We start from the raw sequence: 144179 nt of genomic DNA, 5'->3' as shown, positions 1-144179 counted from the left end.
GTCCAATTTTGATTGTATTTGTAGATGCCGTGTGACTTTTTATTAATGAATTGATTTCTTTTTATCAAAAAAAAGTTTAAGCTCATCTTTACCTTCTCAACAACAGCTCATGTCGGATAAATTAAATATGAATTTTCTTCTATTCTTATTTGCGATAAGATAATTCTTTTCATTTACCACGGTTTTTTCATATATGTTTTTTTTTGTCAGGTTTGTTTATAAATGTTTAACAGTATCTTAACATAAATTTGAACCTCCAAAATTAATTCTATTTTAACTTAATTTTCATTTATCCAACACAAAAAATATTTTAAAATTATCAAGATATATATATATATATATGATTATTCAAGGGTTAAACTTTAGATCATGGCCAGCTTTAGCGTTTCCATCTGGTCTTCATCTTTAATTACTCTGCACAAAGTTGCATACATTGACTTACAACAAAGTGATTTTCAACACCCACTTTATTTAAAATTTTAAATTACATGAATAATCTCAGAAGCACAATTGACAAATATATATTCAATCTCGAATCTCGATATATTTTACCGTAGATATAATTTAATCCTTATAAATTAATAAACAAAATCATCGAAGTCTCTGCAAATATATACACACACCTCTACATACACACACCTATCTATCTTCTTCTCTAGCAACAGGATATTCTTCTTCTCTATCCTCTTCTCCGATCAAATTTCTCACTGGCGACGAGACACGATGGTACGGTACCTCACCGGAGCGGTGGTGCTCCTGGTCGTAGTTTCAATCTCCGCGAAGAAACGATGTAATTTAGATCTGGCAGCAGTGAAGAAATTATATGAACATGTGAGGGAGCAAGCAGGAGAGCGAGAGAGAAGGAGAGAGAGAGAGAGATGTATGTATATATGTTGTATTGCACAGAGAAATCATCGCTAGGAAATGATGTTAGGGACAGTGAGAAGTTAGGGGAATAAAAGGCTGGGATTAAAAGGATGAATATAAAATTAAGGGATTGGATTGGATCTTAGTTCTCATTTTAAAATGGGTTCTCATTTGAGCACATGCCTATATATATATATATATATATATATATATAATTTCAAAGTTTACTGAAAATGCAATATCATTGATATTTTTTATTTTAGACTCGGGTCTTCTCAGCAGTTCACCACTCACCAACCAGGAGTTACGCGATACTATTTGCTAAATTGTCTCAGCCGCCTGCAAGCAATTATTATTCTAGTGTTCCTTCGACACAGACAAATTTGAATTTGTTTTCCGGATTTCGGTTTTAGTATTTAGCATCTTTTGTATGCGGTGTATGCGTTGTAGATTTTATTTACAGTAGTTATTTTCCCCGACATGCTGATAAATTCTCATTTTCCTTCGTTGCAACAGATTCTACAATTAACAAGAGTAACAATTAAGGAAATATAGAGCATGTTGGTCTGTTAGTGTAATAAATAAATGAAAAGTCGGCCTAAAGGCAAAAATAAACAAGAAATGGATTTAGGTACTGTTTGGGGTTGCTGTTGCAGACAGCAAAAACAACTTTTCTAAACAGCAACTTGAGGTACTATTTTAAGTAAATTTTATAACAAAAAAAAATTGATAAAAATTACTCCTATGTCATAAGATACTCATAAATCACTTTTATATTTATTATATTATTATTAATAATTCATACATCATTGATAAGACAAAATTATCTAGACAAACGTTTTAAAAGCCAAGTCAGGTTAAGTTAAATAAGTTAAGCTCAACCAAATGCATCATGGTCTAGGACAAAGTATAGACTATAAAGATTCCACATAAATGGGCCTCATTCTTGCCTCACTTGAACTCACCCATGCCTAACTTTTTGTTAATTACCGTAGTCTTCCTTCAACACTGGCTAGCTAGCTAACTGGTCAAGTAAATGAAAATCTGTGGCGTTGGAGTTAGTTTAGTCAGTTATTTTCCTTTTTGTGTGAAATTTGATAATAATATGTATTTCTTCGAGAAACTTATTTAGGTACGAGTTTGTAAGAGCATCTCCAATAACGTTAACTATAATTGTTGTCTAAATTGGATCTGTAAGACATTATGTAAAATTTGTTGAACCTGTAAGACATTATGCTTCAATCATATTTTTAAATTATAATTTAAAAATAATATATTATTAATATTTAGATTGTTACATAAATAGAATATATCAGTTTAATATGATAATAAATAATATGTAATCAGCGGGAAAGAGGAAAATAAATTGCAGGAGATGACGTGGAAATCATTACACATGTGTAGTGATTCGACAAATATAGTCCTTCATTGGAGGATGGCTACAATTATAGATAAAGGTTTGCTATGTTGTGGGTTTTTGCTATAATTACCGCCATGGCTCCTCTCTTCTCGAGAATCCATGCATCCCTTATCAGTACTACCTATCATTTCTTGAATATACAAGTACTACCTAGGAAAGCTCTAGAAACTCCCAAGCTTCTTGAAGGTTCCGGAAGACTCCACCAAGCTCCACAAGGTTCCGCCATCTTCTAGACTCTTCTTAGACTCCGGGCGTCTTCTAGAGAATTCCTCCAAGTTCTTCACCATTCTAGATTATTCCGGACCCTTCCGGCCTTCTCTAGAATGTTCCGCACTCGTAGAGGTTGAATTTTGTCGGGGTGTGACACTCTCCCCCACCGAATCTATCGACGTCCTCGTCGACGTCGTCGCCTCCCAATAGCGTTCCAACGCCTCATGGTGGTGGTCCAAGCTTGACTCTAACTCCCACGTAACCTTGCTTGGTGCCGCACCTCTCCATCGTACCAAGTATTGTCTACTTGGCTCCAAACCTTTTAATTTCACGAGCCGCTCTTCAAGTATCTCCTTCACCTCCTTGTGCCGACCCTCGGCCTTGCTTGGTGATACTCGAGGTGACTCCCGCTTTGCAACGCCCCCACGTTGCTCACTTTTACTTGGCGACACACGCCCCTTGTCCTTAGCTCCGTTTCCCCTGGGAGATCTAGGACTTCCCTTAGGTGCACCGCCCTTCGCTTCATGCTTGGCCTCCTTGGCCTTCCTTGGTTCCTCCACATGGTCCTCCTCGACCATCCTCAAACTCCCAAGGTAGGTGATTCTAGGTTCTTCCGTTAACTCAAAAAAAAAAAAAAGAAGAGTAAACGACAAAATGATAGAAATCCAGCAACATTTTGTGAAATTTGAAAAACTACTGCCACCATCACTTTGTCATTTTTTTTTTATTTTTGGAGTTAACGGGGGCAAAATTAACGGAGGTTCACGGCCGTCACTTTATTAAAAGACGGAAGTTATAAATTTCGGCTACCATTATGTAGTTTTTAAAATCCAGCCACCATCTTGTAAAATTTGGAAAACAACCGCCACGACTTTATCATTTACTCTTAAAATTATAAGTTGAACTTAATTACTTATATTAGATCTTACACCTAAAGTATCAAAAAAACAGAAAATTTCAATATTTTCTATCAACTTTTGATTAATTTTAATCCTGCTCACATATAAAAGATATTGGTTGATATATCATGGTCAGTCTATTTGAGTATGATAACTCTGGTTAATGTTTTCTATAAATTTTAGGAAAGTTTGTTGAAATTGTTTGAGTAAAAAGGAATTAATAATTTTTCGACAAATAAATCATGACATGTTGGCTGGGTTTTTTAATAAATAGCTCTTGATATAACTACTCGTAGTACTGTTGAACCATTTCCGACGTAGATTTTGGTACAGCCTGTAGATAGATTCCATTTTATTTTACTATTATTCAGAAAAGAGTATATTATATATATAACTATTATTCAAAAAAGTATATTATATATATATATATATGAGTTTAAAATTAGCGATGTAGTGATTCACAAGTATAAAAATTATTGTCAAGATATTATTTTAATTTTGAAATATTCCGAAACGAAATACTATCATCTCTTAGAGTATCTCCAACTGCGTTAGCTAAAATTGTTGGCTAAATGGGTGTAAAATTTGCTGAACCTGTAAGACATTTTGCTTCAATAGTATTGGCTATATTGGTTGACTATAATTTAAAAATAGTATGTTATTAATATTTTAGATCGTTAAAATAGAATATATCAGTTCAGTGCGGTAATAAATGATGTGCAATCTTCCTACGGATTTCTTACAGAACTGTAGAGATTCGACAAATTTAGCTATCCATAGGAGGTTGGCTAAATTTATAGACAACAGCTGGATATGGTTGGGGTTGAATTTTTCGAGTTGTTGACTAAAATATTTTATTTTTAGTAATCCAACTCACCTTTTAGCTAAAGATTTTCGATGATTGGAGATGCCTTATAAAATAGCTAGACTCCTATCGGCTCAGCAAGTCACCACCACTCACCACCAGCGGTTAGGCGATATTTTGCTGAATTATCTCGGCCGCCAGCTGCAAGCAATTACCGTACTTACTTAGGGACTGTTCGGCTGAGCTTAAAATAAGTGCTTTTTATTTAAAATAAATAAGTGAAATAGAAGTTAGAACCAAGTTGAGACTTATAAGTGATTAAAGTGTTTGGGAAATAAGCAGAAGTCATGAAACAAAAACTATCATTCTCAGCTTTTTATAAATGCTTCTTCACTTATTACACAAACGATACGAAATAAATGTTTCTAACTTATAAGTCCAGAAGTCGGCTTAAAAGCGGTGACCAAACACCACCTTGATCTTCCTTCGACACTGGCCAGTGGAGTATCTGACTACTTAGTCTTCCTTGGACACTGGCCAGTGGAATATCTGACTACCACCAAGACAATTTGGATTTTGTTTTCTGAATTTCTGTTTTAGGAGTTAGCATCTCCTATGTCCGGTGTATGCGCGGGCCAGCGAAACTGAACTGGAATTAAAAACGGTGTGCGAAATTTTGTTCGGTTCTAACTCTTAAAATTTGGTCTACTTGATTTGGATTGAATTAATCAATGGAAAATTCAGTTCGATCTGATTAATAAAAAAAATATTTCGTCAAGAATAAATAAATAGAATAACCGAAATAATATAAAATATAGTTTTATATTTATATCATAAATATCTTATATGCTATATTTATAATATTTAATTTATAAATTTAATTAGTTGAAGTGGTTTTGATTAATTTATATAATTTTTAGAAGATTTATGAACTTTAGCTTTATTTATAAAATAATTTTGCATTTTTTTCTGTTTATTTTGAAATGAATCGAACCGAAATATTTCAGTTAAAGTCTGATTTGACCTATAATAAACTTTCGGTCCAAAAAAAAATAAAATTTTGATATTCGATCTATTCGGTTCGATTTAATCCGGTTTTGAACTCAGCCGAGCTGATGCTCATATATACATGGTCGGGTGGTCACTGATAAATCATATTTTACCCGGCTTTGGGATAAATATGAGGGAGATAATTCAAAATAGAATTTGTTGCATACATGAAACAGACAGGTGCAATCAACTCAGCAGTTCACCATCACTCACTATTCACCAACCACCAGCTAGGCGATATTTTGCTGAATTCTCTGGGCCGCCTGCAAGCAAGTCTTACTTCAGTCTTCCTTCAACACTGGCTAGCTGATAAGACGCAAACCTACGAGGGATTAAGACGCGAACCTGCGAACACTGGCTAGCTGATTAAGACGCAAACCTGCGATAAGACGCGAACCCGCCAGGTTCGGTTTTCTTCTCCATTTGTCAAATGACTTTTTATGCTGAGACAAAGGAAATATGAAATATTGAGGACTGTTCCAGTTCTTAATACTAATATTAAATATAAGTTTATAAGTTATTATGAAAAATTTAAAATAAATATTTGGTACTTATATTTTCTTATGAAAAAAATTAAAAATAAATTATGAAATTATATTCTATATATAGCATAAAATGCGTGTCAAACTGTAACAAAACTCAAAAAATAAGAGAAACGGGAGAATATATCTTTAAATACGTGTTAAATAGTGAATAAAAATTATAAAAAAAAGACCCTTTATTGATATTCATAATATCCAAAGTGTTCAAATTTCATGACCAATAATAATATGAATGCGTAATATTATATGATAAATATATTTTATTAAAATCATCAATTAATATAAACAATCTATAAAATAATATAACAAAACACATGAATTTTAGTTAAAGTTCTTGAATGATATTTTTGAATTAAATAGTATTTATTCTTTTGTTTTCTTCTAATTAAGTAAATAATACTCCTCGGTCTTCTTTATATATGTCTCAAAAAATTAGGTATCTTAGAAAAACCAGTTGAGTATTTGGTTTTCTTATCTACTCCTGATTGATAAATGTATGTGTGGTAGTTAAACATAAAGATATTTTTTGAGAAAGCATTCAAAAAATTGTTTTAAAAAGAGAAATGAAACAAATGAAAATTTGTACATAATGATTATTGATGTACTGAGTTTTAACCGGGGTTGTATGAGTCGGGATCCTGTATCCCGTCTCTCTATGTGTTCCCTCTTTTTTATTGGTTAATTTTTTTATTTCTCACGTGATCTCTCTCTTGTTATTGCAGAATACAAATAAATTACAAGTATTCAACTGAGTTACTTTCTGTGAACTCTGAGATAAAATCTTTTTTAACTGCAGGCATAATTTTTTTTTTCTCAATGCAGACTTCAATTTTATAAATTCTCAATCATCTTTTTTTGTTGCATTAAATATTAACTCCATGATATATAGTTTGGTTTATCAAAAAAAAATGTACCAGTGAATTTCCTTCATATACCAATTTAATTTTATCAGATTAAATATTATATAAATAACATCTCAATTTTTTAATATAATTTAAGTCATAAAAAAGTTTTTTTTTTTGCTTTCAAATTTAATAATATTAAAGTTTACAAAATTTTAATTAATTATTTAATATAGAAAAACATAAAAACAAAATTACTGCATAGTATTATATTTATATCATATAAAAAATATTTTTAGTTGATTATGTACTATATGGAAAAGATAATGTAAATAAAGTATATTTTCTCTTTTAAATTTAATAATATTGAAATTTTCAAAATATTAATTAATTATTTCATGTGATAAACATAAAAATAAAATTACTATATAATATTATATTTATATCATGTAAAAAATATTTTTAGTTGATTATGTACAATATGAAAAAGATATTTAAATAATATAGATATATTTCTATAGATTTGAAAAAGTTTATATAATAAGCTCCGTGAGAAAATAAATAAGAATTATAGAATTATAGATCACGTGATAAGTAAAAGAACTGACCAATAGGAGACACGTAGGGAGACACAAAGAGGGACAGAGGATCCGGACTCGTAAATAAGAGACTATTCCAACACAATTATGTTACACCAAACATTTTTATTAAGTGAGCACGATCGGATAGCCCTGGTTAAGGGTTTATCCTCTGTCGTCCCATCACTTTGTAAAGCTATAAGCTATATCAGTAAAAAAAACATTTTTCTTAAGTAGACGGAAATAATTAATTATTTTTCTATATTTTTGAACCGATATCATCCGGCTAAATTTAAGTGTCGTCACTACAAGAACTCCAGCTGATTTCTAAATTACCAAATAATCTGAACTCGTGGCTCGTTTTCCATTGAGCTTTTGCAGTTCGTTCCGGATAAACAAATGATCCTGAGAATGGAATATTGAAATAGGGGAAGAATAGATTCATTCCCGGATAAATAAATGATTTTTAAAATAGAACGTGAGGAAAATGTAATTAAACATATGCTTTATTTAGAGTTGATTAAAGAAAATGTCTATAATTTATACTTTTCATGTTTGTGCAAAAAATTTATAAAAATTTAATGTCCATGTTCTGAAACGAAGTTCATTCCACTTCTTTTTATCAAATTTCGCCGCAAAATTTATTATTGAAAAATTTTGACTAACTCATATTTAGTCACTATTTTCTCGTACCTTATTTTTTCTAACATAAAACTTGTTCATAATTTTTATTCCATTCTCATCACATTTTATATAGGAATAAATATTTAAATATGTTGTTTAATAAAAATTAAAAATTATTTTTAGGAAATAGATAATTTTTTTATTTTGATACATATATCCTTCTTTTTGGAAAATAAAATAAGTGTTTTTGGAAAATAAAATAAGTCTTTTTGAAAAATAAAATAAGCCAAATACCCTATTTGATATTCTATGTTTAAGTAATTTAATTAATCGGGGAACTAAAATTTTTGTTATCATGAATAATATAGGATTTTTCCATAAATACCCAAGTCCAAAATCTATTTTTAGCAAAAATACTGAGCACATCTTTTTCACAATTTCGCAAAATTATTAAATTTTCGAAAATATTTAAAAAATACTATATGCAACCATATGCATCTAGTTGCAACCGTATATTTACAAATATTTCTAAGAATTTTAAATATTTTTAAATGAAAGTAAAATGGACAAAAAAACTTATAAAAACTAGTATTTTTGATAAATTCCTCGAAATTATAATCTTTTGGTAATGATATTAATGATCGAGTTGAGTTACCTAAAAATTGCGGAAGAAAAACAAGCCAGAGAGGCAAAGTGGCCAAGAATGTACAAGCCGCACATGCATGTTTTAAAATTCAACATTCTTCTATAAATAGAAGGAGCTAGAAGAGATTATTATCCCTACATCTGGTCGAATAGAGGGAATGGCTACTCCTTTATACTCATTGATAGACTCAAAAATCGACCCTTGCCAGAGGACCTTAGGGTCTGAGACTATCTCCCCTTGAAACCCAGCCTACCCTGCGATCCCTACCATGCCTGCTTAGCCCCCGACGAAGACACATGTCTTCCATCCGTAGAAACACCTGTCAACGCACCTCTTAAGACTACATTCCTGCAAGGACCAGAAGCAATGCAAGGACCGTAGGCTATCCCTACAACCCTTAAGCTAATCCCACCTTGCCCCCGCTGGGTCCCACACAAAAACACTGTAGCGTAGCAAGACGACACGTGTCATCCTCCCAAAATAACACCCATCCTTCCCTTCCAGCTCACCTATCTGCCTGTTGTAATTATCTATATTAATCACCTACTCTAGTAATAGAATAGCCAAGGTGTCTCAAAGAGAGGGAAAGAGGAAAAGATGACTCAGGAGGAGAGGGAGTATAAAAGGGAAAGAAAGAAGAGAGAGAAAGGAGGAGAAGAATGAAACTCCATACACACATATACATAAACACAGGAACGGCTCTCCCATTCTGGAGAGAGAGAGAAAGGGACAGAAACCAAGTCCATCACTCATCATCACTGTCAGTAGATGAAATGATGAAAAATCAGAGAGCGAAAGGTCCAGCTACAATCCTTGCCATTGGAACTGCTGCTCCTCCCAATTGCTACTCCCAGGCTGAGTATCCGGACTTCTACTTTCGTGTCACAAAGAGCGACCACAAGACTGAGCTCAAAGAAAAGTTTAAGCGAATTTGTATGCATTTAGTTTAATTTCATGCAATTTATATAAACTTCTAAACAAGTGTAGTATATATTAATCATGTCATATTGATATGTGTATGTGCGTGTCTGCAGGTAGTAAAACCATGATAAAAACACGTTATCTGCATATCACAGAGAAAACCCTGGAAGAAAACCCTAGCATGTGCGACTATTCAGCCCCGTCGTTCGATGCTCGCCAAGAAATTCTGAGGATGGAGGTTCCGAAACTCGGAAAAGAAGCCGCTGAGAAAGCCATCAAAGAATGGGGACACTCCAAATCAGAGATCACCCACCTCATTTTTTGCACCACTTCGGGCTACGACATGCCCAGTGCTGACTACCAGCTTACTAAGCTTCTAGGCCTCAATCATTCTGTCAAGCGCCACATGATCTACTTACAGGGTTGTTTTGCAGGTGGTACTGTCCTTCGTCTGGCAAAAGATCTTGCGGAGAACAACAAGGGTGCTCGTGTTCTCGTCGTTTGTGCTGAGATCACAACCATAACATTCCGAGGGCCTCATCTGGAGTCCTTGCTCCCTCAAGCACTGTTTGGTGATGGGGCCTCCTCGGTGATTGTTGGGTCTGATCCGGATCCTCTCACCGAACGTCCACTCTTCCAGATCGTGTCCTCGGCCCAACACATATTGCCTGATTCAGAAGACACAATCCGCGGAAAACTGGGGGAGTCAGGCCTCATGTTTTTTCTGAAAAAGAACATAACTACATTGATTGCCAGTGACATAGAGAAGCTACTAAAAGAAGCTTTTGAACCCATTGGAATATCCGATTGGAATTCGCTCTTCTGGATAACCCACCCTGGTGGCCCGGCTATCTTAAACCAGATTGAACTTGTGTTAGGCCTAAAAGAAGAGAAAATGTGGGCGTCTCGGAAGGTGTTGAGTCAGTATGGTAATATGGCAAGTGCATGTGTTTTGTTTGTTTTAGATGAAATGAGGAAGAAATCAATGAAAGATGGCATGGCAACGACTGGTGATGGCTTGGACTGGGGTGTGGCTTTCGGATTCGGGCCAGGTCTCACCGTCGAAACAGTTGTGCTGCGTAGTATCCCTGTTACTAGTTTCACTTAATGCACGCATGAGTGAATCAGACATTTCGAGTTGGGTTTAATATCAGTTGATTCCGTTTCTTTTGTATTCAGCATGCATGATCTGGTTGTAATACTTTTATGAGTGATTTCATATGTTATCATAATATGATAGGGGTGGAGTAAATTTAGGAGTTTGACAGGATCCATAATCCTGATCTTTAGCAACTCCGTTGTATCCATTCTACTATTTAAGCCCCACTAGTGATTGAATAAAAACCAAGGTCTTTTGACAGCAAATCTGCAGTCTATGTTTTTACCAGTTTTATACATACTACATGCACCACGACAACAAACAGGTTCATCTACGACGAATAGCTTGATCTTTGATGGAAATTAGGATTCCGTCGTACATTTTTACGACAAAAAAGAAATCCATCAAATGTACGATAAAAAAGAAATCCATCATTAATTCACTTGTTTAAATATTTTTACGTGGTTAAAAATTAATCAAAATGTTCGAGTCTTTTTTTTAATTCGAACTTACGATGATTATAATATTTCATCATAAGTTCGCTTATTTAAATGTTTTTCCTTATTTAAAAAGTAAATAAGAAGTTTTAGTGTTGGAACTTACGACACCTATAATATTCTGTCGTAAATTCACTTAATTAACTATTTTTTTTTCTTAATAAAAGAATAATCAAAAAAAGTTTGGGTCACGAAAACGACCCCGTTTTTTATTGGATCTTATGATAGTCCCATACTTTTATAATATAAGCTCAATAAAATGTTAGAATTTTATTTAATTTAAGTCAAAGCTATTATTTTTTTGAAAATAATTTTGAACGATTCAACTGTACGAATCTTATTGTAATATGCTAATATTGATTTTTTTTAAAAATCCTTTTATTTAGTGTGGGTTTCGTAGTCAAAAACGGTCAAATTAATTAGTAAGCAACCATCTTCTTATAACTTGCCTGACGTGGGGTCGTTTGAGTGAGTTTAAATTAAATGATTTTTGTTTTATATACTCTATGGGATTCAAATTTAAGCCGGTGAATATTGCAGCGCTAAATTTTTTTAAGAATAAAATGTTAACATTTTTTCTTTTATATATTTAATTAATTAATTGATTATATGTTAAGATAGCTATTAAATAGTAGTTATAAATTATATTTATTATTTTTCACTTACTTATATAGTTATATATGTGTATATATTAATTGTGAAATATAATAAAATTAAACCCTCTAATTTATTAAATTTAATACATTAAACATAAAATAAAGATTACTCGATAAAAGTTAATTGCAATGCAGCTTACACGAAAATATAATATAAACTAAAATTTCGAAAACATTATATAAAATTATAAATTAAAAATTCGATCTAATCAAATAGATTAATTCTTGATCCTCTGAAAATCACAATATAAATTTAATATTAATATGAAATCATATATTATTGTTAAGAGAATAAAATAATAATATGAAGATGGTCAGAAAAATAAAATATTAGTACATGAATTTGAACTAAAATTTACGTAAAAACGGTTCCAAACTCCACCACTATTGGACATGGTCTTACTAGCTACCTACCTAGGTCCTCCCATGCAAACCCTATGCATAAAACAGAACTCACAGGCCAAAATAGAATAATGCCAAAAAATTGTGACAAACCTCTGCACTGAAAAAGACAACAACCTTAAGTAATGGGACCCAATCAAAGCATCACTTGTACGACCTACATGGACGGCTGCAAGAAAAAATAGTACAGTACATGCCTACATGGAAATGTGTTAGTACTCCTAGTTAAACCTCTGCCCTAAAAAAGACAAGAAACTTAAGACATGTGTTACTGTAGTACTTGCTGTCTTTCTGACAATGGAGGGGAATGGGATGGTCATGCAGCCCTGTGATTCTTCCTGAAGCGTGAACCACATGAAAGCTAGCGGTACTCCATTGCTGGACCACAAGAAAGCTGCTTGAATATTATTCCCTCCGCGGCCTGAAGCGTGAACCACATGAAAGCTAGCGGTACTCCATTGCTGGACCACATGAAAGCTGCTTGAATATTATTCCCTCCGCGGCCTCCAATTCTTATCATTTAGAACGTAGTGCTCGGCCCGTATTAGAGAGGTATGTGGATGATGAAGATGGGTGATAACTTTATGTGTGTATGTATATGTCGGATGTATATTAGAGAGAGAAAGGGGGAAGCTGAGCCGACGGCGGCGGTGGAGGTGTTGGGGTAGCAACGGTTGGGATAGGTGGAGAGATCAAAGGCAGTCGGGTGAGAGAAATGGGGGATTAAAATAAACTATATTGTAAATTGTGTGATTATGATTGAATTTAGATATAAAAAATGAGTGGCTGTGATTGGTTCTCAGTTCTCACAATAAGGTGGGTTTTCATTTGAGCACTTGCCTATATATATATATATATATATAAGAATAATAATATTTTTATCGTATTTAATGATTGAATTATTTACAGAGTCATGATTAGTCAATTACGGCTTACAATTTTAGACCCCCAATTTTGAATATTAAGTCTAGGAGCTCCTGTTGCAACCTGGTTTGTAAGGAAGGTAACTAAATGTCTTGTCTAGCGGTAGGAGTTGGACTTGTGGGCTGCATGGAATTCCAAGGTATTTAGCTTCTTTCGCTACTTTTATATGGCTTTCTAAGTAGATTCAATTTATGTGATTCTTTTCTGACAACGTTTTTGGAACATTTTTATTATTTGATTTTAAAATCGAAGCCTCGCCATTTCAAACTGAAATCGTATTAAAAATATCAAACCGCACCAATATTATTTGATTTGGTTTTGATTTGTGAATTTAGAAACCGAATTAATATGATTACGGTACGATTTTTGGTTCAAACCGCACCAAACCGAATCACGAACTCAGAAGGATGGGACACAGGGGCAGCTTCGTCCGTGCGGCTTTGCTCCTCCTCGGCGTCCTCGCGATGAAAATGTCATTGATTACACTAAAAAAAAAAAAGAAGATAAAACGGATTATATAAAATCGACTGCCAGCATAAAAGTGTCAGGAATAAATTGACGAAACATAATATTTTTCCTCTTTAAAATTCATGCTTATAATTAATATTTATTTTATAAAATTTAAGTGTTATAAATTGATTGTAAGTTTGGCTATATATATGTTTCTTATTAATTTTATAAAGATGACAAATATTTGAATATTGATTTGTGCAATTTTTTGACGAAATTTTTTTATGTCTTGTGTTATCATTTTTGTTACCTCTATTTATGTTAGTTTTTATTCATTTTCTGATATCTTTTTATGTTATAGTTTTAGACGTATACGATTTAAATATACTATTTCGAGTAAGTCATGACATCATCTATAACTTATTAACTTGGACCTCCCTGGAGCAAGGAGTTCTGCATTTCATCATGGTAGCTAAGTGTATACGTGCATGAGATCCTTTGGCCTTCGTTATTGACTGATTGCTTTAGCCCCCTGCAAGCCTGACATGAGTTAGTTCAAGGCAATAATTATTTCAGGAGATTAGGTTTGGGATGTGAACATAATTTTTTCTTTTAAATACATACTTCGAATAATTATTGCACAAGGTAATTTTCATTAAAACCTTGCCGACCAAGCAGTAGAGCACAGTAGCAGCAGCAATGCCTTCAATATAATAGGCCCTGTATTTTCTATCTTGTCCACGTGAGGATCTGCGGAAGGTTTGGACATTTGTAACAGGCCAAAGTTAAGCTGCAAAGCTTGCTGCAGCGTGGGATACTGGGTCTTCTAGCAGAGTAGATGGGTTTTCTAGCAAAGCTTACTCGTTGTGTATATTTTAAGGCTTAAAAGGAACATCAAACTTACTCTTAACATGAATTGTCAAGTTTATCCATCATTCTATACCATTTTTTATATTCATTCTCGTATGAGGGTCAAAAGGAATATATTTGATACATGAAGGGTTGAATATATATACCGAGTTAAAATATAAGACCGCATCTACACAACACAAACATCAACAATTAAAAGGGCATAAGCCATAACAATATATATCACGTAGGGTGCATTAATACATATATTTTGACTAGACTTTGAAATAAGTTTATTTCACACAACAGAAGTAAATTTTTGGGCAATATATATCACGTAGGGTGCATTAATACAGACATGGGATTGCCGCCCTTATTGTACATGTCTAACTGCAACTTCAAAACAGAAGCTACATACATATATAGAACACTTGGAAACACAGTGCTAGCTGTAGCTCTACTTGGTAAGTTCCATAATCCAAGTATTGAAAGCACAGCACACCATGCTAAAACTTTTAAATCCCGCTTGAGTAGCCAAGGCCTCAAACTCTTTCTCCGACCTCTCTTTTCCACCCGGAATATGTGCCATCATTATAGCATCCATATGAACCACACCCTTGGTTGCATCGTCGCTTCCCCCGGGCACCTCAGGAAGAATGAATTCTGCTATGATCAGCTTCTTATTTTCTGCCAGAGCTTGGTGGCAGTTTTTCAAGATCCTCAGGCAATCTTCATCATTCCAATTATGACATACCCACTACAAATTTTAAAAAAGTCAATGAGGTAATGTAACTACCAGAATAGTACTAAACAAATGGATGACCTACTGCTACGTACATCTGTACTTGTAGATGGAGTGATATTTAGTCAACTCATCCACTGTGGAATAAATAGATAGACCAACTTTCAAAGTATTTAGATGGGTCGACTCAAAATCACTTCGGCCATATAAAATACTCTAAACAATTAATAAATTTACAACCTTCAAGAATATGGCATCTCCTTTCGGCACGCTTGTAAACATGTCTCCTCCCACATGTTCCACGCCTGTCAAGAAAATGAAATATTTGAAACATACCAAAAAGAAAATCAGAAGCAAATCTAGTTTCCTCAAGTTACAATTTCATACCAGGAATAGAGGGTGAGTCTCGGACAACGTGAGGTAGGTCGAAGTTAATTCCTTTGATAGCAGGGTACTTGGAAACGATCATATTAAGGGTAGCACCAGAGCCACCGCCGACATCAACTATGGATGAAAGACCTTGGAAACCATTGTAAGTCTCGAGTATCTTCTTCAAGGTTATATTAGAATGACCAGTCATGCACTGGTTAAAGACTTTGCTGAATCGAGGCTCTCGGCTGTTATAATCAAATATACTCATCCCATAGGCTTTGTTGAATGCAATTCCACCATCAAGAACTGCGTCTGTTACATGGTACCTGCGCATGCACGGACCATTATCAGAAATATTAAAATTTATGTAATTAACATGTTTATCAGAATTATATATATAGACACACACACACATATACATATGCTACCGATGGAGTAAATTAAAATCTATGTTACCAGCTGTCGATCACCACTTTGTCGGTGTTGACAAGCAAAAGAGGTGCCATAGAACCACCGTCTTCATTATTGGACAGGAACTTGCACACGGGTGTCCAGCAATAGAGCCACTCAGCTTCACCATTGGAACGATCATTAGGCTTACAACCAAGAACCTTGTAGGTAGCCAGGACTTGGAGGATGCGTTGAACCATAGCTGGGGCATCAGGGTTGGACCTGGGGAGCTTAGAGGCTAGCTCAGAAGGAGTTAAATAGTTTCCAGGGCCAGCTTTGGCTATGGTGTTTAATATGTCAAGCTTAATTGCTGATTTCAGAATCATGGGCAGTACTGTGGCAGTTGCTAATTGCATGGCTAGCAAGCAAGCTTCTTCATCTTCTGATCGACCAGTACTGATCCCACCCATTGAATTTGCTTTGTGTTTAAGTTTTTTTTTTCTTTGGAAGAGAGGTGCACGGGAGCTTTGTAAAAGGTGGAGCTGGCTAGTGTGGTGTGGTAGAGTCTTAGAAATCTTTCAACATATAAATAGAGTACGTAAAATTAATATTAATCATTCATATTGTTCTCACTTCTCTTGCTATACATTTTATTATTATTTTCCATTCAAATAAATTATTTTAATAATTATAAGTTTAACCTTCTCAGTACTCTCAATAACTCTCTCAGCACCCTAACCTCCATTAAAGATTTTTGAGGGGGCTTTCATCGGTTCTCATATGTGAAAAACCCTATTCCTTTTTTCTATTTTCTTGTTTTGAAATCTTATTTCTAATTGGATTTAGGTTTTGTTAGCCACTTCTTGTGAGAGTTGGTTTGTTTTATTTTGGTGTGTTTTGATGTTCTTCACGACCGAGGTTATCCATCGGCATGATTTTCATGGGTTTAGATTTGAAGGTTATTATGTGATCGCATCTATGATCGATTGTTCATAACAGTCAGATGAAAACCAATTATATAGAAACAAGTGTGTATATTCAAATCATCTTCGAATCGCTTAGTTGCATCTCCAAGAAGCTCGTAAGGATTCAACCGCGATATTCTTTCGCGTCCGTCCAATTTTGATTGTATTTGTAGATGCCGTATGACTTTTTATTAATGAATTGATTTCTTTTTATCAAATAAAAGTTTAACCTCATCTTTACCTTCTCAACAACAGCTCATGTCGGATAAATTAAATATGAATTTTCTTCTATTCTTATTTGCGATAAGATAATTCTTTTCATTTACCACGGTTTTTTCATATATGTTTTTTTTTGTCAGGAATGTTTATAAATGTTTAACAGTATCTTAACATAAATTTGAACCTCCAAAATTAATTCTATTTTAACTTAATTTTCATTTATCCAACACAAAAAATATTTTAAAATTATCAAGATATATATATATATATATATATATATAGAGAGAGAGAGAGAGAGAGAGAGGGCTACTCCAATGAGAACTTCTTAAAATGAGAACCGTGAGAACTTTCTTAATTTCTCATATTTTGGCTAATCTAAAGATCAAACTAGGGGGAACCCAATATAAAAAATGTATATAAAACTAGTCTCTACCTAGCTAGCCAAAAAAAATTAAAAAAAAAGTCCACTGCCACGCCATCAGTGATTTTTTTTATTTTTTTTATTTTTTTTTTGCTAGCTAGGTGGAGACCTTATTGATGAACATTTTTTGTGAAGGTTTACAAAGCACTAATTTAAAAACACATACAGAATAGTAATTTAAAAATATACACGAAGCATAAAATAATACCCGCAGAGCACCAAAAAAATACACAAAGCACCAAAAAAATATAAAGCACCAAGCACCAAATATTTCACACAAAGCACCAAATGTCCGTGAACAAAGCATCAAAAAATTTAACACAAAGCACTAAGTCATATTTGACACAAAGCACCCAAAATATAAACAAAGCACTAAATCGTAAATCTTACAACTAGCCATTAAATATCTTTACTACTAGCCATTGTCGAGTTGGAAGCGTCTTCACCGGGGCTGCACAGCTGCACTACCTAACATATATATATATATATGATTATTCAAGGGTTAAACTTTAGATCATGGCCAGCTTTAGCGTTTCCATCTGGTCTTCATCTTTAATTACTCTGCACAAAGTTGCATACATTGACTTACAACAAAGTGATTTTCAACACCCACTTTATTTAAAATTTTAAGTTACATGAATAATCTCAGAAGCATAATTGACAAATATATATTCAATCTCGAATCTCGATATATTTTACCGTAGATATAATTTAATCCTTATAAATTAATAAACAAAATCATCGAAGTCTCTGCAAATATATACACACACCTCTACATACACACACCTCTACATACACACACCTATCTATCTTCTTCTCTAGCAACAGGATATTCTTCTTCTCTATCCTCTTCTCCGATCAAATTTCTCACTGGCGACGAGACACGATGGTACGGTACCTCACCGGAGCGGTGGTGCTCCTGGTCGTAGTTTCAATCTCCGCGAAGAAACGATGTAATTTAGATCTGGCAGCAGTGAAGAAATTATATGAACATGTGAGGGAGCAAGCAGTAGAGCGAGGGAGAAGGAGAGAGAGAGAGAGAGAGAGAGAGAGATGTATGTATATATGTTGTATTGCACAGAGAAATCATCGCTAGGAAATGATGTTAGGGACAGTGAGAAGTTAGGGGAATAAAAGGCTGGGATTAAAAGGATGAATATAAAATTAAGGGATTGGATTGGATCTTAGTTCTCATTTTAAAATGGGTTCTCATTTGAGCACATGCATATATATATATATATATAGGCCAACATTCCAAGGAGGGACTCCTTACGTGGAGTTACATAGTGCGCCACTCTAAATCATCAATTTTATTATAAATTCTGTTATAGAATACATATAAACGTGATTTCAATATAGAATACTATAAAATAAATCAATTTTAAGTAATTTAACACTTAAATTTGATTAAAAAAAAGTATATTTTCGAAACTGATTCCACAACAGAATAATTCTGGATGATTATTATTCTGTTATAGAATCATGTTTAGATATTGCATAATTTTAGATGATCTTTGGAATAAAAAAATTGTATAACTTCGTTTTCGATTTAATAATCCAAATATGCAATTATATTTCAGAAAAAATATAATAAAATATATATTATGTATATATTTATAGTGGTGTGCTACGTAACTCCAAATAAGAGGGTATGCTATGGAGTGCTACCATATATATATATATATATATATATATATATATATATATATATATATATATATATATATATATAATTTCAAAGTTTACTGAAAATGCAATATCATTGATATTTTTTATTTTAGACTCGGGTCTTCTCAGCAGTTCACCACTCACCAACCAGGACTTACGCGATACTATTTGCTAAATTGTCTCAGCCGCCTGCAAGCAATTATTATTCTAGTGTTCCTTCGACACAGACAAATTTGAATTTGTTTTCCGGATTTCGGTTTTAGTATTTAGCATCTTTTGTATGCGGTGTATGCGTTGTAGATTTTATTTACAGTAGTTATTTTCCCCGACATGCTGATAAATTCTCCTTTTCCTTCGTTGCAACAGATTCTACAATTAACAAGAGTAACAATTAAAGAAATATAGAGCATGTTGGTCTGTTAGTGTAATAAATAAACGAATTTTTTATGGTGTGCCCAAGGGCACACAATAGTCACGAACTCCCATGAGAATTTCAGCTTTTGATTGGTGGATGGATAATAAATGTAAATGGCCCCCCCTGCATTCACATCAATTCCACCAATCAAAACAAGCCATTTTCATGAAAGTTGGTGCTTATTGTGTGCCCTTGGGCACACATTAGAAAGACCGATAAATGAAAAGTCGGCCTAAAGGCAAAAATAAACAAGAAATGGATTTAGGTACTGTTTGGGGTTGCTGTTGCAGACAACAAAAACAGCTTTTCTAAACAGCAACTTGAGGTACTATTTTAAGTAAATTTTATAACAAAAAAAAATTGATAAAAATTACTCCTATGTCATAAGATACTCATAAATCACTTTTATATTTATTATATTATTATTAATAATTCATACATCATTGATAAGACAAAATTATCTAGACAAACGTTTTAAAAGCCAAGTCAGGTTAAGTTAAATAAGTTAAGCTCAACCAAATGCATCATGGTCTAGGACAAAGTATAGACTATAAAGATTCCACATAAATGGGCCTCATTCTTGCCTCACTTGAACTCACCCATGCCTAACTTTTTGTTAATTACCGTAGTCTTCCTTCAGCACCGGCTAGCTAGCTAACTGGTCAAGTAAATGAAAATCTGTGGCGTTGGAGTTAGTTTAGTCAGTTATTTTCCTTTTTGTGTGAAATTTGATAATAATATGTATTTCTTCGAGAAACTTATTTAGGTACGAGTTTGTAAGAGCATCTCCAATAACGTTAACTATAATTGTTGTCTAAATTGGATCTGTAAGACATTATGTAAAATTTGTTGAACCTGTAAGACATTGTGCTTCAATCATATTTTTAAATTATAATTTAAAAATAATATATTATTAATATTTAGATTGTTACATAAATAGAATATATCAGTTTAATATGATAATAAATAATATGTAATCAGCGGGAAAGAGGAAAATAAATTGCAGGAGATGACGTGGAAATCATTACACATGTGTAGTGATTCGACAAATATAGTCATTCATTGGAGGATGGCTACAATTATAGATAAAGGTTTGCTATGTTGTGGGTTTTTGCTATAATTACCGCCATGGCTCCTCTCTTCTCGAGAATCCATACATCCCTTATCAGTACTACCTATCATTTCTTGAATATACAAGTACTACCTAGGAAAGCTCTAGAAACTCCCAAGCTTCTTGAAGGTTCCGGAAGACTCCACCAAGCTCCACAAGGTTCCGCCATCTTCTAGACTCTTCTTAGACTCCGGGCGTCTTCTAGAGAATTCCTCCAAGTTCTTCACCATTCTAGATTATTCCGGACCCTTCCGGCCTTCTCTAGAATGTTCCGCACTCGTAGAGTTGAATTTTGTCGGGGTGTGACACTCTCCCCCACCGAATCTGTCGACGTCCTCGTCGACGTCGTCGCCTCCCAATAGCGTTCCAACGCCTCATGGTGGTGGTCCAAGCTTGACTCTAACTCCCACGTAACCTTGCTTGGTGCCGCACCTCTCCATCGTACCAAGTATTGTCTACTTGGCTCCAAACCTTTTAATTTCACGAGCCGCTCTTCAAGTATCTCCTTCACCTCCTTGTGCCGACCCTCGGCCTTGCTTGGTGATACTCGAGGTGACTCCCGCTTTGCAACGCCCCCATATTGCTCACTTTTACTTGGCGACACACGCCCCTTGTCCTTAGCTCCGTTTCCCCTGGGAGATCTAGGACTTCCCTTAGGTGCGCCGCCCTTCGCTTCATGCTTGGCCTCCTTGGCCTTCCTTGGTTCCTCCACATGGTCCTCCTCGACCATCCTCAAACTCACAAGGTAGGTGATTCTAGGTTCTTCCGTTAACTCCAAAAAAAAAAAAAAGAAGAGTAAACGACAAAATGATAGAAATCCAGCAACATTTTGTGAAATTTGAAAAAAAACCGCCACCATCACTTTGTCATTTATTTTTTTTATTTTTGGAGTTAACGGGGCAAAATTAACGGAGGTTCACGGCCGTCACTTTATTAAAAGACGGAAGTTATAAATTTCGGCTACCATTATGTAGTTTTTAAAATCCAGCCACCATCTTGTAAAATTTGGAAAACAACCGCCACGACTTTATCATTTACTCTTAAAATTATAAGTTGAACTTAATTACTTATATTAGATCTTACACCTAAAGTATCAAAAAAACAGAAAATTTCAATATTTTCTATCAACTTTTGATTAATTTTAATCCTGCTCACATATAAAAGATATTGGTTGATATATCATGGTCAGTCTATTTGAGTATGATAACTCTGGTTAATGTTCTATAAATTTTAGGAAAGTTTGTTGAAATTGTTTGAGTAAAAAGGAATTAATAATTTTTCGACAAATAAATCATGACATGTTGGCTGGGTTTTTTAATAAATAGCTCTTGATATAACTACTCGTAGTACTGTTGAACCATTTCCGACGTAGATTTTGGTACAGCCTGTAGATAGATTCCATTTTATTTTACTATTATTCAGAAAAGAGTATATTATATATATAACTATTATTCAAAAAAGTATATTATATATATATATATATATATGAGTTTAAAATTAGCGATGTAGTGATTCACAAGTATAAAAATTATTGTCAAGATATTATTTTAATTTTGAAATATTCCGAAACGAAATACTATCATCTCTTAGAGTATCTCCAACTGCGTTAGCTAAAATTGTTGGCTAAATGGGTGTAAAATTTGCTGAACCTGTAAGACATTTTGCTTCAATAGTATTGGCTATATTGGTTGACTATAATTTAAAAATAGTATGTTATTAATATTTTAGATCGTTAAAATAGAATATATCAGTTCAGTGCGGTAATAAATGATGTGCAATCTTCCTACGGATTTCTTACAGAACTGTAGAGATTCGACAAATTTAGCTATCCATAGGAGGTTGGCTAAATTTATAGACAACAGCTGGATATGGTTGGGGTTGAATTTTTCGAGTTGTTGACTAAAATATTTTATTTTTAGTAATCCAACTCACCTTTTAGCTAAAGATTTTCGATGATTGGAGATGCCTTATAAAATAGCTAGACTCCTATCGGCTCAGCAAGTCACCACCACTCACCACCAGCGGTTAGGCGATATTTTGCTGAATTATCTCGGCCGCCAGCTGCAAGCAATTACCGTACTTACTTAGGGACTGTTCGGCTGAGCTTAAAATAAGTGCTTTTTATTTAAAATAAATAAGTGAAATAGAAGTTAGAACCAAGTTGAGACTTATAAGTGATTAAAGTGTTTGGGAAATAAGCAGAAGTCATGAAACAAAAACTATCATTCTCAGCTTTTTATAAATGCTTCTTCACTTATTACACAAACGATACGAAATAAATGTTTCTAACTTATAAGTCCAGAAGTCGGCTTAAAAGCGGTGACCAAACACCACCTTGATCTTCCTTCGACACTGGCCAGTGGAGTATCTGACTACTTAGTCTTCCTTGGACACTGGCCAGTGGAATATCTGACTACCACCAAGACAATTTGGATTTTGTTTTCTGAATTTCTGTTTTAGGAGTTAGCATCTCCTATGTCCGGTGTATGCGCGGGCCAGCGAAACTGAACTGGAATTAAAAACGGTGTGCGAAATTTTGTTCGGTTCTAACTCTTAAAATTTGGTCTACTTGATTTGGATTGAATTAATCAATGGAAAATTCAGTTCGATCTGATTAATAAAAAAAATATTTCGTCAAGAATAAATAAATAGAATAACCGAAATAATATAAAATATAGTTTTATATTTATATCATAAATATCTTATATGCTATATTTATAATATTTAATTTATAAATTTAATTAGTTGAAGTGGTTTTGATTAATTTATATAATTTTTAGAAGATTTATGAACTTTAGCTTTATTTATAAAATAATTTTGCATTTTTTTCTGTTTATTTTGAAATGAATCGAACCGAAATATTTCAGTTAAAGTCTGATTTGACCTATAATAAACTTTCGGTCCAAAAAAAAATAAAATTTTGATATTCGATCTATTCGGTTCGATTTAATCCGGTTTTGAACTCAGCCGAGCTGATGCTCATATATACATGGTCGGGTGGTCACTGATAAATCATATTTTACCCGGCTTTGGGATAAATATGAGGGAGATAATTCAAAATAGAATTTGTTGCATACATGAAACAGACAGGTGCAATCAACTCAGCAGTTCACCATCACTCACTATTCACCAACCACCAGCTAGGCGATATTTTGCTGAATTCTCTGGGCCGCCTGTAAGCAAGTCTTACTTCAGTCTTCCTTCAACACTGGCTAGCTGATAAGACGCAAACCTACGAGGGATTAAGACGCGAACCTGCGAACACTGGCTAGCTGATTAAGACGCAAACCTGCGATAAGACGCGAACCCGCCAGGTTCGGTTTTCTTCTCCATTTGTCAAATGACTTTTTATGCTGAGACAAAGGAAATATGAAATATTGAGGACTGTTCCAGTTCTTAATACTAATATTAAATATAAGTTTATAAGTTATTATGAAAAATTTAAAATAAATATTTGGTACTTATATTTTCTTATGAAAAAAATTAAAAATAAATTATGAAATTATATTCTATATATAGCATAAAATGCGTGTCAAACTGTAACAAAACTCAAAAAATAAGAGAAACGGGAGAATATATCTTTAAATACGTGTTAAATAGTGAATAAAAATTATAAAAAAAAGACCCTTTATTGATATTCATAATATCCAAAGTGTTCAAATTTCATGACCAATAATAATATGAATGCGTAATATTATATGATAAATATATTTTATTAAAATCATCAATTAATATAAACAATCTATAAAATAATATAACAAAACACATGAATTTTAGTTAAAGTTCTTGAATGATATTTTTGAATTAAATAGTATTTATTCTTTTGTTTTCTTCTAATTAAGTAAATAATACTCCTCGGTCTTCTTTATATATGTCTCAAAAAATTAGGTATCTTAGAAAAACCAGTTGAGTATTTGGTTTTCTTATCTACTCCTGATTGATAAATGTATGTGTGGTAGTTAAACATAAAGATATTTTTTGAGAAAGCATTCAAAAAATTGTTTTAAAAAGAGAAATGAAACAAATGAAAATTTGTACATGATTATTGATGTGATGAGTTTTAACCGGGGTTGTATGAGTCGGGATCCTGTATCCCCTGTTTGTGTCTCTCTATGTGTTCCCTCTTTTTTATTGGTTAATTTTTTTATTTCTCACGTGATCTCTCTCTTGTTATTGCAGAATACAAATAAATTACAAGTATTCAACTGAGTTACTTTCTGTGAACTCTGAGATAAAATCTTTTTTAACTGCAGGCATAATTTTTTTTTTCTCAATGCAGACTTCAATTTTATAAATTCTCAATCATCTTTTTTTGTTGCATTAAATATTAACTCCATGATATATAGTTTGGTTTATCAAAAAAAAATGTACCAGTGAATTTCCTTCATATACCAATTTAATTTTATCAGATTAAATATTATATAAATAACATCTCAATTTTTTAATATAATTTAAGTCATAAAAAAGTTTTTTTTTTGCTTTCAAATTTAATAATATTAAAGTTTACAAAATTTTAATTAATTATTTAATATAGAAAAACATAAAAACAAAATTACTGCATAGTATTATATTTATATCATATAATAAATATTTTTAGTTGATTATGTACTATATGGAAAAGATAATGTAAATAAAGTATATTTTTGCTTTTAAATTTAATAATATTGAAATTTTCAAAATATTAATTAATTATTTCATGTAGAAAACATAAAAATAAAATTACTATATAATATTATATTTATATCATGTAAAAAATATTTTTAGTTGATTATGTACAATATGAAAAAGATATTTAAATAATATAGATATATTTCTATAGATTTGAAAAAGTTTATATAATAAGCTCCGTGAGAAAATAAATAAGAATTATAGAATTATAGATCACGTGATAAGTAAAAGAACTGACCAATAGGAGACACGTAGGAAGACACAAAGAGGGACAGAGGATCCGGACTCGTAAATAAGAGACTATTCCAACACAATTATGTTACACCAAACATTTTTATTAAGTGAGCACGATCGGATAGCCCTGGTTAAGGGTTTATCCTCTGTCGTCCCATCACTTTGTAAAGCTATAAGCTATATCAGTAAAAAAAACATTTTTCTTAAGTAGACGGAAATAATTAATTATTTTTCTATATTTTTGAACCGATATCATCCGGCTAAATTTAAGTGTCGTCACTACAAGAACTCCAGCTGATTTCTAAATTACCAAATAATCTGAACTCGTGGCTCGTTTTCCATTGAGCTTTTGCAGTTCGTTCCGGATAAACAAATGATCCTAAGAATGGAATATTGAAATAGGGGAAGAATAGATTCATTCCCGGATAAATAAATGATTTTTAAAATAGAACGCGAGGAAAATGTAATTAAACATATGCTTTATTTAGAGTTGATTAAAGAAAATGTCTATAATTTATACTTTTCATGTTTGTGCAAAAAATTTATAAAAATTTAATGTCCATGTTCTGAAACGAAGTTCATTCCACTTCTTTTATCAAATTTCGCCGCAAAATTTATTATTGAAAAATTTTGACTAACTCATATTTAGTCACTATTTTCTCGTACCTTATTTTTTCTAACATAAAACTTGTTCATAATTTTTATTCCATTCTCATCACATTTTATATAGGAATAAATATTTAAATATGTTGTTTAATAAAAATTAAAAATTATTTTTAGGAAATAGATAATTTTTTTATTTGATACATATATCCTTCTTTTTGGAAAATAAAATAAGTGTTTTTGGAAAATAAAATAAGTCTTTTTGAAAAATAAAATAAGCCAAATACCCTATTTGATATTCTATGTTTAAGTAATTTAATTAATCGGGGAACTAAAATTTTTGTTATCATGAATAATATAGGATTTTTCCATAAATACCCAAGTCCAAAATCTATTTTTAGCAAAAATACTGACCACATCTTTTTCACAATTTCGCAAAATTATTAAATTTTCGAAAATATTTAAAAAATACTATATGCAACCATATGCATCTAGTTGCAACCGTATATTTACAAATATTTCTAAGAATTTTAAATATTTTTAAATGAAAGTAAAATGGACAAAAAAACTTATAAAAACTAGTATTTTTGATAAATTCCTCGAAATTATAATCTTTTGGTAATGATATTAATGATCGAGTTGAGTTACCTAAAAATTGCGGAAGAAAAACAAGCCAGAGAGGCAAAGTGGCCAAGAATGTACAAGCCGCACATGCATGTTTTAAAATTCAACATTCTTCTATAAATAGAAGGAGCTAGAAGAGATTATTATCCCTACATCTGGTCGAATAGAGGGAATGGCTACTCCTTTATACTCATCATCACTGTCAGTAGATGAAATGATGAAAAATCAGAGAGCGAAAGGTCCAGCTACAATCCTTGCCATTGGAACTGCTGCTCCTCCCAATTGCTACTCCCAGGCTGAGTATCCGGACTTCTACTTTCGTGTCACAAAGAGCGACCACAAGACTGAGCTCAAAGAAAAGTTTAAGCGAATTTGTATGCATTTAGTTTAATTTCATGCAATTTATATAAACTTCTAAACAAGTGTAGTATATATTAATCATGTCATATTGATATGTGTATGTGCGTGTCTGCAGGTAGTAAAACCATGATAAAAACACGTTATCTGCATATCACAGAGAAAACCCTGGAAGAAAACCCTAGCATGTGCGACTATTCAGCCCCGTCGTTCGATGCTCGCCAAGAAATTCTGAGGATGGAGGTTCCGAAACTCGGAAAAGAAGCCGCTGAGAAAGCCATCAAAGAATGGGGACACTCCAAATCAGAGATCACCCACCTCATTTTTTGCACCACTTCGGGCTACGACATGCCCAGTGCTGACTACCAGCTTACTAAGCTTCTAGGCCTCAATCATTCTGTCAAGCGCCACATGATCTACTTACAGGGTTGTTTTGCAGGTGGTACTGTCCTTCGTCTGGCAAAAGATCTTGCGGAGAACAACAAGGGTGCTCGTGTTCTCGTCGTTTGTGCTGAGATCACAACCATAACATTCCGAGGGCCTCATCTGGAGTCCTTGCTCCCTCAAGCACTGTTTGGTGATGGGGCCTCCTCGGTGATTGTTGGGTCTGATCCGGATCCTCTCACCGAACGTCCACTCTTCCAGATCGTGTCCTCGGCCCAACACATATTGCCTGATTCAGAAGACACAATCCGCGGAAAACTGGGGGAGTCAGGCCTCATGTTTTTTCTGAAAAAGAACATAACTACATTGATTGCCAGTGACATAGAGAAGCTACTAAAAGAAGCTTTTGAACCCATTGGAATATCCGATTGGAATTCGCTCTTCTGGATAACCCACCCTGGTGGCCCGGCTATCTTAAACCAGATTGAACTTGTGTTAGGCCTAAAAGAAGAGAAAATGTGGGCGTCTCGGAAGGTGTTGAGTCAGTATGGTAATATGGCAAGTGCATGTGTTTTGTTTGTTTTAGATGAAATGAGGAAGAAATCAATGAAAGATGGCATGGCAACGACTGGTGATGGCTTGGACTGGGGTGTGGCTTTCGGATTCGGGCCAGGTCTCACCGTCGAAACAGTTGTGCTGCGTAGTATCCCTGTTACTAGTTTCACTTAATGCACGCATGAGTGAATCAGACATTTCGAGTTGGGTTTAATATCAGTTGATTCCGTTTCTTTTGTATTCAGCATGCATGATCTGGTTGTAATACTTTTATGAGTGATTTCATATGTTATCATAATATGATAGGGGTGGAGTAAATTTAGGAGTTTGACAGGATCCATAATCCTGATCTTTAGCAACTCCGTTGTATCCATTCTACTATTTAAGCCCCACTAGTGATTGAATAAAAACCAAGGTCTTTTGACAGCAAATCTGCAGTCTATGTTTTTACCAGTTTTATACATACTACATGCACCACGACAACAAACAGGTTCATCTACGACGAATAGCTTGATCTTTGATGGAAATTAGGATTCCGTCGTACATTTTTACGACAAAAAAGAAATCCATCAAATGTACGACAAAAAAGAAATCCATCATTAATTCACTTGTTTAAATATTTTTACGTGGTTAAAAATTAATCAAAATGTTCGAGTCTTTTTTTTAATTCGAACTTACGATGATTATAATATTTCATCATAAGTTCGTTTATTTAAATGTTTTTCCTTATTTAAAAAGTAAATAAGAAGTTTTAGTGTTGGAACTTACGACACCTATAATATTCTGTCGTAAATTCACTTAATTAACTATTTTTTTTTCTTAATAAAAGAATAATCAAAAAAAGTTTGGGTCACGAAAACGACCCCGTTTTTTATTGGATCTTATGATAGTCCCATACTTTTATAATATAAGCTCAATAAAATGTTAGAATTTTATTTAATTTAAGTCAAAGCTATTATTTTTTTGAAAATAATTTTGAACGATTCAACTGTACGGATCTTATTGTAATATGTTAATATTGATTTTTTTTTAAAAATCCTTTTATTTAGTGTGGGTTTCGTAGTCAAAAACGGTCAAATTAATTAGTAAGCAACCATCTTCTTATAACTTGCCTGACGTGGGGTCGTTTGGGTGAGTTTAAATTAAATGATTTTTGTTTTATATACTCTATGGGATTCAAATTTAAGCCGGTGAATATTGCAGCGCTAAATTTTTTTAACATTTTTACGACAAAAAAAAAATCCATCATCAATTCACTTGTTTAAATATTTTTACGTGGTTAAAAATTAATCAAAAATGTTCGAGTCTTTTTTTTTATTCGAACTTACAACGGTTATAATATACCATCATAAATTTTTGCTTATTTAAATGTTTTTCCTTATTTAAAAAGTAAATAAGAAGTTTTAGTGTTGGAACTAACGACACCTATAAAATTCTGTCGTAAATTCACTTATTTAACTATTTTTTTTTCTTAATAAAAAATAATAAAAAAAAGTTTGGGTCACGAGAACGCTCCTGTTTTTTATTGGATCTTATGATAGTCCCATACTTTTATAATATAAGCTCAATCAAATGCTATAATATAAGCACTTAAAAGTCTACAGAAAGCACTTAATAAAAATTCCTTGATGACTGTGGCAAACTTCAAAGAATTATGAAAATTGTACCTCCTTCTTCATCTTCTTTCTAAACCCACCACCACCACCTTCGCTAGCCACCATCATCTCCGGCAATCACCTGAAAATCACCACTGTCAACCAAAAAATCACCATCAGAAAAAGAGAAATCACTGCCGGCAACCGAAAAATCACTGTTGACAATCGAAAATCACCACGATTTGCCACTATTTTTTCCCAGCTACCAAACGTCCATTAACCCCGACCACAAACATAATAACAAAAATCACTATATTTAAGTATGAATCACCACAAATCAACTATCAAATTCACCACATCCAGAATTGTATCTGCCCACGAATCCGGCCACCAACCCTATTCATCAGCTTCGATCACCAACATGGTACCTAAAATCACCAGATTTAATTATAAAACACTACAATTAAACTAAACCACCACATCACCTCCAACACCACCGTCTACAGATCCGCAATATCTAACGAATCACCAACTACAACCCAAAATCACCAGAAAATGAACGTATATCAATAAAAATTGAGAAAATACCAAATTTACAAAAAATAATTAGGGGAAGAAGTCGGTAATGAGCTTCCTGAAGCTAAAGCAGATCCATTAGTCGATAAAAATGGTACTGACTCCAAACTCCACCACTATTGGACATGGTCTTACTAGCTACCTACCTAGGTCCTCCCATGCAAACCCTATGCATAAAACAGAACTCACAGGCCAAAATAGAATAATGCCAAAAAATTGTGACAAACCTCTGCACTGAAAAAGACAACAACCTTAAGTAATGGGACCCAATCAAAGCATCACTTGTACGACCTACATGGACGGCTGCAAGAAAAAAATACTACAGTACATGCCTACATGGAAATGTGTTAGTACTCCTAGTTAAACCTCTGCCCTAAAAAAGACAAGAAACTTAAGACATGTGTTACTGTAGTACTTGCTGTCTTTCTGACAATGGAGGGGAATGGGATGGTCATGCAGCCCTGTGATTCTTCCTGAAGCGTGAACCACATGAAAGCTAGCGGTACTCCATTGCTGGACCACAAGAAAGCTGCTTGAATATTATTCCCTCCGCGGCCTGAAGCGTGAACCACATGAAAGCTAGCGGTACTCCATTGCTGGACCACATGAAAGCTGCTTGAATATTATTCCCTCCGCGGCCTCCAATTCTTATCATTTAGAACGTAGTGCTCGGCCCGTATTAGAGAGGTATGTGGATGATGAAGATGGGTGATAACTTTATGTGTGTATGTATATGTCGGATGTATATTAGAGAGAGAAAGGGGGAAGCTGAGCCGACGGCGGCGGTGGAGGTGTTGGGGTAGCAACGGTTGGGATAGGTGGAGAGATCAAAGGCAGTCGGGTGAGAGAAATGGGGGATTAAAATAAACTATATTGTAAATTGTGTGATTATGATTGAATTTAGATATAAAAAATGAGTGGCTGTGATTGGTTCTCAGTTCTCACAATAAGGTGGGTTCTCATTTGAGCACTTGCCTATATATATATATATATATATATATATATATATAAGAATAATAATATTTTTATCGTATTTAATGATTGAATTATTTACAGAGTCATGATTAGTCAATTACGGCTTACAATTTTAGACCCCCAATTTTGAATATTAAGTCTAGGAGCTCCTGTTGCAACCTGGTTTGTAAGGAAGGTAACTAAATGTCTTGTCTAGCGGTAGGAGTTGGACTTGTGGGCTGCATGGAATTCCAAGGTATTTAGCTTCTTTCGCTACTTTTATATGGCTTTCTAAGTAGATTCAATTTATGTGATTCTTTTCTGACAACGTTTTTGGAACATTTTTATTATTTGATTTTAAAATCGAAGCCTCGTCATTTCAAACTAAAATCGTATTAAAAATATCAAACCGCACCAATATTATTTGATTTGGTTTTGATTTGTGAATTTAGAAACCGAATTAATATGATTACGGTACGATTTTTGGTTCAAACCGCACCAAACCGAATCACGAACTCAGAAGGATGGGACACAGGGGCAGCTTCGTCCGTGCGGCTTTGCTCCTCCTCGGCGTCCTCGCGATGAAAATGTCATTGATTACACTAAAAAAAAAAAAGAAGATAAAACGGATTATATAAAATCGACTGCCAGCATAAAAGTGTCAGGAATAAATTGACGAAACATAATATTTTTCCTCTTTAAAATTCATGCTTATAATTAATATTTATTTTATAAAATTTAAGTGTTATAAATTTATTGTAAGTTTGGCTATATATATGTTTCTTATTAATTTTATAAAGATGACAAATATTTGAATATTGATTTGTGCAATTTTTTGACGAAATTTTTTTATGTCTTGTGTTATCATTTTTGTTACCTCTATTTATGTTAGTTTTTATTCATTTTCTGATATCTTTTTATGTTATAGTTTTAGACGTATACGATTTAAATATACTATTTCGAGTAAGTCATGACATCATCTATAACTTATTAACTTGGACCTCCCTGGAGCAAGGAGTTCTGCATTTCATCATGGTAGCTAAGTGTATACGTGCATGAGATCCTTTGGCCTTCGTTATTGACTGATTGCTTTAGCCCCCTGCAAGCCTGACATGAGTTAGTTCAAGGCAATAATTATTTCAGGAGATTAGGTTTGGGATGTGAACATAATTTTTTCTTTTAAATACATACTTCGAATAATTATTGCACAAGGTAATTTTCATTAAAACCTTGCCGACCAAGCAGTAGAGCACAGTAGCAGCAGCAATGCCTTCAATATAATAGGCCCTGTATTTTCTATCTTGTCCACGTGAGGATCTGCGGAAGGTTTGGACATTTGTAACAGGCCAAAGTTAAGCTGCAAAGCTTGCTGCAGCGTGGGATACTGGGTCTTCTAGCAGAGTAGATGGGTTTTCTGTAGGAATCTAAGTGAGTTGCTACAGCAGAGCTCTAAGAAGAACAGATAGAAGAACACTTTTTATATATTCTGAATATGATTCCTTATATTGAATTGATGTTTACAAATGATGTAGAACATCCTTTATATAGATACTATAGGACATTCTAAAGATCAGATACATGAATCACTTAATTACTAGATGCATGAATATATAATTAATAGATACTATGAATGAGAGAATGTATCAGCAAGTGCATGAATTCCAACACTCCCCCTTAATGCACTTGTTTGACAACTCCAATGCGTTCTCGCAAGTAGCAGAATTTTTCTTTAGGAAGAGCCTTGGTAAAAATATCGGCAAGCTGTTCTTGAGTCTTGCAGTATTCTAGTTGTATCTCTCCTTGTTCAACCGCATCTCTGATAAAATGATATTTGATTGCTATATGCTTAGTCCTCTCATGGTTCACCGGATTCTTAGCTATAGATATAGCTGACTTATTATCACAGAATAGAATAGTAGCCTCCTGTTGCTTTTCTCCAATGTCTTCCAGTATCCTCCTTAGCCAAATTGCTTGAGAAGTTGCTTTTGCAGCTGCCACATATTCCGCCTCTGCTGATGATTGTGCGACAACTTTCTGCTTCTTTGACAGCCAAGAACATATGTTTGTTCCAAGTAAAAATGCATATCCAGATGTACTCTTCATGTCATCTATGCTTCCAGCCCAATCACTGTCGGAATAAGCGATAAGATTTAGGTTTTCTCCAGCTTTGTAAAAAATCCCATAGTCCAGTGTTCCCTGCAAGTATCTCAGGATTCTTTTTGCTGCTCCAAAGTGTGTCTGACTAGGGTTTTGCATGAACCTAGATAGTAGAGTTGCTGCAAACATTATTTCAGGCCTTGTTGCTGTAAGATACAACAAGCTACCCACTAGACTTCTGTAGAGAGAGCAATCTACCTTTGATGTTCCATCCTCCTTTGATAATTTTTCACTAACCACCAGGGGTGTTGACACTGGTTTGCAATGTGTCATATTGAACTTCTCGAGAATACTTTTTGCATACCTCTTCTGTGAAACAAAGATTCCATCTCCTCCTTGTGATACTTCAATGCCCAAGAAATAATGAAGTAGACCCAAATCACTCATCTCATAAGTCTTCATCATGTGTTCCTTAAAGCTTTCTATCATCTCTTCATCATTCCCAGTAACAATGAGATCATCCACATAGAGACAAGCAATTAGAATCTTGCTTCCTTGTTTCTTCACATATAAAGTTGCTTCATTCTTGCTCCTTTGGAATCCATTCTTCATAAAATATTTGTCAATCTCTTTGTACCATGCACGAGGTGATTGTTTAAGTCCGTAGAGAGCTTTTAAGAGTCTGTACACTTTGTTCTCTCCCCCTTCCACCAAGAATCCTTGTGGCTGCTCAACATAAATTTCCTCCTCTAGCTTTCCGTTTAAAAATGCCGACTTAACATCAAGCTGGAATATTTTCCATTTCTTCTGTGCGGCAAGAGCAATCAAGGTTCTTATTGTTTCCAGTCGTGCTACTGGGGAGAAAGTTTCTGAAAAATCAATTCCAGGCTTTTGAGTAAAGCCTCTAGCGACTAGCCTCGCCTTATGCTTTTGAATTTCTCCATTCTGATTTACTTTGGTCTTGTAGATCCATTTGAGCTTGATAATCTCTCTTCCTTGTGGTTTGTCTACAAGCTCCCATGTTTTGTTCTTGTCTATCATATGCATCTCTTCCTTCATTGCTTTCTGCCAGATTTCATGTTTCTCAGCTTCTTCAAAATTTTGTGGTTCAGTGACCACAAAATTACAAGACTGATATATATCACTCATGCTTCTGAATTTTCTTGGTGGAGATTCCTCCTCTGATTCAGATGTTTGAGTATGTTGATCTTGTTCAGGATTCTGCTCTGCCTCCTCTGTGTGAGTGTCTTCATGTTCTTCACTGGATTCCAAAGAACTTGGTTGATTGACATGTTCCACCTTCTTTTCTTTCCAATCCCAGGCTGCATTCTCATCAAATAGAACATCTCTACTAACAACCAATTTGTTAGTTTCGACATTATATAGCCTGTAACCTTTAGTCTCCAGAGTATATCCAGTGAAAATACACTTTGTACTTTTTTCATCCAGTTTAGTACGTTTCTCAGCAGGTATAAGAACATAACCAATGCTGCCAAATATTCTTAAATGACTTACATCTGGTTTTTCTCTACTCCATGCTTCCATAGGAGTTAGATTCCTTACAGCTTTTGTGGGACACCTGTTAAGGATGTAAACCGCTGTATTTGTAGCTTCTGCCCAGAACGTCTTTGGCAGTCCTTTTTCATTCATCATAGACCTTGCCATTTCAACAATTGTTCTATTTTTGCGTTCTGCGATTCCATTCTGCTGCGGGCTATATCCTGCTGTGAGTTGCTTCCAAATTCCTTCATCTTTGCAATATTCTTCAAATTGTCTAGAGGTATATTCACCACCTCTATCACTCCGTATGCACTTAATATTACGCCCACTTTGTTTTTCTACAAGAGCTTTGAATCTCTTGAACACAGTGAAAGCTTCTGACTTCTCTTTCAAAAAATATATCCACGTCATTCTTGTAAAATCGTCAATAAAGATGATAAAGTACCTTTGTTGTCCCAAAGATGTAGTCTTCATTGGGCCACAAATGTCGGTATGAATAAGTTCCAAGCGTTCCTTTGCTCTCCATGATTTTCCACTTGGATATGGCAGCTTGTGTTGCTTTCCCATGATGCATCCTTCACATGAATTCTTTTCATGTTGCAATTTTGGTAGGCCATTCACCATGTTCCTTTCTTTGAGAAGCTTTAATCCTTGAAAATTCAAATGGCAATATCTTTTATGCCACAGCCATGATTGGTCTTCAACTTCAGCCTTTAGAGCATTGTAGTTGAAAATCAACGGAAAGTTCCTGTTCTTCTCCATCTTGACTTCTGCAATGGCCTGATTCTTGTTCTTTTTCTCAAAGATTCTGCACATATTATCTTCAAATACAAGACAATAGTTATGTTCCAGAAGCTGTCCAACACTCAATAAATTTTCTTTTAAATCTGGAACGAGAAGAACATCTCGTATATACTTGATTCCAGATTTTGTGTTGATAGCTACCGTTCCTTTGCCTTGTGCTTCTGCAACAGCTCCATTACCCATCCTCACCTTAGGGTTTATTGTTGTATCAAGTTGCACAAAGATATTTCTATCTTCACACATATGATTGCTGCATCCACTGTCTATGTACCAAGCTTTATTATCTCCATGAAGGCTGGAATGACAAGCATAAAATATTTGTTCTCCTTTGCCGTCCTCCCGTTCTTCTGTGAAATTTGCCTTCTCATAATTTTTGAATCTGCAGTCTTTCTCAACATGACCAAATCTTCTACAAAAATTACACTGAGGCTTGCCTTTGAACCAACATTTAGATGATACATGACTAGTTCTTTTGCATATATTGCAAAAAACTTTTGGATTAGAACTTGTACCTCTATCATATTGATTCTTCTGGTAAGTGCTGGAATAATTCTCTCTTTTATTTCTCCAGTCAGGCTTCTTTTGCTCCTGATTTTGACCACCTTTCTTTGCAAATTGTTGTGGCTTCATCTTTGCCTTAGACAGAAAAGCATTCTCTGATTGTTCCGCCTGTTTCATCCTTCTTTTTTCATGCGCTTGAAGAGAGCCCATCAATTCTTTTATTGACAACTTTGTGAGATCTTTTGTTTCCTCAATAACAGCAACAATATATTCATATTTGTCTGTCAAACTGATCAAGATTTTCTCCACAACATGTTGATCAGAAATATTATCTCCATAGGTTTTCATTTGATTCACAATCTCCATCACACGAGCATGATAACTTTGTATATTCTCAGAATCCTTCATTCTTAAATTCTGAAAATCTTTTTTAAGGGATTGGAGATTTATACTTCGTACCTTTTCATCTCCATGGAATTCACCTTCAAGAATTTCCCATGCTTCTTTTGCTGTTGAAGCTGTTGATATTCTTGTAAAGATTGGTTTTGTGACTCCCATCTGAAGTTTGCTCAGCGCCCTTGCATCCTGGCGACGTGATGATTCCAGTTTCTTAAGTTCCTCTTCAGATAAGTCTGCTTCATCTTCAGGTTCTGCAAACCCTTTCTCCACAATATTCCACAAGCCTTCTGCCCTTAGAACAGTTCTGATTTTTATCTTCCAGTAGTCATAATCATCACCATCAAAGATAGGAATGAGAGATGACTGAGAATCTGAATTTGACGCCATGTAATCACTTCTAGTTTCGATCCCAGATTAGAAACGAACCTGCTCTGATACCAATTTGTAGGAATCTAAGTGAGTTGCTACAGCAGAGCTCTAAGAAGAACAGATAGAAGAACACTTTTTATATATTCTGAATATGATTCCTTATATTGAATTGATGTTTACAAATGATGTAGAACATCCTTTATATAGATACTATAGGACATTCTAAAGATCAGATACATGAATCACTTAATTACTAGATGCATGAATATATAATTAATAGATACTATGAATGAGAGAATGTATCAGCAAGTGCATGAATTCCAACATTTTCTAGCAAAGCTTACTCGTTGTGTATATTTTAAGGCTTAAAAGGAACATCAAACTTACTCTTAACATGAATTGTCAAGTTTATCCATCATTCTATACCATTTTTTATATTCATTCTCGTATGAGGATCAAAAGGAATATATTTGATACATGAAGGGTTGAATATATATACCGAGTTAAAATATAAGACCGCATCTACACAACACAAACATCAACAATTAAAAGGGCATAAGCCATAACAATATATATCACGTAGGGTGCATTAATACATATATTTTGACTAGACTTTGAAATAAGTTTATTTCACACAACAGAAGTAAATTTTTGGGCAATATATATCACGTAGGGTGCATTAATACAGACATGGGATTGCGGCCCTTATTGTACATGTCTAACTGCAACTTCAAAACAGAAGCTACATACATATATAGAACACTTGGAAACACAGTGCTAGCTGTAGCTCTACTTGGTAAGTTCCATAATCCAAGTATTGAAAGCACAGCACACCATGCTAAAACTTTTAAATCCCGCTTGAGTAGCCAAGGCCTCAAACTCTTTCTCCGACCTCTCTTTTCCACCCGGAATATGTGCCATCATTATAGCATCCATATGAACCACACCCTTGGTTGCATCGTCGCTTCCCCCGGGCACCTCAGGAAGAATGAATTCTGCTATGATCAGCTTCTTATTTTCTGCCAGAGCTTGGTGGCAGTTTTTCAAGATCCTCAGGCAATCTTCATCATTCCAATTATGACATACCCACTACAAATTTTAAAAAAGTCAATGAGGTAATGTAACTACCAGAATAGTACTAAACAAATGGATGACCTACTGCTACATCTGTACTTGTAGATGGAGTGATATATATATATATATATATATATATATATATATATATATATATATATATATATATATATATATATATATAATTTCAAAGTTTACTGAAAATGCAATATCATTGATATTTTTTATTTTAGACTCGGGTCTTCTCAGCAGTTCACCACTCACCAACCAGGAGTTACGCGATACTATTTGCTAAATTGTCTCAGCCGCCTGCAAGCAATTATTATTCTAGTGTTCCTTCGACACAGACAAATTTGAATTTGTTTTCCGGATTTCGGTTTTAGTATTTAGCATCTTTTGTATGCGGTGTATGCGTTGTAGATTTTATTTACAGTAGTTATTTTCCCCGACATGCTGATAAATTCTCCTTTTCCTTCGTTGCAACAGATTCTACAATTAACAAGAGTAACAATTAAGGAAATATAGAGCATGTTGGTCTGTTAGTGTAATAAATAAACGAATTTTCTATGGTGTGCCCAAGGGCACACAATAGTCACGAACTCCCATGAGAATTTCAGCTTTTGATTGGTGGATGGAAGTTCTCCACGAGCTTAGCGTCCCTCACGCCTTTGAACTCCTTAGGTTTAGGTACCTCGGCCCTTTGAGCATCGATCACCACAAGACCTCCACCGAGCATACTCGTTTGAATCCTAGCTAGTTGCTCTTTGACGGTGTTGCACGCATCCACAACGGTTTTCTCCAAATTAGTGATCCGCTCCTCTCGAACCACCTCATTCATTCGCATGTCTTGGACCTCCTCTTTAACTCGTCCAAGCTCCTCGAACACATGTTCTCGAACCACCTCATTCATTCGCATGTCTTGGACCTCCTCTTTAACTCGTCCAAGCTCCTCGAACACATGTTCTTCCAAGGTCTTGAAGTTGTTCTCTATTTGCTCCATGCGCGCCTCCAATCTTTCCAACCCCGCGCCTAACGCCAAGAGAACCTCGTCAACCTTTTTCGCCATTCCTCGATCCAAGATTACGCCCTTCGTAACCTTTAGCTCTGATACCAAGTTGTCACGGGTTTAAAGTTTCGACCCTTTCAAAACTCACCGTGCCGGCGTCTAGCACTCGTCGCCCACCTTGCGCACTACTAGACCAGCCTTACCCCAAGTGTAACCTACACTTGTGCAGCGGAATAAATAAGTAAAGAACGAGAATACTTACTAATAAAGCCCTTCTTTATTAGTAAAACCCAATTACAAGAATTGGATCCCCTTGATCCACACACACTAGCCCCTTGCTAGTTACAAAGTTTAGCACTCAACCCTCACAAGCTCTCTAGCTTTCACTATAAATGCTTTCATTTTGCTCTCACACTTCCTCACTTGCTTCCTTGCTTGCTCCCTCTCCAAATGAGGGGTCTCACCCTTTTATAGGCTCCTCCACCACTTGGAGAGAATTCTAGAACATGTACATCCCACATGCTTCTAGAATATTCCACTAACCAACCTATACAAGATACTTCTAGAACCTATCATTTCTAGAATATACAAGTACTACCTAGGAAAGCTCTAGAAACTCCCAAGCTTCTTGAAGGTTCCGGAAGACTCCACCAAGCTCCACAAGGTTCCGCCTTCTTCTAGACTCTTCTTAGACTCCGGGCGTCTTCTAGAGAATTCCTTCAAGTTCTTCACCATTCTAGATTATTCCGGACCCTTCCGGCCTTCTCTAGAATGTTCTGCACTCGTAGAGGTTGAATTTTGTCGAGGTGTGACACCAGGCTGAGTATCTAGATTTCTGCTTTTGTGTCACAAAGAGCTAGCGAACATACTTTTATGCCGGTGGACCTGTTAATTACTGCCCGTCTTATTTTTTTTCAAAACACATGATATCATAATTTATTTTTCAATTTCTTACAAAAGTTAATATATTATACTTTCATTAAAAGAAAAAAATTAAAATAATTTAAAAAATTATACTTTATAGTTTATACAAGTCTTGAAATGCGTGTTGACCCTCCGTTGCCGACATAAAGAACCTAGGAGACAGAGAAATTAATATTCATGTAAGCACCTAAATTTTGTTTAGTTTGGTTATAGCTTTAATATTCCATTAAAGTTAATATTAACTTCTACTCAGTTAATATGAATTAATAAATATTTATATTTCTTATTTTTGATAAGGTAATATTAACTTGGAGCAACTCCAATTATGAAAAACGCTTAGCCAAAATGTGAGTTTGGCGTACCAAAAAAATATAGAAAATTTATTGAAAAATCACACTTCTATCATACTTTACCTTGTTTGTAAAAAAATAGTAGAAAAATTACACATCATTTATCATTATATTCAAGTGATATATTTTATTTATAACGATCAAGATATTAGTAACATCTTATTTTTAAATTATAGCTCATGAATATAGCCGATATCATAAAGTATACTCCCTCCGTCCGAGCCAATTTTTACATTTGGTTTGTGTACGACGGTTAAGAAATATGTATAAAGTAGCGGAAAAGATAAAGAAACATAAGTGAAGTGGTGGGACTCATTGATTTTTAATGTATAAAAGAGAGATAATGGAGTAAAAGTAGTGTGAAAAGGAAGTAAAAGTAGTATGAAAAAGGAGGAAAAATTGGAAAGTGGTGGGACCCATGGACTATATTTGGTAATTAGTTTTGACATGTAAAACATTGGATTGAGACATCCAAAAAGAAAACTTTAAAAAATCTGATGATATAGGCGGAATAATATATTAAGTATTGAACAAATTTTACATATTACCTGTTCAATTTGTTACATCAATTTTAGTCAATCTCGTGCTCTTATAAATGTTTGTATGAAGAATTATTCTAATGTTGTAAATATTTCCACGAAGAAATTTCATCATGAACAGTCAAATCATATCAAGATCGCGTAGTTAAATAGGACACTGGTTTATGTGATAAGGATTACTTGGTTTATATCGTCTGATCATTATCATTCGGACAACATATCTCCTGCCAACTTGAATTATTAAGAAAAGGTGGATGACGTGATGACACCGCCATTGTTGCAACAATGAGACAAGTTCTGGGTATTCGCTAAAAATATAGTCAAAAATGGGTGGTTTGGTGGCACAGTAAGAAAATATTATGAGGCCGTTTGAGTCGGTGGCGAAAAAATAGTGTATATTGTTTTTCATGTCAATATGTTTAGGGCACTTAGATCGAGTTCACCAAATACCTTATAACATATTCTAAGTCATAATTTCCGGTATTTGATGAAAATTGTTGATCCAACAATATCCTTCACTAGGACAACTTTTTGAAGCCTTATTTATAGAGCGCTTCTCTCTCCATGTTCAATCTTATATATTATAATAAATTGTTATACATGCTTTCTTTCTCTCTGAGAGTCTGATTAACAAATATATTCAACGGATACGCTTTTTCAGAGGTCTACAGCTATTATGTGACGTAAAAAAATCACTATTATGAAAATCAATTTTTTTTTTCGACGCTGCTTTTTACTTTTGTATTTATGTTATTACACTCAGAACAACGTTCTCTGTCATGCCTTTTAACCAATCAATACCTGGAGAGATGGTCGTCTCTCTTTGATGAATGTGGTATCAAGGTTCGGTATTCAAATTTCAATCAGTGCTTTATAATCTCACTTGCGGTTCCACCAATGGTTTGAGTGAGTTTAAAATAAGGTAAAAAAAAGTGTAGAAGTTACAGGTTTTTATTTATCTTCGTTCCTCCTTGCATTATATATATTTGGTAGTTTCTTATATAATACAACTACCTGCAGAACCAACTAAAACAACACTCATACAATTCAATTATAAGCCCAATTTTCTGGGATGTCGAAAGAAGATGAAGAAGGCAGTGATTTTGCAAGGGCACTGCAGGTCAGCAGTGGTACAACTCTTGGTATGGTAACCACAGCTGCGATGCAACTTAATTTGTTTGAGATCATAGCTAAAGCTTCTACTGTCAATGGCACTTCCCCTTTCGGACATGATGCTAAAAGATTGTCTCCAGACGACATCGTAGCTCATCTTCCCACACAAAATCCTACAGCTCCTGCAATGCTTGAACGAATTCTCCGCTTTTTGGCTGCCAATTCCATTCTAAACCGGATTGTAGTAGCCGGAGAAGATGGAAAAGAAAAGAGTTTGTATGGCCTAACAAGTGTATGCAAGTATTACGTTTCTGATGAGGATGGAGTTTCACTAGCTCCGACATTGGTTATGATTCATGACAAAGTTATGATCGATTCCTGGTATGTCTTGATGTCTTGTTCTTTGTTTAAACTGTTTCGATATGCTTAACTGTTTAAAAAGGTCAATAAGTCATCTACGAAACATTTTCATCGATAAGATGCATCTCATGATCAATGTTGTTAGGTATCACTTGAAAGATGCAGTGCTTGAGGGAGGAACTCCCTTTAACAGGGCTCATGATGGCATGCATGCATTTGAATATCCTGCTGTAGACAGCAGATTTAACGATGTTTTCAATCAAGGAATGTATAACCACACCTCTCTAGTTATGAAAAGTGTTCTGGAGGCATATACTGGATTCGAGGAAATAACACAACTCGTAGATGTTGGTGGTGGAACAGGGGCCATGCTGGCCAAAATCATATCCAAATATCCTTTGATCAAGGGAGTCAACTTAGATTTACCTCACGTCATCAAGACTGCTGCTCCTTTAGCTGGTAAGAGCATTTCCCATGATTGGCATCTTTTAAGGGGCCAATTTTGACCCATAACTCAAAATATTATTTTTTATATTCAAACTTTTCCAAATCATTGTTAGCACTCTGCACCCAAGATGCCAATATTATTAATAAAGAAATAATATTTTATGTATTATTGTGACCACAAATCTATATTTTATATATTATTTGGATCACATATGAAGTTGACACCCTACTTTATGAGTTGCCAAGTTTTGGCACCCCAAAACCAATTCACTTGACACCCCAATAGCACTCCAATATCTCCAATAATAGAAGTGCCAACGAGAATGCCGGTCCATATCATATCGCATGACATTGACACCCCTCTTAGCACCTCCCATTGGAGATGCTCTGAGTAGCATGCACACTGTAAGGCAGGTAGTAGTTGTGTTTGATATCTATGCTGTTCATTGATAAGCGACATTCTTTTTTCGTGAAACACCAGGAATATCAAATACTAAATTATAATATTTTATTTATTTAATACCTATCAGATGATTAAAATAATTATGAACTAAAAAATTTAAATTTTATTAAAAAATTAAAGATAAGTCAACTTATATTTGTACGAAATATTTTTTCCATAATCTTAAAAATCATAAAACGATATAATGATTGTATTAAAATAAAACACTTTATTTTGAAATAAATTTATTTCTTGATATGTATTTGAGAGTAAATTTTTTAAAAAGCTCAAAATTTAAAATAGGCTCTAACATTAAAAAATTGATTATGTATGAATAATAATATAAATAATTAATATTAAAACGATGATAATTAACCAAATAAAAATTATTATTTTTCTGATAACTAATAAATTAATAAGTTATTTAAATTTGTGATTTGGAATTATAAACTAATATTTTAATTTAATAAAAGAAGTCCAGCACATTATAATCAATTATTTGGCTATTTGTTATATATTCAACTATTTGAATAACCATACAAATATAAAGAAACATATGTTCTTGTCTTTCATAGGTGTGGAGCATCTCGGAGGAGATATGTTCGAAAGAATTCCAAAGGGAGAGGCTATTCTTCTCAAGGTGAATACATTTATTGTCCAAGACAAATTTAGTTTAACTATTCACATAATTTAGTTAGAATAAAGACTTAAGTCCAGTTCTTTCCATATAAATGATTAAAATTGATAAGTAGGTGTTAATTAAATTTTCTTTTTAAAATAATGAAAACACAATAATTGTCAGGGTTCAATGGCATTTAAATCATTTTTAGATAATTATATAAAATTAAAATATATTTTAATACAAATTAAGTTTATTTTTATGAATACGGAGGCCGGTTTTATTATCATGATATTTCTATCAAACTTAATTTCTTATTCAAAATACTTATACTACTTTAGATAACTTTTTCCTATAATTTTGGGTTGAATAAATTCATTAAACATGGCAGCTAGTTTATTTTATAATCTCTGTATACACCTAAGATTTTGTAAACATACACATTACACGAAATTTAAACTCTATGTTGTATTTAATTGTTTCTTTTAAGTTTTCTTTGTTACCTGTTAATCAATTTAATCAAATTACGCTATGTTTATAATGTGTGACAAATTAATATAGTTTTGAACAGAAATTATTATTTTATTAAACATAATATATATATATTTTATAATATATTATCGTCCAAATCACATCATGTTTATAAAATATATATATATATATATATATATAATATGTTGTTCGAGCTCCTCATCTAATTATATATTTATATATAATAAGCGTAAAGGAGATAATTTTGTCGCATGTATGGTCCAAAAACTTATTGATCGTATATTGAACAAAGAAATCATAATTTTAAATTATATTTAATTGAAAATTTTAATTTATTATTTATAAATTAAATTTTTGACACTATTTAAAAAATTTATAAATAATTAAATAACTCTCGTGCCTTAGACTGTTTTTAAGTTATACGGAGAGGTTGTTATAGTTAATAATACCATGATTTTATGTAAATTTTCATCAGACCATGATTTTATATACAATAAGTTACAATAATGTGAGAAATCAAACATATATTGTTTTTTTAAATACTTGTACTATGCAGGGTATACTCCATGATTGGAGTGACAAAGAATGTTTAAAGCTTTTAAAGAATTGCTATAGTGCACTTCCAGAATACGGTAAGATTATAATTGTAGAACTGATAGTGCCTGAGTTCAAGGACACCAGTTCTTCATCAAAAATAAAGTATATAATGGATAGAGATATTCTAATGCTGGCCGCATGTCCTGGAGGAAGAGAAAGAAGTTTCACAGAATTTCAGGCATTGGCAAAAGAATCTGGATTTGCAACTACAAAACTCATGTGCAATGCAAGTGTCTACAGTGTTTTGGAATTTCTGAAAAAACCATAATCGATGATATTATTATATATGATAATATCAAAATATGTTTATGCAAACATATTGTTATAAATAATATATTATGTGGATGTCCTCTGGCTTTTCACAAGCTAGACTTCACTCACATTTGTAATCTTATATAAAAGATATTTGTGTAACAATATAAAAACACACAATGAAATCTCATGTGTTATCTTATATATACATATGGTTTTCTTCCATTTTACCAATACGGTTACTATAAAACTTGTTTTGTACTGATATTTTTTGTTTTCTTCGATATTACCAATGGGATGTCCGAATCTAATGTGTTATCTTATATATCATGTTATTATGTCTTATGAAACATAAGATCGATAAATTATTTACTCACCGAATTTGTTTTTGTTTATATGGCTTCATTTAAAACTATTGATTTCTATAGAGATTCGATGGCTTTATAGATTATTTCGGTTTTTTGTCCAGTCAAAAACAAACAAGAGAATCAAAGTGTAGAATGGCAAGGCAAAATGTCAGAATATGGAATATTTTCGTCTCTTAATCTTTAAGAACTGATCAAGAATATAATATTAGTTGAACACAAACAGAACAAAAATCCTCTATAAAATGCAAAGTGATCGGGTCAAGTAATGTCATCAATCTTATTCATTTTCCTGACAAAATTTAAATGCAAAGCGATCGGATCAAATAATATTATCGACTTGTTTTTTTTCTTACCAAAATATAGATTAGCTTGCAATGTAAATGCCTAAATGATTTTAAGACAGAACGTTTTTTAGGCTAATCTCTCTTTTTATTTTTAAAAATAACAGAGAAAGTGAATTGGTATATCTACAAACTTTGGCTCTCGGCTTATTCAAACACTTTCGAGCACAGCGCGCCGTACTTGGAAAATTCCATAATGGAATCATGGGAAGCATTGCACACCTGGTTGAAACTCTACAACGAAAAATGGAGAAAAGCGATCGGGCCGATCTGGTTGGTCTATATTAAATGGGTTTTTCTAGGATATACATTAAACACCAAAATTCATGAGTTTGAATGGTTTTTATTGGCTTATCTTCTTTAATAATAATGGTGGTGGGGGGGGTTTCGCTAGTCTTTTATTTGTCGGAAATAATTTGGACCGGCTATCCCTGTTGATCTTTTCCACTGGTTTGTTTGCGGTCACTTCTAGCCGAAACTCTTAAAAACCTGCACCGGAAGCTAAGGCCTCGAACTCCTTTTCCGATCTCTCTTTTCCACCTGTGACAAGTTCCAACATTATAGCATATGGATGGTGTGATAATGGTGTCAAATACATTGGCGCTCAATAAAAATGAATTTTACTTATAAATTACATTTTACAACCTTCAAACCTGACCAATATAATAAATTTCAACCTTCAATAATCATACTCAAATACAGGCAATTCTTTATGCCATTTGAAACCATTAAGAGTGGGACATTCCAAATCAAGAATAACATACCTCATTTTTGCACCAGTAGAATTGTTTTTTTCAGCACCGAATGTTCTTTAAAAATGATATAAAAAATTTTTTTGAGCCCGGGTAAGTTTCAAAAATCTTTGTATTAACTGATATTTTTCCTTCAATCAAATATTGTTAAATATTTGAGTCCCGAATATTTTTTGAGCCCCGGGTGATTTGATCTCCTGGTTCCGCCACTGTATGAGATGCCTAGTGCCCACTACCAGCTCACCAAGCTTCTTGACCACAATACCTCTCTGTGAGGCGTCACACGATCTACCTACAAGGTTGTTTTGCAGGTGATGGCACTGTCCTTCGCTTGGCAGAAGAAATTGCTCAGAACAACATGCATGGGAGCTCGTATTCTGGTTGTTTGGTCAGATGCAGATCCTTCCACTGAACGTGCCCTTTCTCAAATCCGCAGCCCGGCATATATTGCCTGCCTGGTTCAGAAGTTGCAATCCGCGGGAACTGGGGAGTCAGGATTAATGTTTTAAAGACATAACAGCACTGATGGTTCGTAAATTAGACGCATTGTGTGATTGTAACCGTTTTTCTAGTCATGTGCGATCGTAATTTGACTCCGGTAATGACTTTAGGAATTGCAGTGACCAATACAATATTTATTTTTTACTTATTACGACATAATGTAGTGATAAGTGCATTTGGTGTCCTACATACTTTTGAAGTTAATTGTTGCAATAACAAGAGAACGGGAAAGGTAAATAAAAAGACCGAGAGATAAACACCGGATTCATCAAGATCCTTCTAGGATATGCAACTTCTCATATAACAGTTTGTATAAAAATCTGAAACTGTTGACAACAAACAAACAAACAAAAAAAAAATCTGAAACTGAAACTGTTAGATATAATTGATGATTACTAATGTTCTTAAAGTTTGTTTTAGAACAGGAGTGATCAGAGTTTAATCTGGAAGCTGATCAGAGTTTAGTAAAGTCTGACAGAGTTTGATAAAGTCTGACAGAGTTTGATAAAATCTGACCAGAGTTTACATAGTCAAGACTCGTCAGAGTTTACACGTGGAAAGAGCTCAGAAGCGGATATACTTCAAGGAAGGATAGAAGCGGAGGAGTGATTTGCTGGCTATGGAAACTAAACAGAAAACTGGAGCAATCTTTGATTGATAGAATTCATAGCAGATTTATAGGATATCAAATCAGAGATTGATTTTGTAACTGTGTCTATATAAACACAGATTAGGGTTACTCTAGAGGAGTTGAGTTATCGAGTATATTTTACAGAACCCTAGCAGCTCTTAGTGATACATTATAAATCACTGAGAGAGTTTTTGTAACCATTCAAGCTTTGTGAATATAAGAGTTTACTGCTTTCAATCTCTTATATTGTCTTACTGTGTTACAGATTGTGATCACTATATCAGATTATATAGTGAATTTATAGGACCTAACAAGTGGTATCAGAGCCAGCTCTGTTAAGATTACTACAGTGAGATCTTAAACACAATCATGTCTGAAAAATCACAAGCTTCATCCTTTAGAGTTCCAATCCTTAAGGCATCTGAATATCCAGTCTGGAAAGAGAGAATGATAATATTCTTAGACTCTGTTGATCCAGAATATCTTGACAGAATCTTTGATGGACCACATATGCCCACCAAGCTCTCTGTTGGGCTTGCTGATGAACCTCAGAAGATGGTTCCAAAAGAAAAGAAAGATTATACCCCTGAGGACATCCTGTCAATTAGTAAAGACTCAAAGGTGAAACACCTTTTGCACAGTGCTCTTGACAATGCAATGTCTAATAGGGTAATTGGGTGCAAAACTGCTAAACAAATCTGGGATGCTCTGGAAACCAGATGTCAAGGAACTCAGGCCATTAAGAAAAACAGAAAAACAATCCTTACACAGGAGTATGAGCACTTTGACTCAAAATCTGGTGAGTCTCTGACAGATCTGTATGACAGATTTGTCAAACTGTTGAATGACTTATCTCTGGTGGACAAGGAATATGATCTTGAAGACTCAAATCTCAAATTCCTTCTGGCTCTTCCTGAAAAATGGGATTTGAAAGTCACCACAATAAGAGACAATCTTGATCTTGGAGAAATGTCTCTTGATGATGTTTATGGAAGACTGAAGACTCATGAACTTGAAATGGAGCAAAGGAGCAAACGTCATGGAGGAAAATCAAAGTCTGTTGCTCTGAAAGTTCAAGAGGAAGCTGCTAAGAGCAAAGGAAAAGCTCATGTCACAAAGTCTGACATTGAGTCATCAAACTCTGATGACTCAAACTCTGATGTTCCCTTAGACTCTGAAGAAAGTGATGATGAGATGATGCAGTTAGCAGCATTGATGGTGAAAAGCTTCAAGAAGTTGGCCTACAAAAAGTTCAACAAAGGCAAAAGTTTTTCAAGGAAAGACAGAAACTCTGACAGAGTTTATGACAAGAAGAACTTTAAGAAGAATGAGGGCAAAGAAGGAAAAGCTGGAAAAGCTGACAAGTATACCTGTTTCAACTGTGGTGAAAAGGGACACTTTGCATCTGAATGCAAGAAAGCCAAGAAGGAAAAAGAAAAAGCCTTTATCACCAAGAAAGGAAACTGGACAGATACATCTGACTCAGAAGAAGAAGTCAATTATGCTCTGATGGCAAACACTGACAACAACTCTGAATCTCCTGCTAAGGTACCTCATTCTACTCTTGCCTTTGATACTGAAGATATAACTGAGTTAAGATTGTTTCTTAAAACTTTGCATACCAGCTTTAGAGATCAGACTTTAGAAAATGAAAGATTAAAATCTGAAACTCTAAGTGTAAAGAAAAGGAATGATTATCTTGAAAAAGAATTAGTTCAGATGTTGGAAGTTCAGAAAGAAAGAGATGATGCTGTCATTATCAAAGATGAATTATTAAAGAGGTATGCATCTCTTCAATCAGAACTTGCTAAGGAAAGGGAAATTATTAAAACATGGACTAATTCAGGCAAAACTACTCAGGATATCTTAGGTAGTGGAAACTGGAAGAAGGGACTAGGTTACACTGATAACTCTGAAGCTGAGTCATCAAAAACAGAGTTTGTTAAAACTCAAAAACCTAAGGTTAAACCTGTCAAATTTGTTGTTGAATCCTCTAAGTCTAAACAGAGTAGACCAAAATCAGAGATTAACAAAAATTTAAAATCTGATAAGCCCAAACAGGTTAACATAGGACTGATGACTCAGAAACAGCTTAAACACAAGCTTAAAGAAGTAAAGTCTGATGACAAAAACAAGGAGCCTAGGAAAAACAGAAATGGCAAGATTGGAATAGACAAGAGTAATAACTACATGCCTGTTCCAAATGCACCTAGGAAGACATGCCATAACTGTGGTAATACTAATCATCTTGCTAATTTTTGCAGGAAGAACAAGGACATTAACTCTTTACCTACAAAGTCTGGAGTTAGAAAAAGTAGTATTAGATATAAACCACAAGATCCATGTTTTCATTGTGGTAGTTTATGGCATTCTATTTATACTTGCAAAGAATATCATAGTTTGTATTATGATTATTATCAATTGAAACCTTCTTTGAAGAAGTTTAATAAAAGCTCTGCAAGTACAAAATCTGTTTCTAGTACAAACTCTGTTGCAAAGTCTGTTAGCTCAAACTCTGATAATAATACCGCTGCAAAAGCTAACAAACTTAATAAGGCCAAGGGATCCAAGCAAGTCTGGGTCCTTAAAACTAACAATTAGTGGTCTTTGTGATTGCAGGGCAACAGGAAGAATATTCTAGTCTTGGACAGTGGATGTTCAGGACACATGACTGGAAATAAGGCCCTGCTGTCAGAGTTTGTGGAGAAGGCTGGCCCAAGTGTTTCTTATGGAGATGGCAACATAGGAAGGACTCTGGGATATGGCAACATCAATCTTGGAAATGTCATCATATCAAATGTAGCTCTTGTTCAAGGGCTAAAACACAATTTACTCTCTGTCAGTCAAATCTGTGACAGAGGATATCATGTTGATTTCTATGAAGAACACAGTGAGATAGTAAGCAAGTCAACAGGCAAAGTGGCAGTGATTGCTCACAGACATGGGAATATTTATGAAATCCACTTGCCTACAAACTCTGAAGGAAAAGCAATCTGCTTGTCTACAAGGATCTCTGCAGAAGAAAGTTGGAAGTGGCATAAGAAGCTCTCACATCTGAATTTCAACTCTATAAATGAGCTTATAAAGAAAAAGCTTGTGAGAGGACTCCCTGAATCACTACTCACATCTGATGGATTATGTGATTCATGTCAAAAGGCCAAGCAGAGAAAGACATCTTTCAAGAGTAAGACTGAATTCTCAATAAAGAAACCATATCATCTTCTACATGTTGATCTATTTGGACCAGTTAATGTACCATCCATTGCAAGGAAGAAATATGCTCTTGTCATTGTTGATGAGTATACCAGATACACTTGGGTATATTTTCTTCACTCTAAAGATGAAACAGCCTTGCATCTGATGGATCATGTGACACAACTGGACCATGGATCTGAAGACAAAGTGAAGATCATTAGAAGTGATAATGGAACTGAGTTCAGAAATTCAACAATGGAAGAGTTCTGCAAAGAAAGAGGTGTAGTGCAACAATTCTCTGCACCTGGTACACCACAGCAAAATGGTGTAGTTGAAAGAAAAAACAGGACTCTTATTGAAGCTGCCAGAACTATGCTTGATGAGGCTAAATTGCCTACTTATTTCTGGGCAGAAGCTGTTCAAACAGCTTGTTTCACTCAAAATGCAACCTTGATTAATAAGCATGGCAAGACCCCATATGAGATGGTGAAGAAAAAGAAGCCAAATCTGAAGTATTTTCATATATTTGGGTGCAAATGCTTTGTCTTGAAGACTCATCCAGAACAGCTTACCAAGTTTGATTTAAAAGCTGATGAAGGCATCTTTGTAGGTTATCCTCTGATAACAAAGGCCTTCAGAGTCTACAATCTAAGAACCAAGGTGATCATGGAATCCATACATGTGTCATTTGATGACATGAAAATCATGGGCTTAACAGATATGGATGATCATGAAAAACTGCATTTTAAAAATGAAGAAATATTCTCTGATTCGATAAACTCTGATGAACAGTCAAACTCTGACTGTGAACAAGATACAGCAAACTCTGATGAAAATTTACAAGTTCATGATGATGAAGCACTTGCTGAGGGGGAGCATCAGAATGTTTCAGACTCTACCCAAGATTCTTCAGAGAATGCTGACTCAAACTCATCAGAGAATACTGATTCAAACTCTGATAGCACAAACTTAGGGGGAGCTACAGAGAATAATCAACAGAATCAGGAGAGCATGGATCAAGGGGGAGGATCCAATGATGAAAATGGTCAACTTCCACATGCTAGGAAGTGGACAAAATCTCACACACCTGACTTAATAATTGGCAATCCAGAAGCAGGTGTGCAGACAAGGACAGCTACAGCAAATGAGTGTTTACATCATTGCTTTCTGTCACAAACAGAACCTAAAAAGGTGGAGGAAGCTCTTCAAGATGCTGACTGGATACAAGCAATGCAAGAAGAGCTGAATGAATTTGAGAGAAACAAAGTATGGACCCTAGTACCAAGACCTAAAGACAGATCTATAGTTGGTACAAAATGGGTGTTCAGAAACAAAACTGACAGTGAGGGTGTCATTACAAGGAATAAAGCAAGGCTTGTGGCAAAAGGGTATTCACAACAGGAAGGTATTGATTATGATGAAACATTTGCTCCAGTTGCAAGATTGGAGGCAATCAGAATCTTTCTGGCCTATGCTGCTCACAAGAAATTCAAGGTATTTCAGATGGATGTCAAAAGTGCTTTTCTAAATGGGAAACTGGATGAAGAGGTATATGTTGAACAACCTCCAGGCTTTGTGGATCCAAAGCATCCAGACTATGTCTATAGATTGGACAAGGCACTTTATGGACTAAAGCAGGCTCCAAGAGCATGGTATGAAACTCTGGCTCAATTTCTTCTTGAGAATGGATTTACCAGAGGTACCATAGATAAAACTCTATTTTATTTGAATCATGGTAATGATCTGCTTTTAGTTCAAATCTATGTTGATGACATTATTTTTGGCTCCACTAATGCTAAACTCTGTCAAAGATTTGCCAAGCTCATGCAGTCCAGGTATCAAATGAGCATGATGGGGGAACTCAGTTATTTTCTGGGTTTACAAGTTAAACAGACTGAAGATGGGATTTTTATAAATCAAGCCAAGTATACCAGAAATCTCTTAAAGAAATTTGGTATGCAAGACAGTTCAGCTGCAACTACTCCTATGGCAACAGCAACCAAACTAGACAAAGATACTGGTGCATCAGTGGATATCACAAACTATAGAGGCATGATTGGATCTCTGCTTTATCTGACTGCAAGTAGACCAGACATCATGTATGCCACATGTCTATGTGCAAGATTTCAGGCAGATCCAAGAGAGCCTCATCTGATTGCAGTAAAGAGGATATTCAGATATCTCAAGGGAACCACATCATTGGGATTATGGTATCCTAGAGAATCAGATTTTAGTCTAATTGGATACTCTGATGCAGATTTTGCAGGTTGCAAAATTGACAGAAAAAGCACAAGTGGGAGTTGTCAATTTCTAGGTGGAAGACTAGTTTCTTGGTACAGCAAGAAGCAGAAGTCTATTTCAACATCAACAGCAGAGTCAGAGTATATAGCTGCAGGCAGCTGCTGTGCTCAGATTCTTTGGATGAAGAATCAACTGTTGGACTATGGGTTAGCCTTTTCTAAAATTCCTATTTATTGTGATAACCAAAGTGCTATTGCTATGACAGGAAATCCAGTTCAACATTCTCTGACAAAGCACATCAGTATAAGATATCATTTTATAAGGGAGCATGTGGAGGAAGGAACCATTGAACTTCACTTTGTTCCCACAGAACAGCAGCTAGCAGACATATTCACCAAACCACTCAGTGAAGCAACCTTCACAAGGCTGGTGAATGAGCTAGGAATGATATCAGGAACTGAGTAAACATACTGGTCAGATCTTTCAAATTTCAATTGTCAAATTACCATATGTATTGCTCACAAATTTGCCATGATATACTCTGATTGATAAAATCTGATGACATTCTCTGATGATATACTCTGTGTGCTATACTCTGATGACATTCTCTGATCGTCATTCTCTGACGATATTCTCTGATGTTTGTAAACTCTGAATCTTGATTAATAATTTCCTTTTTATTTCTCTGAGAAAACAAACCTGTGAAGATATTATGAAGCATGATATGAATTAGTAATCATAAATCTCAGTTCAGTTCCTTAATCTTGTTCTCAATTTTGTGCTACTACTTAACACTATATGCATATTGATATCATTGAGACTCTATTATTTCACATATCTTAATTATAAGTGAGACTGACTAATTTGCATTTTCTCTCAGTAAATTAGACAGTGATTATAAACTCTGATGATATATACACCCCTGCAAATAAAGCATGGTACTCCTTTGAGATCTTAGATGTCTATATGACAGTGACTGGGAAGACCCAAACACTTACTGGTATTAAGTAATTGCCAAGATTTTATAATCTATGGTGACCAGTCACAATCTCTGATTACTGGAGAAATACTGTTGCACATTAATATTTAAAGGTCGTGATTCATTTACACTGAAAAGCGTCCTTGAAAAAAAAAAAAAAAAAAAAGGGGGGGGTTAATTTATTTTACATTTCTCCATCAGAGTATGCCTATTGTCTATGTCTTGAGAGTTTAAATAAATTATTCTTGTCTACCTTATAATTACGAAATTGTGAAATTCCCTAGTCTCTGATCTCATATGTTCAATCACACACATAATTTCACAAGCACATTATTGAGCTATAGATTTTATGACAAACTCTGATTTTCTGATGAATGTTCTAAAAAATCATGTCTTTATTCTGAGGTACTTAGAAATTTTATTTTCTTTGATGTAAATCTCAGAGTTTAAAATTCGAGAGATTTAATCTTGATTTTTTTAAATCTTGTACATTTCAGGAGTACAAATATTCAGAGAATATGAAGGGAGTATTTCAAACGGATGTATTGTTAGTGGGTTTACATGAAAAACATTTTAATAGGAGAACGTGTAATCAGCATTTATAACTGCACTGTTTTACTGCGCTCATAATGATTACTTTCTTTTCTCCATGCCACTAACTCTCGTCCACCAGTTAAAAACTGACAGGTGTCCATGTGAACAAAGAGACGTGCGTGTACAGCTACACAAAATCTGAAGGGTTTATCACATCAGATTTTATTGCTCATTATTCTCTTATACACTCAATCCCTACACACACTCTCTTCACAAACTCTTACTCTCTTCTCTCTGAAATTCAAATCTTCTCACACACATTTTCTCAAACACCTTTCTCTACTCACAAACTCTGTTATAATGGCCACTACAACATTCATCTTTGCAGGTGTGGAATTTGTCACCAATAACCATGCTGCTATCCTAAACACTGCTGACGCTCCACGGGATTATCATCCTATGCAGCAATTTCTGGCACAAAGTACCATTGCTACCGCTCTCACAGCTCCTGCCAGACTCTCAGGAAGCCAGATCATAAACTTCTGGAGGACGGGCAAGTATGACAATGGTGGTGAAGATGGATCACCATCGATTGTGTTTTCATATGAAGGGGAGGAGTATTTTGTTACTCCAGCCACAGTCAGAACTGCTTTCAATTTGCCAGAACTGGACACTGCTTATATCACAAATGGGGATGCAAATCTGAGAACAATGATGACTGATTTGGGCTACAGTGAATCGCTTGACAAATTGGGGCAACTAAAGCGCCCAGGGCTCAGAAGAGAATGGAGTTTCTTTTTCGACTGCATCACCAGGGCATTTCAAAAGAAGTCTACAAACTGGGATGCCATTCCAATGGACATGCTGCAGATTGGGTATTCTCTGATCTACTCTACTAATTTTGATTTTGGTAGATTAGTTCTTAGAAATATTGGTGAAAGAATGCATGAGAATAGAAATGTCATATATTTCTCAAGATTCTGTCAATTATTGTTTAATGCTACTGTTGGAGAGGTAGATTTTGATGTTGATGATGAGATCAAGCCATTCAGGCTTCATAAAAGAGTGTTTAAGGACCTCATCTCCAAGGATGAGAAGTATCCAATGCAAAGACCTCTTTTAATTCCAGCTCAAATTAGAGCTAGGATGAATATGCCACCAGTACACCAACAACCACAACCACAACAACCTCAACCTCCAGTCTCTCCTACAAACCCTAAACAACCCAGAACCTCTGCATCTAAGTCCAAAAGGGGTGCAAAGTCTGATGCAGCCCCTTCTACTGCAAAAAGAACAAGAACCTCTGTTGCCACACATGTTCTGAAACCAAACACTGATGAGCAGACAAACACTGATGAGCCAGTAAACTCTGAGGCTCATTTAAACTCTGAGGCTCAAGTAAACTCTGAGGCTCACTTAAACTCTGAAGCTCTAAACTCTGAGACTCCTGTCCACACTGAAGCTGCTACTCCTCAAAAGCAGAAGAAAAGAAGAAGACTTGTTGCAGCATATGAATATGATGATCTTGAACCTGCACATGCTGTAAACTCTGAATCTATTCCTACAACAGTCTCTGAACCTGTTCAAGCAAGTCCTCAAAAGCCAGCTCGATTCAAAAGAAGGGCTCAAAAGCCTGCAAGAGCAAAAGTTCCAATCACTGAAATAACAGACTTCACAGTTGAGGAAGAACAAACACCATCAACTACAGTAGCTGAAGATTCTCAAGCTCTGATGGTGCTTCCTATCACAGCTGTTCCTCTGCAATCTCCTACAGCATCTTCCACTTCATCTGAGGTAGATGAAGAAATTGTTTGCAAGGAACCTATCACAACTGAAGCTGGAGCAAATATGTCTGATGTACATACTCCAGTATCTGATCATGGACCCTCTACTCAAATTCCTACTTCTCCAATGAAAATTCCAGAGGGTGCCATAGTTCATGATACAGCTCCAGACAACTACAGGTCTGATGTAGTTGATGAATCTGACAGGGTAGCTATGGAAGCTCTACAATCTCTTGCTCAGACTGGTAAAGAGCCTATCAAATCACAGTCTGAAGCTAAAGGAAAATCTGCTCAAGATAGTGTGGAGAAAGTTGCTGATCCTGTTCCTGATGCTGACAAAGCAAACTCTAAGGCTGATACTGAGGATGATGATAGTTCCTCTGAAAATGATGGAAATGATGGAGTTCCTTTGACTCAACAAAAGTGGGAGTCTACTAGCCAGTATACTGCCAGGCTACAAACTCTGACCACAGACTCTGAGCCACTTCCCAGGGATCTTCAAGTTGATCCTCCAAATGAAGTATGGGATAAACTCTGGCTTAGCCATCAGCATTCTCTGGAGACACCTAAAGCTGAAGAATTTTTGTCTATGGCAGAGAATAAAATCACAAACTCTGATGTTATGTCAAGCCTCAAAGGCACAATTCTTTATCTGAAGACATTTCATCCAGCTCATGCCCAGACATCTAAATCCATCGATAGTCTCAGAACAGAGGTGGCAAGTATCAAGGAGACAAATGATCTTGAAAAGAAAAGGACCATGCTTCCTCTGAAAGAGAATGTACAGAAGCTGGTGACTGCAAATGAATCTCTGGACAAGAGAATGACTATCATTGAGTCAACTCAGGAGAAGATGTCCAAACAACTTGAAGCCATCCAATCTTCACTTTCTCTGATCACATCCATACTGATTCCTGATGAGGATGATGTCAAAAAGGGGGAGAGAGTAGCTCAAGTCAAATGCAAGTCTACTACTCAAACTCTGAAGAGAAAGAAGAAGGATGATGATGATGATATTGATGATTTCACCAAGCACAAGAGATTTCAAGCAGGGACTAGTGGAAGAGTTTCAAACTCTGACAGTCAGAAACAATCTAAGCAAAGTACAAAGTCTGGTCCAACACATAACTTCACATCTGGATCTAAGCAAAGACCAGTGACTGGATCAGACAAACCAATGGCTGATGAAGAGCTTGCTAGATTGGTTTTTGAACAAGAAAATCCAGAAGCCAATTTGGATTTGGAGTTGATTGCTGCAGAGGAAGCTGAGTTAAAGAAAGAACATGTTGAAGCTATAAACTCTGGAAAGATCCAAAAGCCTGCAAAGTCAACTACCAAGCCAAAAGAGAAAGGAATATTGATAAAGGAACCTACTGTTGTTGATCAGAGTTTACCAGTCAAAAAGGTATACTCTGAAGATGAATATACTTCCAAGGGCAAAAGCAAAGTAGATGAACGTCTGGAGAAAGGCTGGGAAAAGAAGAAGTCTACAACCTCTGACAAGGATCAAGTTGTAAAGGAAAAGAAATTAGAAGCTGCAATCTCTGACAAAGCTCATGTTGCAGAACCTCAAAAAGAAATATTAACCTCTGACAAAGCTCAAGTTAATAAGGATGCAAAAACAGACACAGCCTCTGACAAAGCTCAAGCTGTGTTTAAACCAACAACTACTCCACTGGCTGGATTTGCAAAGCCTACTCTGATGACTGAGATAAGCTTTGAAAAGGGCTCAATTCAACCAATCTCTCATCGTAAGGCAGGAAGAGATAAAGGAGGGCTGGGATCCAAATATGAGAAATTTGATCAGAGTATAGGATCAAGACCAGATGACCCCTCATCTCTCTGTGCTCCCAAGACTGGAGTATTGCAAGACAAAATGGACAAGCTTGATTCAGTCCAGTTGGTGAAGAATGACAGAGGAGATAATATTCTTATCTACTTCATGTCTGATGGAACAGTGTTTAGAATGCTTGAAGCAGATCTCTATGCTAAACACTGGGAAGAATTGAGATATGTCTCACACATATTTCTTGTGAAGAACAAGTCATGCCAACACATCTCAAACCTGCTCAAGGATCAAATCAGAAGAAAGATGGGGATTACAGGAAATAAAAATGCTGGACCTTTCATTCCTAAATACCTCAATCATAAAGGACAGCTGGTGGAGATGAAGAAAAATTCAGCAAAAATTGAAACAATAGGTGGAATCAGAACTCTTGCATTTAATGAAGAGTCGGATAAAGCTTACAATATCAGGCTGGATAGGGACTTGAAGAAGAACAAGATCTATGATCTCAGAGCTGCAATTTATCAAACTGGAGTTTCAGATCCAGAGCTGAGAGAGATCAAGAGACAAATGACTACAGTGCTTGAAGAAGCTGAAAGAGAACTCCTCAGAGGGTATCTACAGACAGCAAATGGTGTCTATGCAGCTAAGGAGTAAAGTATCTGTAAGTTTTAAAAGTTTTCTGTTATATAGTTAAACTCTGTTGCATTTGACTTAAGTGTTTTGACATCATCAATTATCTGTTAACTTGCACATAACTTATTTATGCACAAGTTGGGGGAGATTGTTAGATATAATTGATGATTACTAATGTTCTTAAAGTTTGTTTTAGAACAGGAGTGATCAGAGTTTAATCTGGAAGCTGATCAGAGTTTAGTAAAGTCTGACAGAGTTTGATAAAGTCTGACAGAGTTTGATAAAGTCTGACCAGAGTTTACATAGTCAAGACTCGTCAGAGTTTACACGTGGAAAGAGCTCAGAAGCGGATATACTTCAAGGAAGGATAGAAGCGGAGGAGTGATTTACTGGCTATGGAAACTAAACAGAAAACTGGAGCAATCTTTGATTGATAGAATTCATAGCAGATTTATAGGATATCAAATCAGAGATTGATTTTGTAACTGTGTCTATATAAACACAGATTAGGGTTACTCTAGAGGAGTTGAGTTATCGAGTATATTTTACAGAACCCTAGCAGCTCTTAGTGATACATTATAAATCACTGAGAGAGTTTTTGTAACCATTCAAGCTTTGTGAATATAAGAGTTTACTGCTTTCAATCTCTTATATTGTCTTACTGTGTTACAGATTGTGATCACTATATCAGATTATATAGTGAATTTATAGGACCTAACAGAAACATATCAAAAAATAAATGGTTGAAGAATTGAGAATCGAAACTAATCAGTTCACCTACCGTCAAATCGGAGTGAGTTTATTGCATTTTGCACCCCCCTGGATTTCCGAAAAAGCACTTTATGGCGTATACTTTGTATAATTGCAGCGTGCACCCCTCTCGTTTGAAAAGCGCGGCATTTGGAACCCTTCCGTCATTGAACCGTTAAGTTTACTGAAGACCGTTAATTGAGGGGCATTTGACCCATTTCCAACACAGTAAAAGTACCGTTACCCCTCAGTTGTATATATACACATGTAGTAAATAATTTTTATTTGTCTCTCTCCCATCTTATCTCTTCTGTTCTTATCCCTTCTTCTCTTCTTCTCTTCTTTATTTACTTTTTCATCGATAATGGCTGAAAGATGTCTTTGTGGTAATTGGTTGGCAACAAAAACTGCTTGGACTGATTTAAATGCAGGCCGGCGGTTTGTTTCTTGTGAAAGATGTCGTTTTTTCCGGTGGTTGGATGAGCCGCTTTGTGAGCATGCAAGAGCATCTCCTGAGGTGTATTTCTGACCATCTCTTTCGAAGTACTCAAACCTGAGGGGCCTGTTTTTGCTGGTGGTTTGAAAGGTTTGACAATACCTCCATGAACGAGCAGCTGTTTGCCATCTTTGATTGGGCTGGATCTGGGAGATCTTCCGGCAAGTATCTTGAACCTAGGTGATTTCTTCGTCTCTGAATCTTGGCTGGCAAACATCTCATTTTGTGCTTTTTGTAGGTCATCTAGCTTTTGCTACAGAGTTTCTCCATTTTCTTCATCTTCCTGCATCTTTTTCTCTGTATCAAGTTTCTACAGGACAAATGACAACCACACAACACCTTAGATCTCATGGAAAAACTCAATACTCACAAAAGTTGCAGGAAAAATCAGGGTTAAAATGTACCTTAGCAGTGCAAGATCTGGCATTGTGTCCAAGTTCCTTGCAGTAGTTGCATCTGGTTCTTCTTTCTCTCCACTTGAAGGGATCTTCTTTTTTGCTCTGACCACTCTTCTGTTAGGCAAAACAAATCTTATTAGCTGCAAGCAAGATGTGCATGATAAAATATGGAGGGAGATATGTTATTATACCTCTTTGGTGCAGCTTCTGACATTGTGCTCCCACTCACCACAGTTGGAGCACCTAAGACTAGTTCCTTTTCTCTTCATGATCTGTGGATTATCTTCTCTGGGCTGGACCACATCATTTTTTTTCTCCCTTTTTTTCTTGGGCCTGCCAGGAGCAACTTTCTTTATTGGTGGCAAAGGGGCCTCCTGCTCAGTGTGTTCCCAATATTGCTCCCCACTAATGGGCTCCAAAATGTGATTGTAGACCTGCAAATATCTTTCTCTAGTATAGCATTCATGAATAAAATCCATGGGGTCCAACTTCTGGAAGTGAATACAAGCCACAGCATGGAAGCAAGGTATTCCAGTGAGCTGCCACTTCCTGCAGGCACATCTTCTTTGGTTCAAGTCCACCACCACCTCATGTCCTCCAGCTGACATGGTGACATGATATTTATCTCCTCCATTCCAAACAGGAACTGCTTTGGATGCTTCTTTAATTGCCCAACATAAAAGGTTATTTTTGGCATTAAACTTCAAATTTTTAAGTCAATTACCACCTACATAAATCCCACCAAATAGTACTTACACATTCAGTTTTTTCATTGTCTTTGTGCAGAATTTTGTTTTGACTTTCTCCATTTTAGTCTTCCTTTTCTGAATCCTCACCATGGCTGTCTTGTGGATATTCTTGAACATGGTTATAATTCCATTATCTCTAAATTTGTTGATGGCATTGTTAAACACCTCACAGTTGTTGTTGACAAAGACATCTGATTTGCAAATTTCTCTAAAACCTGACCTAGACCATTGAGACCTAGGCTTGGCAGCCAACCAATCATAAGCTTTTTTATTTAGCTGTGAAAATAAAAAAATTTGGAGCATTAACAAATTTGGAGCATTAACAAATTAGGAGCATTTCAACTGAATTATGAGCATTTAAAAATAGCAATATAACAAAATTAGGAGCATACCTTTTTCAAATTCTCCATGTTCAAGTTGAAAAAGTAGTCTGTAGTTGAGCGTGCAGCCATCCACATCTGTCTAGCAACTCCAAGTCCCTTAAAATACAAGTACAGATAGCAGAAATGAGGATCACATTCAAAATATATGAATAAAAAAGTAAAAGAGTATAAGTATAGAGAATTACCTTCTGCCTATCTGAGATAAATGTGTAAGTCCCACTGTTTTCTATACTCAAATCTGCCTTTATTAATCCTAAAAACCAGTCCCAGCTGCTGTTGTTCTCAGCTTCCACATGTGCCCAAGCAAGGGGGTACATCCCCTCATTGGGATCTGTAGCCACTGCAGTCAACAGAATACCCCCAAAAGGGCCTTTTAGATGGCAACCATCTAAGCCAATTAGGGGCCTACAACCTTCAAGAAACCCTTCTTTCAGGGGCCCCAACATGACATAGAACCTCTTGAATCTCCTTTCTTCAAGGCCATTACCAGCTGGTTCTGTCATCAACTTGATTGTGGAGGTTGGCATTACTTTCTTCACTTCATTAGCATACAAGTATAGCTTGCTGAATTCTTCTTCATGCTTTCCTATAATGGTTTCTTTGGCCTTTCTCAAAGCTCTGTATGCCATTGTCTCAGAGATATTGCACTTGAGATCATTCACCAACTTTGCATGAAATGCCTGCAAAGGCCAGCTAGGGTTCATCCTCACCTCATGCTCATATGACCTGGCCAACCAACTGGAATTGATCTGTTTCTGCACCCATGTAGGGCTACATGTGTGTGTGTTGCATATTGTCTTGATCTGAATATTACTTGATCTCTGCTGTTTTATGCCATAACACTTCCAGTCACAGCCATCTGAGCATACCCACTTGATTTTGTCAGAATGATTTTTCTTCAATCTTATGCCTCTTTGTTGTGTAATTGCATGTTGTCTCACTGCTTCCCTAAATACTGCAGCACTGCTAAAAACCATGCCCATCCTGAACTGAGGATTCTCCATATCAATATACTCATTAAATTCTGGGTAGGTGGAGTCATCCTCATCACAAGAAGAGACAGCCATCCTCTCAACATTGCTGTCATATGAACTCTCTGAGCTAGAGCTATCATCTTCTTCCTCTGCTTTTGCTTGATTTTCAACATCTTCTTCCTCATTCTCCATTTCCACTTTTGAAGTCCCACTTTTGCTTGATTTATCAGTCAACTTAGGCCCCCCCTTTTTGCTCAAGTTCACTTCTGAATTCTTCTCCTTTTGTAATCTCTGACTCTTCCTCAAGCCTCCTCCAATGCTCTTCTGGCTAGCTGTTCTCTGGCTGCCCTTGTCTTCATTGCTCTTCTCCCTAATTCTCTGACTCTGTCTCAATTTCACCTCACCACTCTTCTTCTTTTCACTCTGACTCAACTTCTCTTCACCACCTTGCTCTGCACCAACATTACCCTCAGAAACCACACTCTTCTGCCTTGTTTTCCTCTTTTCTTCACTCAGTTTACTCTGGCTCACACTCTTCTGACTTGTTCTCAGTGCCTTCTCTTTTGCCTTGTTCTCAGTGCTCTTCTCTTTTGCCTTTATCTCAGTAATCACAGTCTTCTCCCTAGGTTTTCTTTGACTCTGGCTCAGTTTGTCTTCAATATGTTGCTTCCTTTCAATAGGTCTCTGGCTGCTCTTACCTTCACTGGTGTTCCTCTTCACAGTTTTTGGTGTCAAATCATTACCTTCTTCATCAAGAACAACTGGTGTTTCTTCTGTATTCTTAAAGAGCCCCCTCAACATTGAATACCTACCTCTCTTTCTAGCTCTATATGGTGGATTAGGTGGAGGCACCCTCCTCTTCTTTTTAGGCTTAGGACAGTCACTCTCACTAGAATCCATGTTGGAACTGTCACCATGGAAACTTTGTTTTTCCTCTTCATCCTCATCTGCACCTTCCTCATCCACCTCATTCAGAGCTTCTCCAACTTCAACTCTAATGTCCTCTATCCTCTGTATCCTCTGATCTATAGCCAATTGACTAAATGAAATATCCCAATTTTCACCATCTAAACCAGGGCCATTAGGGGTTAAATACAGCCTAACTAATTTGTAATTACTCTCTACCAAGGTTTTAAGTAGGTCAAGGTCCCTTTCAGTTTCAATTGGCATGATGTTAGCTGCTGCAAACTCTAATTCATTAAGCAAAAACCAGAGGTCCATACTATCAGTGCTACAACCAACCTCCCTAACCATAGCTTCAATTTCAAACAAACACAAACCCTCCACAGAACACATGTCAAAATATGCAATATCACCCCCAACATATTCAGAAAATTCAGAGTTAAACTGACCACCATAGTGTAGTTTAATCGAAAAGTATGGACTCATATCTGCATACAAAAATTGTTTTTTCAAGCTTTAAACAACAAGGGGACCACACTACTTTAATTAATCGAACAGATTCACATCAATGGGACCACAAACATATATAAAAACAAAACCCTAGATACCACAAAAAGACAACATGCATGAAATATATCCAACTCAGTACGAATGCCATATAAACATAATTAAAGCAAGCATATGTGAGAGACGAAGATCGTGCTTACCACCATAAGCCGGGATTTCATCACTTCCACCAGCAAATGCGCCTGAACCAGCATCGTCCATCGCTTTCAGCCCTCCTGCATCATTTACGCCTGAAGTACTCCTTAATCGCCCTCTCATCGTCGTTCGTTATTGATTTTAGGTTTACGAGATTGTGGTGTGAGTAAGCTTGTACTGGTGTAGTGGTGTGAGGAATACGGAACGGTGTTAAGGGGGGATGAGGGAATTGGAGGGAATTAGGGATTTTACGGTAAGTTTTTTTAATTTAATTATTAAACAAGAGTTAAAGGGTGAATGGTCATCAATACCCTTAAATTTTAACGTTAACTGGTCAAAGCCAGTCAATATTAACAGAAATGGGTGGGAAGGGTTCCAAATGCCGCGCTTTTCAAACGAGAGGGGTGCACGCTGCAATTATACAAAGTATACGCCATAAAGTGCTTTTTCGGAAATCAGGGGGGTGCAAAATGCAATAAACTCAATCGGAGTATATCTTCACAGTTTAAGTTATGAACAGTGAGCAGCTGCCTTTAGACCATGATTACAGAAGATAAACATTTATAAATAACATATCAATGTATATCTTGAAGATGGCAAACTATTATTTACAAATTACAATAGTATATATAAGGAGCCTACAGTAATACCCAAGATAAGTTAAATTTTACGGCATTACCCTAAAAAATTACAGACTTGAGCCAAAGATCAGTATTACCAAATGAAAGCTAATCTCGAATTTCTTAGAACTACATGTGCGGTTTTAAAGCTTATTTTATGATGGGGTCTTTCAAATGTGTGTCCAAGGGCACTACAATAAACACTAAATTTGATGAGTTTGGTGGATTTTTATTGGTGGACTTGGTGTAAATGCAGGGGATCATCCATATTTATGATTGGAGGACCAATAAAAATGCACCATACTCATGGAAGTTAGTGCTTAGTGTGCCCATGGGCACACCACAGAAAAACCGTTTTATGATTGGATCCAAGGTTCAAAGGCTCATCCTATTACATTATGCACGAAATCTGATATTAATTCTACTGATAATATAGCTAGGTATCAAGTACTCGTTTTGTCGTTCATATACCAATCTTGTAAGCTAACATAAGTAATTACATATACCTTATCAATGTTGTCCATCATTATTCAGTTATTTGAGCCTTCAATTTTGACAGCTTGCTCATTTCATCAGGGTGGTTCATGCAATATTCCATGTGTCTTGCCAAAGGCCATGTCTAAAAGTCCAATAGAATATCTTAAAAGTGCGAACACGCGATTGATCCATGTTCGTTTTATTGACTTCTTGGATGAAGAAGAACGCTCGTGGGCTTCTCCATTGATGAACCAACAAAATAACTAAGGGTAGGTAAGTTGTTAGGTCCTATTAATTCACTATATATAATAATATAGTGATCACAATATGTAATACAGTATGACAATATAAGAGATCGAAAGCAGTAAACTCTTATATTCACAAAACTCGATGGTTACAAAAACTCTCTCAGTGATTTATATTCTATCACCAAGAGCTGCTAGGGTTCTTAACAATATACTTGATAACTCAACTCATATAGAGTAACCCTAATCTGTGTTTATATAGACACAGTTACAAAATCAATCTCTGATTCGATATCCTATAAATCAGCTAATAAATCTATCAATCAAAGATTGCTCCAGTTTTCTGTTTAGTTTCCATAGTCAGCAAATCACTCCTCAGCTTCTATCCTTCCTTGAAGTATATCCGCTTCTGAGCTCTTTCCACGTGTAAACTCTGTCGAGTCTTGACTATGTAAACTCTGATCAGACTTTATCAAACTCTGTCAGACTTTACTAAACTCTGATCAGCTTCCAGTTTAAACTCTGATGATTCCTGTTCTAAAACAAACCTTAAGAACATTAGTAATCATCAATTATATCTAACAATCTCCCCCAACTTGTGCATGAATAAGTTATGTGCAAGTTAACAGATAATTGATGATGTCAAAACATTTAAGTCAAATGCAACAGAGTTTAACTATATAACAGAAAACTTTTAAAACTTACAGATACTTTACTCCTTAGCTGCATAGATACCATTTGCTGTCTTTAGATACTCTCTGAGGAGTTCTTTCTCAGCTTCTTCAAGCACTGCAATCATTTGTCTCTTGATCTCTCTCAGCTCTGGATCTGAAACTCCAGTTTGATAAATTGCAGCTCTGAGATCATAAATCTTGTTCTTCTTCAAGTCCCTATCCAGCCTGATATTGTAAGCTTTATCAGACTCTTCATTAAATGCAAGAGTTCTGATTCCACCTATTGTTTCAATCTTTGCTGAATTTTTCTTCATCTCCACCAGCTGTCCTTTATGATTGAGGTATTTAGGAATGAAAAGTCCAGCATTTTTGTTTCCTGTAATCCCCATCTTTCTTCTGATTTGATCTTTTAGCAGGTTGGAGATGTGTTGTCCTGACTTGTTCTTTACTTGAAATATGTATGATACATATCTCAATTCTTCCCAGTGTTTAGCATATAGATCTGCTTCAAGTACTCTAAACACTGTTCCATCAGACATGAAGTAGATAAGGATATTATCTCCTCTGTCATTTTTTACCAACTGGACTGAATCAAGTTTGTCCATTCTGTCTTGCAATATTCCAATCTTGGGAGCACAGAGAGATGAGGGGTCATCTGGTCTTGATCCTATACTCTGATCAAATTTTTCATACTTGGATCCCAGCCCTCCTTTATCTCTTCCTGCCTTTTGATGAGAAAATGGTTTAATTGAGCCTTTTTCAAAACTTATTTCAGTCATCAGAGTAGGCTTTGCAAATCCAGCCAGTGGAGTAGTTGTTGGTTTGAACACAGCTTGAGCTTTGTCAGAGACTGTGTCTTTCTTTGCTTCCTTATTGACTTGAGCTGTGTCAGAGGTCAATCTTTCTTTTTGAGGTTCTGCAACATGAGCTTTGTCAGAGATTGCAGCTTCTGTTTTCTTTTCCTTCACAACTTGATCCTTGTCAGAGGTTGTAGGCTTCTTCTTTTCCCAGCCTTTCTCCAGATTTTCATCTACTTTGCTTTTACCCTTGGAGGTGTATTCATCTTCAGAGTATACCTTTTTGACTGGTAAACTCTGATCAGCAACAGTAGATTCCTTGATCAGTATTCCTTTTTCTTTTGGCTTGGTAGTTGACTTTGCAGGCTTTTGGATCTTTCCAGAGTTTATGGCTTCAATATGTTCCTTTTTCAGCTCAGCTTCCTCTGCAGCAATCAACTCCAAATCCAAATTTGCTTCTGGATTTTCTTGTTCAAAAACCAATCTAGCAAGCTCTTCATCAGTCATGGGTTTGTCTGATCCAGTCACTGGTCTTTGCTTAGATGCAGATGTGATGTTGTGAGTTGGACCAGACTTTGTGCTTTGCTTAGATTGTTTCTGACTGTCAGAGTTTGAAACTCTTCCACCAGTTCCTGCTTGAAATCTCTTGTGCTTTGTGAAGTCATCCACATCATCATCATCATCATCCTTCTTCTTTCTCTTCAGAGCTTGATTAGTAGACTTGCATTTGACTTTAGCTACTCTCTCCCCCTTTTTGACATCATCCTCATCAGGTATCAGAATTGATGTGATCAGAGAAAGTGAAGTTTGGATGGCTTCAAGCTGTTTGGACATCTTTTCTTGATTTGATTCAATCATGGTCATCCTTTGGTCCAGAGATTCATGTGCAGTCACCAGCTTCTGTACATTTTCTTTCATAGGATTGATGGTCCTCTTCTTTTCCAGTTCATTTGTCTCCTTGACTTTTGCCACCTCTGTTCTTAGACCATCTATTGATTTAGATGTCTGAGCATGAGCAGGATGAAATGTCTTCAGATATAGAATTGTGCCCTTGAGGCTTGACATAACATCAGAGTTTGTAATTTTCTTTTCTGCCATAGATAAGAACTCTTCAGCTTTAGGTGTTTCCAAGGAATGCTGGTGACTCAACCAGAGTTTATCCCATACTTCAGTTGGAGGATCAACCTGAAGATCCCTGGGAAGTGGCTCAGAGTCTGTGTTCAGAGTTTGTAGCCTGGCATTGTACTGGCTAGTTGACTCCCATTTCTGTTGTGTCAGAGGAACTCCATCATTTTCATCTTTAGCAGTATCTGAACTGGCATCATCCTCAGTATCAGAGTTTGCTTTTTCATCTTCAGGAACAGGATCAGCAACTTTCTCCACATTATCCGGAGCAGATTTTTCTTGAGCTTCAGACTGTGACTTGATGGGCTTTTCACCAGTCTGAGCAAGAGATTGTAAAGCTTCCACAGCTACTTTGTCAGTTTCCGCAACTACATCAGACCTGTAGTTCTCTGGAGCTGTATCATGAACAATGGCATCCTCAGGAATTTTCATTGGAGATTGAGGAATTTGACCATGATCAGATAATGGAGTTTGAGAATCAGACACATTTGCTCCAGCTTCAGTTGTAGCTTGTGCATCACACTCTATTTCTTCATCTACTGCAGATGCTGGAGAAGATGCTTTAGGAGATGTTGTAGGAGATACTGTAGGAGATATCAGAGGAACAGCTTGAATAGGAAGCACCATCAGAGCTTGAGAAGTTTCTGGTAGTGTGGTAGATGGTGTTTGGTCTTCCTCAACAGTGAAGTCTGTGATGTCAGTTTCTGGGATTTTCGCCTTTGCAGGTTTTTGAGCCCGTAACTTGAATCTGGCTGTCTTCTGAGGACTTGTGTGAGCCGGTTCAGAGACTGTTGTTGGAGTAGGTTCAGAGTTTGCAACTTGTGCAGTTTCTAGATCATCATATTCATATGCTGCAACAAGTCTTCTTCTTTTCTTCTGCTTTGGAGGAGAAGCAGCTTCATTGTGGACATTATCAGAGTTTGCAGCATCAGAGTTTGCTGGTTTATCAGACTTTGTCTTTAGAACTTGTGTATCAACAGAGGTTCTGGTTTTGGTTGTAGAGGGGTGGTCATCAGACTTTGTAGATTTGGATGGTTTTGTAGTTGATGATCTTGGTTTTCTGGTGACTGTGGGAGAGGTTGGATGTTGTGGTTGAGGTTGTTGAGGCTGTTGTTGTGGTTCCTGAGGAAGGTTCAGCCTTGCTCTGAAAGGAGCTGGGATTTGCAGAGGCCTGAGAACTGGTCTCTTCTCATCTTTAGATATGAGATCCTTAAAAGCCCTTTTATGAAGTTTAAAAGGTTTGATCTCATCTGCAGCATCAAAATCCACTTCTCCAACAGTGGCATTAAACAACAATTGGCAAAATCTTGAGAAATATATAACATTCCTGTTCTCAAGCATTCTTTCACCAATATTTCTAAGAACTAATCTACCAAAATCAAAAGCAGTAGAATAGATCAGAGAATACCCGATTTGTAGCATGTCCATTGGAATAGCATCCCAGTTTGTAGATTTCTTCTGGAAAGCTCTGGTAACGCAATCAAAGAAAAAACTCCACTCCTTATTGAGCCATGGACGCTTCAACTGACCCAGTTTATCCAGAGATTCGTAGTACCCCAATTCAAGCATCATTGTTCTGAGATTTGCATCTCCATTGGTAATGTACGCAGAATGTTCTGGCAAGTTAAGTGCCTGACGAACTGTTGCTGGAGTAACTGCATACTCCTCCCCGTCATAGGAAAACACAATTGATGGTGATCCATCTGCACCACCATTGTCATATGTACCCGTCTTCCAAAAGCTGATGATTTGGCTTCCTGAAAGTCTTGCAGGAGCGGTGAGAGCGGTACCGATGACACTTTGTGCCAAGAATCGCTGAAAGGGATGATAATCCCTTGGGGCTTCAGCAGTGTCAAGGATGGCTGCATAGTTATTAGGAACGAATTCAACACCTGCCAAGATAAAAGCTGTAGTGGCCATTAGAACAGAGATTATGAAAAGAAGATGTTTGAGGAAATGTGTAGACGAAGATTCGAATTTTAGAGAACAGAGTGTAAGAGTTTTGTTTAGAAGGTGAATGTAGAGAGTAAGTGTAAAATTGAATAATAAGCAATAAAATCTGATCTGAAAAACTCTTCAGATTTTGTTGAACTGAGCACGCATGGGCTTTTTGTTCAATCAGACACCTGTCAAAATGTAACTGGTAGATGAGTGTTAGTGGGATGGAGAAACGAGAGTAATAATCATGAGTGCAGTAAAACATGCGCAGTAATAAATGCTGATTACACGTTCTCCTATTAAAATGTTTTGCATGTAAACCCACTAATAATACATCCGTTTGAAACACATTCTCTTCACATTCTCTGAATATTTGAAAAAAAATCAAGATCAAATCTCTCGAATTTTTTTAAACTCTGAGATTTAAGACAAAGAAAATAAATTTCTGCGAACCTCAGAATAAAGACATAATTTTCAGAATATTCATCAATAAATCAGAGTTTGTTCTGAAATCCATAGCTCAATAATGTGCTTGTGAAATGTGTGTGGTCATGTTAAATCAGAGAATATAAAATTTCACAATTTCGTAATTATAAGGTAGACTTTGAATAATTTATTCAAACTCTCAAAACGTAGACTAGGACATACTCTGAAGATAATCAATAAAATAATCTACCCCTTTTTTTTTTTTTTTTTTTTTTTTTTTTTTTTTTTCAGGACGCTTCTCAGTGTGAGTGAGGCACGACCTTTAAATATACTATTGCATTAGTATTTCTCCAGTAATCAGAGATTGTGACTGGTCACCATAGATTATAAAATCTTAGCAATTACTTAATACCAGCAAATGTTTGGTTCTTCCCAGTCACTGTCATATTAACATCTAAGATCTCAAAGGAGTACCATGCTTATTTTTCAGGGGGTTTTGTCTCAGGTAATAAAAACATCAGAGTTTATAATCACTGTCTAGTATATGAGAGAAAATTTAAATTAATCAGTCTCACTTATAATTAAGATATGTGAAGTAGTAGAGTCTCAATGATATCAGCATGCATAGTGTGAACTAGTGTAGCACAAAATTGAGATTAGGATTAAGGAACTTAGCTGAGATTCATGATTACTCATTCAGAACATGCTTCATGGTATCTTCATAGGTGTTTTGTCTCAGAGAAGATAAAAAATGAGATCAATTATCAAGATTCAGAGTTGTAGAAGCATCAGAGAATATTATCAGAGAATGTTATCAGAGTAAAGCAAACAGAGTATATTATCAGAGAATGTTATCAGAGTAAAGCAAACAGAGTATATTATCAGAGAATGTTATCAGATTTTATCAATCAGAGTATATCATGGCAGATGTGTGAGTAATACATATGGTAAATTTGACAAGTTAAATTTTAAAGATCTAACCAATATGTTTACTCAGTTCCTGATATCATTCCTAGCTCATTCACCAGCCTAGTAAAAGTTGCTTCACTTAATGGCTTGGTGAAAATGTCTGCTAGCTGCTGTTCAGTAGGAACAAAGTGAAGTTCAATGGTTCCTTCCTCCACATGCTCCCTTATAAAATGATATCTTATACTGATGTGCTTTGTCAGAGAATGTTGAACTGGATTTCCTGTCATAGCAATAGCACTTTGGTTATCACAATAAATAGGAATTTTAGAGAAGGATAACCCATAGTCCAACAGTTGATTCTTCATCCAAAGAATTTGAGCACAACAGCTGCCTGCAGCAATATACTCTGATTCTGCTGTTGATGTTGAGATGGACTTCTGCTTCTTACTGTACCAAGAAACTAGTCTTCCACCCAGAAATTGACAACTCCCACTTGTGCTTTTCCTGTCAATTTTGCAACCTGCAAAATCTGCATCAGAGTATCCAATAAGACTAAAATCTGATTCTCTAGGGTACCATAGTCCCAATGATGTGGTTCCCTTGAGATATCTGAATATCCTCTTTACTGCAATCAGATGAGGTTCTCTTGGATCTGCCTGAAATCTTGCACATAGACATGTGGCATACATAATGTCTGGTCTACTTGCAGTCAGATAAAGCAATGATCCAATCATTCCTCTATAGTTTGTGATATCCACTGATGCACCAGTATCTTTGTCTAGTTTTGTTGCTGTTGCCATAGGAGTAGTTGCAGCAGAACTGTCTTGCATACCAAATTTCTTTAAAAGATTTCTGGTATACTTGGCTTGATTTATAAAAATCCCATCTTCAGTCTGTTCAACTTGTAAACCCAGAAAATAGCTGAGTTCCCCCATCATGCTCATTTGGTACCTAGACTGCATGAGCATGGCAAATCTTTGACAGAGTTTAGCATTAGTGGAGCCAAAAATAATGTCATCAACATAGATTTGAACTAAAAGCAGATCATTGCCATGATTCAAATAAAACAGAGTTTTATCTATGGTACCTCTAGTAAATCCACTTTCAAGAAGAAATTGAGCTAGAGTTTCATACCATGCCCTTGGAGCCTGCTTTAGTCCATAAAGTGCTTTGTCCAACCTGTAGACATAGTCTGGATGTTTTGGATCCACAAAACCTGGAGGTTGTTCAACATATACCTCTTCATCCAGTTTCCCATTTAGAAAAGCACTTTTGACATCCATCTGAAATACTTTGAATTTCTTGTGTGTAGCATAGGCCAGAAAGATTCTAATTGCCTCCAATCTTGCAACTGGAGCAAATGTCTCATCATAATCAATACCTTCCTGTTGTGAATACCCTTTTGCCACAAGCCTTGCTTTATTCCTTGTAATGACACCCTCACTGTCAGTTTTGTTTCTAAACACCCATTTTGCACCAACTATGGATCTGTCTTTAGGTCTTGGTACTAGGGTCCAGACTTTATTTCTTTCAAATTCATTTAACTCTTCTTGCATTGCTTGAATCCAATCAGGATCTTGAAGAGCTTCCTCCACCTTTTTGGGTTCTGTTTGTGACAGAAAGCAATGATGTAAACATTCATTTGCTGTAGCTGTCCTTGTTTGCACACCTGCTTCTGGATTGCCAATTATTAGATCAGGTGTGTGAGATTTTGTCCACTTCCTAGCATGTGGAAGCTGACCATTTTCATCATTGGATCCTCCCCCTTGATCCATGCTCTCCTGATTCTGTAGATTATTCTCTGTAGCTCCCCCTAAATTTGTGCTATCAGAGTTTGAATCAGTATTCTCTGATGAGTTTGAGTCAGCATTCTCTGAGGAATCTTGGGTAGAGTCTGAGACATTCTGATGCTCCCCCTCAACAAGTGCTTCATTGTCATGAACTTGTGAATGTTCATCAGAGCTTGCTGTATTTTGTTCACAGTCAGAGTTTGACTGTTCATCAGAGTTTGTCGAATCAGAGAAAATTTCTTCATTTTCAAAATGCAGTTCTTCATGATCATCCATATCTGCTAAGCCCATTATTCTTTTGTCATCAAATGACACATGTATGGATTCCATGATCACCTTGGTTCTCAGATTATAGACTCTGAAGGCCTTTGTTATCAGAGGATAACCTACAAAGATGCCTTCATCAGCTTTTAAGTCAAACTTGGTAAGCTGTTCTGGATGAGTCTTCAATACAAAGCATTTGCACCCAAATATGTGAAAGTACTTCAGATTTGGCTTCTTTTTCTTCACCATCTCATATGGGGTCTTGCCATGCTTATTAATCAAGGTTGCATTTTGAGTGAAACAGGCTGTTTGAACAGCTTCTGCCCAGAAATAAGTAGGCAATTTAGCCTCATCAAGCATAGTTCTGGCAGCTTCTATAAGAGTCCTGTTTTTCCTTTCAACTACACCATTTTGCTGTGGTGTACCAGGTGCAGAGAATTGTTGCACTACACCTCTTTCTTTACAGAACTCTTCCATTGTTGAATTTCTGAACTCAGTTCCATTATCACTTCTAATGATCTTCACTTTGTCTTCAGATCCATGATCCAGTTGTGTCACATGATCCATCAGATGCAAGGCTGTTTCATCTTTAGAGTGAAGAAAATATACCCAAGTGTATCTAGTATACTCATCAACAATGACAAGAGCATATTTCTTCCTTGCAATGGATGGTACATTGACTGGTCCAAAGAGATCAACATGTAGAAGATGATATGGTTTGTTTATTGAGAATTCAGTCTTACTCTTGAAAGATGTCTTTCTCTGCTTGGCTTTTTGACATGAATCACACAATCCATCAGATGTTAGTAGTGATTCAGGGAGTCCTCTCACAAGGTTTTTCTTTATAAGCTCATTTATGGAATTGAAATTTAGATGTGAAAGCTTCTTGTGCCATTTCCAACTTTCTTCTGCAGAGATCCTTGTAGACAAGCAAATTGCTTTTTCTTCAGAGTTTGTAGGCAAGTGGATTTCATAAATATTCCCATGTCTGTGAGCAGTTACTGCCACTTTGCCTGTTGACTTGCTTACTATCTCACTGTGTTCTTCATAGAAATCAACATGATATCCTCTGTCACAGATCTGACTGACAGAGAGTAAATTGTGTTTCAGCCCTTGAACAAGAGCTACATTTGATATGATGACATTTCCAAGATTGATTTTGCCATATCCCAGAGTCCTTCCTATGTTGCCATCTCCATAAGAAACACTTGGGCCAGCCTTCTCCACAAACTCTGACAGCAGGGTCTTATTTCCAGTCATGTGTCCTGAACATCCACTGTCCAAGACTAGGATATTCTTCCTGTTGCCCTGCAATCATAAAGACCACTAGTTGTTAGTTTTAAGGACCCAGACTTGCTTGGATCCCTTGGCCTTATTAAGTTTGTTAGCTTTTGCAGCGGTATTATTATCAGAGTTTGAGCTAACAGACTTTGCAACAGAGTTTGTACTGGAAACAGAGTTTGTACTTGCAGAGTTTTTATTAACCTTTAAAGAAGGTTTCAATTGATAATAATCATAATACAAACTATGATATTCTTTGCAAGTATAAATAGAATGCCATAAACTACCACAATGAAAACAAGGATCTTGTGGTTTATATCTAATACTACTTTTTCTAACTCCAGACTTTGTAGGTAAAGAGTTAATGTCCTTGTTCTTCCTGCAAAAATTAGCAAGATGATTAGTATTACCACAGTTATGGCATGTCTTCCTAGGTGCATTTGGAACAGGCATGTAGTTATTACTCTTGTCTATGCCAATTTTGCCATTTCTATTTTTCCTAGGCTCCTTGTTTCTGTCATCAGACTTTACCTCTTTAAGCTTATGTTTAAGCTGTTTCTGAGTCATCAGTCCTATGTTAACCTGTTTGGGCTTTTCAGATTTTAAATTGTTGTTAATCTCTGATTTTGGTCTACATTGTTTAGGCTTAGAGGATTCAACAACAAATTTAACAGGTTTAACCTTAGGTTTTTGAGTTTTAATAAACTCTGTTTTTGATGACTCAGCTTCTGAGTTATCAGTGTAACCTAGTCCCTTCTTCCAGTTTCCACTACCTAAGATATCCTGAGTAGTTTTGCCTGAATTAGTCCATGTTTTAATGATCTCTCTTTCCTTGGCAAGTTCTGATTGAAGAGATGCATACCTCTTTGATAATTCATCTTTGACAATGACAGCATCATCTCTTTCTTTTTGAACTTCCAACATTTGAACTAATTCTTTTTCTAGAAAATCATTCCTTTTCTTTACACTCAGAGTTTCAGATTTTAATCTTTCATTCTCTAAGGTCTGATCTCTAAAACTGATATGTAAAGTTTTAAGAAACAATCTTAACTCAGTTATATCTTCAGTATCAAAGGCAAGAGTAGAGTGAGGTACCTTAGCAGGAGATTCAGTGTTGTTGTCAGTGTTTGCCATTAGAGCATAATTGACTTCTTCTTCTGAATCAGATGTATCTGTCCAGTTTCCTTTCTTGGTGATAAAGGCTTTTTCTTTTTCCTTCTTGGCTTTCTTGCATTCAGATGCAAAGTGTCCCTTTTCACCACAGTTGAAACAGGTATACTTGTCAGCTTTTCCAGCTTTTCCTTCTTTGCCCTCATTCTTCTTAAAGTTTTTCTTGTCATAAACTCTGTCAGAGTTTCTGTCTTTCCTTGAAAAACTTTTGCCTTTGTTGAACTTTTTGTAGGCCAACTTCTTGAAGCTCTTCACCATCAATGCTGCTAACTGCATCATCTCATCATCACTTTCTTCAGAGTCTGAGGGAACATCAGAGTTTGAGTCATCAGAGTTTGATGTCTCAATGTCAGACTTTGTGACATGAGCTTTTCCCTTGCTCTTAGCAGCTTCCTCTTGAACTTTCAGAGCAACAGACTTTGATTTTCCTCCATGTCGTTTGCTCCTCTGTTCCATCTCAAGTTCATGAGTCTTCAGTCTTCCATAAACATCATCAAGAGACATTTCTCCAAGATCAAGATTGTCTCTTATTGTAGTGACTTTCAAATCCCATTTATCAGGAAGAGCTAGAAGGAATTTGAGGTTTGAGTCTTCAAGATCATATTCCTTGTCCACCAGAGATAAGTCATTCAGCAGTTTGACAAATCTGTCATACAGATCTGTCAGGGACTCACCAGATTTTGAGTCAAAGTGCTCATACTCCTGTGTAAGGATTGTTTTTCTGTTTTTCTTAATGGCCTGAGTTCCTTGACATCTGGTTTCCAGAGCATCCCAGATTTGTTTAGCAGTTTTGCACCCAATCACCCTATTAGACATTGCATTATCAAGGGCACTATGCAACAGATGCTTCACCTTTGCATCTTTACTGATAGATGAGATGTCCTCTGGAGTATAATCTTTCTTTTCTTTTGGAACCATCTTTTGAGGTTCATCTGCAATCCCAACAGAGAGCTTGGTGGGCATATGTGGTCCATCATAAATCCGGTCAAGGTATTCTGGATCAACAGAGTCTAAGAATATGATCATTCTTTCTTTCCAGACTGGATATTCAGATGCCTTAAGGATTGGGACTCTAAAGGATGAAGCTTGTGATTTTTCAGACATAATTGTGTTTAAGATCTCACTGTAGTAATCTTAACAGAGCTGGCTCTGATACCACTTGTTAGGTCCTATTAATTCACTATATATAATAATATAGTGATCACAATATGTAATACAGTATGACAATATAAGAGATCGAAAGCAGTAGACTCTTATATTCACAAAACTCGATGGTTACAAAAACTCTCTCAGTGATTTATATTCTATCACCAAGAGCTGCTAGGGTTCTTAACAATATACTTGATAACTCAACTCATATAGAGTAACCCTAATCTGTGTTTATATAGACACAGTTACAAAATCAATCTCTGATTCGATATCCTATAAATCAGCTAATAAATCTATCAATCAAAGATTGCTCCAGTTTTCTGTTTAGTTTCCATAGTCAGCAAATCACTCCTCAGCTTCTATCCTTCCTTGAAGTATATCCGCTTCTGAGCTCTTTCCACGTGTAAACTCTGTCGAGTCTTGACTATGTAAACTCTGATCAGACTTTATCAAACTCTGTCAGACTTTACTAAACTCTGATCAGCTTCCAGTTTAAACTCTGATGATTCCTGTTCTAAAACAAACCTTAAGAACATTAGTAATCATCAATTATATCTAACATAAGTACTAAATAGAACAAAATTGAGAACAAACCTCTGCATAGAACAAAACTCACACACCAAAAAGAAAAATATAAAAATCAAGGGACGATGAAATATAGCTAAAAGACCAGGAACTTTAACTACTTGGACGGCTGCAAGAAAGACTGTACATTAACATGTGTTTTGGTCTCCTTAAAAAAAACATGTGTTTTGGTCCACCTCTTTTCATCCCTGGACTAATCTAATCGAGACTCGGTTTGGTACGGTTTCTGGACAGATATATATATTTACCCAATTTTAAGAAAAACAATATTATTAATCTAACTGTTTCAAGGAAGTAAGGAGGACACCTACAGGGTCAAACACTATATATCAGCTCTGGAAATGCATAAATATATAGGTCAAGTTTATAGAGTAGACATTGGAGTATTATTATTGTGGCTCGGTTGGGTGGTTTGTATTTGGTTTGAAAAGATTTAGAAACCAGGCAGAAATCAAATTATTGATTTTTGTTTCTTAATATATTGTTGTTTTGTTCTGATTGGGTTGTCTTCCTATGAAGGTCCAGTTTCCTCCTGGTGTTTAGCTTTCAGCCCATTGTGACTTGTGAGTTGAGACTCGAGAGTTGTAAGTTGGGTTGGGTTCCTTCACACCAAAGACATTTTATTACAAATAATAATAAAATTATTCAAAAAAATCAACTAAAATTTTAATTTCAAGTTAATTTTAGCATTTTTAGTTACTCGTCCGCCCTTTTTTATATAAATTATAGAAATAATTACTTTCATAGTTATTTAAAATATTGAGATAGTTTACCGAATTTAAAAAATACTCTCTCCGCCGCAATTTATTTGTTTTGTTTGATTTTTTATGGTCAAATTAACCAAATTTTGACTGAAATTTACATATATAAAATAATTAGAAAAAATTATGAAAAATATATTACTAGAATCTACCTATATTCTATTTTAAAATGTATTTTTTCGAATTTCAAGATCATGTAATAATAATTACTAATTATCGGTTAAAGTTTGGTCAATTTGACCACAATAAAAGTCAAACAAGACACATAAATTGGGACGGAGGGAGTATTTGTTATTTATAAATGAGAAATTAATTACAAGTGAAAAGTAGTTTTTAATAATATGTTAAGTGTGGTAGATGCTAAGAAATTATCATTAAGATCTATTCTTTAAATACATATACAAGTTGTTAACAATTACTGTCACATAAATATCAAAATTTGTAATTTACATTGAATTTTATAATTTAAATTTATTTCTCATTTCAATAGGATTTTTTTATTTTTAGTAATATTACTTTAGATATATTTTTCATTTAAATATTAATTGACGATTTTGATTGGTTCCAAAGTCATATTAATAAAAATGGAAATTCCTGATTTCCAAAAAATAATTATAATGAGATGTCTAGTGTACATTTAAAATGTTCAATTAAATTTTATAACTACTTTTTAAAAAAAATAATTTGAAACAAAATTTGGAATAACTAACCCTACCTCCTTCTAAAACATTATTGCATGATGGTTTCCTGTAATTTAAATGAAATATTACACGAAGGTTTCCTAAAATTTGAATGGAAGAGATGAGAGGATTAAACCAAATTGTTTGATACACGAATTTTAAAAGCTATGCTGAATGTGGTTGATATATCTGAACGACGTCTCTGTCCACCCTCTCTTTAGATATATTGCTGGGCCTCTGTAATATATCATTAATCATGATTAGGTTTCGGTGTGAGATTATCTTCCTGCTTCACAAGATCTGCTTGTTCTACCGTCCTCTTATTTATTTACGTATAACTTTTTTTTTTTCTCAACATGTATCTTAAAGTGTGTATAAAATATAGTTTTATAATTTTTTTTAAAACTTTTTTTTATTAAAGTTTAGATGATAAATTTTTATTCAGAAAATAAAATTTAAAATAATTTATCAAATTATATTTTATTAGAGTATTAAAATACATGTCTCTTTCTCAATATAAACAATTGAGAGGAACGAAGGGGATTAGTTTTTAGTTCCTTATACCACTTCGCTTGTATTATATGATTTTATATTATATTATTGAAGATGCTCTTAAATTATAATGAATCTAAAGAGTCTCTATTACTCCGTCCAGTTTCACTGATTTCTATACATTAGTTTTCTTAGATATCCCACTCAATTTTCTATATATTTCAACACTTTTCCAAAATAATACTCCCTCCGTCCCTCTGGGATCTATACGTTTCTTTTGGACACGGAGATTAAGAAAAGTGTATAAAGTAATGTAAAGTAATGAGAAAGAGAAAGGAAAGTAGGTAAAGTGGTGGGACCCATTAATATTTAAGTGATAGATTTGAAAAAGTAGATGAAAGCAGTGGGTGGGTGAGATTTTTATATTATAAAACTTTACCATTTTGAGAAAGTTTTGAAATGTATAGAATTGAATGGGACATCCCGAAAAAGAAAGTGTATAGAAATCAGAGGGACGGAGGGAGTATAATTTTATAATAATATAAATTTCACCTGGCCACTATTTTCATGTACTTTTTCAAATTTATCTATAAAATATTGATGGATCCCTCTAGTTTACTCATTTTCTTTTTTCTTTCTCATTACTTCATGCTACTATTCTTTACACTTTTCTCAATTTTGTTCGTTTCTTATGTATACTACTAAAAGGAGGGAGGAACTAATTATTTTGAGGGACTAAATATTCCTTCCTCTTTCAAAATAAGTATAATCTGCCAGAGGGACGGAGGAACTAATTACTGATATTTAAGCTGCAATGCGGTCATTCGAAAAAAAGTTGTCGGTAAACAGATCACAACTGGGAACATCTTAGCACAATCATATCAAGACCTGAGCCCACATCCATAAAACAATTTATCGCAACACGCATGTGTTTTATATACGGGCCCGGCTTTTTTGGTATAAAATAGTACTCCCTCTTATTCTTTATTCTTTTCTTGTTTGGGATGTTGGAACTGTTCATAACATAAGACAAATTACTAAATTACACATAATTTATAAGACCAAATATAGTCATGAGTGATCTTGTTAGATTCGTATGTAGGAGTACTTTAATACGGTGAAATTTTTATATTTAATACCAATACGAAATTAAAGATATTAATGATTAAAAATGTATGTTGACAAACGTGTCGAAGCCAAACAGGAAAAGTATTTAGAGATGGAGGGAGTACTCTTTTCTATATGTGTATGTCGTATTCTGTATGCGTTATTTTTAGAAAATCAGTATTTTATTTAGAAATCTGGAAAATATAATTTGATTTAGTTATAAAAGGTAGTTACTACGTAGTCTAATGTTATTTTTAAAAAAATGAGTATTTTTTAGTTAAAAAATTTTAAAAATAATAATAATTTTAGTTAAAAAGGATAATGAATTATATAAGTAGGCCCATAATTCGGCCGAAAAACCGACCAACCGAATAATGTCTCGACTTTAATAGTTTAGATACAGTATAGATCACTAAATTAATTTATTTTGTCGGTAGTAATAAGTACACAAGCAAAAGAAACGTGATCAAATGATATATATATATATATATATATATATGAATGTATAACCAATGAGAAAATAATACAAAACTTGTGTGGATAAACTTCATACAAAAAGTAGAATAAATTTAATTCTAAATAACATTCGGTCTAAAAAAATCTTTTGATTTTTCCATATATATTTATTTATATGATAAAAGTGAAATTTAATGAAAAAACACAGCAAAAGGGCCACTCTTTTTTAATATGAACAGGGACCTCCTAAAATATGAGCAGGCTCTCCGTGATGTCGCGGCTCAGTGGCTGTGTCTATTATATATAGAGAGCATGCAATTTAAGATGGTCTACCAGAAATTACAAAGAGCTACTGTATATAATACTACTTCACTGCACCTTGATCGGTTATACAAAGAAATGGCTAGTGTATCAGTTGAGGAATTAGTGGTAAAGCAGAGAGCAAAAGGTCCAGCCACAGTTCTGGCCATTGGAACTGCTGCTCCTCCCAATTGCTACCCCCAGGCTGACTATCCTGACTTCTACTTTCGTGTCACAAAGAGCGACCATATGACTCAACTCAGAGAAAAGTTCAAGCGAATGTGTATGCTTTCCGTGTGCTTGTAAATTTCAAGTGATGTTCATATATAAGGGAGTTTTTTCCTCTCTTTTTTTAAATTTCGTTTTATTTTAGCTATTTAACAAATGTGCAGGCAATAAAAGCATGATAAAAACTCGTTACCTGCATATTACAGAGGAAACCCTAGAAGACAATCCTAACATGTGCAACTATTCATCTCCGTCGTTGGATGCTCGCCAAGAAATATCGAGGATGGCCGTTCCGAAGCTCGGAAAAGAAGCCGCTGAGAAGGCCATCAAAGAGTGGGGACATTTCAAATCAGATATCACCCACCTCATTTTTTGCACCAGTACGGGCTACGATATGCCCAGTGCTGACTACCAGCTCCCGAATCTCCTAGGCCTCAATCTTTCAGTCAAGCGACACATGATCTACTTACAAGGTTGTTTCGCAGGGGGCACGGCTCTTCGCCTGGCCAAAGATCTTGCTGAGAACAACAGAGGCGCTCGAGTTCTCATTGTTTGTTCGGAGAACACAACCATCACATTCCGAGGGCCTCATCTAGACTCCTTACTCCCTCAAGCACTATTCAGTGATGGCGCGTCCTCGGTGATTGTTGGGTCAGATCCCGATCCTTTGACAGAACGTCCGCTTTTCCAAATTGTATCCGCAGCCCAAAACATACTGCCTGATTCTGAAGACACGGTCCGTGGGAAACTGGGAGAGTCGGGCTTAATGTTCTTTCTCAAAAGGAACATCACCACGTTGTTTGCAGGGAATATGGGCAAGATACTTAAAGAGGTTTTCGAGCCCCTTGGTATAACTGACTGGAATTCGCTGTTTTACATAACGCACCCTGGGGGCCCAGCCATCTTGAACCAGGTGGAACATGTGTTGGGTCTCAAAGAAGGGAAAATGTGGGCGTCTCGGAAGGTGCTGAGTGAGTATGGTAACATGGCGGGGGCATGTGTGTTTTTTGTTATGGATGAAATGAGGAAGAAATCAACGAAAGATGGCAGGGCAACTACTGGCGAAGGGCTTGACTGGGGGGTGGTTTTCGGGTTCGGTCCGGGTTTTACTGTCGAAACTGTGGTGCTACATAGTATGCCTGTTACTATTATCCATTGAGATGTGAAGGAATTAGATGTCTTCTGTCATATGAAATATCACTTGTGTGTGTGTTGTAACGTCTCTTGTTTTGCGCATGTATTACCTGTACACAAAGTTTATGCAAATCTCCTCATGTATGATCAGAGGCGGATACAGAAGGGGGCTGAGGGGGCTTCAGCCCACCCCTAAGTCCATAGTTTTGAGTTTTTTCTTGAAATACTCGAAATAAAGAATTTGAAAAGGTTGTCATTTGAGTTAGAATTATTGTTAAGTTGCAGTAATATTTAATAAATATAAACCAAACAGTTCAAATAAGAATGAGAGAGTATTAAGATACTGTTATACCTAGCAGTAGTCTCTAAACTTAAACATATCAGTGCTTCAAGAAACAATTTACTTGTCTGCCGCTTAAAATCGCTGGACCAGAGGCATACAACCCTTAAAAAATGCTCGACGTACAATTTTTTTAAAAATCCTGATCGTCGCTGAACTCATCCAACACTTACACCAACTTGCAAATGTTTTTCTATGTGATGTATACATGAGATGCATGCTCTATTTGAAGTAGATCGATGAGTGTTAGCTGTACAACACTCTAACCATTAGATAAGAATATACACCAAGAACTTTTTTTTTTTGTCAGGACACCAAGAACACTTTAAATTTACTATTTCGAGTAAGTCATGACATCATCCATAACTTATTAACTTGGACCTCCATGGAGTAAGGGAGTTCTGCATTTCATCATGTACCTAAGTTATTTGGGATCCTTTTCGGACATTCAATGTATACATGCATGAGATCTGTTGGTCTTCGTTATTGACTGATTGCTTTAGCCGCCTACAAGGCTACAAGCCAGACATGTGTTGGTTCAGAATCCTAGTTTTCTTCACACACAGAGCAAGAGCATAGCCATCGGCGGCTTCTTAACAAGTGCAGGAGATCTGAGATGAGAAAAGGTTACAACAGAGATAGAGAAAGTAGCGTGAGGCAAAGTATATGATCCCCAAAATCAGAATAAATCCTTTAGGAAGAAATGTTTAAGGCTATAATTATTTCAGGGGATTAAGTTAGGGATGTGAACATAATGTTTTTCCTCTTAAAATTCATGCTTGTAATACAAATACTTTACAAATTTTAAAAACTTTTGACTAGACTTTGAAATAAGTTTATTTCACACAACAGAAGTAAATTTTTGGGCAATATATATCACGTAGGGTGCATTACAGACATGGGATTGCGGCCCTTATTGTACATGTCTAACTGCAACTTCAAAAGAGAAGCTACGTCGTATACATGCATATATAAAACACTTTAAAACACAGTGCGTGCTGTAGCTCTACTTGGTCAATTCCATAATCCAAGTATTGAAAGCACAGCACACCTTGCTGAAACTTTTAAATCCCGCTTGAGTAGCCATGGCCTCAAACTCTTTCTCCGACCTCTCTTTTCCACCCGGAACATGTGCCATCATTATAGAATCCATATGAACCACCCCCTTGGTTGCATCGTCGCTTCCACCGGGCACCTCAGGGAGAATGAATTCAGCTATGATCAGCTTCTTATTGTCTGCCAGAGCTTGGTGGCAATTTTTCAAGATCCTCAGGCAATCTTCATCATTCCAATTATGGCATACCCACTACAAATTTGAAAATTTCAAAGTCAATGAGGTCATGTAACTACCAGAATAATATACTTTAACAATTAATTTATTTACAAATCACAACCTTCAAGAATATTGCATCTCCATTCGGCACGCTAGTAAACATGTCTCCTCCCACATGTTCCACACCTGGCAAGAAAAGCGAAATATTAGAAACAAACTAAAAAGAAAATCACAAGCAAATCTACCAAGTTTCCTGATCAAGTTAAAAATTCATACCAGGAATAGACGGAGAGTCTCGGACAACGTGAGGTAGGTCGAAGTTAATGCCTTTGATGGTAGGGTACTTGGAAATGATCATATTAAGGGTAGCACCAGAGCCACCGCCGACATCAACTATGGATGAAAGACCTTGGAAACCATTGTAAGTCTCGAGTATCTTCTTCAAGGTTATATTAGAATGACCAGTCATGCACTGGTTAAAGACTTTGCTGAATCGAGGCTCTCGGCTGTTATAATCAAATATACTCATCCCATAGGCTTTGTTAAATGCAATTCCACCATCAAGAACTGCGTCTGCTACGTGGTACCTGTCCATGCACGGAACATTACCAGAAGTATTAAAATTTATGTAATTGATATGAATAATTTCTAGATGCTACTGATGGAGTAAATTTGAATCTATGTTACCAGCTGTCGATCACCACTTTGTCGGTGTTGACAAGCAGAAGAGGTGCCATAGAACCACCGTCTTCATTATAGGACAGGAACTTGCACACGGGTGTCCAGCAATAGAGCCACTCAGCTTCACCATTGGAACGATCATTAGGCTTACAACCAAGAACCTTGTAGGTAGCCAGGACTCGGAGGATGCGTTGAACCATAGCTGGGGCATCAGGGTTGGACCTGGGGAGCTTAGAGGCTAGTTCAGAAGGAGTTAAGTAGTTGCCAGGGCCAGCTTTGGCCATGGTGTTTAATATGTCAAGCTCAATTGCTGATTTCAGAATCATGGGCAGTACTGTGGCAGTTGCTAATTGCATGGCTAGCAAGCAAGCTTCTTCATCTTCTGATCGACCAGTCTTGATCCCACCCATTGAATTTGCTTTGTGTTTAAGTTTTTTTTTGTTTGTTTGGAAGAGAGGTACTTGTAGATCACGGGAGCTTTGTAAAGGGTGGAGTTGGCTAGTGTGGTGTGGTAGAGTCTTGGCAATCGCTCAACGTATAAATAGAGTAATATTCATTATTCCATATTGTTCTGGAAATCACTTCTCTTGCTATACATTTTATTATCATTTTCCGATTATAATTTATTATTTTAATAGTTAGAGCAAATGGTTGGCACCCTTTAACCCGTGCCAACTTTGACACACATAATTAACTCAAAATATTATTTTCTATATTCACCCTGTTTCAAATCATTTTTAGCACCCTTCTTTCAAAATACACTCCAAATGGTTGGCACTCCAAAATGCCAACTTTTTTAATAGAGAAACAATATTTTATGTATTAGTGGGACCATAAATGAATATTTTATGTATTATTGGGAACACAAATGAAGTTGGCACTCTCCTTTATGGGTTGTCAACTTTTGACATCCCAAATAACACTCATGACAACTCAATTAACACCCCAATAGCACCCCAACATCTCTAATGAAGTGCTAACGAAAGTGCCGGTCCATGTCATGCCACATGACATTGACACCCCTCTTGATATCTCTCATCTCATCGGAGATGCTCTGATAGGTTTAACCTGATCTATAAATGTTAGTACAACTTCTTAGACCAGATTCTATTTTATTCTACTAATGTTCAGAAAAATATATTATATATACATATCTATACTATATTATAATAAGCCAACATAGGTATATTTTGTAGTCCCACTTTTTATTCACATTTTTTGGTTTCGTCTCTCCGTTTCGTCTTTCCGTGCTCGTGCTATACTACTGTCTAAAAAAACGTGTCCTGTTAGGACTCTCTCTCAATTGCAGACAAAACCAATTCCCAGTACATATATATGCATCTCTAAAAGACACTGCTGCCAGACGCATCAAACTCCACACAAGAATCACAGAGTTATACATACATACATACACAATGTCTAATCGCTACACACACAACAAAAACGAAGGCTCAAGAGGCGCATTCAATCCTAGAAAACAACAATTCGTCCCCAAAAACCCTAATTCATCAGCACAAAAACTCTCCGATTCTCTCCGTCACTCCGATTCCGGCGCCGTCGCATCGTCTGCGACCGCCGGAAACAGGCTCACACGGAAAGACGGCGCTTCGGTGCCTAATCAGACGCGGAGTGGCAATTTTGTAAAATATTTGCCACATGATGAGGCGGTTGCTTCTGGATTGGCTGCTGATGTGGATTGGATCCTATTGAGTCGCAACGTGTTGTCGATTTGCTTAATCGAGAATTGTCGCGTTTGCTGAAATTGAATCCTCGGGAATTCTGGAAAGAAGGTTGTTGTAAATGCATAGCTTTCATATTTTGGTGGTTTGTTGTTTTGAATGTTTGGCTGATTACTGATGTCAATTTTCAAGTTTGCAGAGTAGTTCTTACAATTTTATCGTAGCGTTGTTAATTTAACGAATAATAATAATCTTAAGTGGCTTAGTATTCAGCTCACAGTTTTGCTGGAATTTATACAACTTAGTTCGTACTTAGTAGTATGTTTGACACCTTAGATTTCACACACAAATGATTATTTATTATGATAAAATAGAATGATATATTAGAAATAGAAGAGTGAATATGGTAAGACTTTGAGGTGATACATTGGTCTTAAATCAAATACTAATCCAGTGTAAAAAAGAACAATTGTTTCGATTTTAACGAATGGAATAATTATTACAGCATTCTGTTTATTTTTTCTATTGTTGTTACAGTGGCAGGTGATACATCCTTGCACGATTTTCTAGAAAGTTTCCTGAAATCTAGAACTAGATGGTATGATTTTCCATATCGCGGAGCTAGAGGAATTGTTGCAGGAACTATTGTTGGGGAGTATGAATTAAGTAGGCGTGTCTATATGGTACTATATCGAATGTAAGCTATATTCGCTCTTGTGAATCTGTTTTATTTGATTCCATTGCCTTTACTAATGCTGGTTGCGATTTCTAATCAGATCTTCCAGTCGAGATCCAGGAGCTAAGGCTGGGGATAGTCTTAGTCCAAAAGATCATGCAGGTTAGTCATTACTTGCCTTCAGTTGTTAAGTTTGGATATCATTTGTTACTTGTAAACAGTGGCGGAGCCAGCATAAAAATAAAGAGGGGGATTTTTTCATCAATCTTTACATAAGTTTGAGTTAAAATCTTAACATCTCTTTTAGATATTGATTTAAACATTTTGACGAGAATTAACATGAAAATTTGTCACGGCTTTCTATTCGGATTCACATTTCGGTTTTTGTAACAAATATTTATGATTTATTCTACTTTTAAATTAAAAATTCTTTTCTTTGCCTTTAATTTTCAGAGTTGAAAGAAATAATACTTTGTACATTAATTATTTTTAGATTACAAAAAATATGGAATATACGTCAGATAATGTTGTACTACACGTATGCATCAGAGTACTGACACTGTCAAATTACTATATGCAGTTTTCTTTATTGATTTTTTTATTTTGAGGCTGACTATATGCACTTGGATAAGCCAACATAGGTATATTTTGTAGTTCTACTTTTTATTCACGTTTTTTGGTATACCGCTTTTTTCGTGTTCTTTTCGAGTATTGTTTTTGCTGTGTTGTTGTGTTAATTGGATTTACTGGTTCCAGAAAGGAACATTTGATGCAGAAGAGAAAGCGGTGAAGCTTAGGAGTGAACTCGTGGGCAATGCTGCTAAGGTATTATATGGTCACTGGAGCATACAAGTGCGATATTTGTTAGGCAGATATTAATTTGTTGTGGTGCTAATTAAAAGCCCTATCAACAATTGAGAATTTTAGCAGAGATCAGACAGTTGTTGCTATTGGTAATTGAACGTTTGCCGGATTCTAGCAGTCGGTTTTTGTGTGGTTGATAAGTTTGAGATTGTCTTTCCTTTTCATTTATTATACTCTTGACGCCTGCTCAATGAGGACTGAGGAGATGATTTGCAGCCTCTGCTCCTCAGTGATACTGCACATATTTTATCTAGCGCATATCCTCTGTTCCCTGAACTAATTTCTCTGGGTTAAAGTGGCTCTGTTTCCATAGTTGAACATATGTACATTCATAGCAAAATTTGGATAAAAAGGTTAAATTTTGGCATTACTGGAGAAGCTAAAAATATTTCATGTTTCTCTTGTTACAAACAGGTGAAGGTGAAGCTAAAAATATTTCATGTTTCTCTTGTTACAAACAGGTGAAGGATATTACTCGGACTTTTAAGCTGGTTGATGGAGAACTCACCTATGAAGTTGAAATGGCAACTGGATCTGTAAGCCTTCAGCCACACTTAAAAGCCTCACTGAAGAAGCTGTGAAATAAAATCAGTTACTTGGCAAGTATAAAAATTGTTAAGTTGCTTATGCGGCTCTATCCAGTTTCAAGTTTTCCTTTTGCGGCTTCTTTTTCTGCAAATGTTTTCCTAGCAAGTTGTGTTTCGAGCTGTTAACTGACTGGGTGGCATCACCGAAACTTATGCATCACAATAACATTTGCCTAAAAGTTATGTGGTATTTGGGAATTAGCATATCACAATTCTTGATGTTTCGAGTTAAAAAATTCGTAGCTGGCATTTAGTGCGTCGTCGCTGTGACTCTTGTAACACTATACTTGGGTATATTTGTCAATCCTTGCTCTAATGCTCTCATAACGTGGGAACATCCTATCTGGCTTATTTATTCTACATATCTCATTTGTCTTAATAATATCTTTGATGAATTGCAATCCATTTCACCCACTTATACGCTGCCCTGTAGTTGTAATCTCCTGTTCAGGACTCTCTCTCCCAATAGAGATTGCAGACAAAACCAATTTTGGGTCATCTATCTATCTATATACAACACATATGCACAAGTCGAGCTTGCCTCTTAAAGTGAGTTGATCAAAATCTGAAAATGGCGAGCGGCGGCATAGCTAGAGAACTCACTTCCAAAGAGGCCGACATTCAGAAGATGTTGGCGGCTGAGGTGCATCTCGGTGCCAAAAATTGTGACTTTCAAATGGAACGTTATGTCTTCAAGCGCCGCAACAATGGTACTTTTTACATCACATTTTGTTTCTTTCTTGTTTTTCTTTAATTTCTTATATCCGATATATAAATCAAACCAAAGCAAACATATTTGGTATATCGCGCTCACATAGAAATTTTAATCTCGGTAAATTAATAATTTTAATAAATGTTGTTTATTACTCCCGTGAAGGATGAATAATTAGTTTCGTTGTATATATGTCTTGATATTGGTTAAATCTGGGAGTAGTTTATGTCGGAATTGTGTACTTTAAGGGTCAGATAGGATACAGAGTGATTAGATAGTTTATTGCGTTGGCTTGATTAGGTGTATTTTAATGAGTAGATATTTATATTATCAATTTGGGCAATACATTGGAGAAGCTTCAGATGGCAGCCAGAGTCATTGTTGCCATGGAGAACCCCCCAGGACATTATTGTCCAGTCTGCCAGGCCCTATGGTTAGAGAGCGGTGTTGAAGTTTGCTTAGTACACGGGTGCCAATGCTATTGCTGGCCGTCACACTCCCGGTACTTTTACTAATCAGTTGCAGACATTGTTTAGTGACCCCGTCTCCTCATGTTGACCGATTCAAGAACTGATCACCAGGTTAGTTAGCATTTAATTGTCGAGCTTGCTTTTTATTTCGCTTAAGGATTATATTTTGGCTATATATATATTGTACAAATTTTCATTGTATTTACTTGATTGCTCTTTTAGATTTATTTGCCTATTTTCTTTCCTAATGATGGTAAACTGCCTGCAGCCCATCAATCCACTAGATGCTTTTCAAGTTCGGGAAGTTTTTGCTTTTGCCGACTGCGCTGCACATTCTCTTCATCAGGCTGCGGGACTGGAATAGGAACTGGTCTAGGCGGCCTACCTCCAACTGCAGGGGCAACTGGACGTGGACCAGGCATCTCTTGGATTTTTTGCATACCTAATTCAAGTATAGTAATATGAAAGATTATTACATATGTGAAAAAATAATGATTTTAAAAGGGCGCTTGATCTGAAACTTTACCAGGATTATGTCGCAAAGATGCATTTCCATATCCAGCAACAGATTGACCTGTAGCCGGAAACTGTGTATCTTCAAGAATAATGTTATTTGGGAGCACTGATGGAAGAGGGCGGCCTTCCCTATACGCCTCCATAAGATAGAGGGCAATACAAAATTCCCTCAAAGAAAGCATACTGTCATTATCTTGATCAGACAAGTCCCAGACCTGCTTTAAGATCTCTGGCATAATTACAAAAGAGAAAGCATGATTAGAGCCCAATATAATTATTGGTCTAAATCCAGCCTAGCACCTTGAAAATCTGCGCTTGGAAACATTCCTACAAGTGCCTTCTGTGACACGGATTCGCCTATGCGATATGTAGACATTGGTATCCCTGCAAATAACAAAGGGAAACACAACTCAAATGGGAGGTTATGGTAAGGACAGAGAATATTTTTCATTTTGAACTTATTGATAGCATAGATTTTATGTAGTTTGCAAAAGATCCTTAGATCTTAGCCAATTTTTAGTGAAGGTTGTTGCAAGCGAAAACTCACCTGAACCATCTATCTTGCAGGTTGACGGCAAAGGAAGAAGAAGAGGAAGCGGAATCAGCTGATTATGTAGATTACTCTGCTCCTGCTCTTGGCGGAACTGATCAGTGGAGTAGCCAAATTCCTGATGCTCAGTGGAACAATGAAGGGGTTCAAGCTGCTATTTCTGCTGTTCCTGGAGCTACTGGCTGGACTGCTGATGCTGGTGAGAATTTAAAAAATCACTAATATTAGTTCTCAATAGTTTTATTTTCCAGGATAAATAACAATGTAATTGTATGCAACAACTACCAAAATTACAAAAACATCTTTGTTTCTTTAAGCGTTTGTATGCGAGTGCTTTAAAAACCAGTCAACTCGTGTGAGAAATTGGCTGATTACTCGGATTGATCCTTGAGTTGATTTCATACTACTCGGGTTGCAACCTGGTTTTGACCAATATCAGATCAAAATCGGTGACAATTGGTCAAAGTCGATGATATTTTGAATAAGATATTTCTATTTAAATTGATAAATCTAGAATTCTTAGATAAGATTTATTAAATAGAATAAACTCTAACATCGTGTTTTACATAATTTAATTAGATATTAGATAATAATATATACATGTTTTATAATGAATATATAAAATTAAAATTTTAATATATCCAAATTTTTGACCCCGAGTACTCATCCGAGTTGGTTAGAGTTCTGATGTTTACAACACTGGTATATATATCTTGGAATGTCAGATTTTTCATTTGTCTTGTGGGTTGGCTTATATTTGCAGTGCCATCCGCCGATGGATGGGATGTTGCACCTGAGCCTACATTGGCTGCCGCACCTGGATTGGATATCACTCAACCAGGTGTTGTTGCTCCAACTTGGGAATAAGCATAGTTTTTTTTTTTTGGTCAGGTGGGAATAAGCATAGTTGAAAGTGTGGATTTTTGTTGTTTTTACTTTAAAAGTTTTCCTGCCAATCAGTGTTGATGGTGAATGTTGTTTCTGAACAACTTCAGAGATATTGTAGCTTAATAGAGAAATTTTGACAGCAATGACCATAGCCCGATGTCTCTCTCTTCATCTCGGCGAGCTCCTATGCTACTTTTCGAACATCTGCGAGTGAATGATTTGTTCAGCTGCTGTTAATTTATAAACTGTGTTGTTAGTATTCCAGCAGCTGGAAATTGATTATGTGATCGGAGAGAGTCACAAAGAGTTGTTGCCTAATTCTTCTGGTCCTGCTGCTATTATTCGAATCTTTGGCGTCACAAGAGAAGGTATCATACTGATTTGCATCTTTCTAATTTGATCGATGTTTGAATTGGAAAAATCTGGTGTTATAGTCCTTATGTTATAAATTTGTGTCGGTATTTTTGTTTAGTGTTTTACCACAAGTAAATATGTGTACACTATTATATCATGCTAATGATCACATATATTAGCTTGATTTTTCTGCTGTGATTCTCTCTGATCTTTGAGCATGTTCTTTTTCTGCATCACTTAATTAGTTAAAATTGAAGTTCATAATAATATGCTTAATTTTGGGTGTTTACTGAGAATTTCTTTTGTTGTTTCTTTTTTCTTTCATTTTTGTTGCAGATTCCTTATGATCGTGTAAAGATGAAAGAGGTATAAAGGACTTGATTATAACATCTATGGTTTCTTCATTCTTGTTCTTACTGGTGCCTAAACCTTAGTTTCAAACGTCTGAGCAATAGGTTATAGGTCTCATTAGAAGACCGGTCTACAGGAAAACAGAATGCGCCTGTTCTTTTTTTTTTTTTTGAGCATATAGACGCTCCATATTAAACTTAAATTTTCTGACTCATGTCTGCTGAGATGGAGATCCATGCAAGTCATAGCATCTCATTAGCATCTTCCCCAAGTACATTCAGACATCATGCTATTCATGTTAGGCATGTCTATTATTCGGCTTTTTAATTATTAATAGAAACTGAGTACTGAGAAGAAAAGGATGCATTATTGCATCTCTCTTTATCTGTTTTTTAATAGTTATATACTTATATTGCTACCCTTGGTATACTGCCAGAAAACAAATACTCCCTCCGTCCCTCTCAGTAGTATACATTGGGGGACGGGGACGCGGCACGGACTTTAATGCTCCTGTAAAGTATAGTTGTGTAATTTATTTTTAAAATTTTCTTTTTCTGAATTAAAGTTTGGATGTTATATTTTTATTCAGAAAAAGAAAATCTCAAAAATAAGTTATGGAACTATGTTTTATAAAAGTATTGAAATGCGTGTCGAGCAGTTGAAAAGAAACGTATACAATTAAATGGGACAGAGGGAGTACCTATTATCTTATGCATATACATAATTCTCGGTAAGAACCATCTCAACTGCAAAGATATTCTCTACCACACTAATTATTTTCTCATGTTTTAAAATAAAATTAAAAGCGTTAAAATATTATCTATAAGTTTCCATCAGCTTATTTTTATTCATGTTGGCAAAAATTTGCTATTGCGTTGATGTATGTTACACAAACTTTTTTATACCAAATTAATGATGTGAGATTCGATGTATGTTACACAAACTTTTTTATACCAAATTAATGATGTGAGATTCTTTCATAAACAGTCATATGAGTTGCTTATTCAATAATAATAAAATTAACGAAAGCATCCAAATAAAAAAGTCTCAGTAAACACCCTAAATTAAGCATATTATTGAGTCTCAGTAAACACTCAAAATTAAGCATATTATCGGTCCATGCAGGTGGGTCAAACTCATGCAATTGTTTTCGCTAATTTTATTACTATTGAGTTGCTTATTCAATAGTAATAAATACCATTTTATTTAATTAATGAAAAAACACAAATAAAATGATATTAAGCTTATAAATAATCAAATTAAAATTATATGGTCGCCAGTGGGTTATAGGCTAGTATGATTAAAATTAGCAATGAAATGAATTATAATATAAAAATTATAATCAAGATTTATTAAATTTCAAAGTATACTGAAAGCGCAATAGCATTTCTTAGAAAATATCTTAGACTCCTGTCTGCTAATTAAGCAGTTCACTGCTAATTAAGTACTTAGGCGATACTAATTTGTTAATTGTCTTGGCCGCCTGCCAGCAATTATTACTCTAGTCTTCTTTCAACGCTGGCCAGCTATCTTATTACCACAAAGACAATTTTGATTTTGTTTTCTGTGTTTCTGTTTTACTAGTGTTTAGCATCTTTTGTATGCCGCCGTGTATGCCATAATTTGGACATCACCTTATTCACCCATGCATGCCTATCTTAGGTTTATCTCCAGACCGCACCATTAATGGATTGAGTTAGGTTGTACAGGTGTGTACTATTGTTGATTACTGTAGTCTTCCTTCAACATTGGCTAGCTAGCGGAGTCAAGCAATTTAGTCAGTTTTTTCCCTTTTTTATTTGAGAATAATACATAATTCCATATGTGGCAAACTCTCCATATATATTTTCCTTGAAATCTCTTTTGATCCAAGTTTGGTAAATGATGTTTATGTTTCCCGACCTGCTGCAAATAACATATTTGGTATCCACAAATCAACCTTGTTAGTCTTGATGCGCGCTTAAAATGGATCAAATTTATTATTTTACAATCTCAATTATATTTCACCCAGGTAAAATGCATTTTTAGCATGAACACATTAACTTGGATCAGGCCAAGTCCACCGTGCTACCAAATTTACTTAGTACTAAGATTGTTCATAATTTGTTTAACGATGTATGTGTTAAAGAGTTAATCATAAATAATATAAAATATTTTAATATAAATAAATCAATTATATATTCTAGTTAACGACTCTCTGAGTAATAGGAGTGTTTATAACTATTCTATACAAATCATATATAATCTGTTTCTTTAGCAAAAAAAATTTAAAAAGTTTCCCCGGAAAAAAGTCATGATATCCATTTTACAGTTTTTTCCTGTTTTTAATATTGTGAACATTAGATTTTGTATATTTCTTATAGATTGATATCTCATATTTATTTTCCTTTGTATATTTATTTTAATATAATATCTAATTACAATACAAATTTTACAGTGTACCAAATTGAATAATTAATTTGTAAAACTATATTTGTAAATTTTAAAATGAAAAATTCAATCTAACATATCACATAATGTTAGACAAGATTGTGAAATTAATAAAAAGGGTGGTTACACAGTTTTTGTAAAAAAATTATAAATAACATGAGAACGCTTATGAAGTTGTTTTTTTCTTCTTACATAATTTCGATTTTTTATTTAATGATATTTTTTATTTGTAGTTTTTATAATGCATAAATAAATTAATGAACGAGCATCATGGATAAATAAATAAAAAGTGGATATTGACGTCACCAACCGGCGGCACCCGCCTATTCCCGTTAGCCATCTTATTTGATTTAGTGAACATAAATTACAAATATGAGTAAATACTTACGTCGGCTACTCGGCTTGCATAACCAGTTCCCACAACTGCATCACAGAGTATCTATATATAGAGGGCTTGTAGGTGTATCATTATTCAAACTGCAACAGATAAAGAAAACACCTGCATTCTATATCTTTATCAGATATATAGAAATATGGCGGCTAGTTTATCAGTTGAGGAAATAATGAACAATCAGAGAGCTAAAGGTCCAGCCACGGTTCTTGCCATCGGAACTGCGGCTCCTCCTAATTGTTACCCCCAGGCTGACTATCCAGACTTCTACTTTCGTGTCACAAAGAGCGAACATATGACTGAACTCAAAGAGAAGTTCAAGCGAATCTGTATGTCTATAGTGTTACTATGATATATACATTGTTTTCCAATACAATTGTTTCGTAGCTGAATCATTGATATTTGCATGAACAACAAATACGTGCCTTTATCAATTTAAAAATATTGCTTTCGAGGCCCTTTCTATAAAAATTTGGCTTTCCCCTTTTGATGTTGATAGTGTATGCATGTGTGTACTGTGTACAGGTAACAAAAGCAAGATAGAAACACGTTACCTGCATATTACAGAGGAAACCCTAGAAGAAAACCCTAACATGTGCCACTATTCGGCCCCATCCTTCGACGCTCGCCAGGAAATTTTGAGGATGGAGGTTCCGAAGCTCGGAAAAGAAGCCGCTGACAAAGCCATCAAGGAGTGGGGACACTCCAAATCAGAGATCACCCACCTCATTTTTTGCACCACTTCGGGCTACGATATGCCCAGTGCTGACTACCAGCTCACTAAGCTCCTGGGCCTCAATAATTCAGTGAAGCGCCACATGGTCTACTTGCAAGGTTGTTTTGCAGGTGGGACGGTTCTTCGCCTGGCGAAAGATCTCGCCGAGAACAACAAGGGTGCACGTGTTCTCGTGGTTTGTTCCGAGATCACAACCATCACGTTCCGAGGGCCTCATATTCACTCTTTACTCCCTCAAGCACTCTTCGGTGATGGGGCCTCGTCGGTGATTGTGGGGTCTGATCCGGACCCTCTAACCGAACGTCCACTCTTCCAGATTGTATTCGCAGCCCAGCACCTGGTGCCTGATTCTGAAGACACAGTCCGTGGGAAACTGGGAGAGTCGGGCTTAATGTTCTTTCTCAAAAGGAACATAACCACGTTATTTGCAGGGAATATGGAGAAGATACTTAAAGAAGTTTTCGAGCCCATTGGTATAACTGACTGGAATTCGCTGTTTTACATAACGCACCCTGGTGGCCCAGCCATCTTGAACCAGGTGGAACATGTGTTAGGTCTCAAAGAAGAGAAAATGTGGGTGTCTCGGAAGGTGCTGAGTGAGTATGGTAACATGGCGGGTGCATGTGTGTTTTTTGTTATGGATGAAATGAGGAAGAAATCAATGAATGATGGCAGGGCAACTACTGGCGATGGGCTCGACTGGGGCGTCGCTTTGGGGTTTGGTCCGGGTTTTACCGTCGAAACCGTGGTGCTGCATAGTATGCCGGTTATTGCTTGATGAGAAGGAATCAGACTATCTTAAAATCTCAAAATAAAATCTACCAAATTTTGACTACAGACTAATAATTGTTGTGTAAATTGCAATTATTAGTAAGTCTTGGCCAAGATTTGTTCAGTTTCAAAATAAAAATAAGACGTTTTGAGTAAGAATAAGAGAGCTTGTAATACCAGTTAATGGGGTTATGTATAATTTCATGTTTCAACGTATAGTAATATATATATTGTGTTGTACTAATAACTTTTGTTCTGTCCATATATTGTGTCATCTCCTTGTGTATGCTTGAAACTATTTCTCCCATAACGAAAGTACAACATTTACAATAGCTTGTATAAGAGTAAATCATTAAGTTTCTTATTGTAGAAACGTTTTTCTATATATGTGATTCAATGTATGCATGACCTGCCTGCTATAATATGCTTTGGTCTAATTTGTTATTGGCTGATTGGTTTGGCTGCCCGCAAGCCAGACCTGCTCGGTGGCCCGTAGCTTTCTAATAAGTGAAGGAGATGAAAAAAAGATTACAAAAGAAGAGTGGTCAGCTATATATGTTGTATAAATGTTAACTTTAATGATAATAATGAATTATTATAATACATGAATTTTGAAGTCATGAAATAAACGTGGTCGTCTAACTTAAGTTAAAAGAAGTGTCTATAAATTATAACTTATAAGTGAGAAGTTATTTATATATTGAAAATTGAAAATTAGTTTTTAATTTGAGTGTTTGAATAAATATTTTGATATTTACATTTATCGAGTATAAAATATATTAATATGATGATAAAATATCGTAAATTATTTTTTAAAGTGGTTTTTATATTTTTGAAAAATTAAATTATAAATATAAAAATAAATTAGTAAAAATGCAAGATGTTCAACTTACAGAGATATATAGTACGAATATGGCCTAGGAGTTTTCTGTATAGATTATTTTTTTTATTTTACTTATAATAAGATGGTCTTTTAAGTGTCCAATCAAAAAGTTTCTTTTTTGTTGTATCTTCTTTTTTCAATTTATATTATTTTAGAAGAAATATTATATATTAATTTGAAAAGAGCTATTAACCAAAAAAACCCAACTAACTTGTCATTTTTTTGACAAAAAAACCTATAAACCTTTTTTTTCACCAATAACCCTAATAAACTTTACTTATAACTGATGTAGACTAACCATGATCATCACATATCCTATGTGACAAATTGATTAGAATTAATCAAAATAATAACTGATAAGGATATCAGTACCACTAAAACCAGCTTGAAGATGGTTGATCAGCAGCTCATTAAGACATAAAAGTACCAGGCTCTCATTCAAATAATGAACAGGCTGAGAATTGAGAATTGAGAATTGCTCTGCCGTCATAGTTATTCCGACTGAAGGCTCGGACCAGGCATTTCATCCTCCTCGTTTCTACTTGGTTGTTTTTCTATGTAAAAAAAAAAATGTATCTTATGGTGTATAATAATGTGTGAAATCCTAACTTAGCTACTCGAGCATAAACAATTAACCAAGTTTCAGGTGCAGCCAACCATATACTCTGTCCAATCAACAGTCCTGAGCAACTCCAAACAAATCCGCTTAAAACTCTATAAAAATTAGTCGCGTGAGACACCCCAACCAAACCTATGAACTCGAGAAAACATAAAAAGTTGTTCCATCTCCTTAATTAATTTTGTATCGAATGGAGTCAGAAATAACACCCTCATCTGCTAATCTTTTCACACACCCTCTGATTACGTCAAAATGATAACCCCATTAATTTATTTCGAACATCAACCTCAGCCTTTAAAATAATCAGCCAATATCACACATCTTCACTTGTTTTCATTTTATTTTTTAAATCTAAACTAACAAATATCATATTATAAATTATTCCTATTAATGACTAGGCGCTATGTGTGGCACACACGTGTATAAAAAAATACAAATCAAGGAAAGATACATGACAAGTCACACGGGTAGATTTAATCATGGTTTATTTTTTATTTTTTTTATACTTGAGAAAACATAAAAAGTTGTTCCATCTCCTTAATTAATTTTGTATCGAATGGAGTCAGAAATAACACCCTCATCTGCTAATCTTTTCACACACCCTCTGATTACGTCAAAATGATAACCCCATTAATTTATTTCGAACATCAACCTCAGCCTTTAAAATAATCAGCCAATATCACACATCTTCACTTGTTTTCATTTTATTTTTTAAATCTAAACTAACAAATATCATATTATAAATTATTTCTATTAATGACTAGGCGCTATGTGTGGCACACACGTGTATAAAAAAATACAAATCAAGGAAAGATACATGACAAGTCACACGGGTAGATTTAATCATGGTTTATTTTTTATTTTTTTTATACTTTTAATAAAGTTTTTGGGGTTGTTAAAGAAAACAGAAGTTTAAAGATTTTTTGGCAAAAATTTGACAAGTTGATTGAATTTTTTAGTTAATAACTCATTTGAAAATGAATCGGAATTTGACGGGTTATCCTCGGTTTTGTCCTTCCTGAGTTCCTGGTGTTCGCCATTCATTCATGGTACTAAGCTTCGCCGCTGCATGACACGTAAACTTTGACACTCTTTTTACATCCTATTCGTGCCTACGTGGATGTGTTATTGTTTTTGCAATTGATTGATTGCCTTGGCCGCGTGCAAGTCCCAGATTTTGTTGTCAATAATTTAGTTATTAAACTTGTTTTGTCCAGGTATTTTTGTTTTCTTTATTATTTGATGTGAAAGAATCAGACTATTTTAAATTTCAAAATCAAATCTACCAACTTTTGACTACACACTAATTGTTACTCATATAAATTACAATTATTGTGAAGTCTTAGTCAAGATTTGTTAAAGTTAAAACAATAATGAGGGTGTACGTGTATGTAATAACATATGTTACAACATTTGAAGTATTAAATATATATATATAAGAATATAGAGCAAGATCAAGGGTTTAAATAATTAACTGTTTCCAGAGAGTGACATCGATAACTTATTAACTTGGACTCCCTGGAGTTCTCCATTTCATCATGCTAGGCAAGTTCTGAGACTACACGCAGGACAGGACAGTTGGGACGTACTCATTTGGTCTTTGTTATTGATTGATTGTTTTAGCCGCCTGCAAGCAGACCTGTGTTGGTTCCGTATTCTAGTTTTCTTCCCACGCAGAGCACAGCCCTCTTGGCGGCTTTTTAATAAGCGAAGCAGATTTCGACACAGAGCGGAGAAAGTAGGGATATACGTACAGATATCATATAACAATTGGTTGTTTAATTGCAGCTGGAGACAACATATGTTATCCCCAAAATCAGAGAAAATTCTTTGGGAAGTAATGGTTACGCCTAAGCGTTTGGATTAAGGTTGGGAATATTGGAAACCAGTATTGGGAATGGAGAGTATGAGAATGAGGTTAATTGGAATGAGAATAGTATAGTAGCCTAAGGGGTGAGAAAAGTATGATTTAATCACTTAAAAGGATTGGATTCCCATTCCCTAGCATCAAATAACTAATCAAAACACTAGCTTGTCATGAGATTAAGGATCCGATTCCCGTTAACCGAGCTCATTAATCATGAAACAAACCCTCCTATTTCAGGGGATTAAGTTTGGGATGTAAATATATTTTCAAGTCACGTAGCTAAAGTCGAAAACCAGACGTAAATTTAGAATTCCAAACAGATCTGATATATATACTGTACGGTCAATATTTAATTCCCAAAATCTTTTTGAAATTACGGATGTTTTAGTATAGGGCTTCACATACGTTCAAAATTGAACTGATATAAAAATGAGACAGTTTAAGAGAGAACGAGGGAGCCTGTGATATTGGTCCTTTTGATTTTTTATTTTCTTTTGAAATGAGTGATTTATTTTTAAAAAACATAAATATATCTTTTTTGCGAAGATAACTAACTTATCTTTATAAAAGATGAATGTTAAATACCTATTTAATAAATACTTAAATAGCAAATTTCTTACCTAAATAAGTTCCTATTTCGTAGAGGCTCAGCATGCCAATTATGTTCGAACAAAACTCATGTGTGCCATCTCCTTTTGTATGCTTGCAACTGTTTCTCCAGTTCAACATTGACAACAACGTGTGACGAGTGACGACTATAATAATGCATAGAAATGTTTTTTGTATACGTGATCCAATGTATACATGAGATGCATGCTTTTGAAGTAGATGACATCTAGACTAACGCTTTAATTTACTATTTCGAGTAGGTCATGACATCATCTATAACTTATTAACTTGGACCTCCCAGGAGTTCTGCATTACATCGTGGTACCTATGTTTTTCTGGATCCTTTCCGGACATTCAGTGTATTAGTACATGAGATGCATGCTTTGGTCTTCGTTATTGATCGATTGTTTTAGCCGCCTGCAAGCTTTGGACATTCAGTGTATGATGCTTTGGTTCCGTATCCTAGTTTTATTCCCAGGCAGAGCATAGCCCTCGGCGGCTTTTTAACAAGTGCAGAATATGAGGAAAGGCTGCAACACATGGAGAAGATAATGTTTTTCCTCTTTATAATTCATGCTTATAAAATAGGGATATATCGATAATCAAAGATATACTTTGGTAGAAATGGTGGAGGGTATAATTATTTCATAGAATTTAGTCAGGGAAGTGAACACAATTATTTTCCTTTTCAAAATGCATGCTTATATTATAAAATTTTAAATAATAATTTTAAGCAGTCAAAAGGCTGATAAGTTATATATAAATATTTTTCTTTGAAATCTTAAATGTTTTGCTTTAGACGTACGGTACAACAAGTTCTACAAAAAATAAGTATTAGTATATATAGGGGCCGTTTGAATTAGTTTAAAATAAGTGTTTTTTTGCTTAAAATAAAAAAGTGAAGTAGAAGTCAGAAGCAAATTAAGACTTATAAGTGATTAAACTGTTTGACAAATAAGCAGAAGTCCTGAAACAAAAACTAGTATAACTTTTTTTAAGTGCTTCTCTAGTTTTTACACAAACGGTACAAATAAGTGCTTATAACTTATAAGCCCAGAAGTTGGCTTATATTTGCCTGCCAAACACCACCATAGTCTGTTGCAATGCATGCAAATGGTTTGGGTGGATTATTTGATACACTATAAATATTTCAGGGGATTAAGTTAGGGGTGTGAGCATAATGTTTTTCCTCTTTAAAATTCATGCTTATAGTATAGATACTTTACAAATTTCAAAACAAATTAAACGTGAATAAGTTAATATTTTAATGTCGAAAGTTTTAATGATATAAGATTTATACCCATATTTTTCGACAGTTAATTTATACGTTGTTATATACCCATTTTTGCATTAATGTCGGTATGAGGGTGAAAAGGAACCTATCATATATTTGAAGGATCGATTAAAAGGACATTAAACTATGACAACAAAGGGCTAGTAAGGCCATCTTCCGCGGTTGTGCTCCAAAAATTCAAATTTAGATCACTAACAGACTCAAATTCTAATCCAAATGACCAACTCCTACCGCGTGATCCAAATTCTGATCCAAATTACTTTTTGTATATTATATTACATAAATTTAATATTAAACTATATAATCTTAAATTTAATTTTTATTCATTATTAACTACTTATATCATATTTAATTAATTAATTTAATTATTTTTTTTAACATCGATCAAAATATCTCAAAATCAAGGAAATGAAGATGAAACTCAACGATCTTAAAATGATATAAATAGCTACCGACAATATTTTGATTATCTCGGAGGAAACAAAAATAATATGTTCGACTAAATCAAAATTTATATTTATCGTACTGTTTTCTAGTCATTTCTGTAATTTTATTATATGCATTTTATGTACATTCTATTTTATGCATGTATTGGACTTTTTTTTAATTTCAATAAAATTTGCTTTCCTATTATTCTAAATTTTTACTAAAACATTAATTTTATTATTTATTAATTATTAATTATAAACTATTATTAATTAAATATTAATAACCACAAATTAATTTTAAGTCCGATTAACGAAAGATATAGAAATAACAAAATCGTTATTTTATAATAAAGTAGGTGATCTAAATTTGGATAGTGAATCTAAATTTAGATCACAAATTCGGATCAATGAATCTAAATTTGGATCACTTTTTGGATACTGCTGGAAGAGAATTTAGGATAATCTGTGTCAAATTTGGATCTTTGCATCACATCTGGTCTGACTAAGTAGCAACTGAAGTACGCACCTGCAGGACAGTTGGTACGTAGTCATTTGACATCCATTTTGATGATTGAGTGCATCCATATTGTAGTTTTCTTCACACGAAGAGTGATGTAAGTGGTTTGAGTTGGGTTAAAAAAAGTGTTTTTTTTAAAACAAAAAATGGATTAAAAGTGAGAAGTAAATTAAAACTTATAAATTGTTAAAGTGTTTGAAAAAAAGTAAAAATCCCAAAACAAAAGCTAAAATTTTCATTTTCCTATAAGTGCTTCTGGATTTTTACACGAACAAATTAAAGAAAAGTAGAAAAACTTCTTCAAAAATGCTTATATATATGGTTCCCAAACACCACCTATGTTCACATTATAACTTTCAAAAACTTGCAGTAGCATGCATAATAAATTAAATTTAGAACAATCAAAAGTGTTATTCAAACGGGTAGTTGAGAACATATATTATAACATATTTCGACTAGACTTTGAAACAAGTTTATTTCACACAACAGAAGTAAATTTTTGGGCAATATATATCACGTAGGGTGCGTTAATACAGACATGGGATTGCGGCCCTTATTGTACATGTCTAACTGCAACTTCAAAAGAGAAGGTATAGAAACCAAGGTTGTAAAAATCGGAAATTGGTCCAACTCGGTTTAGTTCCGGAAAAATGAGTATTCGGAACTCGGAAGAGTACTCGGAATGAGTTATCGGATAACTAATCGGGTATTTTTTTCAATTATTTTTTTCTCTCATATATAGATATATACTGATTAATAATAAACTGACTAATAATATTAATATTTTAATAACACACTTGAAATAATGAAATTCAAATAATAGTTAGTTGTTTGATTGTTTTTGACATAATAATCATTCACATGTTATAATGATAAAACACATATACTTTCTAATTAATGTCAATACTTTGCAAAAACAATACCAAAACATATATAAATTTACGTTTAGCCCTTTTTGAAATAAATTTCAAATAAAACAATAAAAAATTGATAAGTCAAACTCGGATTTGACCTCGAGTGCTCGGAGTCAAACCGAGTTCTGACCGACTTTTTAATAAATCGGTTTTGAACCTGATTACTCGGAACTCGGATCGGACGAGGGGTTAAAAACGAGTACTCGGAATGAGTACTCGGCCGACTCGGCGATTTTTAGAACACTGATAGAAACATATATAAAAATAATACTTTGAAACACAGTGCTAGCTGTAGGTCTACTTGGTAAGTTCCATAATCCAAGTATTGAAAGCACAGCACACCTTGCTGAAACTTCTAAATCTTGCTTTAGTAGCCATGGCCTCAAACTCTTTCTCCGACCTCTCTTTTCCACCCGGAACATGTGCCATCATTATAGAATCCATATGAACCACCCCCTTGGTTGCATCGTCGCTTCCACCGGGCACCTCAGGAAGAATGAATTCAGCTATGATCAGCTTCTTATTGTCTTCCAGAGCTTGGTGGCAGTTTTTCAAGATCCTCAGACAATCTTCATCATTCCAATTATGACATTCCCACTACAAATTTGAAAATTTTAAAGTCAATGAGGTAATGTTACTACCAGAATAATATACTTTAACAATTAATTAATTTACAACCTTCAAGAATATGGCATCTCCTTTCGGCAAGCTAGTAAACATATCTCCTCCCACATGTTCCACACCTGGCGAGAAAAGCCAAATATTGAAAACAAACTAAAAAGAAAGTCACAAGCAAATCTACCAAGTTTCCTCAAGTTACAATTTCATACCAGGAATAGAGGGAGAGTCTCGGACAACGTGAGGTAGGTCGAAGTTAATGTTGGAAGTTTGTCATTTTGAGCACCAATTTGAGTGAGGCTCGGCTACGTGCTCGTGGCGGGTTATGCTTGGATTATGTTCTCCTCCGAGATAGCTTTCCAATGCATGTTTATTCACTTAAAACGACTAAGGAATGGATGAGTTGTGATGATCCAAAGTTGCTTCCTTGGTAGTGGAAAATTGGAAAAGAGAGCTAGTATCCCACATAGAAAAGAATATGGGCCTTTAATGGGTTTATATAGTAGAACACTCTTGTAGTGTTTAACTTGTGTTAGTGTGTTATGCTCCACCACCTACGTGCGCGCAGGAGGGGTGCAAATTGTGGGATTTCGAGGCAAATCTCGTGGCTTCGCAAGCCTCGGGCTTTTCCGCGTGTGCGACCTGCGGACACGAATGCAGCAAAATCTAGGCCCGAAGAATTACGCCTCCGGGCTACGGTTCTGGGACTACGCCTCCGGGCTATGGTCCTGCGGGACAGATGACCTTTGGTCAGTTCAGTGTTCCACTTACACACTGTCCGGCAGGACATGTTCCTCAGCCGATTGGGACTGCTTGCATACAGCGCCAGCTGTGCCTCATGTGCCTACTTCTCACGCTGAAAGGCCAGAAAAGTTCAACGGAACGAACTTCAAACAGTGGCAGCAGAAGATGTTGTTCTACCTGACCACCTTGAATTTGTCTCGCTATCTGAGAGAAGAGACACTTATGCTCACTGCTGAGAGCGATACGCAGGCGGTGTTTGCCGTTGATGCATGGAAGCACTCCGACTATATTTGTCGGAACTATGTGCTTAATGGTGTGACTGGCCCGTTGTATGATGTGTACAGTTCGAAGATAACATCTAAGGACTTATGGGAATCACTTGACCGTAGGTATAAAACCGAAGATGCCGGTGCCAAGAAGTGGATTGTTGGACGCTTTCTTGACTACAAGATGGTGGATTCCAAGACTGTTGACAGTCAGGTGCAAGAGTTGCAGCTGATTATTCATGAGATGCATGCCGAGCGGATGGGTCTCACAGAATCTTTCCGAGTTGCTGCTGTAATAGAAAAGCTGCCTCCTGGATGGAAAGATTTCCAGAACTACCTTAAGCATAAGCGAAAGGAGATGACTATGGAGGATTTGATTGTTAGACTTCGCATTGAAGAAAATAACAGGGGATCTGGAAAGAAGCATATTGCCGGTGAAAAGGCAAATATGGTGGAGCATGCTCAAAGCTCCAAGTCCAAGAAGACCAGTTCCGGGAAAGGGGCTAAACTGGCACCCAAAGGAGGAGTTTCGAAGCCTTCGAAGTTCCAAGGAAAGTGCTTCAACTGTGACAAAGTTGGTCATAGGTCTGCTGACTGTAGGAAGCCTAAGAAGACCAAGAAGAAAGAAGCAAACATGGTTGATGATATCTCCAAGGAGATAGGTGATATAGACCTCTGTGCTACGGTCTCTGAGGTGAACCTGGTTGGATCTAATCCGCGAGAATGGTGGATTGATACAGGAGCATCTAGGCATATTTGCTCCGACAAGGCGACTTTCTCTAGCCTTGTACCTTCTGATGCTGGTGAGAAGCTCTACATGGGAAACTCTGCGACTTCTACCATTGAAGGGGAAGGCACGGTGATTCTGAAGATGACCTCTGGGAAGAATCTGACTTTGAAGAATGTACTTTATGTGCCTGATATTCGCAAGAACCTTGTGTCCGGTTCTTTGTTGAGTAAACATGGCTTTCGCATTGTAATAGAGTCAGATAAAGTTGTTTTGTCTAAGAGTGGTATGTTTGTAGGAAAGGGCTATGCTAGTGATGGGCTGTTTAAGCTCAATGTAATGTCCGTTAAGGAAAATAATGAAATGAAGAATTCTTCTGCTTACTAGCTTGAGTCTCCTAATTTATGGCATGCTAGATTAGGACATGTGAATTATGACACTTTACGAAGATTAAGTGCAAAAGAATACATACCAAAATTAACTATCGATTCAAAACATAAGTGTGAAACTTGTGTTGAGGCAAAATTAACGAGATCATCTTTTAAACGTGTGGAAAGAAACACCAAGGTGCTGGACCTAATACATAGCGATATATGTGATTTAAAATTCGCTCCAACAAGAGGAGGAAACAAGTATTTTATTACATTCATAGATGATTGTACAAAATACTGCTATGTATATTTGCTGAAAAGCAAAGATGAAGCTATAGATAAATTTAAAATCTATAAGGAAGAAGTCGAGAGACAACAAACTGAGAAAATCAAAAGGATTCGTAGCGATCGTGGAGGTGAATATGTTGAACCTTTTGGGGAATTCTGTTCACAACATGGTATAATCCATGAGGTCACTGCACCATACTCCTTTCAGTCAAATGGAGTGGCTGAGAGGAAGAATCGCACTCTCAAGGAGATGATGAATGCGATGTTGCTAAGCTCTAGACTTCCGCAATCAATGTGGGGGGAAGCCATCTTAAGCGCAAATAATATTTTAAATATTACGATGCGCAAGAATAAGGATGTGAGTCCTTATGAAATGTGGGAGAAAAAGAAACCGAGCTACAAACACCTGAAAGTGTGGGGGTGCCTTGCTAAGGTACTGATCCCTACACCTAAGAAGGTGAAGATTGGTCCAAAAACCGTGGATTGTATCTTCATCGGATATCCTCCACGTAGTACAGCATATCGGTTTCTTGTGTATGATTCTAAGATTCCTGAGATTCAAAAGAATACGATCATGGAATCAAGAAATGCCTCATTCTTTGAGACTACGTTTCCTTGTAATCCAAGAAACGAGCACCCTACGACATCTAAACGAACTCATGAATCTGGGGATGATGAAAATGAGAATGATGAAAGTGAAGATGAAAATGTGGGGGTTGTGAGGAGGAGCAAAAGACAACGAACGGAGAAATCCTTTGGGTCTGACTTTATGACATATTTGCTCGAAGAAGGTGATCCGAAAACCTATAAGGAAGCGGTCACCTCACCTGATGGACCTATGTGGAAAGAGGCCATCAAAAGCGAAATTGATTCTATCCTACAGAATCACACTTGGGAGTTAGTGGACCTGCCACCTGGTTGTAAAGCACTAGGCAGCAAATGGGTTTTCAAAAAGAAATTGAAACCTGACGGAACCATTGATAAGTATAAGGCCAGACTTGTAATCAAAGGATACAAGCAGCAGAAAGGCCTTGATTATTTTGATACGTATTCTCCTGTGACGAGAATCACGTCCATAAGGATGATGTTTGCAATCGCTGCGATGCGAAACTTAACAGTGCATCAGATGGATGTGAAAACAGCTTTTCTAAATGGGGATATAGATGAGGAAATCTATATGGAACAACCTGAAGGGTTTGTTGTCCCTGGGCAAGGAAGGAAAGTATGTAAATTGGTGAAATCACTATATGGCTTGAAGCAAGCGCCTATGAAATGGCATGAGAAATTTGATGAGGTCGTGTTAGCACACAACTTCAAGATCAACGAATGTGATAGCTGTGCCTATTACAAGGATGACGAGAACGGTTATGTCATGATAACATTATACGTGGATGATCTACTTATTGCCGGAAGCAATGATAAAGTGATCAAATCCACAAAGGACATGTTAAAATCAAGATTTGACATGAAAGACATGGGACTGGCAAATGTAATTCTAGGAATCCAAATTTCTAGAACATCAGAGGGTCTCGCACTAAGTCAACCTCATTACGTTGACAAGATCCTTGAGAGGTTTCTTAAGGATGATACTGAGAAAGCTAGGACACCTGTGGATATGACTTTACATCTATCCAAGAATAAAGGTGAGGGGGTCTCTCAGTTGGAGTACTCTAGGATAATTGGAAGTCTGATGTACTTAATGAGTTGTACAAGACCAGACATTGCGTACTCAATTAGCAAGTTGAGTAGGTTCACGAGTAATCCTGGAGATGATCACTGGAAAGCGATCATAAGGGTACTAAGGTACCTAAGGGGAACTCGAGACTATGGATTGCACTATGGCAGATACCCAGCAGTATTAGAAGGATATACTGACGCAAACTGGATATCTAGAAAGAAGGCACTAAAGTCTACGAGTGGCTACGTGTTTACACTAGCTGGAGCAGCAGTATCATGGAAATCCTCCAAGCAAACGGTTATAACTCACTCCACAATGGAAGCTGAGTTTGTGGCGTTAGATAAATGCGCTGAAGAGGCTGAATATCTACGCCAATTTCTGGAGGATATTCCAAGATGGCCGAGGCCTGTGACTGCAATAGGGATACACTGTGATAGTCAATCCGCTATTGGCAGAGCACAGAGCACAATGTATAATGGAAAGTCCCGTCATATACGACGACGACATAGTTCCATTAGACAATTAATCTCAACCGGAATTATCACTATTGACTATATACCGTCAAAGGATAATATTGCGGATCCGCTAACCAAAGGGTTACCAAGAGAAGTGGTTGAGAAATCATCGAGAGGAATGGGTCTTAAGCCTATAGCTTAACGGCATCATGGTGGACACCCAACCATTGCTGACTGGAGATCCCAAGAACTTGGTTCAATGGGACAACTAAATCATGATGACCTAATCACTGTGGGGTAACCCCTGGCCTGTTCCTATGATGAAGAAACAGTGAGACCCGTAAGGTACAAGGTTAAGCCTTGAGCTTTTAATGATCTTTGGTGAATACATGGAGTGGTACACGCATGGATTTCAGTTGAGTAAACGCGGGTTAGTCTAGAAGATAAAGATCACCTATGTAGGAGAGAAGTGGGGCCGCTTCAAAGGAGAATTGCGAGGCACAATTCTTTAGAAACTCCCGCAGAACCAGGACGATGTTCCATGGCCAAAATGGACATAATCATGAGAACTGAACAAGTCAGAAAGGATATAGTGATAAGTATATCATCGTTTACACAAACGGTCGAACAGTTCAAGGACAAGCACGTCCACTGTCTACCAGTAAAGTCGATGTGCTTAATCGAGCGAGGGTTCAAGGAGCATTCTCTACCTATCGTATGCTATATCTGATCGCAGAAACTATCACCAAAAGTCAAACCCCGTGTCTGTCTGTCTGGTGTGTGCTACTGAAAATCATCAATCTCACCCATGTGGGGGATTGTTGGAAGTTTGTCATTTTGAGCACCAATTTGAGTGAGGCTCGGCTACGTGCTCGTGGCGGGTTATGCTTGGATTATGTTCTCCTCCGAGAGAGCTTTCCAATGCATGTTTATTCACTCAAAACGACTAAGGAATGGATGAGTTGTGATGATCCAAAGTTGCTTCCTTGGTAGTGGAAAATTGGAAAAGAGAGCTAGTATCCCACATAGAAAAGAATATGGGCCTTTAATGGGTTTATATAGTAGAACACTCTTGTAGTGTTTAACTTGTGTTAGTGTGTTATGCTCCACCACCTACGTGCGCGCAGGGGGTGCAAATTGTGGGATTTCGAGGCAAATCTCGTGGCTTCGCAAGCCTCGGGTTTTTCCGCGTGTGCGACCTGCGGACACGAATGCAGCAAAATCTGGGCCCGAAGAATTATGTTACAAAATAAGATATATCAAATGAATATAAATATTAGAAAAGATTTATAAATATTTTAAATATACAAATAATTTATTATACATTTGATAAAATAAAATAATATTGTAACATATATAATATTTTTTGTTATAATTTTTTCAATATGTAAGGTAATATAATTTTGTTTATTTTTCAATCATATTTAAAATTCTGGAATTTGATAAATATAATTTCAAATACATATATAAGAATTGTTTATGTAGATTCATTATAAACTAACTTCAAACTTAAATTATAAACTAACTTAATACTTAAATTGAAAATCCTACTTTAAAAAATAATTTATGAAATCATCTTTTAATAAATTTTATATACCAAAAATTTAATCCAACAATATATTTCAAAATTATTTTTCAGAACACCTCCTCACCTATAAATTATAGATACTTATCTTCGTGTGAGCCAAATAACTCCATGTACATGCATCGAATAAATAAAAAGAGGATATTGTTGTCACGAAGCGGCGGCACCCGCCTACTCCCGATAGCCATCTTAGGTTTTTTTTTTTTTTTTTTTTTGAAACTGATAGCCATCTTAGATTTAACCAGTTCCCACAACTGCACCACGGAGTGTCTATATATAGAGGGCTTGCAGGTGTATCATATTCAAACTGCAACACATAAAGAAAACACCTGCATTCTACATCTTAATCAAATATCTAGAAAAATGGCGGCTAGTTTATCAGTTGAGGAAATAATGAACAATCAGAGAGCTAAAGGTCCAGCCACAGTTCTGGCCATTGGAACTGCTGCTCCTCCCAATTGCTACCCCCAGGCTGACTATCCCGACTTCTACTTTCGTGTCACGAAGAGCGAGCATATGACTGAACTCAAAGAAAAGTTCAAGCGAATCTGTATGTCTCTAGTGTTTTATGCCATATACGTATAAAATATTTCTTCTGCACATTTTTAAATATTTACTATGATATATATATTGTTTTCCAATACAATTGTTTCCTAGCTGAATCATTGCTTGCATGAACAATAAATACATGCCTTTATTTATCATGTGAAAAATATTGCTTTCGAGGCCCTTTCTATAAAAGTTTGGCTTTCCCCTTTTGATGTTGATAGTGTATGCATGTGTGTGCTGTGCACAGGTAACAAAAGCAAGATAGAAACACGTTACCTGCATATTACAGAGGAAACCCTAGAAGAAAACCCTAACATGTGCCACTATTCGGCTCCCTCGTTCGACGCTCGCCAGGAAATTTTGAGGATGGAGGTTCCGAAGCTCGGAAAAGAAGCCGCTGACAAAGCCATCAAGGAGTGGGGGCACTCCAAATCAGAGATCACCCACCTCATATTTTGCACCACTTCGGGCTACGATATGCCCAGTGCTGACTACCAGCTCACTAAGCTCCTGGGCCTCAATAATTCAGTGAAGCGCCACATGGTCTACTTGCAAGGTTGTTTTGCAGGTGGGACGGTTCTTCGCCTGGCCAAAGATCTCGCCGAGAACAACAAGGGTGCACGTGTTCTCGTGGTTTGTTCCGAGATCACCACCATCACGTTCCGAGGGCCTCATATACACTCTTTGCTCCCTCAAGCACTGTTTGGTGATGGGGCCTCGTCGGTGATTGTGGGGTCTGATCCGGATCCTCTAACCGAACGTCCACTCTTCCAGATTGTATTCGCGGCCCAACATCTAGTGCCTGATTCTGAGGACACAGTCCGTGGGAAACTGGGAGAGTCAGGCTTAATGTTCTTTCTCAAAAGGAACATAACCACATTATTTGCAGGGAATATGGAGAAGATACTTAAAGAAGTTTTCGAGCCCCTTGGCATAACTGACTGGAATTCGCTGTTTTATATAACGCACCCTGGTGGCCCAGCCATCTTGAACCAGGTGGAACATGTGTTAGGTCTCAAAGAAGAGAAAATGTGGGCGTCTCGGAAGGTGCTGAGTGAGTATGGTAACATGGCGGGTGCATGTGTGTTTTTTGTTATGGATGAAATGAGGAAGAAATCAATGAATGATGGCAGGGCAACTACTGGCGATGGGCTCGACTGGGGCGTCGCTTTGGGGTTTGGTCCGGGTTTTACCGTCGAAACCGTGGTGCTGCATAGTATGCCGGTTATTGCTTGATGAGAAGGAATCAGACTATCTTAAAATTTCAAAATAAAATCTACCAAATTTTGACTACAGACTAATAATTGTTGTGTAAATTGCAATTATTAGTAAGTCTTGGCCAAGATTTGTTCAGTTTCAAAATAAAAATAAGACGTTTTGAGTAAGAATAAGAGAGCTTGTAATACCAGTTAATGGTTTTATGTATAATTTCATGTTTCAAGGTATAGTAATATATATATTGTGTTGTACTAATAACTTTTGTTCTGTCCATATATTGTGTCATCTCCTTGTGTATGCTCGAAACCGTGGTGCTGCACAGTATGCCGGTTACCCATTAAGATGCGGAGGAATCAAATTATCTTCAAATTTCAAAATCAAATCTACCAACTTGTGACTGCACATTAGTGATTAATGTGGTATAAATTACAATAATCATAGAGTCTTGGTCAAAGATTTGTTAAAGTTAAAAATAAAAATGAGTGTGTATGTCTAATGTATATTATATGTATGGACCTATATAATAATACGTTGTGTTGTAATAACATTAGTTTTGCGCGTACTATATATGTGCACAAACTTGTTTAATGAAAGGCAACTGTTTTTCCCATAATGAAAGTGTGGCATTTACTATAAATTATAATTAGTTTAATGAGTTTTTTAAAAAATAAATAATTTTATTAAAACAAAATACTAAGAAAAATAAGTATTGGAATCCATGAAACATGAAACAAAGAACGAGCTAACAAATGACTGTACTAATTCAGACCGCTTAACTTTTAAAACATTTAAATTTTTTAATTTAAAAAATATATAAATGACATCTCAAACAATCTAACCTACACCAAATCAAATATGAAACTAATAGTATCATAATTGGCATTCACATAAACACCATATGTGACCCAATTTCAGAAATATAAGTTACATATCAATTGATATTTGAGCGGTAAATATCTCCAAAATATGAATAGATTTTTATTGTGAAAGATGAGTTTTTGAGGTATCTACCAATGTACAAAAAATCAATATCAGTCTTATAGACCTCCTAAAATATCATATAAATCCTTTTTAAAATATTTACTGAAACTTGTACATGTAAACATAAAAAATTTTCAAAACATAACATATTAACATTCAAAAAAGATGGGAATGAATAACAACTTACAGATATATCTAGATTTTATTGTAAAACTGATAATAGAATAGAAGATGGGAGAGTTGAGGGGTCTTAATGGGTGAGATGAATGAAGATTTAGAAAGTGAAAAATGACGGGTAAAACCTTAAATACGGGAGTTGACTCGCAAAACAGAATTTTTATTTAATGACTAATTTGTCTCAGTTTATTTTTCAAACAAAACATTAATTATTTTTATAGAAGTGCAATAAATATATATATATATATATATATATATATATATATATTTATTTATTTATATCCTAGAAATAATTAATGTATTTCTCCTTGTGGACGACTGTAGCTTTTTTTTCCCATAATGAAAGTAAGATATTTACGATAAATTGTTTAATGACTAATTTTATTTCTTAAATATATTATTTACCCTGTAAAAAAGAATAATATGATATGTAAAAAATATATATATAATTTATATAAATAAGTGTTATAATTTTTTCTTGTTGTATATGAGTGAAACCTTTTTCCCGAAAGTGCGGCATTAACGTTAATTTGTCTTATTTTATTTTTCACAAAAAGTACAAAAGTGTTTAATGATTAAATTATTTACTTTCAAAAAAAATATAAAAATGTTTCCTATTTAAGCTTCCTATTGTAGAAATGTTTAATCTACTGTGATTCAATGTATGAATGAGATGCGTGCTCTATATAAGTAGCTGGATGAGCGTCAGCTGTGTACAACAATTTTATTCTTTAGTTAGAAAAAGGATTATATCCACGATTCTATATTAAATTTTTATATTTTCTAAAAAATAAAAATAAGAAAGTTGAGGCATCTTTCGAAATAGGTGTTGCTTCGAGAAAAGTTTATCTTTTCCCTAACAAATTCTAACCCCCATTACAATGAATCCAATAACAAGTGTAACATAGCAATGAAATTTTAATTTCCTATTTATTGAGAATAAGTTTATCTGCCAAAGGTTAGCACACATGTTTTACAATGCAAAACCAAACTTTGTCACTCAGCAAATCTTTCCATTGAATTGTATACCGTTTCCTTTTTGAGCCGTCCCATCAATTATACACATATCAAATATAGTAAGTTTTTATAATATAAAAACTTAACTACACTCACTACTTTCTTCCACTAAACCCATTTTATACCTTAAATATTAATAGGTCCCAGTACTTTACTCACACTACACTCATTTTACACATTAAATATTAATCGGTCCCACCAATTCACCTATTTTTCTTACTTTTCATCACACTCCTCGTATGTATACTACTCCTACGACGGAAGGAGTATGCTATTTGGTAGAGTACAAATTTTAACGTTTTTGGATGTAGATCTAACCGAATATTGTAGTCTGGGACTTCATATTGTTGAGTGTAATAAGTGTCATGCAATCATGTGGAAAGAGGCGTAATGATAAGAATGTGACCAAAGGAATTGCGCAGTTTTTCTTATGTTGTGCTACCTCTTGCAGTTATACAGGGGCAAAATGGCCAATAAGTTAGGGTTAAATTGTCTACGTGAGACAGCAGTGTCCTAAGTAGATTTCCTAAATACTCCCTCCATTTCAAAATAATAATCGCTTTGACTTTTTTGCACGTATTTTGAGATGCATAAAAAACATATTTCTATATATTATTTTTCAAATTTTCTTTTTTTGAATAAAAATAGAGATGTTAAACTTTTATTCAGAAAAAGAAAAATTCAAAAATAATGTATAGAAGCATGTTTTTTTTACACCTTAAACTACGTGCACAAAGTCAAAGCGACTATTATTTTGGAATGGAGGGAGTATATGATAAACAATTCAAATTCTAAAAAAATAGGGATTCTATATTAATTGACAACTCCAACAATGGTCCTTATTTGTGTTCCCTATTATTATTATAATAGTATTAAATTCAAATTTTTTTAACAAAAAGATAATGGAAAAGTGTGGGAAAGAGTGTGCAAAAAGTAAGAGTTAGAGATTACCTATTTATGAGGAATGAAAAATGGATTTTAAAGTTTAGGGAATGAGTAGAGAATCTCTAAGAGTTAATTTTTGTCCATATTCCTTAAAATTTTAGCTTAGGACATCATATATCATATAGCTAATCTGCTGGAGATACTCTTAGATGCGTGATCGTAATATTTTTATTTTATTCAAATTATGTACTACTTATGAAACATATTAAACGTTCGTCACGATATTCTCATAATTGATACTCTCTCTGTCTCTTTCATTATTTTTAAAATTAAAAATTACATCTTAAAGTAGATTAAAAGTTGGTTCCGGTGATATATTTTTTCTATTTTATCAATTGATAAAATATTAATAGATTTTAGTCAAACTTTAACCAACTTGACCGGTACAAAACCAAATGTGACAACTAAAAAGGGACGGAGGGAGTATTTCTTTTTGATTTAATAAAAATTATATTCAAATTTCAATATAATACTGACCTCTTTTACAAAAATATATTTTATTCATCTTCTGTTTTTGTTTTCAAACATTTAAAATTTATGGACAAATGCATAAAAATTAAAATTATTTTATTCATTTAATATTTAAAATTATTCATGTCCTATTTTATATTTTATTAATTTAATATTTAAAATTATTCATGTCCTGTTTTATATTCACATAGAGAACACCTCTTTTATTTAATAAACTCAATCATTAAAACATTTAACATGGACAAAATGCAACTTCAAATAAACAAACACCATACATCTAACGAACAATAAATTTATGACTCAAAAAATGCATTTTTTTTATGATGCCATATTTGTATATTTTGAGAGAAAAAGAAAGGAACAATAATTTTATGTCACCTTCGTCATAAATAAAATATTTAACAATAATATTATGTCTTCAAACATTTTATTATATAAAAATAAAAATTGCCAAGCGTAGCGGACAAGAATACTAGTATAAGTAGCTGGATGAGCGTCAGCTGTGTACAACAATCCCTTTAAATTATAAAGCCTGAAGGATATTCTACTGGCTTTTTACAAGTTCGTCCTCCTAAAATCTGCCGTATTTACACCGTATGCCACTGACTTCCCGTATTTATACCTCTTCTGTTTTGTTGTCGATGCTGCAAGAAGCCACGTTTCCTCAGACAACTTAAATATTCATTTCTCACACCTCCCCAGCTTATTTTCCCTGTACTTCTACTGACTTCTCCCTCAATATACTTTTGTACCTCTATATACCGCTCTTTTGTGTTCAGCACGCTTTGTTAATGAAACCTAATTGCCTTTTTTTTTTCAATCCAAGCTCTCTAATCATCGGGTCGAAAGCCGAGGTGCTGGATAGCAGAGCTCTACATTTATGCCGGTTTGTTGTTTAGGTATGTGTCTTCATCTACCCAATTCCTTCATCATAAGCAATCGAGGTTGAATATTACTGTTTATATATGTTAGGTATTTATGAGCCAGGTGTTGGAATTAATTGAGCTCCCAACTGTCTTTCTTTTTCTATATGGATGTATCTACATGTATGTATATGTATATCGGAGTTAATGGCCTCCATCCGTATCTCTCAATGAGTGTGTTTTGTTGTACCTGTGTTCCAGATTATTTGAATTTTTTTTAAGACGAATGGATAAATTTAGGCGCAGTACTTCGAAAGATGACCCTCTACTTTGGAATCTATGTGAGTAGTTGTCAGTTTTGTTGTGTGTGGACAGTGTTATATTCTTTGACATTACTCACAGGACTGACATTCGTTTTGTTTCTATGATTCTTTGTCCCTTTACATTCAATATGTGCAGTTAACTATCAACTGCCAGTTATGAAAGAATATGTTCATCCACCTAAAGATGAATCTTATTTTAATCAGTTGATTAAAGAGAGTAAGAGTATTTAACATAATTTTTAATTTTATTTGTTATAGTTTTGTCCATGTTAGAAACGTGTTCAAATAATTGGTCTCCCCACAAACATTGTGCAGGTTACAAAGTTGGACATCCTCAGCTTTCTGAAAAAAGAACTAAATGTAAGATATGGTTTCTAATTTGTATTATATTATGTCCGATTTTATGTGTCTAGTTAATATTCTTCAATGTTGCAGCTCATATCGAGGATGATGTTGGAACCGCAAAGAAAACAGCTCTTCACACGCAACAAAAAACCAATGTTCAGTCTCCGTCCTGCATTCCAGGTTCTAGGAATAGTGTCAAGCGATTTCCGAGAAAAAATGTCGAAAACATTAAACCAGACACACCTCCTGTTAGCTACTCTCAATGTTGTAAGGATCCTTCAGACCTCTTTAACTACGTAGTTTTAGTAAATACTCTGACAAAAATAATATTTGTTCTCACAACAGCCAGGATTTTCTCTCCTTTGACGCCATTGTCACCCAATATAGCTAGGCCTCTTCAGTCCCCACTACCAAAGCATAAACCAAATGGTATTTAATTCGTTTGTGTATTTTTAATATAAAAGATATGTAATGCACTTTATATGTAATGCATTTTTATTATCTGACTTCCAGCTTTAGGCCAACATACTCAACGCAACAAAGAAAATGTGCCTACCACAAGAGTTAAAAGAAATGAATGTCTTCCAGAAAAGAGTAAATTTTAATGGCCTATTGTACTAATTTATGCTTTTATTAGTTTGTTGCTATAGTAATTTGGTCACTTGAAATACTTATGTTGACAGGAATTCATAAACAAAGTTCAGCGTTTAAAGAGAATAGACCTCCGACAAATATTAAAAGAAAAGCCTTGCTCAAATCCTGCGGATCAAACATCCATTCAGCAACGCAGAAGAGTAATTCGCTTTTCAGAATTAATTTAACCTTATTTGATGTCACAAAGGTAAACGATAACTTATTTGCTTTTATATTGTACAGGGCCATGCAAGAACCCTGATGTCAAAAAGATGGTATCACCTGCTGAGCACAGTAAGTTCAATTACTCTGTCCAATCTAAACTACAAATTCAGCCAAATGATTTTTATTTATTACCAACATACTGGATAATTAAAGCACACCCTTTTTTGCAATAGCCATCTTTACAAATTTAAGTTCCAGTAAAGATAAAGGGAAGATGGTGGTTGAGAATGCAATAAGACCCCAACATTTGAGGAGTGAATTTGGTATGTTTCTCATTCAATTATACTTAATAAGAGAAAACTAGATTTAATTGGTTCTGTCATTTTTACATTTTCTGGCAAATTACAGATGTTATGAATTTGTCTGAATATGATAGTGATTCAAGTGATGCTTTTTCTGACCAAGGTATTTACCATATGAAATTCATTTTAACGAATGTGTTATAAATGTCAAATTTATTTGTGTTTAATAATTACAATGCTTTTCAGATTTCCCTGAAGATTTCATTGATGAATCACATAAATTTGGACCAACAGTTGGTACGTGACTGTGCTCGATGCCATTGAAAATCCCTTTTACCTTTAAATGTAATTTTGAGCCGGAGTTTATTAGGAAATGTAAAATTTTCAGGTACTCAGTCTGACGGGGGGTAAATATTGACTTACCAACACGTAAATTAAATTTTGATCCTAAGGATTCTCAACAGGACTCAGCCGACCACTTCAATGATTTTGGTAACTTCAATAAGATTTTCCAGTTCTTATTTTTTGCATATGTGTGCAAAGAATTTGTACAGCTGACTAATATGATTCCATTTAAAAAGATGTTCTCATATTAATCTTTCACAGGTTTTTCTCATTTTGGAGAATCTTACAGCGATCAAAGTGACGGCGATTCAGAAGATGGTAATCTGAAAACAATCATGTTAATAACTCTTGCTTTTATTAGTTCACCAACCTTAAATTTTTGAAATCACAGATTATGGTGGTGATTTTAACTGTCAAGACATTGAGGAAGAGGAACCAACTATATATGGTAATATATTGTGCCATGAATCTTACTTTTTAAACTTTCGAATGTTGATGCACAAATTTAAGGATACAATATGTGATTTGCAGCTGTGAAAGAGTATGCTACTTTAGGTCCCCCTAACGTGAAATGTATTCATTGTCAAGCTTGGATGTGGAAAGAGGAACGTGTCAACAAAAGTGTGAAGAAAGGCACTCCTGTTTTTTCCCTCTGTTGTGCCAAGGGACAAATCAAACTTCCAAAAAAGAGGCCAACTCCATCATTCATTTGGCAGTTACACAATGATAAGAACAAGTCTCAAAGATTCAAGGATGGTATACGTCTATACAATAGCCTATTTGCTTTTACTTCTACCGGAGGAAAAGTTGATCACTCTATTAATAATGGAGGAGCACCTTATGTATATCGGTTAAATGGTCAGAACCACCACCTTTTTGGTTAATTACTACCAGACGATGGTGAAGACCCAAAGTTCTGCCAGTTGTATATTTATGACACGGAGAATGAAATAGAAAACAGAATGAAATGGGTTAGTGTCACAGATGGTCAGCAAGTTGATGCTGAAATTGTTGAAGGATTGTCCCAGATGTTAGATGAAACAAATGAGTTGGTGAAGGAATTTAGATCTGCACGTGATCGGTTTGAGAATGGTGTGCAAGAGTTAGAAATCATCCTCAAGGTATCCAGGGCTGAGAGTGGACGTGAAAATCATATTGGTCCATCGGATGAGGTTGCAGGTGTAATGGTTGGGGATATGGACGACACAAAAGGTACACGTGATATAATTCTGCATTCACATAAGAAAGGCTTAGAGAGAATAACAGACATTCACCCAAAATTGATGTCGCTTCAATATCCTTTGTTGTTCCCGCATGGTGGTGATGGCTTCCATAAGGACATACCCTTTGGGAAGGTTGATAATGTAACGCAGAAACAAAGGGAGATGATTTCAATGAAAGAATTCTATTCATATAAATTGCAAGTCCGGACCAATGAAGGTAATTTCATGCGTACTACAGAATGATGATTTGAATGTTTGAACTATTTCTCTCTCATGTTCATTACAATTACATAATCTGTGTTGTGCAGGAATTACACCACGGTTAGGTGGTAGGCTCTATCAACAGTATATTGTTGACGCTTTTTCAACTATTGAGCAAGCACGTCTGTGGTGGTTCCGTAAGCATCAAACAACCTTACGATCAGACCTATATTCAAGTATTAAAAAATCAGTGTCAGTTGGTTCTTCAGAGTGCTCAAATATTGGAAAAGGATTTATTTTGCCATCCGGTTTTGTTGGCTCACGAAGCTACATGCAGCAAAATTTCCAGGACGCTCTTGCAGTTTGTCGAGTAATAGGTCATCCCGACATCTTCCTTACAATGACAACAAATCCTCTTTGGGATGAAATAAATGAGATGATGAAGTTGATTCCACACTGCAGCCCTCAGAATTCACCAGATGTGATCGCCCGTGTGTTTCGCCTCAAGCTTGATCAATTAATAGAGGAGATAAAGCAGAAGAAATTCTTTGGGACTTGCCTTGGTGGTACGTACTAGCTCACACTTTCATAAATGTACCAAGTCTGTGATTTACTATCATTATGCACTTTTGTTGACATACACTTTTTTAACAGTCATGTATGTGGTGGAATTCCAAAAGCGAGGCTTGCCTCATGTTCACATGCTGATTTGGTTGGATGCGGCATCTAAACAAAATCTCAAATCAAATGTTGACAACTTTGTATCAGCAGAGATTCCAGACGAGAAAGTTGATCCTGCAGGATATGCTGCCGTCAAAGCATTTATGATGCATGGACCATGCGGCAAAGAATATCCAAAGTCTCCTTGCATGAAGCAGCACAAATGTACTAGGCATTTTCCCAAAAAGTGAGTCCCTTTCCTTCTTACTTTAATTGTTAAGTTTTATTCTGTGTTAAGTAGCATATTCTTCAGATAATCACAGCAAGGTTAAGGAACTGCAAATAAAAGTATATGTTTGGTCTTGATAATTCTAAATTATCATCAGTCTACATACTTATGTGAAGGTTCAATTGAGTAATAGTCATTGCTGGCCAAATATGTGTTGTATTCCCAACTTGCTATTCAATTAAGTAAGAAAATGAACAATATATCTAGGTTCTGTCAAGCGACGACGTTTGATCAATCAGGCTTTCCCATTTACAAACGCCAGCAGACCAATATTACAGTTAAAAAAGGGAAAGCTGATCTTGATAACCAATGGGTGGTTCCATATAATAGAGATTTGTTGGTCAAATTTCAGTGTCACATAAATGTGGAGATTTGTGCTCACGCACGTAGTCTCAAATATCTTTTTAAGTATTGCCTCAAAAGACATGACCGAGCTACCGTTGAAATTCGGGGAAAGAAGCGCAGCTCCAACTTATTAAATGAAATAGAGCAACCTGAAGATGAAATCCAATCTTTTTTCGATGGAAGATACATTTGCGGGTGTGAAGCTGCTTACAGGATTTTCGGTTTTAATATCCATTATAGGTCTCTGGCGGTTCAACGACTTTCATTCCATCTCGAAGGGGATAAAACATGTACATTTCGTTCAAATGAACCATTACAGAAGGTGGCTGCTAGAGAAGGGATCAGGCTCAGTCAGTTGGAGGCTTTCTTCGAGCTTAACTCAACTGATAACAATGCAAGGCAATATCTGTATGACGAAATCCCGCAACATTATGTCTGGAATGATACAGATAGGATTTGGACAGTGAGGAAGAGGGGTAAAAAGATTGGGAGGCTTTCTTACACCCATCACAGTTCTGGGGAATTGTGGTTTTTTACGCCTACTCTTGACAAAAGTTCGTGGTCCGACCTCCTTCCAATGCTTGCGCACTGTTAAAGGGAAGACGTATGACACTTTTCATGAGGCATGCAAAGTATATGGATTACTGGACGATGACAATGAATGGGATGAGGTTTTGAAAGAATGCTCTATTTCTGGATTTCCCCCCCAAATCCGCCAGCTTTTTGTCCACATAATGGTGAATTGTAAAGTGACCGATCTTAAAGAATTGTGGAACAAACATTGGATTAATATGGTTGATGACATTTTGTTGAAACAGAGAAGATTGACTGGGAATCCATTACTGATTCTTAATGAAAAACAACAGCATCATCTCTGTTAAAAATGTCAACAAATATTATTTTAAAAAAATGTTAAATAATATGCAGAAATCCATACGTTGCTGAAGAGCGTTGGAAAGTCTTTAAAAGAGTACTCTCAAATGCCTCAACCTCCTCCCAGCTATTTGGATTGTAGTGTAAACAATCTGATAGAGGAGGAAACCAGTTATGATGTTACAGAAATGGAGGAGGAGTATAAGCATCTAATATCATCCTGTAACCAAGAGCAGCTTGCAGTCTTTACATCTATAATGGAGTCAGTTGAGAAAAAAGAGGGAGGTGTTTTTTTTGTGTACGGTAGCGGGGGCTGCGGAAAAACCTACTTATGGAGAACAATGATTTCAAAATTGCGGTCTGAACGCCTGATTGTTCTTCCAGTTGCTTCATCCGGTATCGCCGCCACACTCCTGCCAGGAGGGCGGACTGCACATTCAAGGTTTAAAATCCCAATTGTACTTGATGAGTATTCAATGTGTTCCATATCTCATACATCAGACATTGCAGAGTTGGTTAAGCGTACAAGTCTAATTATTTGGGACGAGGCCCCAATGCAACACCGATATTCATTTGAATGTCTTGATCGTTCACTTAAAGATATCATGAAAGCTGTTGATCCAAGAAGATATCATATGCCTTTTGGTGGAATTACAGTGGTTTTGGGTGGGGACTTCCGTCAAATCCTCCCTGTCATCCCACAAGCTCCAAGGGGTGAGATAGTAGCTGCTTCAATAACAAGATCAAAGCTTTGGAAGATCGCCACTGTGTTTAAACTATTACACAACATGCGTCTAAACAAGGGAAGAAACAACGAGGAGATTCAGAATTTGAAAGAATTTGCACAATGGGTTCTGGACATTGGTGATGGAAAAATAGGACCTCCTCCTGATGCAGGTGTGGAATATGGTGAGGATGACATTGCTGTGCCTGAACGTTACTGTAATATGGGTTCTGAAAATTCAGTGGAACAAATGATGAAAAGCACCTTTCCGTCATTTCTGGAAAAATTTCAGGACTCAAATTACTTGAGCGATAGAGCAATCCTAACACCAACAAATGTCAAGTAAACAGTGTGATAGTGGACAGAATCCCTGGGAACATGTCTTCTTTCTTCAGCATAGACACAGCGGAAGATTATCCCGGAACTGCAAGAGAGCAGATGGCATGTTTCCCACCAGAATACCTCAATGCATTAAACATTCCAGGTTTGCCACTTCATGAATTAAAGTTGAAAGTTGGCGTAGTTGTTATGTTGATGCGTAACTTGAATCAGACATTAGGATTGTGTAATGGTACTAGAATGATGGTTACACTTTGCCTTCAGTTTTGTGTTTGTTGTGAGGTCATTAGCGGACAGTTCAAGGGGACAAAACATTTCATTCCTAGAATGGAATTATGTCCAACCGAGACAAAACTCCCATTCAAGCTTTGCAGGAAGCAAATGCCTCTACAGATTTGCTATGCCATGACAATTAACAAAGCTCAAGGACAGTCACTTGAAAACGTTGGGGTCTATTTGCCAAAAGGGGTGTTCTCACATGGACAATACTATGTTGCAGTGAGCCATGTTACTTCACCTGAAGGGCTGAAATGTTTCATCAATGATGAGCATGGACAAAGCACAAACATCACTCAAAATGTAGTTTACAAGGAAGTATTTTACAACTTACCAGTTGTTTAAGTCCTGCTAATCTATTTTTGTAATAATAGTTTGAGTAATGTTTGTAACTTAAGGGCCTACATTTATGATTTTTTGCTTAAAACTATGCCCTTCACTTTTGGATTGAATTCTTCAATGGTTAATATGCTCACCACTGTTATTCTCAATATCAGATTGTTCTATCATGGTTTGATTTTTAAAAATGTCAGGTTAATATAATTTTCAACACTTAATTAATTGTTGTGCAATTTAAAATTTTATGTCATGCTCTTAGTAGTGGAACTTAGAGGGATATATATATGCGTGCCCTACCACCCTTTACAAAGTGAAATGATCAGAAAAGTAGTACAGTACATGTGATATTCTTATTATAAAAGTAATATGTTATCCTAGGTTTGTGAGTTGTCCTACTATATTATAATCAAGGAAGCAAGTACAATAATTGAGTTGCAGTATACATACATACAGTACAACACTTGAGCATCTATTCTGGATCCAAAGTTCACCACAGTTAAGCTTACAAAATCAGTGGTTGCACTTTACAAAGAAGGTATAATATTTTCCACAGATTTATTTGAGACTTGCATGTTTAATGCGTAATGTTCCATTGTTCTTATTTATCTTGACTTTTTCTAAACAGGTTACAATGGACAAGGCTCTCTATAGCTTCGATTCACTTGAGGATATTGAGGACTCTAGAACTGACTGGAAAGTGAGAGTTAAATCTCAGTCTATTTGGAAGGGGATCAACAGGAAAACTGGTGAATTCAAAGGTTACAATATCGTCTTCTTTGATGACTATGTAAGTTTTCAACCTTGACCTAGGTTTTTCTTTTGTGGTTATAATAATTAAATAATGACTTGCACACCCTAAACTAGCAGAGCACCAGGGTTCATGCCTTCATTTCATCACAAATAGTTCCACAGTTTGAGGACCTACTTACTGAAGAACAAATGTACCTCATTACAAACTTCAAAGTTTTGTTCTATAATGGAGATGAAACAAACAGACCAGTTAGGACAGAGAAACATATATATTTCACAAGTGATACGGTCATGGTAAAGGAGACAGTGTCAGGACTAAAGTTCCCAAACTACAGCTTTGATATGAGAAACTTAGAGGAGATGGAAGTAATTAAAAAGGATAATCGATTCCTCATAGGTAATACTTTCATATCAAAGCTTTTGACGATATTTAGTTCAGTTCTTGATATTTAAATTTATTGCCAAATTAACTGTTGTACTTTAAATATATAGATGTCGTTGCCGTTGTTGAAAGTGTTCAAGAAAAAGCTGTGTATATGAAGGATGCTGTGGAGAAATCACATGTTGCTTTCACAATATCTGATGGAAGGTATAAAATGCAATGCCTACATGTTCAAATAGAAACGTGATTTATAATAGGAGATACATGACAAATTATTGCTTTTTATATTCATTATTTGTAGGGCCACAAAGAATGTGACTTTCTTCAACGAATATGGTGATTCATTTCTCGAAGCTTATAAAGCGATTAAAGAAACACCAGTTATAATTATCATCACCTTTGCCAAGGTCACAGAGTGGAAAGGTATATTATTTCATATAGTTTAATGTTGATATGTGTAGCATGCACTTCACGTATTTATTTCTTTATCCAGAGGGCTACCTGTCTAATTTCCCTGCCACAAGTTCTACTTGAATATCAATCATCATGTTGTCAACAACCTAATTCAGAGGTTTCCTCTTCAACCACCAGATTATTTTCATTAAATTGAATAGACATCATATGCTGAATATTGAAATTGTTAAATTAAATTTGTAGATATAGACAGCCAGGTTTCTATGTAATGGACATTGAGGAGGAAGAGGAGGTTTTAGAGCTACCCCAAATGAAGATTAAGGAGCTGAGAGACCTTAATGAATCATTTGTTCAGGTACCAGAAGTAGTAAGTCATATGCTTTTCTATTTTTACTGTTTTCTCTTCACTTATTCAATACCTTTATAAACAGAAAAAAGTTACCTGCCAAGTTACGCTGAAGAGGTTTGATGAAAAACAAAATTGGTACTCTGCATATTGTATAAAATGTGAAAAAGATTTGGACATGGTTGATGGTAACTACAACTGCTGTGGAAGAAACTACCCATATCCAGACAAAAGGTCAGGGTTGTTTTCATATTGAACGGAATGAAATATTAATTTGAGAAATGTAAGTAATTTTCTTTTTCTACAGGTTTCGTTTGTATGGGTTGTGCTCCGATGAAACTGGAACTGTTCCAATTGTTTGGCCTGATGAGGAAATATCTCGATTGACAGGAAAGACGGTGTATGATGTTGATGCTGATGATGACGAGGTTAAGTTCTATCCTAACTGAATTTATAATATACCACAACATGAGTACAGTACTTATGTGTGAAGTTATTACCTGAGTAATGTACAACAGGTTGATGTGAAGAACAAAATCCCCGATATCTTGAAAAGTTTAGAGAAGAAACAGTATCGTTTAGACATACTTCTTACAGAAGAAAATGTTAAACAAGGTTCCAATGTCTACAACGCTACAAAAATTTCCAAACCACTGGAAATTACAGACAACCATGATCCCAATCCAAATGTCCATGTTGTCAATGAGCAAACTGAGATTACCAATGTAAGCAAACTTCCACCATAAACTATCTTATGTTTCATACAAACTCACACAAGAAATGTTTTTATTCAACAGGATATCAGTAAAGAGCCAACCTCTAACATTAACAGCCCAGCAACGGAAAAATCTACAAACAAGACCAAATCAAGGCTCAAAGCTGATATCATAGAAACACCCATTAAGAAGCCAGATTTGAAGAAAGTAAAGCTTGAGAAAGTAAGTGCATAATACTTATCATCAGTTCACCAAACTATTTTAAGATACAATAATTAAAATCTCCTCTGACGATGATTTACAACTGCTTCCAGAAATGATGACGAAGAACTACAATCCCAGCAAACCTGTTTGAAGAATCTTTTGTTTGAATGCACTTGCCTATGTGCAAGTTAACTGTTATGCTGTCCCACTTTTGCATTGCTGGACTTTATTCAATTCGTAACGTCGACAATTGTAATATATTCTACCACTGAATTTATTCCCAGGAACTTTATTTTCCTATTAATTATCAGGTTTGTGAACGTTATAACAGTTTACCGTCTTCCTTACACTTCCATTGTGTACTAATATATAGGATTGAAGATATTAAGCAAACTCTAACCACATATTCTTTGTTATTTCAACCACATTTAACATATGGTCACTATGTGCTAACAAAGAAATACCGTGTCAAAACTAAACAATATCAAATGAATTGCAGATGTTAGTAATAAAGACGCAACCAAATTCCTTCACAGACAAGTGCACCTACCACAAATTAATACATTTACTGCTGCAACCACCAACCTTTTTAACAAGCCACACCTTTAGTTTTACAAATTCACACTATACTAGCATTTCACCAGCACATATACACTGCAAGATGTCGACAAACGCCTGTGATTCACTCAGAAACATTAACAGTTCAAGAGCAGATTGGAAGGTGAAGGCAAGAGTTATCAGACAATGGAGAGGATCCACTAACAGTGGGATTGTTTTTAAGAGCTACAACATTTTGTTGCTTGATGCAAAGGTAAGTTTACGACATGTGTATCAATTACAGTATGAGTTTTGTGCAAATTATCTTATCAGCTGTAGTACAAAATTTATTCACAAGCAACCTTTGTTACAGAACTGCAGGATGCATGTCTTCATACCCGCGGCTATAGCAGACAAAATGTCAAGGATAATTGAAGAAGGAAAGATTTATCTGATCAAAAACTTCACTGTCAAGGACTTTACGGAAAAAGACAACTACAGGGTCGTGCACATGGATAAACAAATTTCCTTCACAACTGAAACAAGGGTCAAGGAGTTGGATGATAGTGAAATCTTTATTCCAACTAACAACTTTGATTTGTTTCAGTTTTCAGATCTGAAATCCCAGGCTACACAAGATGTCTATTTGACAGGTAAATATATATGTACCAAAACTCTAGCATCACATTATAGATCTGGATAAATGTTTAGATTAACTACTCATACTCCAACAGATGTTATTGGCATAATTAAGAGTAAGGAAGAGATTAGCAGGATCCCAAATAAACAAGTAAAGGTCAAATTTGTGATCACTGATGGCAGGTAAAACATTATGCATCTAATAAACGAAAACATATTTAAGATATAATGAAAATTTTGTTTTTGAAATATTTTCTTTCAGTAAAAATGTCAATGTTACTTTCTGGAAATCGTTTGCGGAAGAGTTTGAACAAGCTATGTCAGAAGAACTCCAGCAGCCGGTGACAATTATAATTGCAAGTGCACGAGTGACTCAATATAAAGGTCAGTGCATTGTCAGTTTTAGTCATACAACTCCTCTTCTTTCTTCAATGATCTAGGCTTCTTGCATTGATATATAACACATTGGAAAATAATTACAGACCAGATTGATCTCTGCAACTATTCACCCACCAAATACTATTTAAACTATGAGCATCACAGTGTCGGCAAAATGAGGAAGTTGTAAGTTGACCTTTCTATTTATATAGTTAAAGAAAAAAAATTAGGACCAAATAATAACCTCAATCAAACTAGGTTGGAAGATCCTAATTTCTCCAATTCAAACCTGGGAAGGATTAAGAAAGAAGTTACAACTTTTAACATCGACCAAACCTCAGCAAAGACTACAACCAGGTAAGCTCTGTTCTACAAAGGTAATCAAGTATTACATAAACCTATTCATAATATATCAACTCCATTTAACAGGAAGAGGTCATTTGTAAGGGAACAATAAAAACAGTGGAAGAAAAAACGGATTGGAAGAGGTACATTTGCACTGCATGCTATAGGCAAACTTACACTAAAGATGGATTACAGTATTGTGTAACCTGTACACGGTTTGTTCCGTATCCATTAAAGAGGTAAATACTGTAATGCTGACATAAACAATTATGATTGTAAAAATTAGTCTGCAAAACTAACTACCCTACATTTAAGGTTTCATATCACCACGGTTGTGGCTGATAACACCGGTGAACTGAAGGTCGTCCTCAAAGATCGTGAAATTCGGAACTTGATACACAAATATGTGGAAGAGGTCGACAGTGAGGTGATCTGAAAATTTATAAATACAAATTCTATGATCTTCTTCCTCATTAAAAGAATCACTAATGTACAAGTTTAATTAGGATGATTCTTTCCCAGAAGCAGTTAGATCTATTCAAGGAATGCAGTGCAGTTTCCAACTATTCGTTACAGCAAATAATGTGGAGGAGAAGAGTTCTAAATTCATGGCGACAAAGATAATTAAGGGATTCAACACTGAAGAAGATGTGGCAGAGCAGGAACAAACACTTGAAACAATGGAAAACCTCGGCTCTCAGGTATTGTACGCCATTACATATAGCATATGTTAAATATACCCACTAAATAAGTAACATACCAATTCTCCAGCAAACTGGGACATCTGTTCACCTGGACAACATCTCCCAACTCAACTAGAATCGACATTGGTAATTTACGCTTCCTACATAATTACTCATATACTTTTTCCTATATTATTTTAGTACTCTTAAGAAAATTTCTATTGCAGGAATGGACATGTGGATAAGCAACTTTTGCTCTGCCTATGTGCACTTTTGATTGCATCCAACTCTGTGTAATCCTTTAAATTATATTATCTACCAATGCACCAAAAACTTTGGATTCATGCTGCTCAAGCATTTTATGTATAACTTCTGCACCTGGATATTTTTCTGACTTATCTAAACTTTATGTTATTTGCACATTGTTCTAATTTGTATCGTTATTATTACAAACATACAAATTACATCTTTTTATTATCCTGTTATAAAACATTAACGCTGGAATGAACATAGAACAAAATTCACAACAATAAAAACTTCTAAAGCTGAGAAATGGAATAAAGGAGTACTGATGTTGATAAATATTAACCAGTTGGAATCTGAAGCCATAACATCAAGTTCGATAGGAATACAGTGAAATACTAATACCTTAATTAAGTCAGTCAAGATAAACCTAAAAGCTAAGAATATTGTTTCATGGAATATACCACAGAAAACCAAAAGTTAAGAACAAGAGTTTGGGACACACACAATCAGTCTGCATTTTGGACTTTCTTCAGCACCAACACATCAAAGTTACGAATGCTTTCACTCTGCCAAATGAACTTCACTGCGTCACCAACAGCAAGACGCATGTCCGAGCGAAACTTGATCCAGCCATCATGTATGCACATTCGATTTCCATGTCTCCTGGCACGAACTTGCAGCTTCCAACATCGTTTGCCCTCATATACAGTAATGTAGTCAAGACGATCCCATCGATCAGAAAGCTTGCTAAACTTTGAAGGAATGTCCTGTAAATTAAAATTAAGAAAGGCCAAAGTTAGAATTAGGTGAAACAAAGAGGTCTAACAAAACACAATGAGTAGATGAATCATTTACCACTCCATAAGAGTAACGAAGCAAATGGAAGGGTTGGACAACAATTTCAAATGATGGCTCCAAAACAGCAAATCTCTCAACTACACAATCAGGCGACAAAATTGATAAACAATGTGACTTCAGTTCCAAAAAAATATCAAAATAGATAACTAAGTGCTCAGAAGCATACCATGAACAGCAGGGATAACTTTCACAAAGATTTCTACCATGGCCGAATCAAAAGCCGAGACAGTGAACTTCTCTCGACCATAATAGGTTAGGAGCAACGCATTAAAGGAGTTCATAATAGTTCATACAACGATGATCAAGACTGAAATAACAAGTACAAAACAATGTAGTTCATAATAGTTCATACCAAGATATTAGAACGGCAAGCATCTCGGCTCAACATTTTCACAAATTTCGGGATTTCGTCCATTACTGAGATTGCAATGAAAAGAAAAACAATATACATGTTTCAGTTGTGCAAGCATGGCAAAAAAATCAAAGAAAAGGTTTCAAACTTTATATATATGGGAAACGGACAAAAAACATATATGCATACCTCACCCAGAAGCAACAAAAAGAAAAAGGGGGAAAGATGAAAGAGACAGTGTTCAGAACCCAAAGCCCGGCCAGTTTTTATCTACCAAAGCTCATGACATTTATTACACAACTTCTAACGGCTTAATTAAATCGGACACAAGTCAACCTGAAATAGTTCTGTAATAAATTAGAGAGAATTTACATTATTCTCTTAATTAAAAAAAAGTTACATTATTCTCAATTATACACGTTGCATTATAAAACTAATTTAACTTTGGGCTTTTTTGTTTATAAATTGACATGTTTTATATTATCGCTTCTAAGAAATTTATACTATTCTGCAAAATATAACATTGTCGGTTAACAATTTTTAATTATGTTCTCTACAAATTGTATTTTTAATATAATATTTTAAATATGTTCTCTACAAATTGTATTTTTAATATAATTTTTTAAATATGTTCTGTACAAATTTTATTTTTAATATAATATTAACTTCAAGGGAATTTTACTAATATTAACATGCGTTAAACATAAAATTATCATTAACATATTCAGTTACATTATTCTCCATTCAACACGTTACATTACATAACCAATATCTTTTTGGGATTTTCTGTTTATAAAATGACATGTGTTATATTATCGCTTCTAAAAAACTTATAATGTCCTGAATAATATAACAATGTCGTTTAACAATTTTTTCCTTTACAGATGATTTAAATTCATAACACATCTAATTTTTTTAATATGTTTTCTAAAAACTGTATTTTTAATATAATATTCACTTAAAGGTAATTTAACTTACAATAACATGCGTTAAACAAAAAATTATCAGTAACATTATTATAATATATATTCTCAAATGAGTTATTATAGACAAAAAATATTAATTTAAAACTCACCGTGCGAAGCGGGCAATAATCCTAGTTTTAAGTATTACAGGAAATAAGAATACACTAAGATTAACTGTTTAAATAAACTGTTTCCAGCAAGTGACATCCATAACTTATGAACTTGGACCTCCCTGGATCATTTCATCATGCTATTTATGCAAGTTGGAGACTAGACATGCAGGACAGTTATCGGGACGTACACATTATTTGACATCCTTTCGATCGGGAGATGCAGTGTATCCACGTACGAAATGCTTTGTTCTTTGTTATTAATCCTTTGTCTTATCTGTTAATTGAGTTATCCTCTAGGAAATTTGCCTGTTATGTTAACAAACAAATAGGGGGAGATTGAAAGGCATATGTTTAGCCTATTTGTATTTAAAGAGGTACAACTCAACTCAGATAAGAAAGCTCAGTAAATAGCAAGTCACCGGAATCCGTACGAAGAACGTCAAATGATTTATCGGAATTTTATGTCAGAAAAATTCCAGGATACTGCTGCAGTCCACTGAGAGAAGTTCATTAATATGTTCAAGCCTCAGTGCACAAATAATCTTTTGTGGCACGTCCAGGAGTTCAGAAGGTATGAAGTTTCTATACTTTATTTATTCAGATGATTCCAATTTATGAAGAAGAACTTACAAGACGAAGACTCGACGAACAAGCCACAGCTTAATTGTTTTAATGACGAAGAATATTTTATTCAGCTAGATACAGATGAACCAGACAGTACATTTGTGTATCAGCTACAAGGATTAAATATTCTACGTCAAACAAAGGTGGTAGTTCAATTGATTGACAATTCAAGACGAAGATATTAAAGTTTCAAAGAAGACAGAAGCTCTGCTAAAGAAGGAAAGTGATTAAATATTAAATAGATTATATATATTCACTTCTAATATAATTATATTAGTAGTATATTTTATTTAGTAAATTGATTCACTCTTAAATTAATTTATCTAATGAATATACTCAACTAATTTAATTAAGTGGATTATATTCTATTTATTATTTACTAAACAAATCACTTTAAAGCTTTCTACATCTAGTTAGACAAAGAAATGCTTTGTCTAGCTACTTTTAAGACACTCCAAGACATTGAAAAGCTTTGTCCTACCTTGTTATTAAAGCACATGGTCAAGACAACTCTTTTCTTTGCAAAGACAAGCTAGCACACACCAAGTACAAGACAACCATGTCTTTCCACATGCTTTCACATGCCATAATCAAGTGGTACCAATCAAGGAAGATTCCTTGTCCTTTTGATTGATTATGTGATGTCATGATTGGTGACAACTAGCCTTGTCTTGCTTTTTGTTGTCTTTCCCTTCTTTACTCTTGTCTTACCCTCACTTGTTTTGTCATGGCAAAGCTAGTATATTGTCATACCTTGCTTAGCTTTGTCATGTCTTGCTTTAGTTGTCAAACATTTAGGTTGTCTTGTTAGTTCAAATGGTTTTGCCTATAAATATGGCCACCATTCTTCATTTGTAAGTGTTCATTCACTTTGACAAACACAAGCACTTGTAAAAGCTTTCAAGTTTTGCTAAAACTTGCTATTGTTACATCCACAGTTTTACTGTGCTTTGTTACCGGTTGTTTTAATCACTAATCTAGAATATACCATGTCGAATTTATTCTACGAACATTAGTGGACATTAAAACTGAACCAATTTAATTATATAACAACTTCAAACATTGTTATATTAATTAATTAAAATCTGATTAAAAAATTATATTCCAATCAGATTTACTTCCGCGATTATTTTGTGACGATTGTATTCAACCCCCCCCCCCTTCTACAATCGCTTCCGGACCTAACAATTGGCATCAGAGCGGTTAATACGAATATACCGTGTTAGATCCTATACACACTCTGAAACGTCCAAATAATATTTTATTCGAATTAATTTTATTCCAAAAATTAATTTTAATTTAATATTATTTTTCTTTCAATTTCTATATCTCATCCAAACACTATACACTTTTAAATCTTCAAAATGAGTACACAAAAGATTAGTAGCATTAAAATCCCACTGTTCAGCAAAGAACACTTTGGCTTATGGAAGAGACACATGTTATTATTCCTTCGAACTGCCAATAGAAAATATATTGGGATATTGAACAAGGGTGTTACTACTCCGACGAATGTCATATTATCACACGAAGTAGATGGTGTGGTAATTCCTCATAAAACTGTTCCAAAAGAACCCTCTGAGTATACTGATGAAGAAAATGAGCTAATGAATTTAGATGATGCTCTTCAACTAATATTAGTTGAATCTCTAGACCCTGTCATGTACAATGCTGTTGTGAACTGTACAAACGCAAAGCAAATCTGGGATACACTAGAGATCATCAACGAAGGCTCAGAAGAGGTTAGGGAAAACAAGAAAGAAATACTGATGGCTCAGTATGAACAGTTTGGTTCCAATCCCGGAGAAGGGATTTCAGAAGTGTTTATCAGATTTAATAACTTGATTAATAATCTAAATCTGAACGGGAAATACTATGACAACAAAGAAATGAATCTGAAGTTTCTCTTAACACTTCCTGAACATCTGGAACACAGAATCACTGCAATCAGGGAAAGCAGAGATTTGCATGAGATATCTCTGGAGAGACTCTACGGGGTTTTAAAAACGTATGAACTTGAACAAGTTCAGACAAAGCAGAGATATGGCTGGGGTAAAACACTTGGGAACTCGAGAGCTTTAATTGTTGAAACACCTCAGCTGGAAGAAAAGAAGGATGTTGTTGTTCCTTCTAAAACCATTCAGGAATTTGTTGTGCCTGAGATGGGTCAGACTGTTTCTTCTAGTGGTGATGATGAGTTCTACACAATGGAAGAGTTGGAACAATTAGAAGATCAATCTCTATCACTGTTTGCCAAGAAGTTTGGAAACATGAGATTCAGGAAGAACCCTTCTTACAAATACAAACCCTTTGCTAACAAGTTTCAAAAGGGAGGTTCTTCATCTTCTTCCAACAAAGGAGGATATAAGACTGGAATGGTTGATCGAAGTAAGTTTAAATGTTTCAACTGTGGTGAACCTGGACACTTTGCAACTGAGTGTAAGCAACCCAAGGTTCAAGGAAAGAGAAAAGATTCCTATGATGAGCTGAAGCAGAAGTATGATGCCTTAGTGAAAAAGCATCAGGGTACTTCTGGAAGTCAAAGCTTCAAGAATAAATCATATCTAGCAGAAGGGAAAAGCTGGGATGATACAGATAGTGATGAAGAGGAGCAGCTTGGAAATGTTGCTTTCATGGCTAGATCTGGATCATCTTCACCTCCTCATGCTGGAAGCTCTCTGGTAGATCCTACATGCCCTAAACTTTTTATGCAATTGGGATTAGATAGAGATGATGCTATTAAAAAGTTGAAAGCTGCCATTCTTAAGAATAATGCTTTAGTCTTAGAAATTCATGATTATAAAATGAATGAGATGAAAGTATTAAAGCCTAAAATTGAAAAACTGACTATGGATTTAGAACATCAATTTGCTAAAGTCAGAGTTTTAGAAAAGAGTGAAACTGCTTTAAAACTTCAGATAGAAGAAGAAAGAATTAGGTGTAAAGCCTTTAAAGATGCCTCCACTTTAGTCAAAGAGATAAATGACCAACAGGAGATTAACAGAACTGTTGGAATAGGTTATGACTATAACGAATCTGTAGGCAAGGCTAGTAACATTACTCCATTTAAGAAGAGTGCTGAGGAAAGAGGGATACCTTTTGTTTTGAAAGATTCCCCTCAACCACTGTTTAAATCCTCAGAAGCTGAACCCCTGTTAGAGACACCTATTGTCATTAACTATGAACTCAAACAAGAAGACCTTAAACTAAAAGAGAGTAATTAATGAGAAGAGAGATGAGATCTTGACATCACTGAAACCAATAAAAGTGAAAGGCAATGTTAGGTTGCCTAATGCTGGTTTAGGTGTCAACTCAGAAAGAACAAAATTCAACAAGCCTAATAATTTTGTGAATAGTAAGAACATAGACAATAGATGCCATTCTACTGAGAACTTTAAATCTGTCAACAAAGTTAGAGTAGAATCTATTGATGTTCCTACTGTTGTGAATGATATTCCTGTTGCCCATGTTTTTGATGCATGTCATAAATATTGTGGTGTTGATAACTGTATGCTTTGTGCTTTCAATACTATGTCTGCTTATTTTAGAAATTTGCATGCTAAAAATGAAAACACATCCCCAAGACAACACACAAACTGCAAGCATGCTAGGGCAAAGACTGCTAGTCCTCCTCGCGTTAGGAAGGAGACTTATGTTCCAAAGCCTAAAACGAAAGTTTACAAGGCTGTTGTTAAGGAAGTAAGTTCAGTCAAGTCAGAATCGAATGTCAGTCCAAAAGGCTCTATTGTCTTACCAGATAGAAATCAATTCTTTAAGTATGCTGGACCCAATCAAGTGTGGGTCCAAAAGACTGTTTAATCATTTGTCTTGTGCAGGGTGCCAGAGGAATTGTACGAGTTGTTTGGGTGCTTGACAGTGGAGCGTCAAGGCACATGACTGGCATGAATTCCCTGCTGACAGAAGTAAGAGAGGCAACTGGCCCTTCAGTTACTTTTGTTGACAATAGCAAAGGTCGAACTGTTGGATATGGCAAGTACAAAGTTGGAAAGATCATCATAGAAGAGATTGCTATAGTTGAAGGACTTGAACATAATCTCCTCAGTATCAGTCAGTTCTGTGACAAGGGATACTCTGTTCATTTTGAAAAGGAGACATGTACAATCAAACATATCAAGAATGAGCGTCCTTCACTATTTGGCATAAGGAAAGGTGATATATATGTAGCTGACTTATCTTCTGGACCAGGAAATGCAATACAATGTTTTTATGCAAAGGCATCTACTGAAGATAGTTGGTTATGGCATAAGAAGCTCTCACATCTCAACTTTAAAACTATGAACTCTCTGGTCAAGAGAAATCTAGTGAGAGGCTTACCTTCCCTAGAATTTACAACTGATGATCTCTGTGAAGCTTGTCAGAAAGGAAAAGCAAAAAGAGCATCTCACAAAAGCAAGACCATCAACAGCATCACTGATCCATTGCAGCTATTGCATATGGATTTGTTTGGCCCAGTGAATGTTATGTCAATTGATGGAGGAAGATATGCTTTGGTTATTGTGGATGACTTCTCAAAATTTACTTGGGTTTACTTCTTATCTTCCAAGGATGAAACTCCCCTGACAGTAATTGATCATATCAAGAAAGTTGAATTAGAAAAGGGTGTTCCTGTAAAAGCTATAAGGTCAGATAATGGTACGGAGTTCAAGAATCAAACTTTAGTCAACTATTACTCTGAGAAAGGAATTAACAGACAGTACTCAGCACCAAGGACTCCTCAACAGAATGGAGTCGTCGAAAGAAAGAATCGTACACTGATTGAAGCTGCAAGGACAATGATTGCTGAAGCAAAGCTTCCTCTGTACTTTTGGGCTGAAGCTGTGAGCACTGCCTGTTACACCCAAAATCGATCTTTGATCAATAAGGATCACATGAAAACTCCATTTCAGCTGTTTAACAACAAGAAACCACATGTCAAACATCTTCATGTCTTTGGAGCTAAATGCTATGTTCTCAAGGATGGAGAAGAGCATTTGAACAAGTTTGAGCCAAAGGCATATGAAGGCATTTTTGTTGGTTACACCAATACAGCTTATAAAGTTTTTGTGATTGACACTCTGTTAGTGAAAGTAAGTGTCAATGTAACATTTGATGACACTAAACTCCCAAGTCTACAATCTGCTGATTCATCTGAGTCTCTGAAGTTTGACAACTATCCAGATTCTGATTCAGATGATGATTTGCCACCTGAGGTTGCAACAGGAGATGACAACAATGATAATAATGATCCAGGAAATGGTGGAGGAAATGGTGGAAACACTGGAGATTCCACTAATGCTAGTGGTGGATCATCAAGTCATCCTGGCAGCAACTCAGGGGGAGCTGATGGATCAACTAGTCACACATTTCATCATAATGACAATACTGTCGAATCATCAAGATCACATCTTCCAAGGGAAAGGATCTGGAGCAGAGATCATCCTTTTAATTTAATTATTGGTGATCCTGATGTTGGTGTAAAGACTAGAAGTGCTACGTCTAACGAATGTTTATTTTCTGGTTTTCTATCTCAACTGGAACCAAAGAAAATAGATGAAGCACTTGCTGATGCTGATTGGGTTCTTGCCATGCAAGAAGAGCTCAATCAATTTGAGAGACAAGAAGTCTGGGCCCTGGTTCCAAGGCCTAAGGGTAAGTCTATAATTGGAACTAGATGGGTCTACCGAAACAAGTTAGATGGTGATGGCATTGTTGTGAGAAACAAAGCCAGATTGGTTGCAAAAGGTTATTCCCAAGAAGAAGGAATTGATTACGATGAAACCTATGCTCCAGTTGCTCGCCTTGAAGCCATCAGAATATTTCTTGCATTTGTTGCACACTCCAACTTCAAAGTTTATCAAATGGATGTGAAAAGTGCATTTCTGAATGGAAAGCTTGAAGAAGAAGTATATCTTGAACAGCCTCCTGGCTTTGAAAATCCAGAATTTGCTGACTTTGTTTACTTCTTATTCAAAGCTGTTTATGGCCTCAAGCAGTCACCAAGGACATGGTATGACACCCTCTCTGAGTTTTTAATTGAAAATAATTTCACTAGAGGTGTCATAGACAAAACTCTCTTTTACAAATTGCATGATAATAATATGATATTTGTTCAAATATATGTTGATGATATTATATTTGGTTCTACTAACGATGACTTGTGCAAGAGATTTGCTAAGTTAATGCAGAGTAATTATGAGATGAGTATGATGGGTGAGTTGTCCTACTTCCTTGGTCTTCAAGTAAGCCAAAAGGAAGATGGTATTTTTATTTGCCAATCTAAGTATGTTAGAGATCTTCTGCGAAAGTACAATCTAGAAGACTCTTCACCGGCAAAGACACCCATGGCCACTGCCACAAAGCTTGACCAGGATAAATCTGGTAAGAAAGTTGATATCTCAAGCTATCGAGGTATGATTGGCTCATTACTCTATCTCACTGCTAGTAGGCCAGATATTATGTTTGCAACATGTTTGTGTGCTAGGTTCCAAGCTAATCCTAAGGAATCACATCTTATAGCCGTCAAAAGAATCTTTAGATATCTTAAGGGTACACCTGGCTTAGGTATTTGGTACCCTAAGAATACTGGTTTTGACTTAACCGGCTATACAGATTCTGATTATGCAGGATGCAGGATTGATAGGAAGAGTACGTCTGGAAGCTGTCAATTTCTAGGACGACGGTTGGTTTCCTGGTACAGCAAGAAGCAGCACTCCGTGTCTACTTTTACTGCTGAAGCTGAGTATATAGCTGCTGGTAGCTGCTGTGCTCAGATACTCTGGATCAGGAATCAATTAAATGATTATGGTATTGTAGTAAACAAAATTCCTATATTTTGTGATAATACAAGTGCCATAGCCATTTCCAACAATCCGGTTCAACATTCAAGAACCAAGCACATTGATATCAGGTATCATTTTATTCGAGAACATGTCATGAATGGTACAGTGGTGTTACATTTTGTACCCACGGCTGAGCAAATTGCTGACATCTTCACTAAACCACTTGATGAATCCACTTTCTCTAAGTTGGTTTGTGAGCTAGGGATGTTAAATATGACATAGTTCTCACTGTATATATTTTTCATATGCTTTATATTTTTTTTTATTATCTGTGAAATTATATTTGTGTTATTAGATTTTATATGATAAACTGTAAATTATCTAATATTATTTTGTGTAATTATGCATGTTTGTATATTAGTCTGTATTTTTTCTAAATGCTTGCGTACTCCCCTGTATTATTTTCTAAGCATCTAGATAATTATTTTTAATTATTTGTAACTATTTTGTATTTTTCAAAATTAATTAAGGATAAATATTAGAATTTAAGTTAATTCATTTTATTGAATTAAAGTTAAGTTCATAAATATTTATTTTTAATTAAAGTTGGAATTTATAAAATATTTGTGTAATATATATTATTATTGTTTTTATTTTAGATTTTTTGTTTTTAATCAAAAACATTTTATCTTTAAAATCGAATCGTAAATCATTTATATATCTATTCGATATTCTGGCTGTACTAACTCGGCCCTACGTATACATCAAATGTCTTGACAGTTTAATGAGCGTTCCTTGTTTATTCTTTTGCCAAGACAACCATTATTTTTGTCTTGTGCACATGACACGCGTCTTGCTCATTCGTTTCACGTATCTTACACGAAACAACCACTGTCCTAAGACAACCACTTCAGTTGTCTTATACAAGCCTTACCCGAGTCAGTACACATAGCCGACCCTACCGACCCGCAAGACAAACTTGATGTTTGTCGTCCCGAGTCACTCCCTCGTACAACTTCGCACATATATACAGCCCCATAAGACAATCACCGTTTTTTTGTCTTACCCATATCAAAACCCCTCTTTCCTTCCTCTCAAGACAACTCGACCCATTGTTTCATCTTCTCCGCACAACTACCTGCTAAATACACACACACACGCAGCGATTCTTCACCTTCAAACACTATACTCGCCTGCGATACATACATATATATACACGAACACAACTGGGTTTTCAAGTTTTGCCGAAAACTTGCTGTTCTTGATCGATTTCAGGCGTAATGCTTGCTGGGTTTGGTGATATTAACGCCATTAGTGTCGAAACTCTGTCAGTTTCTCTCGAAATCACCGTGCTCTAGCTTGCTGGGTTTTGATCGAGTCTGATACTCGAGTTGTGCTGCTGGGTTCTTCGAGTTTTGCGCTTCGTTTGTGGGTGTTTTTCACTGTGTCTTCTCGCCGAGTGCTTGATTTAAAGGGCCGAGTGTTTGTATTAATTAATCGAGTCGATCCCTGTGCTTGCTTTGTGTTGATTGTACCGATTAAGTTTTGCAAGCAGATTAGGGTTCTAAGTCTTGATTTGGGGGATATTGATTTATCTGGGTTTGTGTTTTCACTTGGCTTGCTACGATTTCAACGGCTGAAAGGATCGAAGTTGTTGATTTTAGGCATTAGGGTTCTTGAACATTATTGGGGGCGTTTGGTTTTGTTTGATAAGGCAGCGTTTGGGACTCTTTGAAATAGTGGGGATTATTTATCTTAAGGCCTTGTTTGGCTTGCGAAGATTAATTGGGTTATTTGGTTTTAATCCTAAGCCCGCGTTTGGATTAATTGATTATTGAGTTAGTGGACACTACTTTGAATTTGGGCCATTTGATAATTAATTAAATTTTAATTCGATATTATTTTCATAATTCGAATTATTAATTAATTAATTAATCGTCAATTAATTATTAATTGAAATTTGCGAGATATTTGAGAATTATCATTTTATTTGAAAAATTCTCGCTTAATTCAATTTTTAATTATAAAAATGAATGGTCAATTCAAAATTAAGGAGACTAACTATTATGGATACTTGGATCCCGATTCTTGCTCGCGTCGCTTCAGACCGTGGATTCGTTTTCTGAATGAACAGTGTTTAGTCAGCACGGCCATTACTGCCTATGCAGACATTCAAGTGCAACCTCTCTATGACTTTTATTCCACTGCAGTTAATTCAACTACTTTGGACAATTACAAGATCATTGGTGAAATTAGAGGAGGCAAGCGAATCACAATTACTACGGATGATGTGAACAGAATACTTGGATTCCCGAGGAATAATTTTGCTGAGGTTCCGTCTAACCATGAGTTGACTCACTTCTTTCAGACAATCCACTACCAAGGGGAAATCCAGCTGTCAAAGATGTCTAAGGGCAACCTAAGAGCTGAGTGGGATTTGTACTTTGATACTTTTGCGAAAGTATTTGCTCCCACTGACCGGAGAAATTTTGGTAATATATCTTCCCTTCTACAGGTCTTTGGATTCTGTTGTGCGCATAATCGTCCTATCAATTTTGGGGAGATTCTTATGAAGGTTATTATCAACAAGCTTGGTCCCGTAAAGAATCGGAATGTGCAAAACAATGCCAAAGTTGACTGCTTTTATCCAAGGTTCTTTATGTTGTTTTTGAATGACAATATGTCTCAAGAAGACAAGATCTTCTACATGAACTCACCAGTGGCTCCTACATCTAAGTCTTGTACTAAGCTGATGACCATACTTACTGCTGCAAAGAAACATAATCGGGTTCCTCTCACTGTCACTCCTTTCATGCTGGAACAGTTCAATGCACAGTTACAGCCATATCAGCTACAAGTGGCACCACCTCCTCAACCACTGCAACAACTTCAACCAGGAGAACCACTTCCACCATTTCAACCTCAACAAGAACAACCTCAACAACAACCAGAACCACAAGAGATGCAACAACAACATCACATTCCACCACTTCTACTCATCCAAGACTACCAATCCTCTAGCCAATCCTCACACTACTCTCCATACCAATCTCCTCACCAATCACCTCTACATCACCCTTCACCACCACCTGAAACAGAACCACCTCAACACAACTTCTTCCCTGTACAACAATCATCTATCCTTCCATCACAATCTGAACCTACACCCTCAAATGTCCAAACACAATACTTCCCCCAAACACAATCAACCTCTCAGCCACTGCCAGCTGATTCTGACATCGACATTGAGCTACAGAACTTTCGTGACGACTTACAGGTAGCTGAGGTACTTTCTAACTTTTCATCTAATTTTACTGTTGATGTATCAGATTATGATTGTGAAATTGGTTTTGTGTGTCAGACTGCTAGCATTGAACCTGAAAACACCCAGGTTCATAACCCAGCTGATGAATTCTTTTCAACCTCTGGTTCTTCGTCAAACACTTCTACCAACACTACTACACCTGTTGTTAAGAAGGTAGCCCGGAAACGGAGTTGGAGTGCTATGATTCGTGAACCCGCAGCTCTGTCTCATAAGAAGCTAAGGGTGGATGAACCTGAGACAACTGCAGCCGCATCCATTTCTTCCCAAAAGGATTTGGATACTGAAATGGTAAATATACAGTCTCTAGATTCATTCTCTCAACAGGATGCGTTTATTGAAATTTGCCGTCCTACCGCGGTACCCTGTAAAGAGTCAAGCACATCACTAGCACTCACGCTAGTAAACACTCAACCTGATCCTTTTGTTACTACACTTAATGAGTGCACAGATTTTCAAAACTTGTTTAATGAAAACTTTTCTGATCACTCTTTCTTTATTGATCAGGGACTACTTGGCAGCTTGCAAGTAAATCTGCCTTCACAGGCATCCGAAGGACAATTTGTTCCTTCACTACCTATGGTTCCATCTCAGGGAACTTTGGTAGTTTATACAGGTACTGGTGACGGTGTGATAAACACGAGTGAAGAAAGGCAAACACCGAGCGAAACACATGCACGTGAGAATAGAGATCATTCTTCGAGTGTTCGTGAGGTGAGTGCACACACCAACACGGATCTGTTACTGGAACAAATGGCTACTCTGAGAGCTGAATGTGAACGACTTCTTGCTGAAAATGCTAAGTTGAAGAGTGGAGAGCTAGTCACTCTACAGAAGCAAGTTGCTGATACTTCCTACACTTCTCTACAAAGGAAAATGGACGAACATGTCAAGGGTATTTACTCTCGGATTGACAAGAATCATGAGCTCTGTATGTCAAAACTTCATAGCGTGGAGCAAACATTGGCCCAGGTTGTTGATTTTTTGAAGATTCCTAAGTCTACAGCTCAGTCAACTCCAGAGGATCCCTCAACTAAGGGGGAGAAGGATAAGGACAAAGA

The 144179-nt window shown here is 35.6% G+C and overlaps 14 protein-coding genes and 1 long non-coding RNA gene across 16 annotated transcripts; 11 read left to right on the top strand and 4 right to left on the bottom strand.

Annotated features, from left to right (window-relative positions):
* Window positions 1–8632: 8632 nt before the first annotated feature.
* Window positions 8633–10769, top strand: LOC135152951 (chalcone synthase 1-like). Its single transcript, XM_064094393.1, has 2 exons — window positions 8633–9416; window positions 9518–10769. Exons 1-2 carry the CDS (start codon window positions 9143–9145, stop codon window positions 10510–10512), a joined length of 1269 nt encoding a protein of 422 aa, XP_063950463.1. The 5' UTR covers window positions 8633–9142; the 3' UTR covers window positions 10513–10769.
* A 3718-nt stretch (window positions 10770–14487) lies between these two features.
* On the bottom strand, window positions 14488–16346 carry LOC135152950 (bergaptol O-methyltransferase-like). Its single transcript, XM_064094392.1, has 4 exons — window positions 15852–16346; window positions 15411–15721; window positions 15264–15328; window positions 14488–15038 (listed from the first exon to the last, which is right to left on the bottom strand). The coding sequence occupies exons 1-4, from the start codon at window positions 16253–16255 to the stop codon at window positions 14739–14741; spliced, it is 1080 nt and encodes a 359-aa protein (XP_063950462.1). The 5' UTR covers window positions 16256–16346; the 3' UTR covers window positions 14488–14738.
* Window positions 16347–26848: 10502 nt separating this feature from the next.
* On the top strand, window positions 26849–28440 carry LOC108222897 (chalcone synthase 1). Its single transcript, XM_017396859.2, has 2 exons — window positions 26849–27087; window positions 27189–28440. The coding sequence occupies exons 1-2, from the start codon at window positions 26886–26888 to the stop codon at window positions 28181–28183; spliced, it is 1197 nt and encodes a 398-aa protein (XP_017252348.1). The 5' UTR covers window positions 26849–26885; the 3' UTR covers window positions 28184–28440.
* An 8902-nt stretch (window positions 28441–37342) lies between these two features.
* On the bottom strand, window positions 37343–105003 carry LOC135146822 (bergaptol O-methyltransferase-like). Its single transcript, XM_064078814.1, has 3 exons — window positions 104961–105003; window positions 104809–104873; window positions 37343–37893 (listed from the first exon to the last, which is right to left on the bottom strand). The coding sequence occupies exons 2-3, from the start codon at window positions 104848–104850 to the stop codon at window positions 37594–37596; spliced, it is 342 nt and encodes a 113-aa protein (XP_063934884.1). The 5' UTR covers window positions 104851–104873; window positions 104961–105003; the 3' UTR covers window positions 37343–37593.
* Window positions 41511–45217, top strand: LOC108222203 (caffeic acid 3-O-methyltransferase). The gene is made up of 5 exons (XM_017396108.2): window positions 41511–41619; window positions 41718–42191; window positions 42316–42629; window positions 43635–43699; window positions 44727–45217. The coding sequence occupies exons 2-5, from the start codon at window positions 41770–41772 to the stop codon at window positions 45033–45035; spliced, it is 1110 nt and encodes a 369-aa protein (XP_017251597.1). The 5' UTR covers window positions 41511–41619; window positions 41718–41769; the 3' UTR covers window positions 45036–45217.
* LOC108220478 (chalcone synthase) lies at window positions 81405–82806 on the top strand. Its single transcript, XM_017394258.2, has 2 exons — window positions 81405–81651; window positions 81761–82806. Exons 1-2 carry the CDS (start codon window positions 81468–81470, stop codon window positions 82753–82755), a joined length of 1179 nt encoding a protein of 392 aa, XP_017249747.1. The 5' UTR covers window positions 81405–81467; the 3' UTR covers window positions 82756–82806.
* LOC108221040 (bergaptol O-methyltransferase) lies at window positions 83817–85502 on the bottom strand. Its single transcript, XM_017394940.2, has 4 exons — window positions 85031–85502; window positions 84620–84930; window positions 84465–84529; window positions 83817–84376 (listed from the first exon to the last, which is right to left on the bottom strand). The coding sequence occupies exons 1-4, from the start codon at window positions 85432–85434 to the stop codon at window positions 84077–84079; spliced, it is 1080 nt and encodes a 359-aa protein (XP_017250429.2). The 5' UTR covers window positions 85435–85502; the 3' UTR covers window positions 83817–84076.
* LOC108195029 (uncharacterized) lies at window positions 86275–89540 on the top strand. 2 transcript variants are annotated; one of them, XR_010283910.1, is made up of 6 exons: window positions 86275–86814; window positions 87241–87400; window positions 87480–87541; window positions 87960–88020; window positions 88136–88204; window positions 88705–89540. It is a non-coding gene; the product is annotated as an uncharacterized LOC108195029 (long non-coding RNA). The 2 variants fall into 2 exon arrangements; XR_010283911.1 differs by lacking the exon at window positions 87960–88020 and having other exon boundaries at window positions 86276–86814.
* Window positions 90279–90764, bottom strand: LOC135153049 (uncharacterized). The gene is made up of 2 exons (XM_064094828.1): window positions 90539–90764; window positions 90279–90454 (listed from the first exon to the last, which is right to left on the bottom strand). The coding sequence occupies exons 1-2, from the start codon at window positions 90762–90764 to the stop codon at window positions 90285–90287; spliced, it is 396 nt and encodes a 131-aa protein (XP_063950898.1). The 3' UTR covers window positions 90279–90284.
* LOC108195028 (small ribosomal subunit protein uS2-like) lies at window positions 90815–93067 on the top strand. Its single transcript, XM_064078813.1, has 4 exons — window positions 90815–90955; window positions 91096–91277; window positions 91842–92334; window positions 92657–93067. The coding sequence occupies exons 1-3, from the start codon at window positions 90888–90890 to the stop codon at window positions 91943–91945; spliced, it is 354 nt and encodes a 117-aa protein (XP_063934883.1). The 5' UTR covers window positions 90815–90887; the 3' UTR covers window positions 91946–92334; window positions 92657–93067.
* Window positions 95571–97270, top strand: LOC108193697 (chalcone synthase 2). Its single transcript, XM_017360477.2, has 2 exons — window positions 95571–95821; window positions 96018–97270. Exons 1-2 carry the CDS (start codon window positions 95635–95637, stop codon window positions 97004–97006), a joined length of 1176 nt encoding a protein of 391 aa, XP_017215966.1. The 5' UTR covers window positions 95571–95634; the 3' UTR covers window positions 97007–97270.
* A 6145-nt stretch (window positions 105004–111148) lies between the features above and the next one.
* Window positions 111149–112846, top strand: LOC108196721 (chalcone synthase 2). The gene is made up of 2 exons (XM_017364131.2): window positions 111149–111412; window positions 111659–112846. The coding sequence occupies exons 1-2, from the start codon at window positions 111226–111228 to the stop codon at window positions 112645–112647; spliced, it is 1176 nt and encodes a 391-aa protein (XP_017219620.1). The 5' UTR covers window positions 111149–111225; the 3' UTR covers window positions 112648–112846.
* Window positions 112847–120158: 7312 nt separating this feature from the next.
* LOC108195027 (uncharacterized) lies at window positions 120159–122509 on the top strand. Its single transcript, XM_017361964.2, has 4 exons — window positions 120159–120636; window positions 120728–121186; window positions 121275–121527; window positions 121777–122509. The coding sequence occupies exons 1-4, from the start codon at window positions 120159–120161 to the stop codon at window positions 122507–122509; spliced, it is 1923 nt and encodes a 640-aa protein (XP_017217453.2).
* A 385-nt stretch (window positions 122510–122894) lies between these two features.
* On the top strand, window positions 122895–123857 carry LOC108195026 (ATP-dependent DNA helicase pfh1-like). Its single transcript, XM_017361963.2, has one exon. The coding sequence runs from the start codon at window positions 122895–122897 to the stop codon at window positions 123855–123857; it is 963 nt and encodes a 320-aa protein (XP_017217452.1).
* A 32-nt stretch (window positions 123858–123889) lies between these two features.
* LOC108195024 (uncharacterized) lies at window positions 123890–125270 on the top strand. The gene is made up of 2 exons (XM_017361962.1): window positions 123890–124444; window positions 125091–125270. Exons 1-2 carry the CDS (start codon window positions 123890–123892, stop codon window positions 125268–125270), a joined length of 735 nt encoding a protein of 244 aa, XP_017217451.1.
* The last annotated feature ends 18909 nt before the right edge of the window (window positions 125271–144179 follow it).

The sequence above is a fragment of the Daucus carota genome, chromosome 5 (assembly GCF_001625215.2).
Source record: "Daucus carota subsp. sativus chromosome 5, DH1 v3.0, whole genome shotgun sequence".
NCBI lineage: Eukaryota > Viridiplantae > Streptophyta > Magnoliopsida > Apiales > Apiaceae > Daucus > Daucus carota.
The sequence above is the reverse complement of the archived record's forward strand: the minus strand, read 5'-3'. Positions and strand labels throughout refer to the sequence as shown.

Bases quoted from the DNA above. Each gene is read 5' to 3' on its own strand.
- LOC108221040 (XM_017394940.2), bottom strand. From the start codon at position 85,434: ATGGGTGGGATCAAGACTGGTCGATCAGAAGATGAAGAAGCTTGCTTG. The intron at 84,931-85,030 runs GTAACATAGATT...GTGCATGGACAG, and splicing joins AAAGTGGTGATCGACAGCTG to GTACCACGTAGCAGACGCAG. The intron at 84,530-84,619 runs GTATGAATTTTT...TTTTCTTGCCAG, and splicing joins AGACTCTCCGTCTATTCCTG to GTGTGGAACATGTGGGAGGA.
- LOC108195024 (XM_017361962.1), top strand. From the start codon at position 123,890: ATGTCTTCTTTCTTCAGCATAGACACAGCGGAAGATTATCCCGGAACT. The intron at 124,445-125,090 runs GTATTTTACAAC...TTTTCTAAACAG, and splicing joins AAAATGTAGTTTACAAGGAA to GTTACAATGGACAAGGCTCT.
- LOC108193697 (XM_017360477.2), top strand. From the start codon at position 95,635: ATGGCGGCTAGTTTATCAGTTGAGGAAATAATGAACAATCAGAGAGCT. The intron at 95,822-96,017 runs GTATGTCTATAG...TACTGTGTACAG, and splicing joins AGAGAAGTTCAAGCGAATCT to GTAACAAAAGCAAGATAGAA.
- LOC135153049 (XM_064094828.1), bottom strand. From the start codon at position 90,764: ATGCCAGAGATCTTAAAGCAGGTCTGGGACTTGTCTGATCAAGATAAT. The intron at 90,455-90,538 runs GTAAAGTTTCAG...TACTTGAATTAG, and splicing joins ATCTTTGCGACATAATCCTG to GTATGCAAAAAATCCAAGAG.
- LOC108222203 (XM_017396108.2), top strand. From the start codon at position 41,770: ATGTCGAAAGAAGATGAAGAAGGCAGTGATTTTGCAAGGGCACTGCAG. The intron at 42,192-42,315 runs GTATGTCTTGAT...CAATGTTGTTAG, and splicing joins AAAGTTATGATCGATTCCTG to GTATCACTTGAAAGATGCAG. The intron at 42,630-43,634 runs GTAAGAGCATTT...TGTCTTTCATAG, and splicing joins GACTGCTGCTCCTTTAGCTG to GTGTGGAGCATCTCGGAGGA.
- LOC108195028 (XM_064078813.1), top strand. From the start codon at position 90,888: ATGCGATATGTAGACATTGGTATCCCTGCAAATAACAAAGGGAAACAC. The intron at 90,956-91,095 runs GTAAGGACAGAG...TCTATCTTGCAG, and splicing joins AACTCAAATGGGAGGTTATG to GTTGACGGCAAAGGAAGAAG. The intron at 91,278-91,841 runs GTGAGAATTTAA...TTATATTTGCAG, and splicing joins TGGCTGGACTGCTGATGCTG to TGCCATCCGCCGATGGATGG.
- LOC135152951 (XM_064094393.1), top strand. From the start codon at position 9,143: ATGAAACTCCATACACACATATACATAAACACAGGAACGGCTCTCCCA. The intron at 9,417-9,517 runs GTATGCATTTAG...GCGTGTCTGCAG, and splicing joins AGAAAAGTTTAAGCGAATTT to GTAGTAAAACCATGATAAAA.
- LOC108195026 (XM_017361963.2), top strand. From the start codon at position 122,895: ATGCCTCAACCTCCTCCCAGCTATTTGGATTGTAGTGTAAACAATCTG.
- LOC108222897 (XM_017396859.2), top strand. From the start codon at position 26,886: ATGGCTACTCCTTTATACTCATCATCACTGTCAGTAGATGAAATGATG. The intron at 27,088-27,188 runs GTATGCATTTAG...GCGTGTCTGCAG, and splicing joins AGAAAAGTTTAAGCGAATTT to GTAGTAAAACCATGATAAAA.
- LOC108220478 (XM_017394258.2), top strand. From the start codon at position 81,468: ATGGCTAGTGTATCAGTTGAGGAATTAGTGGTAAAGCAGAGAGCAAAA. The intron at 81,652-81,760 runs GTATGCTTTCCG...ACAAATGTGCAG, and splicing joins AGAAAAGTTCAAGCGAATGT to GCAATAAAAGCATGATAAAA.
- LOC135152950 (XM_064094392.1), bottom strand. From the start codon at position 16,255: ATGGGTGGGATCAGTACTGGTCGATCAGAAGATGAAGAAGCTTGCTTG. The intron at 15,722-15,851 runs GTAACATAGATT...GTGCATGCGCAG, and splicing joins AAAGTGGTGATCGACAGCTG to GTACCATGTAACAGACGCAG. The intron at 15,329-15,410 runs GTATGAAATTGT...TTTTCTTGACAG, and splicing joins AGACTCACCCTCTATTCCTG to GCGTGGAACATGTGGGAGGA.
- LOC108195027 (XM_017361964.2), top strand. From the start codon at position 120,159: ATGAAATGGGTTAGTGTCACAGATGGTCAGCAAGTTGATGCTGAAATT. The intron at 120,637-120,727 runs GTAATTTCATGC...TGTGTTGTGCAG, and splicing joins GCAAGTCCGGACCAATGAAG to GAATTACACCACGGTTAGGT. The intron at 121,187-121,274 runs GTACGTACTAGC...CTTTTTTAACAG, and splicing joins CTTTGGGACTTGCCTTGGTG to TCATGTATGTGGTGGAATTC.
- LOC108196721 (XM_017364131.2), top strand. From the start codon at position 111,226: ATGGCGGCTAGTTTATCAGTTGAGGAAATAATGAACAATCAGAGAGCT. The intron at 111,413-111,658 runs GTATGTCTCTAG...TGCTGTGCACAG, and splicing joins AGAAAAGTTCAAGCGAATCT to GTAACAAAAGCAAGATAGAA.
- LOC135146822 (XM_064078814.1), bottom strand. From the start codon at position 104,850: ATGTTTACTAGCTTGCCGAAAGGAGATGCCATATTCTTGAAG. The intron at 37,894-104,808 runs GTTGTAAATTAA...TAAAATTTGTAG, and splicing joins GAGATGCCATATTCTTGAAG to TGGGTATGTCATAATTGGAA.